The following is a 144179-nucleotide window of genomic DNA, read 5'->3' on the forward strand; positions in this document are numbered from 1 at the left end:
GCAAAGCTTTTTTGAGACTGGCCCACCAGCCAAGAAGGGGCAAGGGTACATACAGACCTACATACATGCATGCATCATTACATTGAGATTAAAGAGACAAAATGTGATCACAACATAAAATACCTGACGGCTGAGCTCAAACTGAAAAGCAGCAAAGCTTGAAGCACAGACTGTAAACAAACTGCTTTTTGGAGCGTTTTGGTTGCCGTCATGTTGGTTTTTGGAGCTAGAAATGACTCGACTTGGAAGAGAGGATGCAATGCCACGCTAGGAGCTACTGGTAGACTGCTTGGTTAGTGAACTGCATACATAAATGTTATGAATGCCATCAAAGACAGAAGAAAAGGCAGATTGTTTACTTGTTTACCACAGACACAGATCCTGCTGCACAAACACTTTGGATGGGTACAATTAACCACACAGTGAGTGATTTTAGTTAACTGCACCATTCAGTGTGAAAAGGCAGCTGTGGCTCAGGAGGTAAAGCAAATGATCTGCCAGCAGAAGGTCAGATCCTGAACACCAAATTGCTGTTGATGCTTGTCTGTATGTGTATGAGTGTGTTTGAGAGACCATTAGGCATAACTGTGTGTCAGTGGATGAATGTAGTTAAACATGCTTTAACTGCTCAGGGTAGAAACTCATTTCTTTACATTTAACAAAACACAACATCGGTCCCAACTTTAACCTTTGTCTGTATTTGTTGTCTGAATCACAGAAAGCAGTCACGCCCACCATCCACGCTATGTTTGCAGATGAACTACAGTCAGGTGGACATGTCAGCATCTTAGAAAGAACTACTGACCTCTCTTCATTGGCTCCCTGTTATTGAATATGTTATCAAACAGACAGACACCCTCTCTACTTTTAAAATTAGACTTAAAACTTTCCTTTTTGATAAAGCCTTTAGTTAGCCCTGGATCAGGTGACCCTGAATCCTCCCTTGGTTATGCTCCGATAGGTCTTGGCTGCTGGGGACTTCCCATGATGCACTGTGTTGTGAGTGAAGAGTGTTTCTTCTTCACTCACTCTCTGTTTAAACACCTCTCTGCATTTAATCATTACTTGTCATTAATCTCTGGCTCTCTTCCACAGCATGTCTTTGTCCTGTCACCCCCAAATGGTCACAGAAGATCACTGCCCGTACCTGAACCTGGTTCTGCTTGACGTTATTTCCTGTAAAACGGGAGTTTTTTCCTTCCCACTGTTGCCAAGTGCTCATAGGGGGTCATTTGATTGTTGAAGTTTTCTCTGCATTATTGTATGGTCTTTTATAAAAAGCACTGTCAGGTGACTGTTGCTGTGACTGAGTGCTGTATAACTGAAATGAATTGAATTAAAGCTGCCTGCTTTAACCTGTTTTTGGTTTTGAAGATGGACAGCTGCTCCGTCCAGTCACCTGCAGGGAAAAGGCCTTCTTAGAGAAAGCCTATACACAAATACAGTATACATCCATTTCTGATTGCTGAAATTATGTATTTATGATTTCAGTTCATTCATCAACTTATTCTGAAAAAGGTTAAAAGCAGAAACCTGGGAACACACCTGATTCGTTTTTATTGCTAATGTGTGTCTGACGACACCTGCAGTCAATAAATCACCTGAAATGTCCTGTTTAAACAGCTCAGATCTGCTGGGACATGTTTGTTCAAACACACCTGTCTGCAAGATGGCCGCCAGTAAGCGGTGATTTCAGACTTTATCCAAGCTGCTGTCTTCAGGTACAATCCATGTGTAAGGACGGATTCAGTGTTCCATGTTTCAGATCCTCAAAGACTCCGCAAAGTGTCCACTGTTCCTCGTCTTTGTCTGTGTGTGCAGCCGAAGGAAATCCCTCCTTTAAAGAATAAAAATGTTTTCTTGTTGTTGTATGCGGTGTTGTGTGGATCGTCTCTGTCCGTCAGCTGGACTTTGAGCCTTGAACAGGAAAAGGTAAGAGGCATTCGCACACCTGACGGAGGCGGACATCCATAAACCAGCCAGTCATATTCTCGAAGCGCACGCATGCCGAGCTTCTCTGTAAATGTTGCCATATTCTTTCTTTTTCATCTCCTAGTGATGTTTCACAGGAGGAATAGAAAAAGTGTTAAGAAGATGAATGAAAGCATCCACACACCAGAGGCTGCTGTTTCTGTCTTTGCTGTGCAAAAATTAGTGTTCTCATTTAAACATCAGCGGAGCTAAGGGTGATTAAGTGGTTGGGTGTGAGTTTCAAACAATTAAATGTCTGTACTCTGATAAATTTCACTTTTTCTGCATCTATTTAAAGTGAAGATGTCTTGATTTATACGATATTCCCTCCGACACACCACACGTGAGTCACGGTGCTGATCTGTTTATTGGCTGTTTGGCTTCAAACATCAGATTCAGAGAGCAAAAAGTCGATAATTCAGGGGTTTGTGGTGGTGGTGTGACTGTACCTGCAGGCAGAAATGTGCCACATATGTAGTCCCGGCCAATTTGTCTGAGTTACATAATCTGTAACCTATAACCTATAGGTTTTACATGCTGCTCTTTTAAATTTCTCCCGAATAGCTCTCTATCCATTTCCTCATGACACTTTCTCTGCTGTCAGTCTGCTAAGTTAACTACAGCCCTCTGACTCCAGCCACACTTCAGCTGATGACTCTTAAACACTGTTTACATGTTGTAAGCATAATGTCAAAGCTGTGGTTTCTTCTCATTTTGCTGATAGATTTAGTTCATTTTAGAAATTTTAAAACTATTTAAAAACAGAAAGATTTACAGTAAATCCCCTAAAGAAAGCTGGTTTAAAACACCTACATCACCATTCTGATGAAATTTCTTTCGGGGAAGATTAACAGGGAAACCTTCAACCATGCAGTACTTTTGAGCTCATGCTGTGTCATTATTTGACCAGCAGGTGGCAGTGGAGACTTTCTTGAACTGAACTGTCATCAGTCTGATGCTGATAAAATGGAGTGATGATCTTTTTAACCTAATAAATTTGTGATTCAGGATATATATATATATATACATATATATATGACCTTATAGCATATATACACATCAGTTGATCTGTGCCTCTCCATCTGGCCAGCAGGTGGTGCTGCAGGACTGCAATTTGTTCTGCTCAGTCAAACTGTCGCTTCACAGGCTGCCAACCCACAGGAGTTCCGAACACAAAGAAGTGAACACATGAAGACAATAAAAGAGCGGTTTTGATGCCGTCCTGTAACTGTAAAAGTTCTGCCTAAAGAATTATGATAAATGTCACACGCAGCCACCACAAAAACATGGTCACAATGGGAAAGTGCTTCACAATTTGAAGGAAAGTGACACATTAAAGATATTAAAGACGTGTACACACAAACGAGGTGTGAAGCAGCCAGTAGTAAAAGACACATTCCTAGAATAAACTAAAACTAGTATAGTACAGTGATTAAGAACAGGCAGGCCTATGAAAACAAGCTTTCACTAGATGATTAAAGCAAACCACAGATTCAGCTGAACTGATGTGCTGAGGAAACTGCCACAATTTCAGGTGTAGAAGCTGCATTATTTCTAATAACCAGCAGGGGGCAACTGCTCTGAGTGGAAAGAGAAAGTGGCCCTCGGCTCTTTGGATTTTTGACCTCAGCATTCAGTTTCCTCATGAGCGCATTAGCTCAGTTGCTAGTTTTGACTCGTGTATGCAACATCATTTTTGTTTAGTAAAATATAAGAATATCAAGGTGTTAGCCAATCAGTGTGAAGTATGAGATTCACGCCATCAAGTCCAGTTTCAAAACGTTAAAATACTAAAAGGTGATGCCATCTTTTATATACAGTCTTTCTTTTACTTTAAACTTTGGAGCTACAGAGGTCTCAGTAACAAAAGAGAAGTATTAGTGTTATTATGTCAATTACTTCTACTTAATTATGTGACCTTTAAGCCCTAAATGTGGAGATTAAAATGTGATCAGTAGAAATCCATCAGAGAAGCAGCAGACACACCTATTTCTGCTAGAGACGAATGATCTGCTCCGGTTTGTTTGTAAGCCATCGACTGGGATCGTTAAATAAATTCACCTCAGCCCCAGTTCACGATGAGTCAGTGCTCCGGTACTTTGCGGTTTGTTCTGGGTAATTGTGCGATTGTTTTAAGAAATAATCAGTGTGACTCACCTCACTCTGGTTTTCTTCACCCGATGGGTTTGAGATCCAAAGCAGATAGAAAAAAAAAAGAAAGTTTCTAACAGCTGACTCACACAGAAAACTTTAATGAAACACAAAATGTTCTCATTGGTGAACTTGTAGGAACACAAAGCAGAATTGTGACGCACCTGAGGCTGCACAGGTGCGTCACCAGCACGGATTCCAAACTTCTGCATCAAAAGACTTAATTTCGGTGAATCAGATCACCATGAAAAATGACAACATTCTGACACACTTTTAGTTTTTTTCAGATTTTGACTTTAAATCTGCAAATGAGGCTTCGTTTATTTAAATGTTCACACATCTGCAAAGTTTTCCAGAGCAGAAATCCCAACACTGGATGAATGCAGGCTTAAAATTATTGATCCCTTTTCATAATCTGGTGGATCCCAAAATGCATACATACACACAGTTTAGTATCTATCTTATGACAAACCCATAGGGCCAACTCTATCTCCACCCTACCCAGCTGAGTCACAATTAAGACTGTTAAAGTGTGTGTTAATTAAGAGTTAGTCTTGTTTCTGCAACAAAAGCAGGAACTTCCAGTCAGAATCTGTATGTAGCTGATCCATCATCCTGTTCCATCATGGCGCTGCACCAGTGCAGAAAGCAAGGTCCATAAAGACATGGATGAGCAACCTTGGAGTGAGTCCTGACTCCTGACCTCTGTAAATACTGCAGGTGATTTGCATCGAGAAGCAGGTGTGGGAGCTATTGGGGATCCAATAGGAATCAGTGAGTAGACAAATCTCTGAGAAAACTGGACATGTACACGTGGTAATGACTAGAAGAAAGAGAGAACCCAGAGACAAAACAATCAGAGACTATAAAATGAGATTTTTATTTTAGTTTTTTGAAATGTTGTATATATATATATATATATCATCCTGATCCTTCTGGCTTCACTACAGCACAAGACACTTTAACACCCTACTCACTCAATGTAGACAAGCTGTAAATTAACATATTGTTTTATTTTATTTTATCTCTATTTATATAATGTATATAACTCACCCACTTGCTGCACATAATGTCCTCTTTGTATGTACTCATTCACTGTATATAAGGTTCTGTGTCTCTTTTTTGCACAGTCGAGGAGCGTATCAGGTCATATTTCACTGCGTGTTATATCTGTATAACCCTGCATGTCACAAATAAAGAATCTTGAATCTCTCAATTCTTGAATATATATTGTAGCGCAAATGTGATTGTTCCATAATCACTGTCCATTAGATCAGAAGCAAAATAGCTTAATATCTCAAACTTGACCAGTGCATGAAAAACGGACTCTCAGGGATCGGTTAATGAACTATAGAATAACTACCAGACAGAGGCAGTGACCTAAAAGGAAATACTCAATGCATCATGGGAAATCCCCCATGATGCATTGAGTTTTTCTTTTTCAGTCATCTTTCTCACTCAACATGTGTTAATAGACCTCTCTGCTGAATCACACTTGTTATTAACCTCTGTCTGTCATCCACAGCATGTCTTTTATCCTGTCTTCCTTCTCTCACCCCAACCGGTGGCAGCAGATGGCCCCGCCCCTCCCTGAGCCTGGTTCTACCAGAAGTTTCTTCCTGTTAAAAGGGAGTTTTTCCTTCCCACTGTCGCCAAAGTGCTTGTTAATACGGGGTCATATGATTGTTGGGTTTTTTTCTCTGTATGTATTATTGTAGGGTCTATCTTACAATATAAAGCGCCTTGAGGCGACTGTTGTTGTGATTTGGCACTGTATAAATAAAATTTAATTGAATTGAATTAAAACCACCAAACAATGAAAAATTATGAACAAATGATACAAAACAATACAAAATGACCAAAACATGATAAAATGATCTGAAATGAATTAAAAACAAGCACAAAGAAAAGTGTGGAGGTTTACTTGTCCACATGTAGCTATCAGTCAGTTTTTGGGCCTCAGGTATCATTAAAAGAAACCCAACAGTGAGCAGAGAAGGGCACGTTTGGGTTACCCGAGTCTGTTTGAGGCACAGCTTTAGTGTGGTGGCTAAACTGCTCACTGATGAACGTATGGTGCAGCTCTGGATTATTCGTAAGGTCAGTGAAGAAGTTACAGAGGCTAAAAGGTGACTCGTCAGCATTTGCATCAACGCCGATCCTCCAAGAGAAACTTCAGAAGTGGACGATCTTTGTGTTATGATTCACACAAATCGTCCTCTTCCTCATCATCATCGTCATCATTCTCCATCAGTCAGTGATCTGAATGGCAAACAGGCTGCTGTGACTTATTCTCGCAAAAATAGGGTTTAAGTTTAGACAATTACACCGAGGTTTGTGGCAGACTCGTAGAGTCACCGTTCCACATCAGTGGAGAAGATTTAAAAACGAGCGAGGGAATCCTGACCTCTTTTCACGCCTCACCAGCTTCTGCTCCAACGTCTTCAGTCAGCTGTGAAGGTTCATCATCAGTCTCTCTGAAAGCGACAGTGGTGGAGTCATTCATTAAACATCAAGAATGTCACCAAGTGCTCAAGTGTGACACACATCACTCCAGTTATCCTGTAAAGTGCTGATTTATACTTGACTCCAGAGAGAATGTTTTGCTTTGTACTCCAACTTTCAGCTTTCTGCTTTGTTTTACAGACGTCAGTAAATTAACTAAAGAACTGGATTTAATATCTGTCAGCACAAGATGATACTGATGTGAGACGTGCTTGGTGCGTGTAATTTGGTAACACGAAGTATTATTAACTGAAGCACAAATCAGTCTTTATAACAGCCTAGTTTGCTAGTCTTAAAAAAACATTCTGATTGGGTTTCTCACGCTGAGTTGGGTCAGCACATCTTCCCTTGATTGAGTAAATCTGAGAAGATTTATTATCTATTTATCTAGGATTGTGTGGAATTTTGTGTCTTAGCATCATTTTCAACAGATGAATGCCAAAAACTGTTTTTCCTGTATTGACCACTGGAGGCTCCAGCAGTGAGTCAGCCCTAAGACTGCAATGTAAAATGTTCTACTTTAGATCCTAATACAAACACTGTTTTGGTCTCTGTAGTTAAGGTAATGTAACAGCTGTGCACAGGTCATTTTTTTCAATTTAGGGGCGTGGCCTCTTTGACAGAAAGCTAAATGGTAACAGCTGTAGCTGCTAGCTGTATGCTATGCTACACCGAAGCTAATTGGAGTTCCTGAACTGGATCTCTGGACTGTGTTTGTGCTGTTGAAGCCTTTTGGATCATTTTTAATTACATCATCTGATCAATATAATGGCTGCAGTGAAATTATTGTACTAACAGACTGTTCAAGAAGTCCGCGTTGTGGTTCTCTGGTGAGTGAAACTGGGATTTTATTATTATTATTAATGATTACCATTATGGCAGGTATCTTTGTCTGTGCAATATAATCACTTCTGGTTCTAAAGAATCTCACATGGCAGTGGCCAAAACACTAAAGCTTCACTGAAGCTTCAACAAGTCATCTCATGGGTGACACAGTGGCCTCTGTCTTTTATATACAGTTTGTGGCACCTTTACTTGCAGGCTCTTACTCCACCACTGGGTCTGCATCTGACCGCCGTGGCTCCCATGAGGTTCTGACTGAGTGGCTGTGGGTGAGACTCAGAGGATAAGTTCCCATAGGTTTCTATCTTGGTTCTGTCTCAAAATAATACACATATATTCAAGACAGTTTGACTGTCGTTTTTTTTTGTTCTGTTCTTTCTGGAAAAAAAGAGATAGACAGCTCAGTGCAGTTTCAGCCACACACTTTTATTCATGTCACAAAACTAAAACTTCATTCTCAGTTTTACAAATTAAACCAAAAGACACTCAAATATTTTACAGTCGTTTACAAGATGACCAGAAATCAAGTGAAAGGATGAAGTTTGAACCATTCAGGTTTTAACAAAGCTTATGAACTTCTTTATTTTTATTTATTTTAAGTGCTGGTCAGAGAAAAGTGCAGCAGTCAAACTGCCACAGAGCGCACATTCAAACAGTCATGCTTTTCTTTCTTTCTTTTGTTCTTTTTTTTTTGTTAAATTTGCTCTCGTGCTATAGCTGAACAAAGTGGGCGGAGTCAGAGACCCCGCCCATATTTCTTTCTTTCTTTTTTTACACAAACAGCACATTGATTGTTTTTTTTAATCTTGTTTTTCACCCTCAAGCTCACATTAAATTTGGGTAAAAGCTCATGCAGATCATGCAGGATGTGGACAATGACCATGCAGCACTCTTACTTTGATTATTTAGATGCATGCGAATCAAAACAACCAAAATTTCCAGCTGTATCATCATCTGAAACCCAGTTTACACACAGACATTTCATTTGTTTGAAAGTTAAAAACAAGTAGCAGCTTCTTAAGCTCAAAGATGAAGTTAAAAACTGCAGTTCCTCTAATGTCCACTAGAGGCTCTAGCAGTGAGTAAACCCCATATGCGCCCACATTAACACGTCCAGCTTTACAGCAGAAACAAACATGTTTGTGTTGGTGTCTATAGATAATTTCCCCCTTCATAATAACTGTAAGTGGGGAGAATGTTTTTTTTTAACTCACCTGTTTAAATTTTTATTAAGGCTTACTAAGTTTCCACTGCTATGGGTGTGGCCTCTTTGGCAAGTGGATACACATATAGATGGTTGTAGCTGCTAGGCTTCACCTCAGCTAACTGGGGTCGGTGAGGAGCATTTTTAAAGGCTTGCTTAGAAACATGAGATGAAAAAAACAAATTAAAAAAATTGTAAGGCCAAAATGTTACAGACTTTACTTGAAATGGGAACACCTTTAAAAAAAATCCCAAACAATTAACCAAATAAACTACTCAGTGGATACTGAACAGTTTAAATGTCAAAGTACAAATGAGATCTTTTTGATTGATTCAGTTGATTTGGGACAGCTAGCAGTGGACAGTTGTTGGCTCAGTGGAAGTAGTTTCCCTGGATCTTCATAATGAGGGTAAAATGAAGTGTGAGGTTGACAGATGGCGGAGTACAGAGGACTAATGCAGAGGACTGTTGTGGTTCAGAGGAATCTGAGCCTAAAGGCAACACTTCTGATTTACCAGACCACTTTCTAGACCTGGGAATGACAACTGGACTGTAGTGCTTAACTTCTTGTGAACAGTAAACTATTCAGGGAAAGTTCAGATTCACATCGACACTTTTATTTGGAATTTTCACCTTTGCAGAAGTCGTAGAAACAGAAGTGAACGAATGTAAAACATTTAATTTGAAAGGCAGCATCTCGTTTCTTTAAGTGAGCTTGTTTAGCATTTGGCTAAACTACCACCAAAACCTAACCCCAGCAGTAAGCGTTTCACCAGTGACCCGGTGGATGTTTAGAGGTCAATATGTCACCACCGCAAACCTGACTTTAAATAACTTACAAGAAAAGAAAAAAAGAATGGATGAATTCATGGATTGAAATCTATGACAGCTTAATAATGCTCATTGAGGTGCACATGTATGACAGTATAAATTAAACTGAAGAGAAAATCAAATGTTGACATTGGGCCAAAATGAACAAACATTAAAAAATGAAAGATTTCTCACAGTCTACACAGAAAGAAAAACAGATTGTCACAGTAGCTTGTATTTACAACAATATGTACACACATTTACTGTACATACACCCACACACACACACACACACACAGCGGCACATGCAGCATCCTTTTGTTCAAGTAAATTACTTTCGTAAATCTGGGTAAAATTATGCTTCCTTAGTCCAAAACAAGAAGTGTAAATGCTCCTGATTACTGAAGGTACATGAGATCGGATCTTTCTAATGTAAACCCATTTGACAGTAGACAAGGCTTAAATTGAGAAAGAAGGCATGCTTTTACAGATTTAGCCTGTTTAAGGTGGATTAAGGGCTTAATGGTACATTCCCCCATCCTGAATCATTTGCCACAGGACACTTGGTTCAATATGAACCTTCTGTTTCTTATTCCTATGATCCCAAGTCGTTTAATCTTTAAGTACGTACCACCTGGAACACAATCTAGAGCGAGCTGCACCTGAAACACCAGGTGTCCCCCTTTCATTTACTAGCATTGTTAACCTTTAAAGCTGCAGTGACTGTGCGAACATTATGAATCATGCATGAGCTGTTAACTCACACTAGATGTTTTGATGACCCTTACTGCAGCCCGAAGCTCATCTTGTGTCCTGCTCACACTCTTACATTGAGTATTCTGACCTCATAATGTGACCATGTTTAATTTGAACACTCATGATTGGGAGAGGAGATGGTTTACTCCGTTTGGAGGACCAGTTGTGATGTTTTTTCCCAGGTGTTGAACACGAGCTTCAGCTCTCCGTCTCCTGACGCCTGTTTTCAGGATGAACTGTGACGACACTCACAAGGACGCTGCACTTTTCACACACACCCGCGAAAACACGAGCTGTTACCAGAAGCATGCGGGGCAACATTTGGTAACACTGCGCTGTAAATTGTGTCATATTTCAAAATAAAAGCTGCTGAATTTATACCCTTGATAATGCGTGTGTGTCTGTGTGTGGGTGTCTGTCCTGGTCAATAAGATTAACGGACCAAACACAGGTCCCATCTTCTGCTACTTTTCCTAATTCATACTTCTTCAGAGTTTTGCCTTTGCCTTGGACAGTTTGCTGCAGGAGAAAAAAAAAGATGGTGGAGAAGGTAGACAACAACAGAAATTGGTGGTGAGTTTATGGTGAGCACCCTTCATTTCCTTTCACCATCCTTTGCTACATTTGCTGCCTCACAGTCCAGTCAGTCAGTCTGCTGTGGATTATACATACGGTATATGTTTGTGTTGGTTTTGTCTCACTTGACAAAGCCTTGATGTGCCCTCTGCAGCCATCAGTTTTCATAATTCTCATGGCTGTGTGTCTGAAATTAATTTGTGACTGTATTTAAATGTTGGTCACTGCTTTAAACCCATTAGGACAGGACAGACAAAGTAAAACAGGACCTGGGACACACTTTTTTTTCACAGAAAATCACTGCTCAGAGTGAGTTACACTAAATCAGCTGATTTCCCTACATGAAGAAATCCCATCCAAACAGGGCTTGGTCATCTGCTACACTTAATAATACTTTACTTTATAGTTAGTTACAGCTAATCAGGGGCTCTTTGATTGCAGTGACCAGCTGGCACAACGTTTACTTATTTAACTTTTGTCAAGTGAGACTTGAAACCTTTTGTGTTTGTGTTCAGTTTATTGAAGTGTCGCTAAATGTTGTGCGCCACTCTTTGCCCTTCCTTGCCCCACTTCCTCGTCTTCTTCTTTGACACCTCCGACAAGTACCAGCACCTGCGTCGAGTCACATGACTGTTTCTCTGCATCCTCGTCATACGCTAAATCCAGTGTGCATGGACTCAGACCTCCAGCTCCGCCTCCTCCTCTTCTCGGCCTGCGTAGCTCCAGTAGTGCCACGCCCTTGCAGGTGCGTTTGGCCAGTGCTGCCAGTTCCTCCCTGGCGAGCGGGTTGAAGAGGAGGTAGAGCAGAGGGTTGACACAGGCTGGCAGTGGGGCGACAAGCAGCAGAACCCCCTTCGCTGCCTCTGGTCCAGCGGCTGGGAGGCGCAGGAGGGAGGAGAACGTAAGGAAGGCAACAGGGAGGTAGAGGAGGCAGTCAGAGAAGAGCAGCCAGGCCACATGTCGCGTCAATGCCGCTTCCTCCTCTGAGCTGGGTGGAGCCTTGTGGGCGCGACAGTAGAGATGAGTGTAGGAGAACGTCATGAGAAGGAAGCAGAGGGAGTCGAAGAGCACCAGAGACACGGAGAAGGCTAGGGACGACGATGATGATGAGGAAGGTAGTGGTAAACAGAGAGAGGTGCTGCTGTGTCCGGCCACCAGGGAGGGCATTGTGACGGTGAAGCCCAACAGGAAACACAGACAGATGGAAACACGGAAGGATAACGGCGATGAAGAGTGACCTGCAGTTTTTTAAAAAGTAAAAAAAGAGTGAAATCAGAAATCAGCTTTTAAGAGTGTCTGAATGTTGGTAAATGAAAATAATAATAATATGTGCTGGATATCAATGACAAACTGAAAAATGTGTTTTAAAAACTGTATGTAGACAGTAAACATGTAGACACTCCTAAGTAAATGTTAAAGTCAAATATCCAAATTAAAGTACTGATGAGCTGTTAAAGATGAGTTTTAGCAAAGAATGTCTTTTAGGCTATTTTTATTAACCATGAAGCCAAAAGTCATAAGGACAGAAAAGTTGATTCTGTTCATCTGGACGTAGCGTTTTCAGTGGGAGAGACGTTTCATCACTTATTCAAGTTACTTCTTCAGTATCAGTAGACTGCAGGTTTCCCCAATCTTATAAACAGTACATTTGCACAATGATGGAAACTAACCCACTGAATGAACAATGATGAGGATGTACACATCCTGGACAGGGAGGAACGCTGGTGTGAGCAGGGAGTCAAGGAGGCCATTTATGTAATAAGGGAAAGACCTCAGTCGAGGAGGGGGCCTAAGGGTACCTCGTCGCCATCTTACAATGCTGTGATTGCAGCCAACTCTCTCTGAGGTACTCATGGCCACTGATCAATGGTCAATGGTCTCCATCTGAAAGCGCTACATTCAGATGAACAGAATCAGCTTTTGGGGATTTACTTACCTGGAGCATGCATCAAAACACAAAATGTTATCATTTTGGTGAAATTAGTTCCCCCAAATCATAAAAGTTCACTTTCTTTAAAATTAAATTAGGGTTTGGTGGCTTTAATTTTTATCTGTGAGTTTGGTGATGCCTATAAGAACAGTGTCATCTGCATAAAAATAAACTTTGCAGACTTTGAATATATAACATGATGAAGTGCACAGTTTTGGCATATAGAACTGTGTCATCTTATTATGTAATGTGCATAAAAGATTATGTTATATCTGTGACATATAAAATAGTGTTGTTTTGTAAAAATTTGGATGGCAGAGACAATAATGTTGGTGTAGAGGGTAAATAAAAGCTGGTGGATCTACATATATGTTTCCTCACCACTGTTGCTAGCAGTTTTGCTGTGTCCTACAGTGGTGGCCACGCATCGCTCTAGAGCTGCAACGGTAAGGAGGAAGAGGCTGGTCTGTGACGCAAACACACAAAGGAACCCACTGAGTCGACACAGGAAGCTGCTCTCCCACTTTGCCCCGTACCTGGAACATACAATGTCAAAACTTTAAACAGAGTCCAAACACATCTGTCTCCACTCTTAAAATCTTCAATTGTTTTGTTTTTGTTCTTGTTTACCACTATACACTCAGGTTTAGTACTCATCACTACATCTTATATACAACAGATGGGTAGTCTCTCTGCCAGATGTGATAGATGTATTTTATTGTTTATCTATAAGGTTCCTATTAGCGAGCTTCTTATGCCAATAGGAATGTGAAGCTTGTCTTTAGACTCCAGAGTACTCTCACTGTATCTATCATTACCCTACCTGTTTTTGAGAATTTCAGAAATCAACTGTTTCCTGGTTCCAGAATAAATCCACAATGTCTCAAGAGTCCCCAAAATTCCAAAGATCCTCACACCAGAGGGTGCTAAACATTTCAATTACGTCATTGTCTGGATTCCAGTGTGCCCAAGCTCCCTGTAATCCACAGTGCTTTCAAAGCATTCTAATCCAACTGATTTTAAGGTAATTAAAATCACTCTTTGGAAAAGTAGTCCCAAATTCCCCTAAAAATCAATCCTTAATTTCCTTAAAATATACAGTGTATCCCCCCCTCCTCCTTGATCTCCTCCTAAATCCCTCGAGTGATACCCAGAGTCCCCAGTGTGTTCTGGTTTGGCGTCCTACCTCCAGAAGCTCCCAAATGTCCAAGCGTCCACTGCCGCCAACCAGCCGCTCCACACTCCCATCAGCCCATTCACCAGGGCAAGTAAGCCAATCAGTAGTTTGGGGGGAGTGAGAGAAGTGGCCGGAGAAAAGAAGACTGAAAGGACGACAAGACTGTTGCTGACCAATGAGATTGCTGCGATAAGCCAAACCCCACCACGAATCATCCAGCTGCCGAGCAGGTGGAGGCAGGGACGGAACGGTCCTGCAGGAAACATAAACCATTACCGCAATGTTTTAAATGTTTTTGTACACACAACTAGTATTTACACTTCTGTAATGATAGAAGTCCCTTCCTGCAGCGCCCTCTGGTGTTTTACATCTAAAACAAGTTTTCTTTTAATCAAAACAAAGATACACAAATGATTGTAAGCCAAAAAAGTGTGACTCTAAGCTCTTATTTGCAACTGAGGTGTTTTTAAAATGTAGAAATGTAGAGATGAGATTTTTCTCACAGATAAAGATTTAAGTAATTAATCCTCATAGGTAATGTAGCACTGATGATAAAGACTCCGCTATCATAGAGTTGCTGTTGATTTAATTCTCTAAAACCAATAAAATCTGTTTCAGAGTTGTGATTCCTTAATTTTCATATTACAGATGTGTGTTTATTGTGTTTTTATTTGACAGACAGGGGTTTTTGGTACCTGGTGCCGGGCTGCAGTGGACTGAGTGTTGGGGTTTGGGCTCATCTTCCAACTCCATCAGGAAATCTTCCCAATCTTGATCTACTGCAGAGACACAGTGAGGACAGCAGTACGTTGGTTTTATTTCTACTTTTAGTGGAAAAACAAGCATCACTAAGTGAAAGCTGGATGAAAAAAACAACTTTGAACTGGTGATCAGCCAAATTTCAAACTGGAAACTTTATTTTTTTTATTTTTATGGGACATTTTGATCACACCTCCTATTAAATCTTACATAAAGCACTTTTCATCCATTCATTACCTGCTTCCACTCTGACCTAGCTTCTTTTTTTTTTACATTATCTAATGAAGAAAAATGATGACCTGAAAAAAATATTAGGGCTGACCTTCTGTGTAGAGCAGTGCCTCAAATCTCTGCTGGTTTCTTCTCCTTTTTTGCATAAATGCTTAACAAGCTCCATGTTGTAGTTTTGAATGACAAAAAAATAGAAACAAACTAACACTGTCCAGTGTTCTAAGTCCCATCCTAAAGGGGGTACCCTGAGGAAGGGGTTTCTGAGGAGTTAAAGAAGGTGCAACCTCTGCCACTGAAACATGAAGCGGAAAACTGCAGTTCCTCTAGTGGCCACTTGAGGCTGTTCCAAAAATGTGTCAGTTCCCATAGTCTCCCATGTTAAAATATCCAACTTTACAGCAGTAATAAACACATTTACAGCGTGCGACTAAACGATTGTGGCATCTATAGAAAAATTTCCAGTCCGGGGGAAATTGAGACTTCAAATTTAGAGACATGCTAGCTCTCTGCTAGGTCTCACCTCCATTAACTGGATTCCATGAACTGGCAGTCTGGACTGTGTTTGTGCTCATGGAGCCTTTTGGAGAATTTCTAATGGAATTAACCAACAAATAATATGTTTGCTGTACAGTTAATTATGCAAACAGACTATCCAAAAAGAGTGTGCTCTGGTTTTGGTCTTTTACTTGAAATGAATGCAGCTTCCTAAGCAAACCTGTTAGTGTTATCTGAATTCACCTTCTTGCTCACATCTGGCTCAAGATTAAGAAGCGGACAGCCGTCTCCACGAAGTTAAAGCTAAAGCAGAGGCTTTAAATGTGGAGCCCACAAAGTAGTTATGTCTATCTCTTATTAATACACTGGTCAGGCATAACATTATGACCCGTGTCGGTCCCCCTATTGCTGTCAAAAACACCCTGACCATCAAGGCTGATGGAAGATGTGCTGAGGTATCTGGCACCAAGACTTTAGCAGCATCCTTTAACACCTGTAAGTTGTGAGGTCACATAAAATTTGAAGACGGCATGTTCACTTGCTCTAACACCCACCAACAGGTGCCATGATTCAGTATAATTCACGTCACCTGTCAGTGGTTATAATGTTACGCCTGGTTGGTGTATGTAATCATTTGGCTCCTCAGGTGAAAACTTCATTTTGTGTTGGGGTTCACCTTGGCTGGAAAGGATAGCTGCATCTCTTCCAGCTGAGTCTCTTGCTTCCTCTCTCTCCCAGGACAAGCCTCCTGCGCCTCCGCCTCTCCGCTCACAGGAGATGAAGGCACAGCACTGGAAGGCGTAGGGAAGCTCCATCACCCTGAGCACACACAAACGCACAAAGTGATAAACACCTCTATCTGTCCAAACATGGCTCAAATAAATTCATTTTATTGCACCTGCTGTTCAGTGGAATGTCCCTTTAGATGCTTTCCATCAGAGATGGAGGAGACAGATTACACTGTGTGTGTGAGTGAGTGTGTGAATGTGTGTGTGTGACATCTAAACACTATAGGAGTTAATCAGCAGTAAAGTGGCTGTTAATTCAAACCTTTTCCTAAATCACATCAGCAGTGTTTGCACTGCAGGACAGATTTGTGGATAAGTCTGCTTCCTGATAACCATGTTGGAGGTCCTGCATCACAGTCTGGTGGTACGTGGACTTCTCTTAATACATATATGTCTTCCTTTGTTTATGAGTGGATGCCCACCTGACTCGAGGCAGATCCTCTTGGGCTATTAGTTCCGTCAGCTGCTCGTTTCCAGCCAGACGCAGGTGAGTCAAACTCTGCAGGCCACTCAGAGGCAGAGAAGAAAGCTGATTGGATGACAAGTCACTGCGAAGACAGAGGAAGAGAAGGTGTGGAAACCAGTTAATCATATTCTATAACTAATTCTGATAAATTTAAGGAAAATTTCCCCTCTCCTGTGCATCTATAGGTTAGAATCTCAGACAAACCACAAATCTTCAACTTAAAATGACATAGTTAAGGGCAGTTGAACATATTTGCTGAAAATTCAGCAGCTGTTTTAACATGCATTTCACTCAAAAATGGTTTTCCAGGCACCCGTTCAGCTCACGGGTTTGCGTGCGACCTTTGCTGCGCTTCTTTGTCTACTTTCTCTCCCTGCTTTCCTGTCCACTCTCAACTACTACGCTATCTAATTTTAAAAAAAGGAATTTTTAAAAAATGGTTTCAAAACTACTAACCAATATTCAGATGGATAAAGAACTCACAGTTTGGTGAGAGCAGGGAGAGCAGAGAACGAGTTTGGCTTCACCGATGACAGTCGATTCCAGGACAAATCACTGCAGGATAGAAAAACAAAACAAACCAGCAGTCATGTGATCAGAAACAGTGATCTATGATAATAAAAAATACGCCAGTTAAATCTACAAGAAGTTAGTTGTGCTAAATACCAGCCATGGTGCTTGAGATTCAGTTGCTTTTTCCTTAACAGAAAGAACTTATCAACATTTTTATTGAACAGATGATTGAAAAAGTTCTTTTTTACTGTGATGTTCTTCTGGTTGTCAACCCAGTCTGCAGGGTTTGTGGAAATATGTAAAAGATCAACAATTTTCATGGTCTTTTGAATTTTTCATGATTGTATTTTAGCCTGTGAATACCTTGTGTGCAGACACATAACCCTGTCTGTATTTTTTGTCCATTTTTGTTTGTTCCCCTTTAATCTGTTGGTAAACTTTGTACGCTGACCTGATCTCTGCTGTTGCGTAGGCTGTTAGTTTGGATTAAAGCGAAAGCACCACAGGCCTATGAAACAGCAGGTCTTTGTTTCTAATCCCAGAATAAAAGAAAGTGTGCACATAATACTCTTACGTCTGTAATACCATAATAAAATTAGCAGTAATGTTAAGAGAGGCATGACTCGTTTCTCAGTTTGAGATGCTGTAATACTGGAGGCTGCAAAAATTCAAAACTACAATAGTCCTAAGTGTAGTGTTAGTATGAGCTGTAGTATCAGGTGTAGTGCTGTGCAGATTCTTGTCTTTGTTCCAAACTATAGCATCAAACCTGTCCCATACACAAGCGGACCACCTGGATGACTAAGTGAGTTTCCATTTGGAAATACTTACAGAGAGATCACTGCTCAGGATCTGCCGGCCAATTAAATTGGTGGTGTGTGTGTGTGTGTGTGTATGTGTGTGTGTGTGTGTGTGTGTGTGTATGTGTTTTTGCATGCTTACAGTGAGCGTAGTGATAGCAGACCAGCGAATGTGTTTTCCTCCAGTTTTTCTACCACATTGTGATGCAGATCACTGAAAAACACACACGCACATGTTTGTATTTCTATCTTTGAAAGGACCATCGCTCATATGATGCATTCACATGCCCCTCCATCAACCTGAGTTCTCGGACTGTAAATGAAACACGGTTTATGGAGAAGGCTGGAGTGTGTGGAGATGATTAGTTGAATCCATAAGCTGTATGGGTGTTTCACACGGACACACATACCTGTTAATTAATAGATAAAATAAATTCCTTCAATGTGATTCACCAAAACTGAAGCACAGACTTCATGGATGGTCTGCCAGTACAATTAACCACAGGGTAAGCTATGTTATTGGTCAGTTAATTACATTCAAGAAAGTTCCAAAAGGTCTGCTTTGGTGAGTACAATTAGCTGAGGTGAAGCCTAGAAGACAACTAACTACATGTCCTGTACAGTTGATCTGTTGGTCAGTTAAATACAGTTGTTCTCCAAGGTGAAATTAGCTATACAGACTAAATAATAGCAGGTTATAAATGTGTTTATTCCTGCCACAAAGTTGGAAAGTTTTTGCAGTTTTTTGCACTGCAACATAATTTTGGGGGGTTGCCACTTGATCTAACTCATATCCCCCCAAAACTAAATCTGAAGCCTCGAACTGTACAAAATGTCCTCACAAGGCCCAGAACTCACTGCGGTCCTCACAAAAACAGACATACATGCACACACACATATTAGCCATCGTTGTTTCCATTACATCACTAAAGAATCTGTTTTACAGCAAGTGTTTCCTGAATGACCTGATTGGTCAGAAATAGACTATGAGGGTGATAATTATTCCCATAATGCACAGCTGTCTGTACTTTATTGATTGTTATGGTAACTTCAGATTTAATAACTGTGTCTTAAAGGCTTTACAGGCCAAAAAATAAGCTATATCCGACCCTCCCAAAAAAAGGCAATAAAACATGAAGAAGAACAGTTTAATTAAATGTAAAATGAACATTAAACTCACATTTTTCGAATGCTCTCACAGCCGGAGAAGCTGGGAAGAGTCTGGATTTGATTATAGGAGAGATCGCTGCAGAGGGAGAGAGTGAGTTGAAGCTGTCAGCACCGTAATTTCCTATACACACTGAACACATCACAACAGCTCCCAGCATACAAGCCAAGACATTAAAAAATATCTGAAATAAATGAAGCAACAGCAGATATGATTCGACGGACAGACATGAATAGTCCCCAGATGATGTACAGGGCCTTCAGGGACCACCTTCAGCCTGAGTTCAGTGTTTAGAGACATGCAGAGATGTGGATGTAATTGTTGTGTTTGGACTCACAGCAGCTGCAGGTTTGGAAGCTGCTCACAAACTGAACCGGGCAATGAGGTGATTCGAGCTCCAGTGATAGTCCTACACACAGAGAGATAAAACAGAACTAGTTTTCCACAGGAGCTATTTAGAAGTACATTAAAAATGTGTTATGTATTCACAGCCCTGTTTCTAATAAGCTGAAATCTTGTGAAAGTAAAACAACAGAAAAGATAAAATGCTAAAACTTGGAATTTTAAAGTTTTTTTCCCCCACAGATATTACATTCATATTATGAATTTATCATCAGCAACATGTTTAAAAAGAATGTGAAAAGAAAGGGAATATTTCACAATGTGATGCCTTCGACCTTCTTTAAAAACAGTTCTTGCTTGTTGCAAGTTAGCTAGCTGCTCCATAATTCTGGACTGCCTTTGTCATATATTTAGTTTCATATTGTTCCAGATGTTTTTAAAGGGCTGGAATACATGCAGAATGTGGTTTGGCATTGCTATCCTGAGATATGCACGTCTTTCTCATAAAGAGATGCTGGGAATCTGGGTGGTGACATATGTTTCTTCATATGTTTCTTCATATGTTTCTTCAAAGTCTGTAGAAACTGTTCAACATCAACAGTTTCTGTTCAACACTGCTGTCACGGATGAACAAGATACTCCCCCCACAGGCACTAATGCCTCTCCAGTACCATCACGGATGATGGCATGGTCTTGCATAAATAAGCAAGGTCTTCATCTGGATGCATGCAGCGTCCATGATTTCCCAAAAGAATCTGATTGGTCAGTGCAGAGGACAGTTTTCCACATCACCTCAGTCCATCCTAAAGGAGTCTGGACAAAATAGTGGTGTTTCTATTCTCGCATTTGTTTTTTAATAAGGATTATGCAACTTTCTCAGCTTTTTCATGCACTGATCCTGAAGTTTAAAATAATCAGAAAACGATTACATTTCTCAGTTTCAACATGAAATAAAGTACAAAAGTAAGGAAATTTGTGTTTGGTTGATTATTTCTTTGTTGTGACAGTGCTTCTTGGCAGTAAATCTTACACTGTTGAAAAACCTGTTTATTTCCCCTTAAATGGTGCCACATTTGTAAGGAAAATGAATTTGTGGGTTGAGCAGTTGAGTATGTGGTTTGCGCCCATGAAAAAAACTGACAAATCTTCTCTGCCAGTGACAAACAGCTTATTCTGCTTTTGGCTTTTGTTTTGAGTTTATTGTACTCCAGGTGTTTGTCATCACTGGAGGCAATCTTAAAGCAGAAAGACACTGAGATGAGGTTCTGCAACTTGTAGCAATCCCATATCTCCACAGTCTGGGACCAAACTCTATACTCCAAGATGACAGTATTTGCCCCCACAGAGCGGGGTTTATCAGAGACCACCTCCAGAATTTGGGAGTGGAAAGGATGGAATGACCTGCCTGCAGTCTTGACCTCAACCCCACTGAACTCTTGTGAGATCAGCTTGGCTGTGCTGCTCCTGTCAGAGTGACCAACACACCCACTGAAGAATGGGTTGTCATCCCCTTAGCAATGCGTGTCCAAGCTCGTGACCAGCATGAGGAGGAGGTGCCAGGATGTTGTAGCTGTACATGGTTATTCCACATGCTACCTGTTTGTTTAATGAACAAATTGTTTCTTCAGACTTCACTCATCCAATCCAGTAAACGACACCAAACAAGAGTCGGTAGCAGAATAAGCTGTTTGGCATTGGCAAAGAAGATCTGAGTTTTTCATGGGGGCAACCCACACATGCATTTTCCTTGAAAATGTGGCTCCACATCAGAGGAAAAAGGGAAATAAACAGGCTTCCTAGTGCTATAAGATTTATTGCTAGAAAGTTTGTTACAACAAAAAAACAATCTGCCAAACACAGATTATTTTGGCCTGTAAAGCCTTTAAGAAAGTGATTAAATCTGAAATTAAGTTATTGTTGTCTTTGAACCATTTTCAATTTATTGTAGTCTTATTTTTTTTTTTGGAAACAGGTTAGTATATTGTTAGTACATGTTTGGGTATATTGTATTGTAAATTGTGTAAAATAAACTGTATATGCTTGTTAAATAGCATGTAGAAACATTGTGATGTGTCCAGGGGCGTCCACAGTGCATTACACTTTACAGCCATATGTTGAGGTGCTTTGAAGTTGCATTAAGGTGGAATGACTCCCTCATCCACATGGCTGAAATGAAGCCAGTACAGTAATGAGTAATACGGTGAGTGGTCCAAGCTCATTATATGAAAAATAAATCATCAATATGGAAAAGTCTGATTAAAGAAAAGCAGCTACGTGCAAAATTTGGATTCACAGGATGAAACAGGATGTTGGAGAGGGGGGTTAACACTGGAGAGGGTCAAATGGAAGAATGTGGGACGGTTTGTTTGGTTGGACTTTTTATTTCCACCTACTGGTTCAGCGTGAGGTTACTGTTAAATACACACTGCTTTCAGAAATGAGCTTAAATGGAAAAATACAAGAAAATAAACACAGCCAAGGTGTTTATTGTGACACGGAAAAGTGGGTCACAACAAGGAGAAAGAAGGGTTTTAATTTCACGCCGAGCTGCAGAAAAATAAAGTTACAGTCTGTCAGATAGAATAATAACTGCTGCGTATTAATAACAGCAGTGTGATTTGGGGTGTTCAGCTCTCAGAAACACACTGATGGCGGCTACAACAGCAAACACACTCGGATATAAAACATTCCTGTGTGTGTGTGTGTGTGTGTGTGTGTGTGTGTGTGTGTGTGTGTGTGTGTGTGTGTGTGTGTGTCACTTACAGGCTCTCCAGGCTTTTGGTTCCCGTCAGATCTGGAAACTCAGTGAGATCTGCAGCTCCATTCAGAGATCTGAGAGTTGGGCACGGAAAGAGCGTTTAAGCTAAGAGAAGCAGAAAATGATTTACTGCGTTTCATTATTTGCGTAATTAACATCTGCACTGAACAAAAGGGCAACAGGGAGGTTGAATCTGCACGTCATATATGCTCAGCCATTACTTGATATTTCTCATCTAAAGCTGTCAACACTTGGATCTGTCATGGGGCGGATCTGTGAGGTTCAAAGACAGAAACTTTGACTTCAGTTTATCAATGCTGCTTCTTCTTCTTTCAGCTGCTCCCTTCAGGCGTCACCACAGGGAATCACTTAACCCACTCTCACCCAAACCCCCCATCCTCCTCAGTCACACCGACCCTCTGCATGTCCTCCTTCACTTCAATAGTTCTGTCACCACCAGCTTGGCCTCCTGTCTTTTTGTCAGCGCCACCGTCTCCAAACCAAACATCACAGCAGATCTCACTACCATCTTGTAAACCTTGCCTTTCAGTCTTGTTCTGCTACAGTCGTCCATTGCTTTGGATGGCGTTTAAACTCATTTTATGGACATGTTCATTGGAAACCACTGAATCTCTCTTTAGTGGCTGAGGCAAAGGACAGATGGACATCTCTTTGACTCCACAGCTACTGCTTTATGCCATCCAGATGTAAGACATTTTGGTCCAGCATCTTATGTTTTCATGTCATTTTGCTTTGATGCAGAGCTGAAACTTCTGAGGCAATGGAAGACACCACTACCATACTAAGGGCCTGTGACAGGCCAGAGGGCATTTTGATCTTCCTTGAGGTGCAGATGGTCCTACAAGAGTTGGCTAACTTTGTAATAGATGCCACGCTCTACCTTCAGAGTATATCTCTGTGACACTACTGAAACTGGTCTTGGAGCTTGAATGGTGTGCATTTACAGCTTGGTTTTGTGAGATTTTACTAATCATACATTCCTAAAACAATTTAGAAAAGATTCAGTAGTTGTAACTGACTCATTGCTTTGAGACTTATTTATGTCTCTGATCTTGGTTAGGCAGAAGTAAAAATGTCTCTACTCTATTGTTTGTCAGGCAGAAAATTCAATTCAATTCAATTCAATTTAATTTTATTTATATAGCGCCAAATCACAACAAAAGTCGCCTCAAGGCGCTTCATAAAAGAAAAGTCCCAAAACATACTGAAGTACTTAACAGGTTTACTTAAATCTATAAAAGTGCTGTGCTGTGTTATTTGTGTGTTGAATGTGAGTGTTTCTCACAGCATGCGAAGCTCTGGTAGGTTCTGGAAGGCCGAGCGTCCAACAGAGTGAATTGGGTTGTCATAGAAAAATCTGGAAAACGTCCACAAAAAAAAGAGAAGCTAACAAGTGTTAAACAGAGGTTAGCAAAATTACTTAAGATGCTGCATATAAACATGGAGACAGCCACAGTGGATCGAACTGAGAAACCGTGGGGCTCAGCATGCCCCACCCTAAAGCATAATAAAACATGTTTCATGATCTTGTTAAAAAAATATTATCACTAATAATTATCACCAACCATAAACATCATGTTTAGTTCAACAAAACTCATCAGCAAAGTGTTTATCAAGGTGACGATGGAGTAAGAAGAGAGATCATCATCCCTGACTGTCACTATCTTGAAGATATGATAAATAATAGATGAATTTAGCAGATTATTGATTTTGTCCTCATTAATTTTGGAACCAGGAAGTGAAAAATATTGCAATCTGTTGAATATGTTAATAGTTGTACCTACATGGTGTTCAGTAAAGGGTTCCCAGTGAAGGCATGCTCCGGGATAGACTGGATGTTGTTGCTATGGAATCCGCTAAACGGGAAGATAAAGGAAATTAGTTTCCACCATGTGTTATTATAAAAGTTCCTTCCTTCATTTCATCATGATTACTGGGAAGCTTCCCTCGCCCTTCTCCTTGTTTTGATGACAGTCGTGATTGATTGAACTAACTTTTAGGGAAAAAATATTATTGATTTTGTCCTTTTTTCTTTTTCATAAAATATGTAAACAGTCAAGCATAAGATGCTGTCCACATCTTGCCTCATATGCTAACGTTTGAGAACCTGAGCTAGCCATGTCTGCTGTGGATAAACAGATGCCTTTTTCAATCAGTCAGTTAAGACTCACAGCTCCTTGAGGTGGCTGAGTGAGCGGATGGCTGTGGGAAACTCCATCAGGCTGTTGTAGTTCAAATCTCTGAGGAAGAAAAAGAGAGATTTCCTTATGTAGCTTCTTCTGCAGCGCCCCCTGGTGTGTAAATGCCAAGGTGCTAAATACGTTCTGCTGAACTTTGTTGAATTAATTACTTTTCACATCAGTAAAGAAGAAAACTAATATTTCTGTAATACTTCTGACAATAAAATGTTTATTAAATAGAAAAATGTTTGTTTCAATTAGAAAAATAATTGGATTGGTCACCAGTAGCAGGAAGCACCAGTTATACTGGTAATGGCAAAGTCTAGACTAGAAATACAATCTCCGTACTGAGAATTGTAGACTCTCGATTTGAACATAAATCCCATATTAGCATTGATAAATCTCAAATTGAGAGTATAGTGTAAAGTATATAGAAGTGTATACACTTTATATAACTCTGTACTATTAATGATAACCTTTAGATTGGGAATATAGCATGGTAAACAGCTGGACTTGGGGAATAATATGCTTTAAACAAGGAATGTTGGGAAACAACTAGCATCAAAGTCACACCAATAGTCTAAACTGGAAATTTCATCTCCAGACTGGTAACTGCTTCACATTTAGAAAACCAGCTCTACACTGGGAATTATGTTAGTTCTATTACAAAAAAGCAGTTTTTAAGAAGCTGTGGGAATGACAGCTTTAGATTAGAAAAGTGTTTCATGTAAATGTTTGTGTTTCAAGTTTGATGTTTAGCTTAATCTTTTTTTCCCCCGTCTTTTGAGTTTATTAAAGAAACATTTAACTGTGCCTCCCTTTTTTGCTCTTTTCTTTCATCACCAGCAGAGACTAGAGCATTCTTCAAGTCCACACATGGCTTCAATTAGGTCCTCTCATCCATCTCTGGGATGCAGGTGGCTATTATACACACAAATCCACTGTGTGTGGAATGAAGCTGCCACATTGTGAAAAATACCATTAAATTGAAATTGCTTCCGTCTGGTTCTGAGTGTGTGAGTACATGTGTGTGTCCGGGGGACGATCAGGAACAACAATAACTGGTATGCGTTCTGTTTTCCAAGGTTATTATTGATGGAGCTTGGATGTTTGTGATTGGATGAGGGATTTTTCTGACATCTACAATCAGGTTAGGATTTTTGGATTTGTGGGCGGGTTTGTATCAAGCTTTCTTGTTCTTGTTTCTCATAGATTATTTTAGTTTTGATGTAATGATTTTGATTCAGTTTTTTTGTAATGAATGTATTTACAGAGATAAGAAAACGAATCAACCTTTGCCTTGAAGTTAAACAAATAATGTGTTACATTAAAAAATAGTAATTAAATACCATTTTCGCTTAAATTCTGCCTCTGAATAATTGTGTCTTCCATGTCCATGTAACAAGTGTTTTCTTTTATTACTTTGTACTTTGATTTATAGCGTCATAGATGCACATCCGTTAGCATGATTAGCCCCAGCCTTGCTAATGCTTGCTACACTTAGTGAACTAATTTATTTATCCTCTAAACTGGAAATATTGGGTGAAATTTGTAATGTTGTAATGTTAACTGTTTTGAAACGTAACATCAGGGGCATGAGTGATTACGTTGGAAATATTAATCTGGGATATGATTGGTCAAAACTGGGACTAGAGGCTGTGCTAAAAATCCTGTGAGAGGTTATGAATCATCATACGCATTAAGGCTAACTCTAATTTGGAACTACTTTGTTAATGAAAGTCAGCTCAAGATTTGGACATCTGCTGCCCTATGACAACTGGGATAAGCTACAACCCAATGAATAAGTGAGAAAAAAATGGATGGATGGATGGATGGATGGACGACCAGTATCAAATCTGGGTTAGGAACATCAGCCATGCTCGACACAAGCTTTGGATATTATCATTTTTAGATAGTCTGTCCTGGAATGGTTGACTCTTGGATAAACACCTTTATAGTGGGAATGGTCAGCTCTGCACATAGAGTGGTAAACCTTAGCCAGTGAACTAGAAGAGTTCAAAGGCAGACCCAATGAATGGGAAATACAGCAGGTTGAAATAAACCCGACTGATCCCTTAAGAGTTGGTTTTCATTGACATATATTACTTTCTCTACTGAAAATAATTAAGAACATGCTATGGCTCATTATCTTGACTGTCAGGTGTCAGTCAGCATGGTGGTTTTTATTTTGGTGGGTTGGGGTCGTGTTACCCACAGACAGTCTCAAAGGTTTGTGTGTTGAGAGCTGGATTTTGGTTTTCTGTTCACCACTGTTTCCGTCACTTACTGGAACCAGAAAATCTTAATTTGGCCAAAAGGGACGAGGCCTACATGAAACACGCAGCACAACTAGGCAGTGACGTTAGCAAAAGAATGTTCTTCTAAAAGCCGGTTGTGTTTTCCTTTTGGTCTGATCAGAGCTTGGTTGTATTAATTTGTTTTTTTTCTGCTCTCATATCCGTTTTCCTGGTCCCTCTCTGTCTGTGTTTGTAGCTTCAGATGAACACGAGTCTCTGCTCTGGTTTATTATTGCTCATCATACAGGTACACAGCCTCCCAACACACATACACACACAAACACATGCTGCCCATGAGTGTGTGTGTGCATGAATAGTAATTATGATTAGCATACAGCCCGGGCCACACACAGAGCCAGCTAAGCGCACACAGAAGTATTTCCAAATGAAGTCCGTGTATGTTTGTGTGTTTAAACCTGCTTCTCTGGTTGACTGAGAAAACAGAAACATTTCTATCCACACACACATTCCTCAGATTATACGCACACACACAACATAAACACACACACACAGGTTAATCTGCTCTGTCTCCATTTAATATTTCCATGAAAAATGCTTACTGGTGAAGGCAGAAACAACTGGTATCTCTCCATGAAGCGCCACGCGTGTACTGGCTTGGATTGTAAATGGTTAAAATGAGATTGATGATCATTTTAAGAGCGAGCATTTCTCAGAAAATTCCCACATGTGTTTCTGTTCAAGCACGCGCCATTTCTTAGATCTTTTAAAATCAGCTGTACTGTGGAGCTCGGTAAACTGTACTGTATATTAATAATATACCTACAAATGACACAAATAGATGTTTTAATCTTGGACAAGTTGGTTGTAAAACATATGTTTATGACAAAATAGATTTTAAATCTAAAATAAAGCGTCTAACTTCTGTGGTAAAGGTGAGGGTTTTACAGTTTATTTTTAGTCTTCCTCCCTGTATTTGATCATTTCTGCCTTTAATTTGAAAGTCAACAGCCTTTCATGTTTTTACTTCCTTCCTTTGTTCTTTTCCCACCCTGCTTATGGTCTTTATTGAGTTTCTCCCTCAATCTTTGTCATCATCATCAATTCTTGTTCTCGAGTTTCTTGAGCCTCCAATGACCCTGACTTGGATAAAGGAAAGAAAATGGATGTTCTTCCATTGCGCTGATCTTTTTGTTTTCCACCAATCTGACTGACCTGTCTCCTTGGTGTCTATATTTTGGATTGTTTATTAAGTTGAACAAAAATCTCAAAAAAATATGGCGACTCATCAAACAGACTGCAACTTCAGAAATCAAGAAGAAACATGAAGAAACGTCAACTTCTGTTGTGTTTTATGTCTTTTTGCAGCCTTTTTTTATTTGCTGGTGTTGCAGTGCATTTGACCTCTCAGGGCAACTGTAAAGTGCCATTATTTTATATATTGAGCCTGAATAAACATATATGACAGAAAACAACATTAAAAAAATAAATGTATCAGATTTATCAATTTTTTTTTCTTCGTTTAATGTTTATTTATTACTTACTGCAGGGATCTCAAACTATCTTGTGATAGTCAGAATTTGCCTTATAGATAATCCAGTCCAGCCCACTGAATGCCTTTGCAAACTGTAATAAATGCAGGGATGGAGGGCATCATTTTCAAACTATTCGGTATAATTTGCACCAGCAAGATGTGGGTTCCAAGTTATCAAGAAAAGATCATCAAGCTGTTTATTCTCTTCAAAGCCACAGATCTGAACTGTCGGCAGTTTTACAGTCTTACCATAGCTTGTCTTACCACATCAAAATAAAATATGTACGCTAAAGAGCAGTGCTAACATTGCTCTTTAAGGCGTTCTCTGGAGCTTTGCTGGTACTTTCTCTTTGTTTCCAAATCTTTGTGCTAAGGTGGGCTAAAGATGAAACTCTTGAAAAGAAAGAAAAAAGATTCCTCTAAATGCAGGTTTTTTGAACATAAATCCCATTAAGGATCCTCTACAAATGTAAAAATTAAGGCTCTCTCTCATCTCCTAACCCTTCACCCTGACCCCAACTCAACCCTGACTGCTCCAACTCCTGCTCACACGCACTCACACGAGCGCACACACAGAAACTCACAGCGTCTCCAAACTGTGGAGTCCGTGGAAGCAGTTCGGTCCCATGGAAACGATCCTATTGTTGTTGAGATGCCTGTGGAGAGAGAGAGCGAGAGACTGATGGACTAATGAAGCAGACAAAGACTCTGTGTGTGTGCGTGTGTGTGTGCGTTTTTTCAAAGGGGCCCAGGAGTCTCTCAAGAAGGTTTTTTTTCTTCTGGTAATTTCATGCAAATTAGCTTCAAACCGATTGGACAAAAGGAATGACAGCAGACTTCAATGCTGCCGCGCTGAATGCCATCACACAAACAGAGAGCTTGCATGTTATTAAGGAGCTAATACAGATGGACGGGGACAGTCGCTGCCACGGCTGAACTTAATGCTCCTAACAAAAACACACACACACAGATAAAAACAAAAACACTACCCAAAAAGTGGAAAAGAGTTTCTGTAAGCCTGCATATGAAGAATAGATCTGATTTAAATCCTGATGTTTTAAGGTCAGTTAACTTAAGTTAAGCTTTTTGAAACAAGTTTAACCCTTTAAGACCTACCATAGAACCAAGTTCGCCAGAGCTTATATTATGTTTTTACATGCTGTAGTGCCATTTTTGGGAGCATTTCAAGTTGATATACATCAATACAACCATTATAGCCCAAATTTTAATAATATGTATGCATTAAGTGCACAGTAATTACATAAATTGCAAAAAAGTGCAATAAACTACCAAAAAATTGAAAATTGTTTTTGTTTTTTTAACATATATTTCTAGTCAGAGAAATTTAAGAGGCTTATTCCTCAAAACTGTAAATACAAAAAAGTTGCACAAAATAGTTTCCCACCACAGGAAATTTATTTTGAGTGTCTTCATATTTTTATTTTTGAAATACACCAATTTTTATATACTGCAGGAAAAACGAAAATAAGTATTATAATGCAAATTTGCAAAAAAATAGCATATGCATCAAAATAAACTATTTCCAGCAGTGCAATATGAGTTCTAAGCATCCCAGAAACGACACAGAAAGTCATAAAGTCAAACATAACTTTTAAAAACACAAGTATAGGCTCATAAGCCCCTGATGGTAAAAAACCACATTTCCGCAAAATGACGTCACTTCGGGTTGCGGGCAGGTCATGGCGGACATGCGATAGTTCGCGCTGATGGACGTAGGAAGTGTTACGAACAGCTGATCGGATTGGTGAAGCTTGTTTCTGGAATATTATGTTTTTGTTGCTGCAAGTGCTTTTTATGCAATTTTTGCAAAGCTTTCTGTGGAAGGAAACTGTGACCTAGGGCAAGCTGATGGAATAAGATGTAAGTACAACTCCTCCGGTTTCATATGCAAAAAAAATTATTGCGCTAGCTTACGTGGTTGCAGTGCTACCGCGATTTAAAAATAGTTATGCAAAATGGAGTGTGCCCGCTCCGACCGGCTTTAAAGGGTTAAATTAAATTACATTACACACAACCATTTTTCCGAATCTGAAGCACATATATGGGCAAAGAATGAATTTTTATTTATCATTTAACTCATTTACAAAATGTTCAACTTTAAAATATATAGATACATTTTTAAAAGGATAAAAAAATTAAAGCTAAATTGTTGTAAGATGGTATTCAGTGGTTATACAGTGCCAAATCACAACAACAGCCGCCTCAAGGTGACCGTTGTTGTGATTATGTAGTTTCAAGATTTCATTTTGGTAAATGAGATTCTCCTTTTGATCTCCTCACAGTGTTTGCCTGACTTAAACTTGATTGGTAAATAAAAATCAAACTACAAGCAGGAAACAAATGAAATCCATTCGACCATGAAACTTTGACCATGAAAAATCTTTTTCTCCCTTTTGCTACAGATTCTTTATATTTATATACAAATCTCAGAAATCAATTTCTGAGATTACAGCTACTGGATCTATGCTAAAAAATGTCTCAATTATAACAGAATAACTGAGTAAGATAGCCTACTAATAAACTATCTACCTAAATCTAATGTTACGTATGTTTGTATGTTTGCTATGGACAACCACTGTTGGATTTACTCGTAAATAAACCAAATTTAGCCAGCTCCTTTCATTGGTAACCAGCCCAGTTTAACAGCAAACCTACTACCAACACCATTACTTAACTGGTCCTCCAAGACGGTCCAGCACACTTTCCCAGTCTACAATGGAACCCTAGTGTGACATAAGGTGTTCTACTCTATTTGTTATTTGTTTGCTCCGGATAACCCAAGTTGTGTATACATACAGCACCACCAGGCGGCCCAGCTTGCTGAAGGCATGGTCAGGGATGTGGCTGATGTGGTTGAGAGCAAGTGTCATGGCCTGCAGGGCGGGGAGCTCGCCCAGAGCCTCCCCTGGGACCTCCCTCAGAGAGTTATCATCCAGCCAGAGGTGACGGAGTGAACGCAGGCCGGAGAAACAGCCAGCGGGAACACTAGAGATATGATTGGCGTCCAGACGCCTATGAAGAGATATACACTGATTTTAAGTGTACGTTCAAGCAAACAGTTATGTGTACATACATAATATAAGCTTTTTGCTCTTTGCCACTGAATGAAAGGTAATTTTGAAACCCGATGATCATATAATATTTGCACATAGGAAAGGATGGGTAGCTAGCTCCAGATATCAGCTAGCAACATCAGAAATCTTAAACTATTGACCATTGTCCCCAGAGACCGAGACAATAGCCTTTTTTCTTGAAACTAACAAGATACAGTACAAAAAAGTGGCGTTACTAAAAAAATGGTAACCCCCCCCCAAAAAAACAAAATACAACAAAAAACAAAACAAAACAATGACAAAATATAGTGATGGGACCTTCTACTTCTACTCGGTAGTATTGTTATGCAGATAACTTACTAATTTGTCATTTTTAATAAAAAGTACAGAAAACCCAGCTATCCTTTCTGCAATTTTTAACTTAATGTGGCATTATAGTCACATAATTAAGACACTTTAGAACTAATAACTCTCTTTACTGATTAAATTATTATTAAATTATTCACATAATGACAGAAAACATCTACTTTTTGAGATGTACAAGAAAAGCTCAATGTTTAGAGACTCAAAATGCAAAACTGAAGGCTTCACATCACTTTGAAGCTGTTCAAGAGGAACATTAGAAATCAAGTGTTTGACCAGCAGCAAAGGAATGATCGGCAGGCTGCTCAAGCACCACTCAACCAGCCTCTTGGCTCTCAGGTCAAATGAAGGTATTTTAATGACCACACTTATTCCTCAGTGTGATTGTGTTGATTTTGTGAGTGGGACAAAGGCACGGCTCTCAAAAAGCAGGAAAATCAAAATAATAAGCCTTAATAATAAGTAAGTGAGTGACTGAACATTTGTTAGACTTTGGTATTAAACAACGCAAAGACGCAAAAATTATTGCTTAATTATTTGAACTGAAGCATTTAAGGTCCATTTTATATTGTTTGTGTCTTGTTTATGTGTTAATTAACTTTTATACACATGTTACAGCATCAAAACATTTTTTTCAGTCTTACCACCTTGTTTGATTTTTAACTGTGTTGCTCAAAGAGAGGTTGTTAGGTAGAGCTGGATCAGGTGACCCTGAACCCTCTCTTAGTTACGCTGCAATAGACACTGACCACTTCTTCTTCACTCATCTGTTTTCACTCTTCATGAGTTTATACACCACTGTTTAATCATTACCTAATTCATTTTAAATTCTGGCTCTCGTTCACAGTGTGTCTTTTGTTCTGTTTCCTTCCCCTCACCCCAGCTGGTTGCAGATGGCTGCTCCTTCTTAAGCATTGTTCTTTAAGAGATTTCTTCCTGTTAAAAGGGAGTTTTGCCTTCCCACTGCTGCCAAGTGCTTGCTCATAAACTGAGTCATCTGATTGTTGGGGTTTCCTCTTTACACAACAATTTAGGGGTTGAGGCAACATTTGTTGTGTTTAGCACTATATAAATACAACTTATTTGAATATTATAATATATAAAGACTTGGTATAGCTTTTCCTGTTTTTTATAATATTAATAAAATCTGATAGACAGTGCTGTAATATTTCCCAATATGGAACATTTTACCTTTAACACCTATTGATTTCTGCTCTGAATCAGAGAAGTTTGATTTAGATATAGATGTTGCATATAGGATAAATGTTGTTATAATGATGATTCTGCTAATGCCACCTGCTCAGATTAAACTCAGTAATTGTCTGATTGGATGTGGGGATATTTGAGGCACATAGATGTCTAAGGGTCTGGTCTTAATTTTCAAATCGATCAGTTTAATATTAATTTTAAAAAGTTACTGAATATGATTCAGTTCCCTTTTACTGACTTTTGCTGTCTTGAGTTCAGGCAGAAAACTCACAGCTCTTTTGCAGGCTGTGCAACATAAACATGCAAGATCAGTAGATATAAAGAGAGAGGGCTGACTGTATGTCCCTCCTAACAATAGTTCCTCTGTTCACATGGAGAGAGAAGAGAAGGATGGGACTTCACATAATTGTCCATCAGATAAATGAGAGAGACCTTAGACCAAAAGAAAGACTCAGACGTCTCCATTCTTATACCCTTACCCTTATACCCACCACCACCACCCCCGACACACACACACACACACACAGAGAGTGAGAGAGAGGTACAGTTTCAGTATAATTACTGTGTGTTATCAGGCTCAGAGAACACACTCGCTGCACTACATACATTAATATACTGAGCCGTGTGTGTGAGACAGATTCCTTTCCACCAAAGAGTAAAATGAAACGAAGGGATTAGCGCAGCAGTCCCCAATCTTTTTTGCGCTACGGACTAGTTTATGTCCGACAATATTTTCACGGACTGGCCTTTAAGCTGTCGCAGATAAATACAACAAAATAAAACCAGTACTGGTACCAAAAAAAGGAAGATTTATTCATAACACATTCAAAGACCCAGGGAAACCAAGTTAACAATAAAAACGATAAAAAATAACAATAAAAACCAATAAAAACCATGAAAACCATGAATTTCACACCCTAGCTTCAACTCTCACTGCCTGGTACCAAATGACTCGGGTTGGGGACCGCTGGATTAGTGTGTCTATATGTGTATTATTCAGTTTGTAGGGAAATTAAGTCATTTTAATATCACATGGACTTAAAAACATATTTTCCTAATGTTCCTATAAGATACATCAATAGCACAAAGACAGAAGGTCTAGTTTAATTTGGGGTTAAAGTTAGGTTAAAGGTATAGTTATATTAAGCATAGATTCAAAATTAGGTTTACATAAGACAAATGATTATAGCACACAAAGGAATAAAAGAAAAACTACAATAATACACAGTATTTATAAAAGATAAAACGTGTGGTCAGTAAAATGGCAGGGTATATTTATAAAGTAAGAATTAACATAATATAATAAAAGAAACATAAAAAAGCCCAAAGTGAAATGTGACTCACAGTGACTGCAGGTTGCGCAGGTTGTTGAAGGCTTCAGCAGGAACAGATCTCAACTGGTTGTTTTGAAGCATCCTGTAAAAACACAATCAAAACTTTAACAAAAAGTGTTAAACGCAACAAAACAACACAAAGATGGTTTACAAGGACAGTGTCACATTTTGGGAAATACTAGAGTCACATGTATATCTACAGGATAATCAGAAGCCAGTAAGCTTAGCAAGTCTGGAAATTAAGAAAATAGATTAAAAGTGGTGAATAAATACTTTTACACTTGTTTGTGTTGTGTTATGATTTTTTTAAAAAAAATTTTGTTTATAATATTGGTTTGTTAAAGGATATATCCTCTTTTTCTTCAAGACATGTTTGCATATTAACTAATAAATCAGACTTCATAGATGGGTGTCATCTTCATAGCAAACAAACATGTATTCTGTGTTATCTAAAATACTGTCTATGCCAGAGCTTTCAAAACTGCAGCTTTCACTGCCAATGCTCCTGGTTACAGAGTGACTAAAAATAGACTGCTTACTCTGTTTTGACTTGTATATGCTTGCATATTTTTTTATGTTGATAGGTTATGTTCTTTTAGATCAAAACCCATTAAGTGCAACAATGAACATGATGTTAATGAAATGAAAAAGCAAAGTTAAACACCAGATAAATATCTGTAAAGTACCAAATAATTATATGAATACAAAGATGTTTATACTTAATAGTAATATTGAAAGGGTTGTGTTGGCTTCAATACAAGACTCCAATATGTTTTGAGGCTCCCTATAGATTTTGGGCACAAAAAAATAGCTCAAAAAGGCTCTTTAGATTGTATAACTTACTGGCCCATGAAAATATAATAGGCCCTAGTGCACAACCCTGTGGAACTCCATTTATTACAGAATTTGTTTTGTAAATCTGTTTGAAGTTTCTGTGTACCTGGAAACTTAATTTCTTGCTTTATTTCTGTGTTGGTCAATCCCAATTATTTTATGAAGTCTAACAATAAAACAAAAAATGAGAAACATGCATTCATAAAACACAGCCAGCTGTGGCTCAGGAGGAAGAGCGGGACATCTATCAATCAGAAGGTGAGATGCTTAATCTCTAGTTACTTCAGCCTGCATGTCAAAGTATTTTTGGACAAGATATCGACCCCTGAGTTGTCCCTGATTAATCCGTGTGAGTTGGTGTGTCAAGGTGCATAAAAAACAATTGCATGAATGTGTATGATATTGGGTGAATGAAGTAGAAAAATTCTTTACCAAATACCAAGTTTCAAGAATAATAATGTGCATGATTGTAGCTTTTAGAAATATTACAGTACTATAAAGTGCTGCAATAACAGTAGTTCAACAGTCCCAATGTTTACAGATGAATAAAATAGAAAATAATAACTGACTCAGAAATGAACAGAGAGAAGAATGAAAGACAACAGAATAATGTGTTGGTATGAGCGAATGTGTAAAATGTAAACAGGGAACAGAAGTGTTGTTCCAAACTGCAGAAACTGTGCACTAAACCGAGACACACATGAAATCTTCAAAGTGTCTCTGTGAATGATTAGCACCAGTAAACATACCACACAGTATTCCAGTGTTTGTGTGCGTGCGTGTGTGTGTGTGTCCGGGGGGTAGGAGGTGGGTGAGGGTTGTGGAGAGGGTGGGGTTGAGTTGCTATCTTTCTGAGGACCCTTATCAGTTTTAAACAATCGTAATCTGTTAGATCGCACCTTTATCACTGATGCTTTATGCACCCCGATGTAAACTGTATACAGCTCTTATCTTACTCCAGTCCCATTTATCTTTGAACATGTGTGAAGTCTCCAGTGCAGTTTCATTGCTTGCACAATGACAATAAAGCTCTCTGATGCATCTTGGCCAATCTTTACAAATTCAAAGGACGTTTAAAGGTCAAGATCAAGTTTGAAGGAACAGATCTTAACACAGGTAGAGAATAGCCCAGTAAAAATAGCCCAGCAGTGACAGTATAATGGCATTAAACAGTCTAGGTTAAACACCAAAAACCAATAAATGTTTTTTTTAGTGTTTAACCAGTATGTTCTTTTAGGAACATATTCACATAACAATCATAAAATGTGCATGTTTGCTGAGGCATCATGCCAGTGAGGAAATATGTGTGAACTTACAGCACTTTGAGGTTGTAGAGGCCGGTGAACGCTCCTCTGGGGATGAAGGTCAGCTCATTTCCCGCCAAACGCCTGAGACACACAGAGAGAGATTGTAAGCATTTCTGACTTCAGATCATTTTTGGTCAAATTAGCATAAAAATGAACTAAATGAGGGAAGTGTTTACAAATGAAAAATATTTTTTAATGTTTCATGTTGCATTCATGCTAACAAAGTGTCTCAAAAAGAGGGCTTTTACTATTCTTTTACACTTTGGCAGTGGGCCCTTAGTGCTTTTGGTGCTTGCTGTTGTAGGTGGAGGTATTTGCAAAGGAGTATTACACATTAAGAACACTGATTTAAAATAAATTATTATTGTTCATGTTGAGAATAAAGTGGAAATATGGAGGTTAAAATTGTTTCAAGTCAAACAGCTGTAACGGCTCCTATACTCTCTACAAAATACCATTTCAAGTTTAATGTCAAAATTTTGGGTTTATTCTCAATAATAATAATGAAAAAAAAATCCTTTTCATTCCTAATGTAGCACTCATACTCTGCCGTGGGTATTTCCTCAATAATGAGCCTGCTGTTTGTTTTTTTGCTTCTTCAGACGGGACGTCAGAACACAGTCCAGGTGAGGATGTTAACAGCAAATCCTTGAGCTTGCAGGGTTTACTGCAACCTACATATATCTTAATATTTTGAAACGTTTCCGAGTTCAATGCAAAAATTTGACATCTTATATTCTGAATATGACCTCATCTTTAGAAGATGCCTTACCTATGCAATTAAAATTTAGAGCTGCTTGGATACAGTCCGCAAGATGAACGGCTGCATTTGTTTCCAAAAACTCGCAAGTTTAGCTTTAAGACTTGCACTGAGCCCTGAGCATCATCTTTTAGACAAGTTAACAGTCAGACATCAGGTGTGTTTCCGTGTTTCCAGCACACACGGTGCTTTCATTTCAAACCAGCAGCAAAACACTGACCCACAGTGGGTCCTGTAGGTCTGTATGGTTTTCAGGGGCCACACAAAGTTCAGCCAGTCTGCGTACACCCAGCATGCATCTGTGCGGTGTCCTATCGCCACAGTGACGTTTCTCACGCCGCGGTGACAAATATCACACACACACACAGACACACACAGCTGGCAGCAGAGCAGAACAGCAGTCAGAGTCATGTTCAGGTCCCTGTGAGGTCAGCCTCACCGTCTCTCGGCTCCCCAGCTTTAAGGAAATGTTCGTACAGGACGTGGCGGCTGCTAGGTGAGGAGAGATGGGATTACATATCATCTCCTCACAGATACATGAGCTCAACGCCCGCTCAGACACCCCCACTTTCATCCATCTCAGTCCATCGCCCACCAACAAGAGTTCATAAGATATCTGATCATGTGTGGAGACTTGAAGGATGATAAAAAAGAAAACATACAGAAGGTGTGGAGAGGAGATTCTGAGAACAGGTCCTTAAAAGCTACAAACCTGATTTAAGTTAGGCTGATTGTTGGTTCAAAGTCATCTTTTCGTGCACCTCTGGACCATTTTTAGAGCGGCTTCTACTTTTAGAGCAGCTATTAGAGGGCTCATCATGTCACCTTGCACTTGTACCTCTGTGATATATGCTGAATCTTCTCAGGTGTTTAGAAACAGCAAGACTTCTTCTGAGTCTACACTGACTTCAAGTAAGTCTTCAGGAAATAAGTGCAGGTTGTGTAAAGGCCCTCTGAAGTGATGAAAACATGGCCATGTGTTTGTGTGACTCACAGCTCCTCCAGGAAGTGCAGGTTGGACAGAGCTCCGCTGGATAACACAGTCAGATTATTCATACTGAGATCACTGCAGAGACACAGAATGAGAGAGAGACTGTTAGTGTCGCTCTATCTTTAGCTTTAGTCAGTCACATCTGACCTTTTGGCTCAGACGTGACTGACACACCTGGATTTGTAAGTACAGAAACAAAATAGAGCATAAACTAATAAAAAGTCATCCAATACATATTAATGAAACAGTGTTGACTGTAAAAATAATGACACACGTTGAAAATAAACAGAATTTAGACTTATGAATTATTAAAGAACCACAGAGACCTGTTTATGTTCAGACACAGGAACCATTCAACACCCTTTGCACGTAAAAACATTTAGTCTGACACCCTCTGGGAGCCCCGTTATGCATATATTTCCACATTTGTGAAGACCCCTCATGCTGAACCCACACTAATGTCCCCCTGTTAATGTAGGGGAGCCAATCAGAAAATGATGGCTTTAATAGGGAGCACTAAAACAAATCGCTTCAGACAGAAGATCTGAACTGAAGGGCTGCACAAAGGCCCAGTATAAGATTAAGAAGGATTATTTTGCAATTTCAATCACACAAATCCAGTCTAGCAGAGTTCAGGGTAAAAACATGGAGGTGGACATGATTGCAGCTGTGTCCTGTGCACAGAGTTAGACATACAAGCACATAAACACACCCATGCAGGACTTCCCGCCTCCTTAAAGGCCGGGGAAAGGAATGAGTCAACACACACCTGAGTGAGAAACAAGACAGGAGTAGAAATTACTGGAAACACTGAAAGCAGGAGAGCAGGAGGAAAGAAAGGAGCAGGTTTCCCTCTTCCACGCTTGCTCACAGTGACCTCAGCCAAACTCAAACACTTTTATCTTCCCTCTTCCTTCACGTTATCTTAGCTTGAGAACTTTGAATCACTAGTGACAGCTCTGATTTGTACGAAGTTCTGTGTTGTTTACCGCTAAAAAAGACTCATAATGACAGAAATCTACTGGAATGGTCTCTGTATTCTGATCTTCAGATTTATGAGCTAATCTCAGACAAAGCTTTAGTTCAACCGCTTGCCAGCTGCTTTAACTCGTGTTTGCTAAAGCCTTTTTGTTAAGTTAATATCAATAACTTTTAATCTCTTGATGCGTGATGAATAACCCAGGTAAGGAAATCCAAAGAGGTTGATTCGGTTCACCTGAACACAACTTTTAGTGGGAGAAACGCTTCTCATCTGAACACAACTTTCAGCCTGAGCCTGGAGAAGTGACTTCAGACTTTAATGAAGATGTAGTTTTAGACTTTAATTAAATTTAAATTGGTGAGTCAAAACATTTCACCCACACACAGATGTTACGAAGTCTTAATTAAAGTTTTTGTCCAAACACCAATACCATAAAACAAGCCTCCAGTAAAAGTATAAAAGTTTTTCTTTGAGTGAAATGGACCTGAAAATAAAATAAATGAATAAATAAACAAACACAAAGGCTGATAAAAAACATTTGGGGCATTCTGAAAGAGAAAAAAAGCTACCACATAAAGAGGAAAATCAGCCATTAAGACACAAAATAATTGTAAACAGATGAAAACTGAACACAGAAAAATAAATTATAATTAAACGAAAGACCCAAAGATTTTTTACAAAGAGAAGCAAATGACTACAAGAGACACAATCCGATTATAAGGACACAACGAATTCACAGAATTACCGAAAAGAAACAAACAAACAACCAAAAACCCCACACACACTACATCACTACCATAACCCACGCATACACACCTGTGCGTCCACACACCTCAACACTATGTCAGGAATGCGATCTAATCTGTTTACTAGCAAGGCTGCAGAAACAGAAAAAAATCGTCAGTATGTTGGTTAATTTTTTATTTATTTATTTTTTTTGCTCGACAATTCACGTTTGGGGCGCTGTCGTGAATATTTTTGGAACTTTTACGGCTCCAGGGCTCAAAAGCAAAGTCAAAACAAGCCGACATCGGTGCTTGTGATTGGCTGCAGGGACAGGGACACCGTTTGTTGTATGTTGTGTTTGTGTGCAGCCATGACGTTCTTCCTCCTTTCTTTTCTTCTCTTATCTGAACCGTCTATTTTCTGCTCTCTGATAACTATCGGCAGGTAGCGTCTTTCCAGGAGGGCTCGGGTCTGAAAGGAAGCCGAGACAGACTGTCTCTGTCTTTAACACACACACACACACACACACACACACACACACACACACACACACACACACACACACACACACACAGAGGGTGTGTCTGCAGGTTGAATACACCGGTTGTTAAGGAACTTTCTCAACACTCCATAAAGCCTGTTAATGTGTGTCCACAGGTAGTCCGGTCGCACAGACAGACACACACAGAGCGCCTCTGTTTGGCCTTATTTTAGCAGAATGCTCCTTTACTCTTGAGCAGACTAACGGCGTTATGGCTGATTGGCTTTTACTGCCGCTCACAACCCCCCCCCCAGCACATTTCATTCACTCATTCATTCATAAAGATAAATCTGTAGTCGTGTAGGCTGCGTGTGAGCGTGCTTCGAGACACCGGGCTGTTCATTAGTCAGGCAGAGGCCTCTGCATGCACTCACATACGGAACATTAACATAAACACAAATCACTGTATATGTTTCTCTATGATTGCAAATGTGATTTAACTTAAAACTGCTTATTTCCAGCTTTAAATGTTTTTTATACTTGGACTCTATTAGAGCAGCTTTGCATGATTCACACTTCAAAAGAATCCTTTTTCATCTTATAATGAGCCTTGATTTAGCCCCTCAGCTCGTCCACTGTCTGAAACAAGCTGTTTTACTGCCATTTGTTCACTCGGTAGGATAACTTCTTCTGATTGGCTCCTTCTCATAAACAAGAGGTTTGAACAGCAGCTGGGTGTGGCGTCTGTGCTTCGATAGCTAGAGGTGTGTGGAGAGCTAGAGGTGGATGTGCAAGTGACTCACTTTTGGAGCCTCAAGTGGACATTAGAGTAACAGCGAGTTTTGGGACTTTCACATTTGGCTGTATTTTTCGGTCTCAGAGGTTCCTGATCATTAGAGTATTCTGAAGCCTTTTGGTTCACAGGGTTACATTTACATACAGAGATGCTTAATATGAACATCTACTGCAACAAACAAGTTGAAGCAGATTGGAATCTGAAGATATGAATGAGTTAAAAAGGTTTTTACTTAATACAAAAGCTCGACTTTAAGAATAGTACATTTTCAAAACAGTTTTTTACTTTAATGAATCTCCATATTATCAAACAGTAAGGTCTCTCCCCTGTAACATTAGCTGCTGGATCACCATTAGCTCTTGCCCCATGGAGCACCATATGCTGTCGTATTATGTTATCACATCAGCACCATCTTAAGGATCTCTGGAGGGTCACTACATGTTTAGCAGCAACATGACACTGACCGTCAAAGGAGATCAAGTCTGGAGCATGAAAAAGAAAAAGCTGTTAATGAAATTACTTGATACGTTTATTAGTTTTGTAACTTTTGATTTGTTTTTTCTTGTTTAAAGAAAATTGCAACAAAACACAAAACCATCAGTTCATAACAATCATTGTCCCCTTTAGATATCTTTCCTCGAACACCTGCTCGCCTCGACTCGGTTTTTAGGGTTTTCCATTACGTGGTAGTACCTGGTACCAGGTACTTTTTGGGGGCAGGGTTCCAAGCAAGCTGAGCCAAGCTAAAACTGTGACATCAACACAACACATGAAAAAAATCTGCCAGGGAGTGACATCACTGGATGAGTCATGAGAGCTACACGCAAACCAACACTGGTCTAATGTCGAGAAACAGACACTAACCACCGGTTCAGCAGACATCGCCCTGATGTCCTCGATTGTTGTGTTTGTGTTTATGTTGCACAAAAATGATGTAACGGGACTTTTGCGTTGCTATAGCGCCAGCTCATACAGCTCATACAGCTCATACATTGAGTTGGTACTCAATTGTAATGGGAAACTCGAACTGAACCGAGTCGAGTCTTGTAGACGCTCGTGGAAAAGAGGAATTACTGCTGTTGTCGCTGTGCGTGCCATCACTGATGTTGTCGTCGTTGTTGTGACTGCACTGTACATGAATAAATCTGCATGTGTGTAAGATTCCTATTGAAAGTGAAGAAGGTTTGCAGATGAAGAGATATTTGCACAATGATATAGCTGTAGTCTTGCTTGTTTGTTCCAGAGGGTGTGCTGACACTGCACCTCAGCCTACAGACTCACACAGCAAAGATTATGCTTTCTTTTTAATTGACTCTTTCCTCTCCACACTGAGAAACTCAGTGAGAAAACTCACAGAACAGCACCCACCGCCTCACCAGTTCAATCATTTTTACCATTTATTATTGTAATTATCTAATACGCCATCATAGAAAAATGTTCCACTCAGAGTAACAGCAAGAAAAGCAGCATATTTAGAAGGTGGAATCATTTATTTAGAAAGCACTAATGACCGAGGTACAGAGGCTGTTTTCACTGCCATGCAGATTCAAAATCGAAAGAAAGTTGACTGAAAGCAGCAGACAGACAACAGTGTGTCGTATATTTTGATTTCCTTGACGGAATACACACACACACACACCCACCCACCCACACACACACACACATACACACACACACACACACACACACACACACACAAACATGACTTTGCAATGAAGATGATGACAATGGGAGCAGGTCTTGTGCTTTAACAATAAGTAAATATCCAGCACTGATTAGCATGCTGGCAGAGCCCTGTGATGCTACATGACTTCCTACAGTATGAATGACAATATAAACATAGGCAGGAACTAAAAACTGTGTTTGTTGTCTGACTGAAGGCCAGAGCTTTTATTTTGAAACTGCCAAGTTCCCTGTGCAAGTTCCCTGTGCACTCTGAGTCAATGTTTCTGTCAAATACCGGAAAACAAAGTTATTATGGAATTTATAACAAAAACAACAATGATATTATTATTATCATTGTTGTTTTATAATACTACTACTACTACAACTACTACTACTAATAATAATAATTCAATTTAAAATAGTTAAAAAAGGGTGAAATATTTTACAAATAAATTCAAAATCAAGTATATCTAGAAATTAGACTTAAGAAATTAAATACAGTTTTTTTATATTTGTATATATTTTATTGGAAAATATATACAAAATTATGTTTATTTCATGGACAATAGAAAGAAAATACATAAATTTAAAGAGATTTATGAAAAGTTTGAACGTTTTTACTGCAAAAAAAAAAACAGGATTTAAGTTCTGATTGAAGATATTTTGCATATACAATGTAAAATCATGCCAATCTGCCTTTAAGCCCGATGCTTTTTACAAATATAAAGTTAGAACTTGTACATTTCTATAACAAAAAGTTCCTAAAAATGTTTTTTTTAAAAAAGCACATCTTATTTTTCTAAATAGGGAAGGAATTTTCGAAATCTTTGAGATGAAAGTATTTTGAATATAAACAAAAAACATGTTTTACTGTTACTTTTTCTCTTGTTTAAATATTTTTTATTTGTATTTCATTGCTGTCTTTTAACTGGAGAGGACTTTAGCACTGTGGTGTTTGCTCTGCTCTATAAATAGAGTTGAATTGGATTTGATTGGATTGATTAACAAAGATTTAGTAACTTCAGGCTTTTTGGGGCAATAAAGTGCATAAAGTCAAGAATTTAAGGAAAATGTTGAATTACTTTGAAATATTTTGAAGATAAATTTTAATACTTTATGAACTTCCCAGAAACTCTTTAAGGATCTTTGATTTTTTCTGGACCTTGAAGTACAACAAACTGTTGATACTGTAAATTTAAAGTACCGGATCAAAACTTTTGCAAAAGATCTTTAAAGCGGACGCTTGAATATTTTCTCTGAGTTGTTTTTTTCTGGAGGAGAAAGAGAGGCACATATGAAGAACAAGGCGAACAGAAGGATGAAAGAAAAGACGAATACATTATCCATGTTGTGTGTTTTTCCCTCTCGATGTTGTGGTGGACGAAGCTTTGTGTGTGTGTTGTCTATTTTCCGTCTCCTCGGGCTCAAACTGATGGATATCAGACGATTATTCAAATGTCGGCGGGCTGCAGAAAGACAAACTCTGGAGAAAGAAAAGAAAAGGGAACTGTGTAGTTTGGAGGCGTAGTGTGACAGCGAGGCCTCTCTCAGTTTTTGTCTTTTTTGCTCTTTCTTTCTGCCTTTCTTTCAGTCTTTTGGGGGCGGGTCAGCGGGGGGCCCCCCGAGGCGAGAGAACATCAGGGGGTTTATTCCCCGGTCAGTCCAATCAGTCTGTGTCGTCTTCTCCAAAAGGAAAAGATACCTCAAGATAAACAGCAAGTCTGTCAGATCTGTGTTTTTGTGTCCACGAAGGTAACCTGAGGCGCAGATGATCGCCTAAAATGAGCTGCTCAGTCAGTAAAATAAGAACAAATGTTTATGAATCAAGACATCAAGAGTTTATCTGTCTAAGACATTAGTTCTGGTCCACTGTGTAGCAAAAATGCTGAGAGCTTTAGAAACAGTACAAAAGTCTGAAGGTATGACGATGCGTGTTTTTAACTTAGTAGCAGAGATAAGAGAGAGTAACAATGTGAAGCTGCGGCAGTGAGGAAAGCTGCAATCACAGCTTCAAGAATGTGTTTGCTTCTTCTTACCAAAGATGCAAACATCAGTCAGGACCAGGCTGTACCTGTAATCAAATCTGTCACCACAGGATAAAAACAGGATGTTTCCCAAATCATTTGAAGCTATAAGCATTTAAAGATAGTAAATGTTTGTAATAACAAAGATTCAGACAAGTTTCTGTGCAAAGAGACAAAGCTGCAAGTTAAATGCTGGTGGTCCTTGGGTCCTCGGGCAGCGCTGCATTAAAAACAGACCTGATTCTGTGGTGGGAACTCCTGCAAGGGCTCAGGAACACTTCTGAAAACCATCATCATCATCGAACACAGTTCATCTCTGCATCCCAAACTAAACATGAAAAGGAGATGGTACTACAAGCCTCATTCGTCCAACACTTCACTCCATCCCTCAAGCTTTTCCTATCATGCACACAGTAACACTCAGATTCATACATCAGAAGCAGTTGCTTAAGGACAATTCAACATGTGGACTGAATGTGCCAAATATCAAGCAACCAACCTTCCAGTTACGACATAATCCACTTTACCTCCTGAGCCACAGCCTCCTACAAGTTTAAAATAGGATACAGAAATGTCACCAGCCGCCTTTCCTGGGCAAAAACTGATTTAAGATGGCAAAGTGGAAAACCATCCTGTAATCTGGCCAAAAGACCAGAGATTCTTTTAGGACAACTAAGAAACGTGCAACCATCACACCACAGTTCAAATCCAGCATTCATGTTGGTAATACTATCAATGCTGAATGATCTACAGTTTCTTGGACCAACATATGCTGCCATCCATTTTATTTATTTATTTTTATTATTATTTCAGCAACATAATCCCAGCAGACAGTTCAAAACTAGCCACAGGGAAGCAATTCGTCCAGGTGGGATGCTCAGTCTGTGAAGGCACCATTAATGCTGAAAGATGTGCAAAGTTTGGTGGAACATAAACCGTTAAATAAACCTTTGTCTTTTCCGAAAAGCAAGACTGTAAAAATATAATCTACTTGTTTTAGACAACTGGTAAAGAACCCAGCTGCCTGCAGTCCAGACATGTCACCCACTGAAAACATTTAGAGGATTAAAGAACTGAAAAACGTGACCAACGGGTCCTGGGCTGTTGAGCTGGTCAACACTAAGTTTTCAGAACTACAGGAATCAAAATGAGCTCATATTTTCAACATACAGTGTAATTTCACCCTTTCATTACCATTTTTTAGTGTCCGAAGTTTTTCTAAAAGCGAGATAAAGGGACCACATTCATTGTGCCTACATTTAGCAGTTTAACGCAGCCTTTTAAAACAGCTTCAGTAATATCAGTGTAGCTTACTTGCTGGGATGTTTTGACCTCATGAGGTTTTGACCTCCTAGATCTTAAAATCTGCAGATTTTAAGATCTAGGAGTAGAAATGTCCAAGCGCTGATGGAGCCCAACATTTTTATTGTGGCCTCACAGTTGTGGAGTTTAAATCAATTATCTCTGATAGCTTAAGGCTATTTCAGTATCACTTTCTATTGTCTGCCTGACCTCTCCCATACCCCCACAGGAAGACAGGCAGTCCATTTACCTGTCTGTCACGTCCTCTTTTAACTACCTGTGTGAGTGTGCAGTGGACCGTGGCGTCCACAAGCACCATCCGATGACAGCTGATCTCAAACCAATGGAGCTCCCTCACACTAAGACTCCACTAGTGCAGACGTGCAAACACTCAGGACTGTAAACGGACTACCTACCTTCCTGTGAGGTCACGTGAAAGGTCAGGAAGTTCACTCTTGCTAAACCTCTGCTTTACCTGGAAATTCATTTAATTTTAGAGCTGTTAGTGTAGGAAAGTGCAGACATGATTTATATGCTCAGGGCTCAGGATGTCCAATATGGCTGCCAGAAGGGGCGTGGCTACAGAATCCTTCATATGTACATCAGTCCATTCATCACATTGAGGCTAAATGCATTCCTGTGCTGCTGCTGTCAGTCACACGTAGAATAGAGACTTCCAGGCCCATTCAGACTTCAGGCAGCTCTGCTTAGGCATGCAGCAAGTGTATGCACACACATACACACACATACACACACACACACACACACAAAGGCATTGACAGATGGCAGTATTCAGACTGACGGCGGTCAAACAGACAGACAGACTGAAGGAGATTGTAAAGCGACTCTGAGATCAGTTGCTTTCCTCAGAAGGTCCCTTAAAGTTCTCACAACAAATCAGGAGGCACAAAATCACAACAGGACATTCGAGCTGATGGGAGGGCTTATTTTAATTGACAACAACAAACTCATCAACTGTTTGTCTTCTGGTTGGAATCAAAACTTTTGCTTTCAAGATTTGTTGCATGATATTGATAACAGAAAGCTGAGTGTAGTTGTTTCTGTTTGATGGTGCTCTACAGCTTCTTGTATAGTATAAGCACGTGCTCAGGAGGACTGAATTTAAGACAAACCCAACTTATGAGAGGCTATTCATGTCTAAGTGCTTCAATTCACCTAGAGGACACTTATGAGAGAGCAGCTTCTCAAAAAAGGTTTTTGTAAATAAAAATGAATTTTTAAAACCTTTTTCGTAAATAAATGCAATTGGTCAACCTATTATTCTTTAATTTGTCTTAAAGTGAAGCTGATTTTGTCCCAATATTGCTAACATTCTGCTGACATATGCTAATTGGCCATTGAATTGGCCAAGTATTTAAATTGGGGCATGTTCTCTTCATACCAGTTACTATTAATAAACTGAGCGTAGCGTTAGTTCAGGTCAAGTCAAGCCACAAACACCATCAGTCTTAAGCCTTTTACATATTCACAGTCGGTGAATCTTATACCGTGGGCATATTTAGGCTGCTTTGGACCACCTACAGTTGCGGCACATCTGCAAGCCACTTTGCAAACCACTTCCATCTGGCTCCTCCTTTTCATGCTGTTCCGAATTAATCAATGTCATTGATGTGGTCGCACTGCTGCTCTCCCCACGTCTGACTTTCAGACAGAAGGTATTTTCTGTTGATCCTTGTTTGATATGTGGAAAAAAATTTAAAGTGGGCTAATGTCCCCAATTTTCTCAATTGCAAATATCAAAAAAAAGAATAGAAATGGACACATTTTGTTTAACCCCAGAAAAAAGGACTATATCACAAATGTATTATAATTTGAAGGTTTCATTTGAAGATATTACTTTAATGCATATTCTTTTCAAAGAACCATAGTAAGTGAGCAGTTGACTTTAAGCTGTTTGGACAGGTGTGGACTATTCCTTTGTAATTTCTTCATCAATTAAGCAGTTTTGATTTCCAGTACAGCATTTACATTTAGTAAACAAAAAATGTAAAAATTTATCTGGTTAGTCTCCAAAATAAAGAAAGACACACAGGAACTCCTTGATGTTTTGTTGGATTCGATTCCTGATTGGAGCTTTAATAAAGACACAAAGACCCTTTGATTGGCAGCCGCTGTGTGTGTTTGTGTGTGTCCATCTGCCTGTCGTGGACGAACTGTAAGGAAAGTGCTTTCACTGTGAAGTGCGCACACACACACACACACACACACACACACACACACACACACACACACACATACACGGCTGTTCTGAATAGGGGAAGGTTTTCTTTAATGAGAGTGAAATTTAAATCCTGGACATTGTGCTGCTTTGCAGCTACAGCCAAGACGAGCAGGTTTTCCTTCCACACACACACAAAGTACAATGACGTAATGCTTTTGCAGGAACTGAAACAAGTCTTGTATCGAGGCCGATGACCTGCTGTGAGGTGAAATGGATTTGAATTCATTTAAGTGTCTTGCTTTAACAGGAGTTTACACTCAAGTAGAAACACTAAAACTTCACAAATACTGTTGTTAAATGGCCACAGAAATCTGTAGAACTTCTTTAAGCAGCCGTAAAACGTCTTCCCGGAGGATACCAGAAGCCTCAAAAAACCTGTGGAACCTCTTTCAAAAGTCCAGAATAACTTGCTAAGACTCACTGAAGCTGAAAAGAAGTCCTCAGGCATCAAACATCAAACTCTTTATATACGTTCACTTTTGGGGTGTATTCTTCAAAGACTTTCCCAGTCGTCTACATTTAAAATTCCATTGAGTCCATTTTTCGGGCTTTTTAGCTTTTATTATGATGCGATCCAATAAGCTGTCATAGCACCCAAGCTTCCATTAATCTTTAAGGACCCATTAAGGTGTTCCTGAAAGTTTAGCAATTCTGTAAAACTAAATGAAATGTCTCTAAGCACACCTGAAAACTCCCTCCTCAAAAACAATGAAACAGCTTGAAGTGTTCCAGGAGCCTCTTTAGAGATTACTGAATCTGAAGAGACGTCCTTAAACATCAAACCTCTTTATTTACCTTCATGTGCACCCCAGGATCCGCAGCCAAAACTTCCTGAAGAACGCCTGGAGCTTCTGCAAAACTGTTTTACCAGTTGCACCTCTTGAAAAATCCCTGTAACCTTCTCAAAACCTCCAGGAAACTCTACATTTGTGAGCTAAACTCAAGGATCTGTTAATCCTCTATCAGAAGACACCAAATTTTCTTCAGAAAAAACACCCTTGAAACATTGTCAGTCCACACATTCCTGTTTGGTTGTAGAGGAATAAATTAAAGTCCTTTAAAGAATTTTCAATGTCCCTAAATTTATGTAAGAATTCTGCAATCCTAAAGCTTCAGTGAAACTATCAAAACATCTGCAAGTATTCCCTGATATCCCTGACGTACTTGAGAAGTCTCTTTTAAGGATCACAGAAGCAAAGAAAAAACTCCAATACATTCCTAGGTATTGCCAAGGGATAACTTCCTGATAAACGAGGTAATTTTCTTCAGAGGTCTTGAGACCAGCTGGACCAGAAACCACCAAAAACCTTATTAAAACTGTTCTTATACTCTTCACAGTTGATAATCTGCAGATCCTCCAATTATTTTATCCAGTCAGCACAACCATTTAGAAAACTTTAAGAACTCCTTCAACGGGTTCCTGAAACAATTAAAAATCTATTAAATGCCTTTAAAGAATGAAACCTGAAATATCAGAGCTGCTGTAAAACTGCTGAAACCTCTCCAAATTTGTCTAAATGTAGAAAGAATAGAATCACTTGAAAAACTCCAGGAGCTTCTTCAATGAGTCTTGGCTGTTATTCCAAAATAACACCTGTCCTGATGTTGACACTCTTACCCTGCAGTCTGTGCAATGTCTACAATAAACTTCAAATAGATCCTTCTAGAAAGGGTGAGCTTGTTTACACGGTCTCATTTGTATACTTTCCATTTTTAGAATATGAATAAAACATAACAAACTTGTAGAGAAAGGGAAGACTAAAAAGCAGAAGCCAGATCTTATTTTCTGGGAAAACTTCACCTTCTTCTAAGGTGCATGGAGAACAGCACCAAGTTTCACAGAACAACTTCATTATTTGACTGATGCCTTTGGTTTGTGACCTTCATATTACACATAAGTTTTACACAAAGTGAGTGTAGGTTGGAAAAAATACAAAACAACTACGTGTATGTCCAACATGTGGCTCCACAACGTACCTGGTTATAGATTCCGCTAAGACTCATAAAATCCATGTAATATTCAATGAAAGAAATATTGTTTTTGGACTCACCTATTCCTAATGCAGCTGTTCACAATACCCCTGTAATTTTGATGGACGAATTTTCGGGCATTTATTATTTTTTGAACCTCAGACATACACATAGACACTGCTCAGGTCAGTAGGCTCTCTGAAATGATTTCTCTGCCTCCTCTGATGTGGTCCCAACCTTGCTAACAAGAGTTCATGCTGCCCCACCGACATCCTGAAATATGCATAAAAGCAGCTGCGTGACACAGATTCAACTCCTGGGTCAAACCATGAAACTGACCCTACCTCTTCCTTCTCCTGATGAACCCAGAATCTCAGTTTCTTCCTTTTCTTGTTTAGAAAAATCAGGACCAGCTCTTCATCGCTTAGTGTCCACTTCATTTTTTTCACAGTGTGTGTTTTTTGAGGGTGAATTTTCTGTAAAAATACAACAAGTTCGGATCTGAAAAATTCTGAATTTCGTGTCCCTGTTTGTCCTCGGTGTGTAATGGCTTTTACTCAAATTTAAATTCTGTGAGTTATATAAAAACAAACCTGCTGCAGCAGTTAGTGAAGAGAGCGTTTTTGTATCAGGCTGTGAACGTGTTTTCTCTCCTGTAACGTTGGACATTTTCATATGGGACTGATCCACTGCTGGAGACTGCCTCAAGTGGACATTCGGGGAACTGCAGCTTCATTGGGGCTGTGGTTGAATTTGGGAAATAATTTTTGTCTCCAGGTGTAAATTCAGTGATGCACTCTGGGTTTCTGCTTCATGCAGATTAAATGTTTTTCCTTAAACACCATGAACCAGAGCACCTGACATGCACCCGAAAAACAGGCACAGAGGACAGGTGTTCTGTTTCTCACCACTACATAACATCCCCCGTGCGCGCGCGCAAGCACGCTCACACACACAACACTTGAGTTTGTTTTTAAGGTAACCTGTTGATCCAAAATCTGCACAAACGAAAACCTTCGCTGCTGACTTACAGGTAAGATGTGAAGACGCTCAGGTTGCTCGGTATCTCCCGGAGGCCCAGGTCCGAACAGTCCACCCAGTGCAGAAGCCCGTCCACCTCACACCGGCAGCGGCCAGGGCAGCTGGTCCGCCCCGCTCCCCCGACCTCGTCCCCGGAGCTGTTCATCCCAGCTGCAGCTCTCTGCACCGCGGGCACGGCGGAGCTCCGCATCTCCAGCTCAGCCCCGGCACTCCTGAAGCCCGCCGAGAGCAGCGCAAAGGCGGCCAGGACAGGCACAAACCCTAGCATGTCCTGCGTGGTCTGTCCCCGCAGGGTTCAGTCAGAAGTGATGTGGAAATATAAAGTTGCAGCCTGGGATCCGGATCACGTTGTGGTGGTTTTTGGTCCCTACTCACCAGAGGCAAACTGGAAACGGCTCAGTTTTAACTTCCACTGATCCGGATGGAAAGTGGAGCACAAAGAGGATTTGAAGAGTGGAATAAAAGTGCAGGTTGTCTAAAGTTTGGTCGCTTTCCAGGCTGAACGCGTGGAGCTGCACAGCCAGAGTGTGCGTGTCCCTCCACTCACTCTACAGGAGTGTGTAAACAGTGGTTCACTTTATATAGGCGGTGTGTCTCTGCTTCTGCGTGTGCAGTGATTTTATAGCAGCAGTGAAAAAACAAGTAAATATTAAAATCCACAGGTGAGCATGTCCCTCATTATTTATGTCACATGCATGCCAATAAAAACGTACAGGAGACAATTAACTTCAATTTTCTTCACATAAAAAAGTAATTTCCACCACAAATTGATATAGAAAAGGTACAAAATTAAAATACATTAAGGACATTTATTATTTACTTTTGATTTATTTTAGTATTTATTCTTATTATTTCTACTGTTTTAACTATTGTTTAGTAACATGCTGCTTATACGAAGACCTATGAAACTGTTCCTCACACCCACAATCAGTCGCTGAGCCTGGCTCTGCCAGAGGTTTCTTCCTGTTAAAAGTAAGTTTTTCCTTCCCACTGTTAGCAAAGTGCTTGCTCATCGGGCTCTTCATTTCATTGTTGGGGATTTCTCTCTGTTATTGTAGGGTCTTTACAATATAAAGCACCTTGACGCAACTGATGTTGTGATTTGGTGCGATATAAATAAAATTGAATTAAACTGAATCCTTTCAAATGGTTTAATGAAGCCGAGTCTGTTAAAAATTAGAGTCTGAAGTTCAAATTTTCCTCAGAGAGGACCCTAAAATCCATCTGATTAGTGCATCCTTCCCCAAGTGCTCAAAGGAAACCTGCACTCACATTTGAAACTCACTTCTCATAAGCTGCGGAAACATGAAAGACATTTAAAGAATTTCATACATTTTATGCATAAAATCGACTTGCAGGTTGTTTTTTTTAAATGATGTTGATAATGAGCTGAACCATCTTCTCCAGCTCTTTGCTCTTGGACTGGAGTCCCACCAACATCATTGTGGGACTCTAACTCGTAAGCCTAGCTTGTTCACTCTGCAACAGAGTGGCGACCTGTTTAGTCGTCCCCCCAACAGCTATTTGCCTCATAGCTGATGTTGATATGCTTATTTATTGTAGCTATTTTTTCTCTTTTACATTCCATTGAAACAAAACACATATATAACAAATAACTGAACAGCGCTGATGTTTTTCAGCTGTTAATCACAGTATTTTTTTAACCTGTCTGCAAAAAATTAGGGGTGCACAAAACAGTCTCAGCAAGTAATCTGTTAATTCATATTCCAGGGCCCTGTGCTACAAAGCAAGTTCATCATAGCCAGCATAGCTTTCATTATCTTCACTTAACCTGATATCAGCAATCAGGCTCAGAGGTCACATGTCAACTCAGCCCAGGTTTCAATGGTCTAGCTGCAAGAAAGGGGTGGTGCTGGCAGCACTTGACCAATCACAAAGAGGGATAAATGTGCTTGCAGCAGAGCAAGGAAGGGAAAAGTACAATATTAGAGAAATATGAAGCTATTAAAAATGTAACACAGCTGCTGGCAAATAAGCTGTATGAGTATTAGTAACAGGAAAAGCACCAAATGGCAGTTTAGTATTAAAAATGCTGTATGAACATGTGCGCACTAAAACTGCAAAAATATCAGTATTTGGAGCCATTAAAGAAAGCTGACCGTACATGGTAACAGAGTGTAGCAGCCCTGTTATTACGATATGTTATAATTATTACCTCATTAAATTATTATTTAGATGTGCAAATGATAGTTTGTATTCTTTGAACTGTGACTTTTAATGGTCTGAGGTAAAGATTAAATAGATTAAACATGAAAACCGAATTCAATCGTAGTGCAAATTTGATATAAATAAATGAATAAACTATAAACTATAAAGATGTGTCCTGTTTTAAGATTATACATTAATCACATATTAAAGATTTTAGATAACTTTATTATAAAAAAGAAATTGCAGTCAACAAAAAAAACAAAAAGTGAATAAAGTCACATCCGAGAGTCTGTATTTCCTACTGATGCTCCTCGGGGAAAGACGGAGGCTTCACATTAAAAAATGGCTTGACTTTAACTAATTCAATCACATGTAAAAGTTTCCATTTAATTTCATTATATAAATACAATGCAAACATTTAATGGAATGTTTAGTATGATTACTATGCATTCACCTCATACTGAGCTCATTTTCCTTAAAGACTAAGTCGTTGAATAATATATATATCATCCTGCTATTTGTGCACAGAGGTCTGAGGGATCTTCTGGGAATGGTGACACTATTTTCTGGAGTATCGATTAGCTTGTAGCCAGTGATTTCATACCTGTTGGTCTTTAAACTTGAATATATTATCTCTGAGCCCTTCATAATAAAGAAGAGCCATGGTTAAGTTTCATCAACTGATTGTCAACTGATTCATATACACAATATAAGATTTTTAACTTTTAAAGGATGGAAAATAGTGTAGTTTTGGAGCTATTGGTGAATTATTGAATCCCACGTCAGGACAGGAGATTTTTTTAATAAATAAAGTAAAAGGAATGTCATAATATGATAAAGAGAAAAACAACCCAATAAAACAAGAGCTGAAAACCTGTGATCACAGCACTGTGCCCCTCCTGAAAACAGAAACCTACTCACTCCATGTATCAGCTCATCCCTGTTTAAATCAGGATGTAAATAACTGGTGATTGTGTGCCACATATGTAGTGCTTCCCAGATGGTGTGCAGCAGGTTAGTACTATATTATAAATGAATGAATTTACTTTGTTAGCCTTTTGGTCCAGTGATGGACTGATCTGAGTGTAGTGTACTCCACCTCTCGCCTTATGTTAGCAGGGGTAGGCTTCAGTACCCCCTTGAACGTATGCTGAAGGAGGAGTAAAGCAGGTTGATGGACGGGCGGACGGATGGATATTAGTTCTCTGTATGCACTCAACTAACCACCACGGCAGATGAATACTTACCTGTCTTATGTTTAAACTGGGATCAGCCTCAGAGGACACCATCTGCAGGGAGAAGAGGCTAATGCTAACATGGGTTAACATCTCTTCCCAGAGAGTCTTGGTCTACTTCTAGAGAGCATTTCAAAATAAAGACCAAAGGCTGCATGACTGTGAAAGTGACTGAGGATGAGATGGAGGGGTCTCCTGGTGGAGTGGACACAGTTTTGTGACAAACTGGCTGTCAAACAACTTTGTCTGACACAAATCAGAAGAATGTGATCATGGGTGAGTGCTTTTGTACTGAAAACTTGGTTTGCCCTTTGGTGTGTCGTTCACTGCGTTATGGCACTTTTTTTTTTAGATGTTTCAGGGGGTTCACATTTAATTTGATTTAATAAATCAAACCTTGATTTCTACAAGAACACTTGTAAGGTATCTCGCTCTGCATGGTTAGTACCTATCAGAAACAAAAGAACTTCATAGAAACAGATTTTCTTTTTTGCATGGAGAGGCTCAGTGAGGTCACAACATTGTAATTAAAGTAGTTAAACTTAGCAATAACAGACTGATTTCCTTTCTGATTTGTTGTCAGATTCTTTTCAGGTTGTTTTTCTTTTCATTTGTTTAATTTGTATATTTTGTCTTCTTGGTCTCTTTCTTTTATGTTATGTTTATTTGAGGGTTTTTGCTTTGATTTGTGTCTCTTTGTTGTCAGCTTGCATCAATAATCCAGCTTTTTGAGTAAAAACATAAATTTCACATGTAATAAATTGGCTGAATGTTGTTATGTATTTATTGTTTATTTTCCTCTCATATATACTCAACCATCTACATTATTAGGTACACCTTTTCAGCTGCTTGTAAACAGAAATATATAATTGACCATCACATCACAGCAGCTCAAAGCTTTTAGGCATAAAGACATGGTTGACACGACCCGCTGAAGCAGGATACAGCAGCAGAAGACCAAACCAGGTGGTGCTTCTGTCAGCTAAGAACTTGAAACTGAGACTACAGTTTTCACAGGCTCACCAAAACTGGAGACTAGAAGATGGAAAAATGTTGTCTGGTCTAGTAAGTCTCCAGTTCTGCTGCGACATTCAGGTGGTAGGATCAGAATTTGAGCAAGCAAGAAAGCATGACTCCATCCTGCCTTCTGTCAAAGGTCAGGCTGCTTTTGGTTTCCATCCCCTGAAGACTAACACATACCATCTAATGATGCTGCTTCTAGCAGTATAACGCACCATAGCACGAAGCTCAAATCATCTATAACTGGTTTCTTGAACAATGAGTTCACTGTACTCTAATATCCTCCACAGTCAGCAGATCTCAGTCCAACAGAGCACCTTTTGAGATTGGAGTTGGAACGGGAGATTCACTCATGGATGTGGAGCTGACAAATCTGCAGCAACTGTGTGATGCTGTCACATTAACAAGAACCAAAATCTCTGAGAAATGTTTCCAACATGAAGAATTACAGCAGCTCTGAAGGCAAAAAAGCAATCAAATCCAGTACTAGAAAGATGTACCTAATAAAGTGGTCAGTAATCTGATGTTATACTTGTTCAGTATATCCAGGCAGAGTAATGTTAGCCTGACTTTCAGGGGTTCCTGGTAATTCAGCCTTCCTTGAACCCTGAGATCAGAAAAGTCTGATCTCTCACATGTCCCCACAAGGCCTGAAAACAACTTAAGTCCTTACAAAGTCAGGTAAACCTGTACGCTAATTTGATGTTAATGGTTAGCAGTTCTGAGATCCTGCTGCGAGTTTCAAGGAAATAAGACACAAAGTCTTACAAAAGGGTGGTGGTGAGGTAAAGATGACATATAATAGTTGTCACCACACACACACACACACACACACACACACACACACACACACACACACACACAGAGCAGTAAAGCAGTGATGCAACAGTATGAAGAAACCTGTGTGAAAGTGGGAAATATTTCTGTCTTTCTGATTATTTAAAGGACAAAAAACAGAACTCAGGGGAAACATTCATAAATGTAAATTTACAAGAAAAAAATGAAATATTTATGAAGTAAACTATTTATTTTGTGACCAGGTTGCTTCACTTTGTCTGGACCACCGTGATAAATCACCTAGTTTGAACGAAAGACTCCCTGATATACAAACTCATGTTAATCTTTCAGTTTCTATGTTGTTTTTTTTATTTCTGTGATGACATGTTCGATAATTTTGCACCTTGTGTCTATGTTGTGTCTCTTTTCTGTCTGTTTCCTTGTGGTTTGGCTGCATTTATTTTTCTTTCAAGTTCTTTTTTTGTAATTGCATTGCATTTTTTTTTTACAGCTTTTTGTTTCTCTTTAGCATCATTTTGTGTCTTTGGTGTCATTTTCAGTATATTTCCAAACATTCTGCATCTCTTTTTTTGTCATTTGTGCTTCTTTTGTGTTTGTTTTTCAGGTTCTTGTTGATATTTTTGTCTTGTCTGTTCTCTTTGTGTGATGTTTCAGTTTTTGGGTTTTTTTTTGGTTTATTTCCATATTTTATTGAAACCTTTTTTTGGTCATTTGGTTTTTGCTTTGTGTCATTTTGCATGTATCCCTCTTTTGTTTGCTGTGTTTGATGCTTTGTGTCCTCTCTGTGGTCACTCTGGGCCTGTCTCTGGTCTTTTTAAGCTTCTTTGTACTTGAGGTTGTTTTGCATCTTTTGTTCTTTTCTTCCACCCTAAACATGAATCTGTTCCTGTTTTCAATGATACTCTGCCCTCTAGTGGCTGAGCAGCTTCACTGCAGTCAGAGACGGAAAAACAAGTTGTTTTTTTTTTTTTTTTTAGTTTCCATGTGTCCTTGAAGGCGTCCAACAGGAAAACCAGGCTCGTGTCAGGGCTGTAAAACTCCACATGACAGCTCTTTATTTTTCATCATCAGAGGTTTATATGAAAAATAAAAGACGCAAAGCATGCTGGATGTTGGAGTTATTAGATGTTTGATTTTTTTAATTTCATATATAGATATATACATATATAACCTTATTACCTGTCTTTGATCTTTGAACTGTTCTTTGATTTAATTTAACATGAGTTCTTTCAAGATAATAATGCTTAATATTTTTCTTATAATTTGACTTAGCAGGTCAACATTTTCATTTTTATCTCATAATTTGTACTAAGTTCAACCGTTGACTTTTTCCATCTAAAAATGAGTTTGAGTTCATTACTAACCAAATCACCAAAAAAATTAATATTTTTTAACCATTTTTATTTTCCAGTCGACAATAATGTTTTTTATGTTATATTTAAAGACTATTTTATAGCTTTGATTGGAGCAGTAGAAACTGATAATTACTTTGCAAAAATTTCAGCTTATATTGCTTTTTATGTGAAATGATCACTTTTAAAATAATTTATCTCATTTTTTATTTAAAAAAGCAAAACATTACAAAAGTTAATCTGAAAATTGACTCTTTACTTCCTGTTTTTTTTTTTTTATAATTTCTTCTCATAATTTTAAGACACTGAATAAAATTCTTTAGTTTTTGTCTCATAGTTTTGACTTGTTATGTAAAAAGTTCTTTTTCTTTTCTTTTTTTTTTTCTTTTTTTTAGCTCAGGAGTTGACTGTTGTACCACAGACTGGATATAAATATTAAACATAAATATGCTTTACAGTCTGTGATGAGCCAACAGCGCTGACGGAGTTCATCATGTGACTCTGCAGCGAGGAGCTCTCACTCGGCTGCTGCTTCAGAGGCCCAGGCAGTGCAGATCGACCAGCAAAGAAGGAAGTTCACGAATCCAGAGACAAATACAGCAAGAAAGGTTCAGAAATAAAACATATGAAATAAAGAAGTAAAATGTTGAAATTATTCACAAATCTAAAATGTATAGTTTATGTAATTTTTACATCATCTTCTTCCTTTTGTTTTTTTTTTTTTTCACGTTTAAGGTTCAAGGCTACTTTATTTGTACCGTAGGTAAATTTGCTTTACAGAAAAATGATAGCATTTACCATCCTTCACAAAACACACACACACCTATTGAATAAAATATCAAAATTACTCTTACTGCTTTGATATTTTATGTAATTATTTTGGTGTCCTCTTTAATTAGTTTTGATTTTTTGTTTTTAATTTCTTTTTTTCCTGAAGGTTTGAGGATTATCAGACCGTTTAGACTCCTTAAGGTGATTCTTCTTCTTTCAGCTGCTCCCTTTAGGATCATCTTCCTGTATATCACCCTAGCATTTGCTTTTATTATTTTGACTTCTTTCTGTGGTTATTTTGACACAACACAGTCATGTTCGACTTTATTTCTGTCATGAGATTTCACGTTTTCATGTCCACGTCAATTTTACTTTTATTTTTCCTCTGATATTTAGGCTTTCTATAAGGTTGTTTTAAAAAGTGCTACATCACAACAGTCATCTTGAGGGGCGTTATGCTATAAGATCAAGAGCCTACAATAGCACAGAGAAGTGGCGACAGCAGGAAAGAAAAACTCCTTTTTAACAGGAAGAAACCTCCAGAAGAACTAGGCTTAGGGAGGGGCAGCAGCTTGCTGCGACCTTTTAAAATCAGTTTTCATGCTTTCATGCTTCTCTCATATTAAATTCTCTTTAGTTTTAATTCTACTGTTTTTATTTTTCTATTTACATTTTTATCCATTTATCGTTATTTGTAATTTTAAATTTTTCGAATCAAAGCTTTTGTATTTTTAAAGTTTCAAAGAAATAAAAATTTCTATTTTAAGGCATTTGAGTTGAACGTTCTATTTTCCCCAAACCTTGGTATCTATCTTTCTTTTAATTCCTTAAACGTAATATTTCCATCGCACTCCCTGCGTTGTGTCTTTACAGCCAACAGGACGAAAACAAAGGCTGTGCTCAGTGAGCCCTCCTTCCGAGCAGAGACGATCTTTGGTTGAGCTAGCCGGCTAACTGTTAGCTGAGAGAGACGCCATTAGTTGGGTGAAAATCAGGCTTTGGCCACAGGGTGAAACGGGATTTGTCTCTGGGTTTGGACCCGCTTCCCTCCCAGCTGCGAGTAGATTCTGGTAGAAGTCAGGTCCGTGTGTGCTGTCGAGCTGTCCCTCTCATGGTTTTAGCTCCTTTTTTGAAGTCGGAAGCCGATGTGAGCTGCGCAGGACTTCATTTCCGACTGGGTTAGCATTAGCAGCGCTAGCCTTAAAACGCCCGTTTTGCGGATAAAAGCGGAGGATTTGTGCGAGTTTTAACTGCCAGCCATGGCGGCGGCGAACAGCGGCAAGACCTATTCGTTCAAGGTGGTGCTGCTCGGGGAGGGTTGTGTGGGGAAGACGTCGCTGGTGCTCAGATACTGCGAGAACAAATTCAACGACAAACACATCACAACTCTACAGGTAAGAGGGGCGGAGGAGCCGGGCTCGTGCCTGTCATCGCGCGCTGCAGGTGGCAGGTGGAAGGTGGAGGGGAGTCCTGTGTTTCGTGACCCGGGCCTACCGGGGGAGTGGAGTTGTTGCGAAACATTGGGGGTGTTGTTGCTGTAACCGGATCCGATGACGGAGGGGAAAGTCAGGTGTTTTTCCGGGAGATTTACGATCATAAACAGCCAGAAATGCATCTGATACACCTGACTTCACTCAGGTGTTTTCACCATGGGTGCTTTAATCTCCAAGGGGGGCTAGGGGCAAAAGAGAGTAGCTGTGGCCCCACAGAAACCCCCAAACCCTTTAACAGAGCATTTTAAAGCTTTTAGTGGTGTAGCAAAGACAGGAAACATGAGGAAAGAGAGGTGAGGAGATGAAGAGACACAGGTAAAAAAGTGAAGGTGACCTGCACAATATGTTTGATTATAAAAACTGCTTGTACAGGTGAAGGATGGGGGGGGGGGCGGGGGGGGGAATGTGAGAGGAAGCTTACTTGACTTGAAGCTGAAGTGCCTCTCACCTGCATTCTTTCTAGTGACCATCAGGGGGAGACTCCTGGTGATTATATAGAAGTCTATCAGAAAACAGTCTCTAGCATCCTCTCTGAGCTCTGCAAACACGTTTCTGATGACTTTATAATGTCAGTCTGTAGATTAACGTTCTACTGAATTCAACTTGATATTCGTTTAGTAAATAAAGGCCACATTAGAGTCCAAAAGGATCAGTAAGATGGGGCTGATTTAGGGTGGGGGTGACCTTGTGATTGACCAGATAATACAGTATGATCACGTGAGGTCTCGGATTCTCAGTACAGCTGTGTGAGACCGCAAGTTTTGGTATTGATCTGATATCAAGTAAATACAGAGCCAGTTTTGCTGATACAATACCGATATGTTTAACATATAAAAGCAGGTTGTATACGGGAGAGCGGTGTGTCATGATCCATGAGATGAAATGTCGTCAATATGCAAACTCTGAACACTAAATCCTTGTGATTTGACTTTCCACAATAATTAGTTAGTTTCTGTGTATTTAGAATCTGTGGCTTTTGGAGACCTGGAATAAAATGTTTCTGTCTCGAAAGGACTTCAAACAAACAGAAGCTGTTTCAATAAGCTATAGGCTATAAATATAAGAGACGTGAGAGTCAACACAAAAAGATTCAGACATTTTTCATAGTACTTGCTGGAAAGATATTATTTTATTTCACCCCCAAAATTAATTTATCGCAATTCAGTGGGCCACATACTGCATTCGATAGAAGTCAGTCCAATACCAATATCAGCGCTGGTATCGATACTTTGAAGACCTCAATTTCTTTCCCTCATTTCTTGTTGCATACGATGATGATTTGAGAGTCAAATGAAACTGAAACTTCGCTGCTTTTCTTTCACCGTCAGTGTGTAACTGACTCCTGCAGCGCAGCTGTGTCTGGGCATGTGGGACTGCTTCGCTCAGCTGTGGAGCTCTGCTGTCAGGTGTAAATGTGCTGCTCAGCTTCCAGCAACATCTCACCGAGGAGCAGAAGCTCAAAGGAAACAGCAGGAAAGTCCTGCAGGTTTCCGTGTGGCTGCTAATGTTTTACATGCACTCCTCTGGCCGCCGTCTGCTGATACCTGACCCGGCTGTTTGAGTCAGGATTAGACTGATGATAAGGATTCACCACACTTTATTTATTAATTTACCTTTGAACTTTATGGATTTATTGAGCATCGAGGTGGTTGGGTGAGAGTTTTCCTGGTGTGTAGTTGTGCTCTGACCGGCAAGTGTGAAAAAGCAGAGAAGGTGAGACCCTGGGAGGCGAAAGCAGAAACCTTTACCTCCTTTACCTCCACACTGCTGAGCGGACACTCTTTCCTTCATCTTTGAGTCACTTTGAGCTTTCATTGGTAGGCAAGCTTTCACCACTGCAAATTAAAGGGGTGTGTTTGATTTATGACCCTAGAGCAGGGGTCAGCAACCTTAGGGGGGGTAATTTGGGGAGGATAATACATATATCGTAATATAAGAATAATAGGACCTTTTTTTTTTTTTTTTTTTTTTTTAACTTTTTAAGAACTATTTAACAAACGCTTTGAAGAGGAGAAAAACACTGCCATGTGCAGACGTGTTTTTAAATAAAACATTTTGCAGTTTTATTTGAGTTCACACCTTGTGGAAAATTAATCAAATAAAAATAGGCCAGTTTCATATAAATAAAACGTAGCAGTGGCTGAATAACTTAAAAATATAAAGAATAATCATGAAAACTATTTGTATGGAGTTATGACTTCAGTCTATTTCACTGCGCTGTCATCTTGTGTTTTTTCATCAAGACGCAGGCAGCAATCAACGATCCAGCTCTGAGCATAACATACAAAAAAATCAGGTCAGGGTCCACAATATATAGGTATTTATTTCAAAATAAAAGCATATTAAATTATACCGTTCTCACTGTTTAGTGTGATTTCTGTTTCTGAACATCACTGCAGAGCTTCTTGATATCAGGGCTCTAAGAAGTCACTTTAATATTCACACAGGACTGCAGAGTGTCATCAGTGAGGAAACGGCGCTGTTTCGACTTCATGTAGTTCATGCTGAGAAAACCTGCTTGCTTAAGTATGTGGCTCCAAAGATGAACGCGACTGTGAAATATAGAGTGAAATTACTCTCAGAAGTGTTGCAATATTGTACGATGTGATCCACAAGCATAGACTAAGCTTTATAAATGTGTGCAATGATTTGCGTAACTTTCGAGGACTCACGCGCACGCTTTTCTTTCTGTGTGTACACTTGTTAAAACTACACGTAACATTTCACTAGCTCACTCACAAAACCTTAAATACGTGTGGATGAGTCACCTGACACGCACAGATCACGTCACACACCTACTTGGGTTTTGATGCTTAGTGCTCTGGGTTTGACTCGTAGCTGCTATCTACCTTTCTGCTCTGGGTCAACTTATAGCAAAGTGCAGAGATGGAGAGAGGCATCAGACCAGCAGAACTTTATTCACCTGGGGATGGTGAACACAGTGACCACCTCAGTACTAACATTTCACTCACAGCTGGGCCCGTTAGGCTCTCTTTGCAGGCAGTAGTTAATACTTTTCTTTTTCTCCCTCTGTAAACTTTATACAGTAGATGTTACTCTCACTCTTACTTAAACTTTGCTCAATGAGGATGTGTGGAGTTGCTGAAAGGCATTGTGGGGGATGTAGGCTGGGGAAGGATGTGGGTTCGCCACAAACTACGTTCGCCGCAGAGTAAAAATGCCGTCTTTGTGTAGAGCTGGGCGATAGAACGATAACGATATGTATTGCGAAATAACTTTTTCTCGATAGAAAAATGAAACTATTGCGATAGACTAGAGCTGGGCGATATATCGAGTTTTTTAAAAATATCGATATATTTTTATACGAGATATAAGATGTAACAATATCCTTTATATCGATATAGTCTATTTTACGTTATAATTATAGTTGCGGAGCCGCAAGTTTGCCTCTCTTTCGTCCACTTTTGTCTCTACGCAACGTTACTCGACCTCGCCTCTCCTTCACTGAACACAACTCCCCTCCTCCCCATCGCTTCACCTGCAGGCAGCGACAAGATGGACATGGCAAATCTCCGTTAAGAAGTTACTGCGCATCGCCCCGTGCGTGGGGCTGGACGGCGTCAGTGTGTTAACGAGCTAGCCACGCTAACGCCATGCACGGCCTGAAATCCTTTCATTCTCTCAAAAGTTGACTGCGCGCCTTTTGTATGAATTCTGGTTGTGCTTGATGACCGCGAACCGATTTTATGTGATACACAGCGCTCAGCAATCTGTCAAAAAATGCTTTAGTTCGACTTTGGTAAGCTACGGAGCTGCACCGCTTGACGGATTGTCGGAGCATTAGTTTGACAGAAGTTTGACTTTAAGCATAAGTTTGCTAGGACCACACAAAGGCAAATGTGTCCGACAGTCAAAGGCATAAGAATATGGAATTCTCTCGAAGATAATCTTAAGAGTTGTACAAACATGCACCGTTTTAAAATGTGTTACATATTTAAAAGGATAAATCAATATGAAGAACATGAAAGTAATTTGGGCTAAACGTGGAAGAAAAAAAAAAGAAAAAAAAATTCTCATTGCCATTTAATGCTGTATATTGCTGATTATTTTGATTTGTTGTTTAGTTTTGCAGTGTTACAAAACGTTACATGTTAGAGGGTTTTTTGGGGGTTATTGGCGCCCTCTTGTAATAATATTTGGATTGCAGATAGGGGGCAGGTGCTAACAAGAATTTATTCTTCTTCCTGCTCCTTTCCACCCATGGGTGCAGTGTCATATTAAGGGAAGGAGGTTCTGTATGTAGGATAAGAAAAACTGTTGAACCATGTGTGGAATAAATAAAGAAATGAAATGAAATGAAATTACGGCTACCGAGGAGCCTCGCGGAGTGATATGTACTGTGCTTCAACGTAATATTACGGTATTGTGTGTGTATAAGGACCATAAATGGCTCGTGTTCAGAGACATGGTTACGAAGCGGATTTCAAACTCCAGGCTGTCAGTCACGCAGTAGAAGTTGGGAACAGAGCAGCTGTGAAATCTGTCTGTTATTATGCTCAGCGTATGTTAGTTTACATTTTGACTGCACAATTGTGAGCTCTTTGTTATGCACAAAACAACATAGTTTTCTTTTATTTATAGAGCATCATTATTTAATAAATGCTCATAATTTATTTTTGAGTAGTTTTTTCACATCTATGCTGTATGTTAATAAAAGTGCCTGTGTGACATCTGGGACACAGCTTTGACTAAGAACTCTCTTTTTGTTCTTACTTTATGGCTTTAAAAAAATATCGAGATATATATCTTATATCGCCATCCAGCTAAAAAATATCGAGATATGAATTTTGGGTCATATCGCCCAGCTCTACGATAGACCTCATCTCTCTCTCTTCCTGTCTTAAAAAAAAAAAGAACAGCCAATCCAAATTAAGTAGCGCAGAGCCGAACCAATCACAGCCGCAGCGTCACGTCACGTGACTTGTTACGTACAGCACAAGTGCCAAGCCGCACATGTGTATTTGTTTGGGAAGCAGCCAGCCGCCGTGCCGGCTGATTAATGGAGAAAATGAGTTTGCCCGCTAGAGAAAAATCAACCGAGAGCTTGGGTGACCAGGTTACCGAAGAGAACACAGATGACGGTTCCAATGCCGGAGAGATTGTCGAAAGGAAGGGCCAGAGAAGTGCCGTAGACTAAAAGCGCTAATTCGTCATCGAAAACAACCAGGAGAATCCCTGCGAAGCAGCAACAGTCAATTGAGTCGGCTTTCTCCAGCGTCTTACCATATGACAAAAAAGCTAAGAGACATAGCGACATAACGAATGCCATAGCCTACCGTCTTGCTAAAGACATGCTACCAATAAACACGGTCGAAAATGAAGGATTCAAGCAGCTAATTGAGGTAATAGCTAAGCTATACAAAGGGGAGAGATTGAGAATTTCCTTTTAGTTCTCAGTTTATTTGATATTGACAAAAGTTAGTCAATTTTGTCTGTTCTTCTGTAAAACAAACTAAGATTTATTTTTAGAATTAATATTTTGTTTCTAAGTGGAATTGACAATTTAGTCTGTTTTGTTTGTTCTATTTTGAAACTTAAACGCTTTAGCGGCTGCCTTTTGTGTAGTTTGCGATATTTGCCTTTATTTATCTGAAACTGAAGTCTCATGTTCTTTAAGTACATCTGCCCTGTTGAACTTATTATGGGAAATAAATATTTAAATCAAAACAAGCTGCTGATTATTTCACATTTTACTTGTGAGCAACGGCACATTTAAATCTTACAAATATAGTTATTTGGCTTATATCGTGATATATATCGTTATCGCCTGAAATGAAAAAAACATATCGTGATATGAAAAAATCTTATATCGCCCAGCTCTACCTTTGTGTTTGCTTTGTGGCCTCGGCTGTTTGGAGGAGCCTTGGTGAGGACGAGGATCAGCGAGCCCTCCAGGTTCGTCGTGGACAGCGTGGCAGTCATGTGAATGAACCTCGGCATCACACCCGCAGGGCTCAGGTCTACACTCACTCTCATGTATCATCTTACTGAAGCTTAAAGCGTGAGGCAGCACGAGTGTCAAACGAAGCATCTCAGCGTTCTTTAGATGAGAGGATTAGGAGAAACCTCCCGAGGCTTTTGATGGTCTGTTTTCACCAGCACGAGCTCTGCATTATCAAACTGTCATGATTTGTCATGGGACTGTGAAGAAAAGTGTCTGTGTATGCATTTTCCAGTCATCCTCTCAGTTCAGAAGGATTTAAAGATGTTTATTAGCAGTGCCGCTGATGTTCATCTCTGAGTTTAGGGAGTTTAAACCAGTTCCTGCTGTTTGTTTCACCTGCTGTAGATTTACCCAGAACCAGTACTTTATATTAAAATGATAAAACTGGCTCAACTTGTGGTTATTGTCAAGTAACTGGTCTGACAAGTGTCTGAATCATTATCCAACCCTGAATTTAGCATTTCAGTCATGTAGCAGACAGTTTTTGGAAGTAAACAGAAAATGCACGTAAAAGGAAAACTAGTTTAAAATTGAATATGAAAGTAAACAGTCGGGGGAATTAGAATTAGTTACTGATTTCATTTTTGTTACGTTTGGGCCTCCGTAGCTCTGGTTTAAACCTCAGAGGTCAGAGCACTCGTGGAGCAGTGCAGTCAGCTGACTGACGTCACATTTACACACTAATTCCCAACTTTAATCACATACCGTCACAGCCCAGCTCTCAGCCTTCCTCTCACCTCTCCACCATAAATCTCTCCCCTCTGCTCCGTCCAGCCATCATGTAAATTCTGCTGCTGACGTTGAAATCTTAATCTCGGGTTTGGCTTTCCCAGAGAACGCTTCGATAAATCATACGTGACTGGGACGGAGGGGGAAAAGCCACAGCCTGCTGCTCAGCAGGACTTTGGTCTTTGGTTTATCGCTGTACAGACTGTCGACAGAAATCAGTTCACAGGTTAAAATAAAACTTGCAGATGTTCTTGTGGTAAAATGTGAGAAGTTACAAAAGTTGTTGCAGAAGGCTGATTTCAGCAGAGATGCTCGTAAATTGTTGGTTTGACTTCTGGTCAAAGGGCACGTGCACAGAGCTGAAGCAATTTCAGAATATTTTTGAGGATTTATCTGCTAAAATAATCTCAGACTTCATTTTTTTTCACCATCCACCAGTTTGTTGTGCATATTTTCTACTGTTTAGTTTCTATTTTATTTTGTAGAGCTTATGTTTTACAACCCCAAGTCCAAAAAAGTGTGACAGTGTGTAAAATGTAAATTAGAAATAGGAAAAAAAAAACGGAATGCAATGAATTGAAAATGTCATGAACCCATGTTTTATTCACAACAGAACACAGGACACATATAAATGTTTAAAATGAGAAAATGAACCATTCAGCTGCATCAGTGCTGAAAGGTATACACAAGTATCAGAGCAGCATCTGCTCCCATCCAGGCAGGGAAGGCCTTCATATTTCAGCAGACCTGCCTGCAGTCAGGACCTTACACCAGCCGAAAACGGTATCGGCATCACGAAACGAAAAACATGGCAAAGCAGACTCAGGACAACAGCAGCCCAGATGTTTACAGACTGTAGTTAAAAGAAGAGAGGATGCTGCAGTGTGGGAAACATGCCAGTTTTATTGAGACGTGTTTCAAACTGTTTTAGTCTTGTTTTTGATATTTAGCATTTTAAATTGGTGAGGTACTTTATTTGATTTAGTTTGATGAAAATTTATTGAGCTTTTTTTTAGCTAGTTTATTTTGGCTAGTATCTTATTTAACATTTTATTTTGGGTTTTTAGTTGTTGAGCAACCTTTTATTATTACTTTGCTGAGATGAATCTTGTTCAAATCGAGTTTGTGAAATTATTAAAATAATCATGTTGACCTCTTCCTCTGCAGGCGTCCTTCCTCACAAAGAAGCTGAACATCACAGGAAAAAGAGTAAACCTCGCCATATGGGTAAGGCTGCGTTCAAAGTAGTTTTTGTTCTGCTGATCTTCTGAATAAAGTTTTTGGGTGTTAACGTTGTCTGGTTCTGCAGGACACAGCGGGTCAGGAGCGCTTCCACGCCTTAGGTCCCATCTACTACAGAGACTCCAATGGAGCCATACTAGTGTACGACATAACAGATGAAGACTCCTTTCAGAAGGTACTTTTGAAAACTAAAGTTTGATGATCCAACATCGTAAAAGCAGACTCTTGACAACATGTCATTATGGAAACGACAAAACAGCAGTGGAAGCTAAACTTGTAACAAACAAATAACCAGTGATGTGTCCTTTTATCCATCACCTTGGAGCAGCTATATAGAAGCTTTGAGGTTCATCCAGGAAGTAGAATTTCTTTTAAAATAATTTACATAAAGTAAAAGTAAAAGACAGTTTACATGGCTGACCTTCACATGACCCTCTGGATTGAAAAAGGTTGATCCAAAACAATCAGTGCTTTGTTATGGACAAATGCTGAAATGTTCATTAAAGAAATGTTCATTAAAGAAATGGTATTTAATTTAATATTTAATTTAAACTTTTAGGACCTACTCTGAATTGCCCGGCCAATCAGATTGCCGGTAATCAGAACTGAAAACTGCAGTCAGAGTATTTCTAGTCTTAAGATGATGTTGACGTTGAGTAAACATTAAGATTGAAACATCTTACAAATAAAAAGTTTAGTCTGGCTGTCGGTCTTTGGATGTTAAACACTTTGTTTTTCAGAATGTTAGTTATGATCATAATGTTGCTCTTTCAGTTCCCGTCTGCATTATAATTACCTAATTATTTGTATCTTGGTTTTATGAAGGGTTTATTTGATCTGAGTGCTTTGCTGTCGTTGCAGGTGAAGAACTGGGTGAAAGAGTTGAGGAAAATGTTGGGGAACGAGATTTGTTTATGTATAGTAGGTAAGTTATCAGAACGTGGTGGAGACCCAAAATGGAGCTAAAAGAGACGAACACAAAGATTACTCAAAATTAGAACTGGTTTAATTTTTTTTAATGGAAGTAAAGAATAAGTTAATGAAAACCAAGTGGGCAAAAATATTGATTATTTAAAGTGCAAAGGAGATTTGGTTCATTTTAAATAGGTGGTGTGTCTCTGTAGGTTGTGATTACTGCCTGCATTTTGCTCATCTACATTAGGAGTCTTCGTCTGGGACGGCTTACGTGCTCACTCTATCAATGATTCAAAGAAGATATTGAGCAGATAAAATTACTGACTCTGACTCTGAGTCTATGGAGAGTCTGATCTGGCTGGTCTTACAGTTACTTTAGTAAAATGCCAACATTTTAATACCTGGGATGCTGTTTCTACTACAGTACTTTCGAAAATTGTTTGAGTTTATCAAGCTTATGTTGTTTGTGGTATTTATGACAGATGTTCTAAAAAAAGTTCTGATTGTTGTCTTCAGACGTTTTTATTGAAAAATAAGTTGATCAGACTCCCGTCTGTGAGTTTTAACGGTTGCTTTTGATGTTGACATTTCCCTCAAGGCTTCTGCAGTGGGAAGTCTTGCTTCTGTAGGTTGTTAGTCATGGGTCACTGTTAAAGATCAAAGCCTATAATGTTACAAAACAGTCCACTGTTATAGCAAGGATAATGGAAACACGGTCCAGGGGTCCAGTTCAGGGACTCCAGTTAGCTGAAGTGAAGCCTAGCAGACAGCTAGCAGCTACAGCACCTGTAGCTGTCAGTCAAAGAGGCCACATAATACAAACTTTAAGCCTTTAACAAAATCCAAATTAAGGAGTTATAAAGATATGAAAAGAAATGACCTTTAGAGTCCAGTTTGTGTGTTGGGCTGTAAACATATTAATCTCTGCTGTAAAGCTGGAAATTGTAACATGGGAGCCTCTAGTGGACATTAGAGGAACTGCATGGTTTGGTACCTACTCAGTGGTTTCATCTTCACCCTGTAGAACAGGGGTGTCCAACCCCAGGCCTCGAGGGCCGGTGTCCTGCAGGTTTTAGATCTCACCCTGGGTCAACACACCCGAATCAAATGATTACTTCATTACCAGGCCTCTGGAGAACTTCAAAACATGTTGAGGAGGTAATTTAGCATTAAAATAAGCTGTGGTGGATCAAGGACACATCTAAAACCTGCAGGACACCGGCCCTTGAGGCCTGGAGTTCCCCCACCCCTGCTGTAGACAGATACCTTAAAAGGAGGGGGCGAATATGAGGACTGGAGGCTGGAATCGGCCCAGGAGGAAAGTGTGAAGGAGGACACACATTTTGGACTTTAAACTGTATTTGCATAAATTTTACAGCTTTTCCCACTGATGCCTGACATCCCCCCACACCCAATCATATCACAGTAATAAAGTAATTGATAAATCATCATATCATAGATCACATCTACTATTGAAATGTTTTCTGGTTATTTTTTACAATAAAACAAACCCACCACGTAAGGTGAAATGATCCTCTAAGGTGTCAGCAGCAGCACATTGACTTAAATATCAGCGATGACTCACCTCTCTCCCATCAACACTGTTTTTTTTTTGTTTTTTTTCTGATGTGGTTAAAATGTGTGTGGTTAAATTTGTATTGTGCTGGGGATAAATTGAAAGAATTGGCTGAATTAATGGTTTCTGAAATGGAAAAACTAAAAAAATGGTTTGATGTAAACAAATTATCTTTGAGCTTGACAAAAATGAAATTTATGATTTTTGGAAATCGGGTAAACGAGGATGAAGTTATTCTGTCCATTGATGGAGTTTCGATTGAGAGAGTTACTGAACTCCATTTTTGGGGGTAGTATTGGATGATAAATTTAAAATGGAAATCTCATATTGAACATGTTAGAAAAAAGATAGTTAAAATATTTATATTCTGGGTAATGTCAGAGATATACTAGATTATAAGGCAATGCGTATTTTATATTTCTCACTAATTTTCCCCTATCTCAGTTATTGTGCTGAAGTGTGGGGGAATACATATGCGACTTATATAAATCCTCTATACTTGTTACAGAAGAAAGTGGTACGAATGGTTCATAATGTTAAATATAGAGAACATACAAATAATCTGTTTATAAAATCGAAATTGTTGAAATTGGAAGACTTAGTGAAATTACAGACATTATTATTCATGTTCAAGGCAAGAAATAATACATTACCTCTTAAGTTACAAAGTTTGTTTGTATTGTGTTCAGGAAGTGGGGACAGTAGAAGGAAGTTTGACTTTAAGCATCAGTTTGCTAGGACCACACAAAGGCAAATGTGTCCGACAGTTAAGGGTATAAGAATATGGAATTCTCTTCAAGATAATCTCAAGAGTTGTGCAAATATGCACCGTTTTAAATTGTGTTATATACTTAAAAGGATAAATCAATATGAAGAACATGAAAGTAATATGGGCTAAATGTGGAAGGAAACATTTTAATTGCCATTTAGTAGTGCTGTATATTGCTGATTATACTGATTTGTTGTTTAGTTTTGCATTGTTACATAAAGATACATGTTAGAGGGTTTTTTTGGTGGCCTCTTGTAAGAATAATTGGATTGCAGATAGGGGGCAGGTGCTAACAAGAATTTATTGTTCTTCCCGCTCCTTTTCACCCATGGGTGCAGTGTTATATTAATGGGAAGGAGGATCTGTATGTAGGAAACGAAACACTGTTGAACCATGTGTGAAAGAAATAAAGAAATGAAATGAAATGAGAATAGAAGTAGATTGAGGGTTGGCTGGGAGTTTGGTAAATTGTGTGGTTCATGTAAACACATGAGCTGAGCAGGAAAACAGAGATAACAAACCTCATGAGCAGCGTTTGTTTTTCAGATTTCATGTCACGCACACTGGACGTTTGGGCCTCCTCTGTTGCTCCTGTTGCCATAGCTGCTAAATATCATGTTGTTAGTCCGTATGTGGCTTCATGGGGGCAATTTGTACAGTTGTAACTGGATTATGTTGATGATGTTGTGTTTGTCATGTGTTTGGACCCCATCGTACAGTTATCAAATCTGCTGTTTGGAAATGTGATTTTGCTTTTAATTAGGCTCCACGTCACATGAGGCCGGTCTTCAAAGTGCTCCCTCTGAGCTGAGTGCTGCGTCGTTAATGTACCTGTTAAATCCAGTTCACAGTTCAGATGCCTGCACAGAAATATTCAAATCATTACTGTGGGTGTTTGCATCTATAAATAGATATCACAGTCAGCTTGGGTGGATTTGCATGCAGCTGTCAGTGGCTGAGAAAATAACTTCTCAGCTTTAACACTCAGCGTTATACATATTTTTCACAATGTTGTACTTTTATAAAAACCTCTGTGCACTTCAGAAGGTACATGTTTTTGTCAGTGGCTGGTGGAGACCCAATCAGAGCTAAAAGGGAACCTAAGCAGTAAATATTAATTTTTGAGGGGCAGCAAAAAGAAGCTGGAGAGCTTTTTAGGGTGCAATGATTAGTGATTATATCAGTGGAATAAATGTCAGAGTGAAAGTGCTCATTGTAGCTTTCGGTTCAAGAATTTGAATGAATGTCTGATGTGATCAGACTTATGAGGAACAATGTGGTTTCTGTCTCTGTTGTGGAACACTGCGAGAGCTCTTCATCCTGATGAGGATATTTGAGGATCTGTGGGAGTTCAAAATCATTCTGTAATTGTTTTGTGGACTCACAAACCTCCTGCTGGGAGTTTTCAGGAGTGTGTGTTATATACCCTGTACAGCCGTAGTGAGAGCGCGGTTGGCATCACACTCGTTCTCAGTAGGTGTTGGACTCTGACAGGGCTGCTCTCTGTTTGTAGTTATTGTTTATTTTTCGTTTGTAGTTTTTCTGGGCAGTATTTCTCATCTGTTTGCAGACGATGTGGTTCTTTAACTTTATTGAGCAGCAACCTCCACCTCCATGTCTGAGGTTTTGGTTCTTGGTTGCTGCTCTAAGTGAAGTTCAGTATCTCAGGATTTTTTTTTGATGTGTGAGGGAAGGAGGGAGCGAGAGCTGTACCAATTTGTTGTTGTGAAGAGAGCTGAGTGTAAAAGTGAAACTGGTGATTTACCGGTCGATCCACATTCCCAGCTCGGCTCTGGGTAGTGACCGAAACAATGAGATGACAGATACAAGTGCCAGAAAACAGTTTTTTGTTTGCCGTCTTTTAGAGACAGGGTGAGGTGGAGCTCAGAATAGAGCCACACCACCTCCACATTAAAAGGAGTCAGCTCAGGTGGTTTTGGGCACCTCAACTAGAGGGCGAGAGCCTGGGGCAGACCCAGGAGCAGGTTTGGGAATGCCTTAGTGCTCCACCAGGAGAGCTGGTGGAGGTGGCTGTGTGGAGGCAAGTGTGAGCATTTCTGCATAGACTGATGGAGACCCGTCCATCATTCGGAGATAATGGGATTGACTACTTTTGCATGCAACTCTCTGTTCGGGTGATGATTATCTTTGGTTGACTACAACTGCTAATCATAGATTATAAAGTATGATGTGCTGTGACCTAAAAGTAAGTCTTAAAATGAGCATTTTAACAAAATGTAGTTTGTGACGGAAGGTTTGTTTTCTTTGCAGGTAATAAAATAGATTTGGACAAAGACAGACATGTTTCAGTGGAAGAGGCTGAGAGGTAACAACTGCTGCTTATTAGTCAATAATACTTTTATTATTAGTAGAAAATATAATGAAGAAAAATTAAAGTGGACATCATTATTTTATATTTTCCATGCCAAGCTGCCTGGCCATGAGCAGCAACGATGTCCTGAGTCTGAGCAAAGTTTAATGTCCACTCTTGTGTTCGTGTGCAGTTACGCCGAGTCGGTGGGAGCCAAACACTACCACACATCAGCCAAGCTAAATAAAGGCATCGAGGAGCTCTTCCTGGATCTGTGTAAAAGTAAGACCGACAACATTTTTTATTTTTTTTCAGAATAAAAAATAAATAAAAATCAAAGAGTAGCAAACTTTATATTTTGGAGGCTTAAAGAACAACTTTTACAACATATTTTTATTTAAAGCGGACATGATTTATTCTTTAATTATAAAACACATTTTGTTAAATCACTTGATTTCCGGGCAGCTTGTCCAAATCACATTAGTTAATCACATTAATCATATCCTTAGATATTATTGTCATAGACAGGTGCAGAGCATTATAAACAGTGTTATGAGCAGGCCACTGCATTCGTCACTGATTTGATCTCCCTTGGAAAAAGGCCCGTAGAGCAAAGATGCACCACAATTCTGCTTTTCCTTCTCAGAGCTGTAACGCAATACATATAAATGAAGACGTCATTTTATGTTCACAATCAAACATTTAAATTGGAAAGATTTTTTTCCAAGTCAGCACCAATTTATCAGAAGTTTGTTGTTATGAATAAAATCATGCTGAAAATGAATGTGGCTTTTTAAAACATCTCTGTAGTTACACCTTCAAAGCAGCAGATGGCGCTTGTTAGTATTCAGTGCCAAAGGTGCTCTGTTGGACTGAGCATGTCCACATGCTTAAAAGTGCTAAATACCTGTTGTGGGATTGGCTGATTAGATACTTGTGGTCATGTTGAACAGGTTAACCTAACAAACAGGCCAGTGAGTGATTTCTGTTCATTTGTCACAAAGTTTTTGTCAATAATTCAAAGGTTGAAATCAGTGGTGTGCAAACATGTGCACAGAATTCAAATCCGTAGGAAACAGGGCGTGAAAAAGCTTTCTTTTAAACTCGTGATCTGACCTTTGACCTCTGAACCTGTCTACTGTGTTTTCAGGGATGATGGAAACTGCTCAGGCTGAGGAGAGGTTGAAGGGCAACGGAGCCAGCCAATCAGCATCGAGTAGGCGGGGTGTACAGATCGTTGATGATGAACCACAGGCCACGCCCGCTGGAGGCTGCTGCTCTTCTGGCTAACACACAAACACACACACACCTTCTCTCTGTGCTTGCAGACATAATATCCACACACACATTTTCCAGTGTCTGTCAGTCCGCTCTACTGTAATCTGCTGTGTCCATTCAGCGCCGCCTCTGCTGCTAAGGAGCATGGGAAATCATATTTAAATTTGTTTAATCTGTGTTCCCTCCAAAATAAAAGTACCTGGAGTCCTTATGATTAAAAGGAGTGTGTGTTCAGTGATTAAATCACTTTCTTTAATGATAATAACTCCCCATGTTAGTTTGTCGTTGATAAACGTCCATCTGCAGCTGTTTGTGTGTTTGTACTAAACATTATTAATAAAAGACATGAAATCATTCTGAGGACAGAAAGTTGAGTCAGGCTTTCAACACAGGTTTTTGTTTTTGTGTGTTTGGGGGAAATAGGGTTTAACGCACACACACACACACACACACATATATACATATATCGAGATATATATATATATATATATATATATATATATATATATATATATATATATATATATATATATATATATATATATATATATATATATATATATATATATATATATATATATATGTATGTATATATATATATATATATATATATATATATATATATGTATGTATGTATATATATATATATATATATATGTATGTATGTATGTATGTATATATATATATATATATATATGTATATGTATGTATGTATATATATATATGTATGTATGTATGTATAATACTACCCCATTAATCTTCATGTTTATCTGAAGCATGTTTTCAAACCAAGCGGAGGAACACAGGACTGGCTGTTTGTGGTGCAGGGGCTCCACCTGCTGGTCAAAAGTAAAACTGCAGTGAATTGGTAAAACATCAAAAATGAGTAAAAAGGTTTACTTTCAGGTGTTAAAACACTGAAAGAATACCAGGTGTTGCTTTCATAACACACTGTCCAATCCACCTTTTCTTTTTTGGAGGAAGACTCACACATGCGGCTTGAAGATGATGAATATGGAAGCTCAGCAGAGTCGGGTCACATAATAGTTAAATGGTGCTGTGCAGAGTGACATCAGTTTGTCAGGTGGATAAGGACTCTACTGAGGATGCTCTGTGGGTGCAGAACAAGCCCTCCGAGACTTTGAGCCACACTTTAACAGTGAGTTTTGTAATTTTATTTAAAGAGGGAAAAAAATGTGTGAAGTCGGATTTTGATCGAAGCAGGAAGCTGTTAAACACTTTACAAAAAAGCAGAACTGCAGTTATAGATTCCCAAAATAAAAATAATATAGAAACAGATGTGTGTAAACTGAATAATAGGTTTGTAAATGAAGTAAAACAATCTTTTGTATTAAAAGTGCTGAAAAATCAAATTTATTAAAAAAGACCATTACTCACATTTAGGCAGTTATTACATTTGATCGGTAATATAGCCAGTAAAATTTCAGAAAAGTGATTAGTGACGTGTTTAAATGACTTAAGTGTGAAAGTGTAATGATATTTAGAGGTCCTATTGGCAGGGAAGAAGACCTTCATGGTGTAAAGTAACAGTAAATGGCACTTTTGATGATCAAATGATTAGAAATGGGAAATGAAAACATTTTTGTTAAATGAGGGAGCACTGCCTCAGTGTCTTAACTGATTGTGTTTACATCGCCCCCCAGTGGCAATTCTGAGACCGAAAAAAGGTATTTACTGGAAACTGAAACTCAATTGAATGTTCACATTAGAGAAACTGGAGTACATGATTCTTTCTGTGATTATTAAAAAAAAGAAAAAGAAAACCCCATGTTTTAATGGGTTTCACACACACACACACACACACTTATTGAATTGATACTGTTCATGTCTGATTTCTGTAACCAAGCTTGTTTGACTTTTCAAAGAAATAAAAAGCACTGATAACGCTGAAAATTTAGTCATATTCTCATAGCAGTGATGAAATCTGCCCAAGTTTTCCCTGTTTTGTCTCAACTGTGAACTACTGATTTTTTTCCCCACTGCACTTGTCGCTCCAGTCATCTCTGCTCCATGAAAAACATTGTACACAAAAATATATAAAACACAGTGAATGAATTGGTTCTTGTAGAAGAAGAAGAAAACAAAAATGATATTCTTCCTAAAAAAAAATAACAGATTGTTTTGGAAGTGTCATTTTTTTAAACTGCTTGTTTTTTCATCAGTTTTTTAAGATGAATGATTTGTACACAAAAGCAACGCACAGACTTTCATCTTCAAAGGGTAACCTTTTCCACTGCTACACACACTCTGATATGGAGTCCCAAAGAGCTCAAAATGAACAAACCACAAACTGAACAATATGACCAGAAAAATGTTGCTACTTATATCACTTTGGTTTATCTTTCAGCTAAAGCTATGAATTGAACTCTGCAGGTTGATGTTGGTCTCGGAAAATGAGCTCATTACAAAAAAATCCCCAGAAAACAAATGCAGTCAAAGTGAGAGGAAAATACACCCTCAACACCTTTCAGTTCAAAGGTTTTGCAGATCAGGAAATACAAGAACTTCTATAAAAGCAGACAGTTGCTGTTCTGTAGCATTCAGGTTTGTGTTAACAAAATGCCTACAAGCATCAACATCAACATCAACAAAGGTCATTGCCAAACAATTTCACGTCCATCATTCTACACTGAGAAAGACCGTTGCTAGCCAGGTAATAAGTGGAAGTCCCAGTAAATTCACAACGTGGAGTGTTCAGCGAAACTGCAAAAAACCTACAAGAGCTCCATCTACAGGCCTCAGGTAGTATGTTAAAGGTTATAGTTCATGACAGAGGTGGGTCGAGTATCCAAAAATCGTACTCAAGTAAGAGTATCATTACTTTAAAAAATTATTACTCAAGTAAAAGTAAAAAGTAGTCATCAAAAAAGTTACTCGAGTAAGAGTAAAAAAGTACTTGGTGAAAAGACTACTCAAGTAATGAGTAAGTAGCGAGTAACTGTTTGAAATGTCCGATTTATTTTATAAATAAATGCTATAGACAATCAAAAATAAATATACAAATTTTAGTATTTTCAAAAGGAATATATGTAAAAAGATCCACAAAATAAGGCACAACAATTCTAATTTCAAGATTTCAGTTTTTCACAATGTAAAGCTTTTTCAAGCAAAACCCACAGTAAATATATTCACATTTACAACAGCTTCAGAGAAAACATTAGAACGAGGCAACTTCAACATAATAGACTACAGCTGATGCGCCAGAATGTCATACTAGGGGTGGTTCTTTTAAATACAAGGAGGGATTAAGTAAAGCAGAAACAAATGACACAGAGATGCAACGGGTACAATCAGGAAAAGTTTATTTCCAAGGCGGACAGCAGGAATTAAAAAAACAAAACAAAACAAAACAAAGCATCTGTGCTAAAATTCCACAGGAATAGGCATTCAAACAAAACTTATTTTGTATACTAAAATACCCTGAAGTATAGACAGTGGATTAACACAATGTAATATGTAAAAATGTAAAAACTACACTCACAAATAAACACTGAAATCAGAGTAAAAGTAATTATAAAAGACAAATACAAATTCCCACTATGTGGATGTACATATGTGTATGGCTCACTTTACCATAAATTGTTTCTTCAGTCAGTAAAATGGTGCTTCAGCTTCAGCAGCAGTTGGCTCTCAAGGTTCTTGCTGTGAAGCTGTGACCGTTTGGCAGTGAACAGGAGTCCTGCATGACTAAAAAGTCTCTCACAGGCTGCAGATGCAGGAAGAGCTGTATTAACTTTGATCAACAGCTTCTGTTCCTCTGCTACTGGCTTTCCTGACCCCATGGATCCATCGAATAGGCCGCTGTTTGTGCTGGCCTCACCCAGGTGATGTCTGATGAAGTGGAGACCTGTGGAAAGATGTAAGGTTTTCAAAAGAATTAGGTCTGGTCATTATAGTGCTGTATGCACTTCCAAGCTGCAGATGTTTGTTTGGAGGAAGCCTCCAAAAGCTGGCCATACACTGTGCGATTTATGGCCCATTTTGAGATGATTTTTCAATCGCGCAACCGTTTTGGGGATCGGCCGTGTTTTGCCTTAATCGTGTGTGCATCGTTTAGTATACACGGGGTAACGAAAAGCAGTTAACGCCTCACGACCAGCTCCCAATCATCAATCGTATGGTCGCATGATAATCAAACCAGTTTGAAATCCTGTCGCCTCTCACACTGCGCAGCACAAACACAGAAATGAAAGAAAAGGTGGAGCGGCACGGCAGCGCAGCGTGTGATGTGGACACAAGAGATGGAGGCACAACTTGTAGGATGAGGCAAGCTCATCCGGGTACGTAAGCGTAGAGCTGCCACCGGGGCAAAAGAAAAATAGAGCTATATCACGTTATAACGTAAACAGTTTATTGTTCTAACAATATACCTTTCACGTTCGAACAATATACTATTTATATTCTACGAACGTGATACTTATGTATATTGTAATAACGTGATATTATATTGTTCAAACATGAACAGTATATTGTTAGAAAAACATACTTTTCACGTTATAACGTGACATAGCTCTATTTTTCTTTTGCCCCGGTGGCAGCTCTACGCTTCCGTATCCGAGGTTTTTCAGTGTGGCCTCACAAAATTATCACGACTACAACAACCATGAAGAGCTGGATGGACATTGCTGCTCAATCACAGCTGCCTGGTCAATGTTTTTCCATTAGTAATTTAGCAAAGTTGATGGTGTGTGTGCCTGTGTGAGTGAAAGACAGAGAGGGAGAGCGAGGGACAGATTTTGTATGATAAGCTTCACGTTATGGACGCACAGTTTGAGCACTCAGGTCGCATCAGAGCATCAGGCCGTATAGTGAGAGACCTGCATCGTGACCTATGAACTTCTAACCTCTGCGATTTTATTGTGCAGTTTGAGCAGGAGCGGAATAACGTGACTGAAAAAACTCGCACAGTGTTTGCCCAGCTTAATGCAGACTGTTTAAACAAGCTGCTGTTTCACATAATAAACCCTGTCACCCGCAGTATTGCCTTCTGTTTAACAGTTAAAGCAGTAGAGACGAGCTGTTTGTATGTTCGTGGAACTCTAGCGTCATTAACCAGGCTAGCTGTTAGCTTATAGCTCACGCTAGCTAACCAGCGAGCAGTTAAAAGGACAGCTGAAGCTGCACAAAACACCCACAAACTTGTCTCACTACAACGTAGCGCCGGAAATATGACTCGCAGCTCGAGCTCGACACAGCTGCTGTAACATAAGACTAACATCCAGCTAACCACAGCTAAAAAGATATTTAGAGAAAACTTACCGTTTCATCAGGTTACGAGCTGATTTGTTTCACGCTGAGAAGTTGGTTTGTTTTGGCTCTCCCTGAAGACACCGACACTGCAGACACAGCTGTTCTTTTGTGCTGCTTTTAAGCGAAACATTCTTTGTATGTGAGGCCAAAGGTGTTCATCCTCTTCAGCTCTAGCGTAGACTCTGCCATCATATTTCTTCTTTCCGTGTGTCCGCTACTTTGAAACGCTTGGGCCACTCCGCCCGCCACGGTTTCAAACTGCTCACGTGACTGTATGGCCACATCTCATTGGTAAAAAAGTTACCGGAAACTCCACTGACGGCACGTTATCTGATGTGTTAAAACTATTTTTTTTAAAGTAACGAGTCGAATTTTGCAAATGTAGCGGAGTAAAAGTACCGTTTCTTCTTCATAAATGTACTCAAGTAAAAGTAAAAAGTATCGTGCAAAAAAGGTACTTAAAAAGTACATTTTTTTTCAAAAACTTACTCAAGTAAATGTAACGGAGTAAATGTAGCTCGTTACTACCCACCTCTGGTTCATGACATTACATATAGAAAAGGAAGAGTTTCCTGGAGAAAGTCTCTTGTCTAAAAGAAATATTACAGCTGCTCAGGTTTGCAAAGTTGCATCTGAGCAAACCAGAAGAGTTCTGGAACAATGTCTTTTGGACAGACGAGACCAAAGTGAAGTTTAGCAACAATAACTAAGACATAATGGTTTTCTGCATGACTTTATCAGTTCTCACATTGTTTTGGAGGAATTTCAGTCCACTCTTCTCCATCACTACCTTTAAGCTTTAAGTAGAAATAAGACATTTGCGCTGATATGCTGTATCTGGCTTTCACCAAACATGGCTCTGGGCATTATGGCCAAAGCGCATGCTACTGAATCATGGGTGAAGTTATTTGTCACACTGCTTCTACATTTTTCTTAAAAAAAAAAAAAAAAAAAAAACTCTGTAATATGACATGTTGTTCTTCATCTCGTGATTTTAAAACCTAGAAGACTAGATTTTTTTTTTTTTTTAATTAAACCCTCATGCATAAAACCTTAGACAGTAAAACATCCTGGATTTACACCAACACCAGCTTTAGGTCATTAGATTTCTCCTTTGACCCATAATGGAGATCCTGATTTTTATGCTGGTGTGTGTGAAAGATAGATGTCACTCATTGGACCCACTGTTTTGTGAAAACAGACTAAATTTAGGGAAAGAAAATAGAAACAACAGAAATCATCATGACATTCTTTTCTAAGTAAATATGATTCTAAAGGCGCCATAACTTTTCACCTTAGATGTTCATAAATTATGTGAAATGGCATAGTTAAAAAGTATTGAACACATAAAGAAAGGGAAGTGCAAAAAGGCATTGAGTGTCTTGACTGCAGCTGAAATCAGCTGGTTCAGTCCCAACTGATGACCTAGAAAAGTGTCTCATTACCAAGGTGTCACACAAGAAACATCTCATAATGGGTAAAACCAACAAGCTCTCTCAAGATTTTCACAATCTTATTGTTGCAAAACTTTTAAACCAGTGAATGTTCCAGTGAGCGCTGTTGGGGCCATAATCCCACCACAACCAGGTGCGTCCCGCAAGACTTCAGACAGAATTGAAAATAATTATCAGAAGAGTTGTCCAAGAGCCAAGGAGCGCTTGTGGAGAGCTACAGAAAGACCCGAAGGTCAGCAGGTACAATTCCAACGACATGGCCTGTATGCACGTTCAACGCGCAAGACTCCATTGAGGTGTGTTTAAGGGTTGCTGAAGAACCTTTAGACCAGCCTGTGAAACACTGGAAGAATATAGTCTGGTCAGATGAGACCAAAATTAAAGTCTTTGGATGTCATAATACACAAACCATGTTAGGTCAGAAGGCACTGCATGTTACCTTAGAAACACCAAAACAGCGCACCAACAGTGAAGTCTGGAGATGTGAACATCATAGGGCGGGGCTGTTTTTCAGCATACCTCAGAACAGAAACAAACTAAAAATGTTTTTATAGACAACAGTGTTCCCATCACTCCTTCTGCTTGTAACATATTCAAACTATATTAGTGGGTGATATTTCAGCAATTTTAATTTTTTAAGTTGTTGATAATACAAGTATTAGTTGCTACAGATACAACATTAAATTCTTTTTACATAGAGCTTTTATTGACCCTCCTTATATGTTTTGAATCAATGAAATTTTAATTGGCATGAGTTAATTTGTCTTCCCCAAATATGTTTCAAATATGAAAAACACTGGGTGTGAGCAGCTAAGAAGTGTAATCTTAAATTACAGGGAGTGATGGTGGCATTAAGGGTTTGATGTACGCTTGTGCACACTGGGTCTTTGAGGTTTCAAGGTGAGAATGACTTAGACTCCCATTTTTCACATGTGTGACCTAATCGACTTCAGAGCACACATCTCCACCTGCAAGTGATAAAGTCCCACCTCAGTATCTGGTAATTTCTTAATCTGGGAAGCCCCTTCTAATCTGTCTTTATTGGATTATTTTGGAACTGTGTCCTTTTTATGTAGTGTCTGTTCTCCAGTGAATCATTGAGTAATTACTGTTTTTTTAATATCGAATCAAAGACGATTAAAATATAAACATCAATTAGTCTTTATTTAAATGTTTTCTATAAATATAAAAAAACTTACTGCACTCTGTAAGTTTATAGTCAAGTAAGTTTTATATGAAAGTGACACATTTAGAAGACCAGCAGAGAGTGGGAGTTCTGTAAACACTATGACCTATTTCTAAGTAACCACTTACAAAAACACAAAAAAAATTTACAAGAATTCTCACTGACCTGCTTTTATCTTCCTCTCGTCTAGGTGCACCCCTTTGTGGTTCAGAAACTGTGATGTGAAAATGATGTCTGCCAGAAATGTTCTTTACCAAAACCTCAACTCCTCAACTCAACTGCTTGAAGTTACAGAGAAATGTTCCAATAACCTCTGCTAACCTTCCTGCAGTCACGAAATGGCAGCATGCTTCAAAGAAAAAATCAGATTTATATAGATTTAAATTTATTTATGTATTATATTATTTCAGAGTTTATAAATTATGTAAACTGTACTTAAAGAGTGTACATGACATTGTTCTAAGGTATTTTAGTGTAGCAGTATTTGCTATCAAACTACATAACAATTGTTCCTTTTAGACTTCTCATAAAGAAATGAAAGGTAAACAATATGTAGTGTCATATACGTCAGTCCTCTATAAAGTAACTGAGCACTTTATCAGGAACACTGTATTAAAAAATCTTTAAAAACTCTCACTCTGGAGGTTGTGATCCTTTTCCACATTACAGGTGACGGCTGCACATCCAAAAAACCAATCACTGCTCAGCCACACTTCAGTTCTGTTTACTGGATTATGATTTGTGCCATAACTCCCCAACAAATTTGAGATACATTTTTCTTTTTGGAATGATGCTTTTATCATTATTGTGGAAACAGCTGTTAGACAGCAGTAATGTTTGTGTGGCATTTTATTTCAGTGTGAGATGCTCAAATGTGACGATGTGTGAGTGTTGCTTATTGCGGTGTTTTAAGAGGTGTGCTGTTCTTCAAGATAGGTCATGGCATTCAAACCACTAAGATGATATTAGATCAACTAAAGAAAACTTCACCACCACAGACTGTTTCTCTCATACATGCAGATCCAGTTTCCTTTTTTTAGTTGACAGCAGCGGCATGCGGTGTGGTCTGCTGCATCATTTTCAATGCTGGACATTTTTGTGCATTCAGTGGTGGTTATTTGAGGACACTGCTGTGTTCAGCCCTGAATTTTTTTCTTTACTGATGCAGAGCTGAAGCTACAGTTGCATCTTGCAGATTCTAAACTTCCACACAGTTTGCTCACAGTGTGACAAACCACATAAAAAGGTCCAGCACACAACCACTGAAAGCTCGCACCCACCTGCAGCATGAGAATACAACACCTCGTCTGTCGGTGTTTTTTTGTTTTTGTTGTTTTTTACGTCACATTGAGTTTCGCTTCTATAAAAGTAATTTCACCTCCTCATGAATGTGCCTTTGGTTCTTGAGCCATATTTACTTCTTAAAACTATGTCGTTGTATGAGTAATATGTAATGAATACATTGGCTAGTATTGCTATGGAGCCAGTGTTTTGAACCTGAATATGCCAGCACGTGGTGCTGCTAACTGAAAAACTAAAGCACCACCTCAGTGTCAACGATTTATCCTGTTGACTAGTTCAGAGAACCTCGTAGTTTTTAAGTTCCAGAGACACAACAACAAGAGTTTGTGACTAGAAACACAAGTCGACAGATTTGCCTCACTCTATCATTTGAACTATTGAGGTCGCCTGACACAAGATGTGAGTGTGGTTAGAGGCGCCTGTGAATTGATCTCAGTACTGCATAGTGGGTGGCAGACAGTTGGTGTCGTAAACCAGACCCTCTGTTCAAAGATAGTCATTCACAGTGGACATAGATGGCTTCTTCCACTCCTCTTTCAGACTATCTGTCTTCTCTGTCCAAAATGTGAACGTGCTATGCGTTTATGAAGTTGCTTTTGGTTTGGTTTGGTTTTTGGTCAGGTTGTCAACATAGAACATGTTTGCAAAAGTGCACCGATGTTTTCGGCTATGTTGCTAGCTCCGCTAACAGTCAGCTGACACAGTGTACCGAGCTCACAGTCCCGGTGTTCCAGGCTAACTGGGGTTTTTTACGTTAACCGGTTAGATATGTTTACATATTCCACTCTCCGTGTTCCAGATGCTGCATCCACAGATTCTCATTTTCACCGAACGGTCATTGCTTTCTGTCAGGGTGTCATCATGCGGTTTACCAGGATTAAAGACCTCAGCAAAAAGGTCTCCATCCTCCAGTTCCTACAAATGCATAGACGCATCAATATTATCTTCAGACAACAATGAAGGAATAATGATTTTAATTAAAATTCCGCCTTGTCTTGTGTCTCCATGTTTCTATGAATAACGAGCTGACATTTTCCTCATGGCACCACTGATCAGCTTGATGGACCCTCAGTTTACATGCATACATCCTGCTCACCTGTCAGCTGTTTAACACCTGCTGCTGATTCTGGAAACATGCCCATATTACCTGGTGATAGTTTCAGTTTAATGTGGGCAGCTGTGCGATATAATGCAATATTGTGCACAAATTAAGTACACCTAAATGTAGTTTGTTTCCTGAGCGCAAAAGTGCTGGAGCTTGTGTTTCTCTTAGAGTGACTAATGTGGGTTAAAGATGACAAATAGGATTTAAAAGGAGGAGATGGACACTACAGAGCACTTTATCAGCGGCTGATATCCGGTTACCGGGGTGTTGTGCCAAAAAGTGTTAGCCTGCCAAAAACTGATTTCCAATGTTTCTGTGTGTTTTTTATGTGTAATATTGTTATGTATGTTGCTAAATAGACTTTGGTGAACAGATATTAAAAAGGGGTCATATATAACATTACAAATTTACCTGTTTCTCAAGTATCTTTGTAACTGTGTTATTGTACTCACATTATAATCAATCAGCTCCCTTTTGTCCACTTAAAATAAAAAATATAACTATTTTTGCATTTGTTGCAATTTCAGCTACTCTCTTGGCCAGATTACTCTTGAAAGAGACATTTTTAAAGTCAACAAGAATTTTTTTAACTGCACAAATAAAGGATACATAAAAGTCACTGCCAAAAACTGATTGCGGCTTCTACCTTGTTACAGGAATGTTGTTTGTTGCTCAAGATGACTTGATATCATTCACGAGGGATACATTTGACATATGTTTCACATATTATAGACCAACAAGTTATTTATAGCAGTTTAGATACAAGCAATCAGTTTTTGGCAAATACCGGAAATCAGTTTTTGGCAGACAATCACTTTTTGGCACAACATTGGCACACAGCTTTAAAACCTCCACTGAGTTTTAGCTCTCAGTGTCAAGTCAAAGTCAAGTCAAAATTTATTTCTAAAGCACATTTAAAAGACTAATGTACATCAAAGTGCTTCACAATAAAACTGCAATGCGGGCAGAACAAGGAACAAACAGTACAGTTACAATTAAAATTCCATTACATGGTGTAGTGCAGGCCAAATGAAAGTCAAACTAATTTGCTTCAGTGGAGGTTAAACACTGGACATAATTCACTCAAGTTCTGACTGTTGGGTCACGTTTAGTTCACTGTTTTGTTTACAACTGAGAAAATCGGTTTGGCTCAGATTAAAGTTAAGTTTCATAACTGCATAATTTTACTGAAGTTTAATGTCTGACTGGAGCACATTTTAGACTGAACCATTTGCTTTTCATTATCTGGTGTTCATTTGTGTTATTTGTTGGATTTTTTAACCATTTATAATGAGTTAAAAATACGATAAGTTCTACCTTCCTTTAGCTTTAACTTTTTGTGCGATGGTTAGCATCTTCCTCTGCCTTTTGGGTGCTACCGCAGGTGCCTCTGATCTGGTTGCAGGACCAGGAGTGACAAAATGAATTAATTAAATATGCCATTAAATAATTAATTAAATGTTTTATTAATTAATAACATTTGCATGAATTAATTAATTAAATCAATATTTAAATAATTTATTAAATGCCCATTCATTTAATTTAAAACATTTAATAAATTATTTCTTTATTTCAATTTTGATTTAATTAATTACACATTTAATTAATTATTTAATGATGTATTTATTTATTTCATTTTGGCAGTCCTGACCCTGTGGCTGTGTTCTTGAATTAATTTTATCTGTCAGCCTCACCCAGTGGCGGTCCTAGCCTGTTTGGCGCCCTGGGCGAACACGCCCTCTGGCGCCCCCCCCCCCACACACACACACATGAAGAGAGAGAGAGTATGCATTGTATGCAAACGGCTACTAAACAGACATCATAATTCGTCATACAGTGAGAACAGGACAAATCAACAATTGACACTGACTAATTAATATTATATTATTGTATATATTGTTTGGAGTTTAGTCTGTTACTGTTACTATTTTTACCATTTCTTCTTGGAGGAACTGTAACCCACATAATTTCCTTAGGGATTAATAAAGCATTCTGATTCTTAATGTTTTAGGATACATGACCTGCCATTATCCAATGACACATCTGCTTACCTGTATATTTTGCTCGTTTCTCCTTGTAGGAGCCATAATTAAATGTATTGAATTTTAATGATCACTGGGTTTTCATTTGTTTGGTTGCTATGGTGATGTGTAACGGGAGTCACGTGGGTGGTAGCGGTGACATTAAGAGGGCGTTGTCAGTTTGTCATTCACTGGTTTGATTTTGACAGAGCAGGGCTGGGTAGCCGTAGTTTTTGTTGACCGCAGCACAACGAGTTTCCCCTTGTTGCATTAGAGCCTGTGAAGTTTTAAGAATTTGAATCGCGAGCCGATCACATTGCTCTGTAAACTTTTCAAGCACTTTAATAAACAAGCAAGCAATTCCACCTCTCGCATTATTGCGTAAAGTTGACAGCGCGTCAGGCAAATAGGCTCAATCCCCCGGCCTCTAGCGACTGTGGAAGTCGCTACACTCCTCTTCTTTTCTCTTTTTTTTTTAAACTTTAAAAACGGGTTGTGTGTGAGACTTTAAATCAACAAAATATAAAATATACATTTTAAATTGTTATTGATCCCTTTACCCCGAGTCCTAAAGTGTATATTTATTTTTTTTACTCTTAAATATTTATTGTTCGTTTACTTGCACTGCTGTAACTGGAGCCTCGTCGTCTCGTCTCTCTATATACTGGACTGTATGTAGCGGAGATGCCAATAAAGTTTACTTTGACTTCAGCAGCGAGCAGGCGCACCGAGGGCTCTCGCACTCACTTTTTGCTTATAGAAGTTTGAAAAAACATCTGTGCAAATTATAAGTCTGTATCATAATGTCTGGTGTTTTCGTGTTTGTTGGTTTGTTTTTATTTTGTTTGATTTTGCGAGTTGGTTATTAGATGCTGCTCCAGCCAGCCAGAGAATCCCCCCCCCGCCCCGCCTCTCCTCCTGTGCCGCAAGCAGCAGGCGCACCTCGCAAACGGAGGGCGCCCTTACTCCCAGCAAATGGGCGATAGAAAACCGATCGGTGCCTGTGCCATTCCCAATATGCGCTGGCATGATGCCGGGGCAGCATGAGTACGAGCAATTTTTTTTTTGCCGATGCCCGTGATGCCGCCCCCCACCACGATGCCGCCCCGGGCAACCGCCCGTGTCGCCCGTATCTAAAACCGCTACTGGCCTCACCCATCAAAGTCAGGGGGCGAGGTTAATGCTGATTGAGTCAAAACCATTGCTTTGGCCTGGTGGCCCTTCCCTCAGTGTGTGTTTCTCAACAATAACTATGAACATGTTGAAAATAACTGAACCGTGCTTTGAAATACCCTACTACCCCTTTAAAATTGTTTTAGCCGAAAATGTAGCGGTTTAATCTTCAGATATCTGGTCGGTTTGTCAAGACAGAGCCTATTTCCAAAAGTGCTTCGATGATTTCGGAGATGTCTGCCCAGCCCAGTCTCATGGCGAAGCGTGTGATAGACCCACTCGCCTTCGCAAGCGCTTGAGCTGTTAAACCGCAGACAACTGTCATACAGAACTGGTAGACAACTGTCATAACCCTCTGCTGACTGTCACCTCTTGGTTATATCTTTCTGTCCTGATGTTCGTATGTTTCATATTTGTTTCAGTCACCAATTCTGAATTAAAACTAACATTAAAATATGTTTAAGGAGGAGAGAAAGCAAATAAATCCGATTAACATCTGATCTTTGTGTTATTTGTCTGTGTATAAACATATAAACTTTATTCAAAGAGATAACATTAGCGTTTCCGTCATGTAGTAACTGTTAGGTTTAACTGTACTAGGCTTGTTAGACACTTTGAAACACATACAGACTTTATGATGTTCGACTAATATTTTCATTGTGAATATTAATCATGTGGATAAACAGGCAGTCCAGCTGCTGTCTCGGAGTCCTGTATATCAGCGGTCCCCAACCTTTTTTGCGCCAGGGACCGGTTTATGCCCGACAATATTTTCACGGACTGGCCTTTAAGGTGTCGCGGATAAATACAACAAAAAAAAACTAGTATCGGTACCGAAAAAAGAAGATTTATTCATAACACACGTGAAAAGACCCCGGAAAACCGAGTTAATGTTAAAAACGATAACAAAATAACGATAAAAACCGATAAAAATCCTGAAAACCATACATTTCACACCCGAGCCTCAACTCTCGCGGACCGGTACCAAACGACTCACGGACCGGTACTGGTCCATAGCCCGGGGGTTGGGGACCACTGCTGTATACCACGGAGCAAGGTCGCCATATCCAGGATATCTTTTCATTAGTTGAGTTAACCCAGCAGCGCAGTTACATGAAAGTGTTGGGAGCATCAAACTAATTTAATGGTCATCTATGAATCTAATTCATGGGTCAATATCAATATTCTTTTACAGAAAAGGATGCTTATTAGTGCCAACTATTCCAGAGACATTAAAATCTGCAGTATAAAGAACATAAAAATATACCAGTCAAACGTAACACTGTTGTAAAAGAGATGAAGGCTTCAATTTGTTGCAGATCAAAGTGGAAAGAAAGTCATTGGTTGAACAGGTGTTCTTGTTGTGTTTTCTGTGTTATCTGCATTTACATCAGTGTAAAAGACTCAGCAGGAGAATAGAATCAAGTATAATAACATTTATACATTTAATGAATCACCAAATTAATTCACTCATGTTCCTGTGACAATGCGATGACTGTTTTCTCTTGATTCAGTGATTTTAGTACAGCAGGCTGCACGCTGCTCATTTAAAACACATTCCCCCATCATCCCCTGTTTTAAACACTTAAAACATGCTGTAAATAAAAGACTGAGTGAAACGTGGCGCTTCCAGCTGATTTCTAATTGAAACATCAAACCTGAGTTTGTATTCTCTCAGCTGCAGACTTGCTATTTTAATCATCAACATGTTTGTGTTTGTTTTTCAGCAGGGTCCTGTAAAACTATCTGCACAGCTGATGAATGACCGCTTTTTAGTTTCAAAGCGACATGAGGCATACTTCACAGAGTTTGACCTGTGTTGATCCATCCGCTCAGTAACCATGGCTACCATGGTTACTGAATAGGCTTACTGTTCAGTAACCATGATAAATTACCACAGCTGACACTGTTGTAATGTACCAGGGATATGAGTGTTTATGTTTTCATTAAAAAAGAATTGTCTTATTAACTGGGATACTTTATGGTTTAGGAGTATCACAGATAACGTCCATGTGAGCTGTGTCCTAGTAAATCTGGGCTCTTGGGGACTTTACAAGAACAAACAGGTAAGGACCCTACACCATTATACTAAAATAAAAATAGCCTATTACTGTAATACACATGCTATACTAGAAAAATTTGCATTTCCTGCGAAAATGCTGTGTGGATGCCTTAACGCTGAAGCTGTCTGCTGAAAAGCTGAAAAAGATGAAAAGTTGCAAAAAGTTGTATGGTGGTGAAAAAAAAATTTCACCCTGAGCAGGATTCAAACCTGGCCCTCCTGGTCTCAAGGCAGCTACTCATCTCACTGAGCCAAACTTATTCTCACAAAGAAGAGGTGGACAGACTGACCATTCTGCTGAAATGAGCAGAAGCTGCTGAGAATTGTGCTGATAACAGGTGAAAAGGCTGAAAATCTTGCAGAAAAGAGGTGAATCAGCAGAATTTTTGCTGAAAAGAGGTAAAGAAGCAGAAAGTTGCGCTGAAAAGAGATGAATCAGCAGAATTTCTGCTCAAAAGAGTTTTTTTCTGAAAACAGCTGAGATTTGTGCTAATAACAGGTGAAAAGGCTGAAAATTTTGCAGAAGAGGTGAATAAGCAGAATTTGGGCTGAAAGGAAGTGAAAATTCTGCTGAAAAGAGTTCAATCAGCAGAACTTCTGCTGAAAAGAGGTGAATGAGCAGAATTCTGCTGAAAAGAGGCTTTTGCTGAAAACAGCTGAAAAAGCTGGTATTTGTGCTCAAAAGTGGTGAAAAAACTGAAAATTTTGCTGAAAAGGGGTGAAAAAGCTGAAATTTGTGTTGAAAAGAGTTGAAAAAGTTTAACTGTTAACTGAAAGAAATGTTGCCATAAGCGGGATTTGAACCCGGGCCTCCCAGTCTGAGAACGGATGCTCATCTCACTGAGCTAAAACACAGGTCAACAGGGCAAGAAAAATCAGTGACGCCACTGATGATATGGCAGAAATGGGCAAAAAATATTGCAAAAAAAATTCAATATCTCAAAAAGTATAGAAGTTATGAGCACCAAAAGTCATAGCCGGCATTAGCAGAAATAGCAGAATTTTTTAAAGTTAGAATGGCGAAAATCAGATAAAAACTGTGGGAGTAGTTAAGTGCCGAAAAACGTACGTAAGCAACTAGTAAATAGTGGAATAAAGAATAAAGAGAAACAGGAACTCAATAGTGTGGAAGCCCTTTTAGGGCATCCACACAATTATATTGTATGATATAAATCATGGTTGTCATGGTTGTTGGAGTTGTGTAAGATGCTGGTATTGATATGAACAAAAATTAACTGAGTTGTTTTCCATTCTATAGAAATTGCACATCTACTTTATAACTAGAAAAATTTGCATTTCCTGCGAAAATGCTGTGTGGATGCCGGAACGCTGAAGCTGTCTGCTGAAAATGACTGAAAAAGATGAAAAGCTGCAAAAATTGTATGGCAGTAAAGAAACTGAAAAATTATGCTGAAAACAAGTGAAAAAACAGAAACCTTTGCTGAAAAGAGGTGAAAAGGCAAAAATTCTGCTTCAAAGGGGTACAGAAGTTCAAATTTGTACTGAAAAGAGGAGAGGTGAAAAGGTTTCCTCTGAAATGAGCAGAAGATACTGAGATTTGTATTGATAAGAGGTGAAAGGCTGAAAATTCTGCTTAAAATAGGTGAATCAGCAGAATTTCTACTGAAAAAAGAGGTAAAGAAGTAGAACGTTGCACTGAAAACAGGTGAATCAGCAGAATGTCGAGATTTCTGTTGAAAACACCTGAAAAAGCTGGAATTTGTGCTGAAAAGGGTGAAAAAACTCACAATTCTGCTGAAACGGGGTGAAGAAGAGGTGTTGGGCTGTTGAGAAGAGTTAAATAAGTTGAACTGATATGTTTGGGTACAAATACTATGATTTGGCAATAATACTGCGTTTTAGCACAACTCCTGAGATTTGATTGAAATACTATGATTTAGAAGAAATATTATGACTTTGTACAAATACAATATTTTGGCAGAAATACTATGATTTGGCAGAAATACTATTATTTAGTAGAAATATTATGATTTACCAGAAGTACAATGTTTCTGCAAAAATAGTATAATTTTGAAGAAATACTATGCCTTAGTAGTAATACTATAACATCAGAGATATATGATGATTTTGCAGACATTCTGGTTTTACACAAATACTATAATGTGGCAGAAATACTATGCTTTAGCACAAATACTATGATTTGCTATAAATACTATGATTTGGCACATATACTGTATTCAGCAGATATACTATAACAAAATCGAGAGTCTACGACTTAGTAATAATACTATAACATAATAGATATACTATGATTTTGCAGACAGTCTATGTTTTTGCACAACTAGCACAATGTGGCAGAAATACTATGATTTGGCACAAGTACTATGATTTAGTAGAAATACTCTTTTGGCACAAATACTATGTTTCAGTACAAATACTATGATTTGGCAATAATACTGCGTTTCAGCACAACTACTGAGATTTGATTGAAATACTATGATTTAGAAGAAATACTATGATTTCGTACAAATACTATGTTTTGGTTCGAATACTATGATTTGCAAAAAATAGTATGATTTGCACAAGTACCATGATTTAGTACAAATACTACGAATTGGCAGAAATACTGTGACTTAGTAGTAACACTTTAACATAACAGATATACTGTGATTTTGCAGACATAGTGTGTTTTTCCACATATACTACGATTTCGCTCAAATACTATAAAATTGCAGTGATACTATTATTTTGAAGGAATACTATGATTAGGTAGAAATACTATGCCTTAGTAGTAATACTATAACATAACAGATATACTGTGGTTTAGCAGACATAGTATGTTTTTGCACAAATACTACGATTTTGCTCAAATACTATGAAATTGCAGTAATACTATGATTTTGAAGGAATACTATGATTTGGTAGAAATACTATGCCAAATCGTAGTAATACTATAACATAACAGATATACTGTGATTTTGCATAAGTATGTTCTTTTCACAAATACTACTATTGGGCAGAAATACTACGTTTTAGCACAAATACTATGATTTGCTATAAATACTATGATTTGGCACATATACTATATTCAGCAGATATATTATAACATAACAGAAATTCTACGACTTAGTAGTAATACTATAACATAACAGATATTTTACTTGGGCACAAATACTATAACTTGGCACAAATACCATGATTTGGCAAAAAAATACCATGATTTGGCAGAAATACTATGATAGGGTATGAATACTATGAATAGGTACAAGTACTATGATTTAGTACAAATACTATGATTTGACAGAAATACTATGCCTTAGTAGTAATACTATAACATAACAGATATACTGTGATTTTGCAGACATAGTATGTTTTTGCACAAATACTACGATTTTGCTCAAATACTATGAAATTGCAGTAATACTATGATTTTGAAGGAATACTATGATTTGGTAGAAATACTATGCCTTAGTAGTAATAGTATAACATAATAGAAATTTTAATTGGGCACAAATACTATAATTTGGCACAAATACCATGATTTGGCAGAAAAATACCATGATTTGACACGAATATGATGATATGGCAGAAATAATACGATTGGGTACAAGTACTATGAATAGCCACAAGTACTATGATTTAGTACAAATACTATGATTTGGCAGAAATACTATGATTTAGCAGAAATACTATGTTTTAACATAACTAATATCTTTTGACAGAAATTTCTGCTAAAAGGTACTATTTCTGCTTTTTAGCAGAAATACTGTAATTTGGCATAAATACTATGATTCGAGATAAATACTATGATTTGGCAGATATACTGTAATCAGCACATATACTATAACATAACAGACATTCCTCCACTTAGTAGTAATACTATAACATGAAATAAATATTATGGTTTTGCCCCAAAACCATGATTTGGCACAAACAACATGATTTTTCAAAAATACTATGATTTAGCAGAAATACTATGATTGAGCAGAAGTACTAAGATGTAGTAGAAGTACTTTGATTTAGCACAAATACTATTATGGAGGAGTAATACTTTAACATGGGAGAGATATTGATACACACACACACACATACACAGAGAGCAAAGTGTACAGGGGCTGTTAAGAGTCTGGGCTTGGTATATCTAGGTCAGCTAAATTGGCTGCAGCTGCTGTAATCAGCACTTACACACACAGACACAGAGAGAGCTATGGGTTTCCTTCAGTGTATTTCTCACATTCAGGATTCCCCTCGAACAAATGGCCATAATTTCCTAACCGTAGGAGCTAGAACGGTCATTCTGACACCGTTTTGTTCAGAAGAGATGGGAAATCTGCAGGTCTTCATAATTCAGAGATAAAATATAAATTATTGAAGATATATGACTTGTAATACACTGTAACTGAGTAGAGGCAAAGCAAAACTGCCTTGACCTGCCCTCAAACAACGTTTTGTAACTCTAAATCTATATGGAGCATCAAAATCATTCTTTCACCGTAAGAAACAGCAGGCTTTGGTGAACAGTCATGGAAATTTTCAGGTCTCTGTTGAAATCCATCAAAAGATCTGACGAGAGAAAAAGTGCGTCATTTCCAGAGTTTGAAATCTGAACAGATCTGAGCGAGGGACAAATTTCCTATCCTCAAACAAGTGTAATTCATGGCCAAACGGTAATAGGTGAGGAAGAAATTCTTGAATTGTGAGCATCAGGGATGTCTGAAGATATATTGGCACAAGCCTCATGTCTCAACTTTGTTTCGTTAAGGAGATATGACGATTTGAAAATGCCTCTCATTAGAGAAATCCAGCGCTGATTTTGAACAAACTCTCCATTGACTTTCTATGGAGAGTTTTGAGACTTTGTGTTGCTCTGAGGAGATTTGCAAAACATCTGTAAATCCCACAACAATGATAGTGACATCTTCTGAAAGTCAGCAAAAATACCTACGTTTTGATGTATAATTTGTGGGGGTTGAGTGGAAATTGAGCGAATAGCAAGAAGTTGTTCGGACAAGAAGAGAAAATTCAGAAATTTCCTCTGTCCACTCTGAGTTAATTGCATAGCAACCATAACAACGCATGTATTTTCTGAAAAATCACAATTTTGCAACTGAAAACTTAAAGAGGTATAAAATTAAAACGGTAGAAGATCTGAAAAAGCTGAATCACTCAGGAATAGCCCAATAATCTGAGAACATTTTAACGTTTGAATGGAGTTTCTAGGTGAAAGTATAAGAAAGTAGTTACGTTTCAAAAACAAGCAAGTTTTAGCAGAATTGTGGAAGTTTTCCATTCATTTCAATGGGACAAATTAAAGGAAAAAAGTGTAATATTTTAAAAAGTATAATAGTAATAAACACCAAAAGTCATTGCCGGAAAGAGCTGAAAGAGCAGAACAGTATAGAGTTTGAACTGAGAAAATCGGCTGAAAACTGAGGAAGTAGTTAAGTGCCGAAAAACGTACAGAAGCAACTAGTAAATAGTGGAATAAAGAATAAAGAGAAACAGGAACTCAATAGTGTGGAAGCCCTTTTAGGGCATCCACACAATAAAGAATAAAGAGAAACAGGAACTCAATAGTGTGGATGCCTTTCAGGGCATCCACACAACAAGTCTTTCTGCTGATGTTATTAATTATTATGCATTACTGATTTTATTTTTAAGCAACAACCTTTTAGCCTGCCATTAGTGCACTCCCTACAGTACAGTTTTGTAAACTGTGCACACAAAAATAGACTATTATTTTACAAAAATTGCTCATGCAACAAACATAAATCACGGCAGATTTTTTGTTGTAGGTGCACTGTCACAACTAGAAATGTTGGGGGAACTCCTTAAAATTGATGGCAGAACATGTTTCCACATATAGGCTACCTTTTAAGAATATCTTCAGCAAATTTTTGGATTGCAGTGTGTGTGAAAATGGTTCACAATTCATTCTGCACACAATCTTCTGTGTATTTTAGTGAAATGGATTACCTTCTTGCCAAATCACGGGGGAGGAGAAGGAGAATTAAAATTAAGAATTCAGCAACATTTAAAGAGCCTTGCTTTAGAGGCTGTGGAACTTGCAGAAAAGGTTGCGAACCAGGCATTGTAATTGTTGTGGCCATTATTGTTGAGTGTTTAGGATTCATAATTTGTATTCATTTTTGTCTTTTCTATAAATCAGTAAGAATATACTTACCTTGTTTTGTTATATAAATTTGTAACTAATTTTACTTCTGGAAATGCTTTTGGAAAAGTGATTGGTTTGTTAACCTCTGGACTTCTGGACCCTCTCATTAACTAAGGGATTAAGAGCACCCTGGAGGGGTGTGGTGGAAATGGTTTTTTTTGTTTGCCAAATGTCAGATGGGACGACGGGAGGGTTTAAAATGATTTTTTGACCACTTTTTGAACTTGTTAAGTCAGATTAAGTTAACTTTCATTGTTATAGCGTGTTTAAGTTGTAAGAAATTATTGGGTGGCCTTTTCTTGGACTATTTTTTGTGTTTTGGACATGAAAGCAATACACTAAAGATGTGGCGAATAAATATACGGTTGTGGATGAAGCTGTAGAAAATATTGAAGATATAGAAAATAAAGATGAGGTTATCAACAAGGCAGAGGAAACCTGCAAACCTGAGTCAGTACTTGCAAGATTTTATAGAAGATGTAAAAAAGGTCACATAAAGCGGTATTGCTTTCAATGGAAAACACTACAATGTACCCCTTCCAGATGCTTTTCTGTGACACTCAAGCTAGAGCTTTTTAAAAATGCATCAAAAGGTCATGATGGCTACAGTTCTTGTGAGCGCTGTACACAATATGGTGTTTATGTTGATGGGAAAGTTATTTTTCCAGATATGGATTCAAGTCTAAGATCAGATACTCAGTTTGAAGAAATGTCAGATGAAGATCACCACAACTCCAAATCACCTCTTCAAGGTATGGTTTCAGCCTTCCCATTAGACTATATGCATTTAATTTCCTTGGGTATTGTACATAAATTAGTTGCCCTGTGGTTTAAGGGACCATTGCAGTGTCGGGTTCCTACTTGTACTCTGTCTGCCATGCCTGATCACTTAAAACAGTATAGACAAAGTCTGCCATGCATGTTTTTCAGAAAGCCATGGTCCCTAATGGAGTACAGACAATGGAAAGCTACAGAATTAAGACAATTTTTATTGTACACAGGACCAGTTTTGGTTTTCCAGAAACTGTTATCTGCTATGAGGATACTTTTGTCTCCTTTGTGTAAAGAGTACTGTGATTATGCCAAGAAATTCATTAAGATGCTTTGTTGCCAACTTTGCTAAGATTTATGGGACTAAATTATTAGTTAACAGTACACACAGTCTTTTGCACCTAGCAGATGATGCTAAAAAGTATTGGCTGCAGCCGCAAGGCAGTTGGTGCCTGTCATGGTGGTAACCCCCAAACTAAATGGTGAACACCAGAGGTGAGGGGAGCCACCAAGCTGAAGGAGGAGTCCTATTGGGATTGGTTAGGCTGTGGGACTTCAGAGGCAGCTGATAGGTACCGAGAGGCCAAGCGGAACACGGCGCGGGCAGTGGCTGAAGCAAAAACTCGGGTGTGGGAGGAGTTCGGAGAGGCCATGGAAAAAGACTTTTGGACTGCATCGAAGAGATTCTGGCAAACCATCAGGCAACTCAGGAGGGGAAAGTGGTGCTCTACCTGCACTGTGTATAGTGTGGGTGGAGCACTACTGACTTCAACTAAGAAAATTGTCAATTGTGGAAGGAATACTTCAAGGACCTCCTTAATCCCACTGGCTTCCGTGGAGGAAGCAGAGTCTGGGTACGAAGGGGATTACCCACCAATCTCCGGGGGCGAGGTCACCAAGGCAGTTAAACAACTTCTTGGTGGCAGAGCCCCTTGGGTGGATGAGGTCCGCCCCGAGTTCCTTAAGGCTCTGGATGTTGTAGGGCTGTCTTGGTTGACACGCTTCTACAATGTTGCAAGGAGACCAGGGACAGTACCCCTGGATTGGCAGACCGGGGTGGTGGTTCCCATCTAAGAAAGGGGACCGGAGGGTGTGTTCCAACTATAGGGGAGTCAAATGCCTCAGCCTCCCTCGAAAGGTCTATGCCAGGGTGCTGGAAAGGAGAGTCCGTCCGTTAGTAACCTAGGATACAGGAGGAACAATGCGGTTTTTGTCCTGGTCGTGGAACACTGGATCAGCTCTTCATCCTCTCAAGGATACTTGAGGGTGCATGGGAGTTTGCCCAACCACTCTATATGTGTTTTGTGGACTTGGAAAAGGCATTCGACCGAGGTCAGCTTCAGCCTCAAGTTGGATTCAGCGTCTAATCTGTTTCTATATTTTGTCTTTATGAAGGCGAGTGAAGAGAAGCCATTCTCACATAGATACGTGGTCGTAAATGGGAGGAGAAAGCGCACGGCCTTGTCTGAAAGTGCAGACAAGTGCTCATCACAGAGCACATGGAATAGGCGAGAGTGCATCGGTCTGCTCTTTATTAAGTTGACAGTTTTCACAGCTGAGTCTAGTACAGCCTTAAGTTCTTCATCTTTTTCACTGCAAGGGCCTCCTGATGGATACTGCAGTGAGTCCACTGTATTTCTGGTGCCAACTCACGAATTCTGGCTACTACACCGCTGTGGCGACTTGTCATGGCTTTAGCACCATCCGTGCAGACTCCAACACACCTTTTCCAATCCAGCCCATTCTCTTGAAAAAATTCATTCAGGAGCTGGAAAATGTGTTCAGCTGTAGTTCTGGTCTGAAGTGACTTCCAGAACAGAAAGTCGTCTTCAGCTGCACTTTTGTGTTCATATCTAATGTAAACAAGCAAATTGGCCATATCTGCAATATCTGTAGTCTCATCGAGCCGAATAGAAAAATAGTGACTACCTTTAATGCGCTCAATCAGTGTGTTTTTAATATCATCTGCCATGGATGCTATTCGCCGCGACACTGTGTTGTTGGAAAGCGGCACCAGGTTCAGCTGTTTGGCAGTCTTCTCCCCACACATGATGCATGTTAACTCTTTGGCTAACGGCAGACACAGCTGTTCACCACTTGTGTGTGGCTTACTGGCTTTTGTTATGAGGAGCCTGGCACTGCAAATGTTGCTACTAGCACTTGTGCTGGGTTCATTGTCATCCACTTCAGTTTCTGCTGTACTGGTCAAAATATTCACTGCAGTTCTCCTTCTGATACTTCCAGTTTGGAACCAGGATTGCACCACTTTTGAACCATCAATTTTAATTCCGTCACTTGCCATCACAACTTAGATTGTCAACCCTTTTAGCTACCAGATAGGCTGGCCTAATATGCTTGCCTATTGGTTGATATAAAAATGAATATACCTTTTTAAAAAGACAGGGCCTAGTTTAAACTCAATTTCCATTATCTTGCTGTAAAGAATTTTTAATGTATGTAGATGTTACGGGGTGGAACTGACATGTTTAACCGGGGTTTTTAAAAAAAAAAAAAATTGCATGTGTTTTGTGTTTTGCTGAGTTTCCATGTGGAGTGTTTTGCAGTATTGCATGCTTTTATTCTGTATATTTGACTTGTTCCGGGGAAGACCCCTCCCTTCCTCTACTGAGCACTAACGCGGCACACCTGAGTGGTCAGCCGGATAGGACTGCAACCAATCAGGGTTCCCTTTTGGCTGCCAAAGGCCAATAAGACGACCTGGCGGGACAGATAAAGGGAGAGAGAAAAACACAGGACCATGGAGAGATAGTGGTAGGGCGGTGGCCGTGGAAAACGGCACGGAGGACGAATAAAGGAAGCCGCGGTGAGGTGGACAGAAAGAGAGTGACTGTGGGGAGCGAGTGTGGGAGCCGTGGGATGCCTTCCACGGGATAGAGAGACGTCAACCGTATGTTTGGAACAAGGAGCGGCGGCAGGCCGAGCTTGGAGGTCTGCCCTTGCGGGGTGAGTCCTGATCTGATAAAATTCATACAGACGCTCTGGTAAAATTAAGAAGGGTGACTGTTGTTGCTCTCCTTGTGCTTAGCGGAAGCTGGAGGGAAGTGGCAGAGAAGACGATGGAGGACCTTGTCGACCTGGCTCCATTGATGGACTTTCCAGTGAACTCTTAACAGCCTTAACTTGTTGGTTGAAGCCGAATGGGACCCTTTAGCGGCTTCAGATCGCTGATCGAGGACAATTGGACTCATATTGAGGATATTATGTCTTTTATTTATTTCCTTCCCCTGATCAGGGTAGTAATGTAAATAAAGTATATATTTTCTGTATATATTTAAACTGGGTTCTTCATCTTTCTGCTTCCATAATTACCCCCTGCTGCTCCCCCCGTTTAGATAGTGCACACCCGTGACATATATAATTATTTAATCTTAAAAAAAACAAAAATCTTGGAGACTTCCCACGTACCACCGGACGGAGGTGGTACACGTACCACAGTTTGAGAATGACTGCTATAGTAAATGTTGTGTGCTTTAACCTCTCTAGGCCAAGTGTTAAACTGATGCAAAGTCAACTGAGCAGCCACAGTGAATCAAGCGAGTCTTCTGATTCAGATGAAGAACTTCCACCTACGCCTCCAGAACAACTTCTTGAGCGACCCTCTGGAAAAAACAATAGTGTTGTCGCCAGCCCCACTGCCTTGGGTGCCGCCAGCCCCCCTGCCCGGAGTGCCACTAGCCCTACTTGTGAAGCCATGTTCTCAAAAGTCCTTGCCATTTTAGATGAAGTGAAGGAGACTCAACTGGTTCATAGCAAGATGATAAATGCCTTGCTGAAGCAGAAATATTGGCTCAGTTTTGTAATTCCTTGAAGGGGTTGTTTTACCTCTCAAAACCCAAGACGATGTTGAGGCTCTTAATGGAAGACTGGAGGACTGCAGTCTTATGTCTGCTGTATTTACTTTTTTCCCCCATTCTGCTTGCCAGTGTTCTTTATACAGTAGTCAGAAAACATTCTTTGACATGTTTTCTGAAGGACATTCCCCTTTGTGATTTTTTTTTTTTTGGTATATAGCATAATTGATGGTTTCATTTAACACAGCAAGTCTTCCTGGTCCTAAAAGGTCCTAATCTGTCCTTTTTTGTATGTTCCCCTCAGGTTGCCATGGTAGCAGATATGGGGGGGATGCCACAAGAAGGATGATGAAATTCCTCATATCACCTGAGGTGGCTGTGGAGTACAATATGCTTGGCCGACATGGGAAAAAAAGTTCATAGACTTGCATCTTTTTAATGTGGTAAGTTAGTTTCACTTTAGACATCACTTGAACTTTAGGAAACTAAACTGTTTTAATAAAGTGCTTGAAAGTGTAACTGAGATTGGTTATAGTGCAATCTCATATATTTTTGAGGCAAGGAAGTGAAATAAACATTGTTCTTTGTAAATCATCACCATGTAAATCATCCCACTTAAAACACACTTTTTAAACTGGAACAGTTTACACTGATACTCAGTGTACTGGCGCATCTACCATGTTCAAGATGTGTACAATAATTCTGGAGCCAGAAAGCAAACTCAGACAGAAAAAACAAGTGTTTATTTACGAGAGAGTGAAATGTGTGGGGGGAGTACTGGACAGGCAGGAGTGAGGAAAACGATAGGTTGGGGGGGATGGCATAATTTATTGAGGTTATCTACAGTCTTGCAGGGGGGGCGGGGTGTTCAGAGAGAAAGAGAAATATATTATAATACCTAAATAAATGTAAACCATACCACCTTTATTTATAAAGCACTTTACCATAAACCAGGCCATTAAGAGACTTAAAAACAAATAAAAGAACTTTAAAAAGAATCCTTAAATGTACAGGCAGCCAATGGAGTGAAATTAAAATATGGCTAATATGATATTTCATATAATATGGAATATAGTAACTGTGAAAGATATAATTTTTCTTGTGTAGAAGCAGCCATTGACAGGTACTCTGCTTCTCATGTAGATAAAGCAGTTGACTGATCCCACTTGATCCCACTCATCCCTGCTGCAGGGGAGCCTGACACACCTGAGCTTGTTCGGCTCATCATGCCTCCCCTATTAAACGTGCCGTAACCTGAGGAAGTTGTTGTTGTTGTGTATGCAACCGATGGTTAAAGAAGCAACTGGAATAAAGAGTGTAAAGTCTGAAATACGGGTCGGTCATTCTTATGCCACAGAGCACTTAGAGTCAGACCGAAACAGTCTCCTGCAGTGCTTCGTCTGTTGTTCAGATCTGTGGTTCATTCAGTTTAACTGCATGCTACTAATTGGCTTTTGATTTCTCTTTTGTCAGCTCTTCCCCTTTATTTTTCTCCCCCCACCTTTTTTTTGTACAGAACTGTGAACCAAGTCCTGGTTCACAGTTCCGTGTTAGGTATTATCCAGTGTTGGCTCAGATATGGTACTGTGACAATTTCCTGACAGTCTAACTTAGATCAAGTTTTTTTGTACATGTCATTTACATAAATCAAGTTACCTAAAATCTCATGATATTTCTTTGAATCAGCAGGTTTTCCATCGCCATCAAAGTTTAGTTTTTGTTCACGTGACGTTGATCTAACCTTGCAGTCAACCAGTGCAAACCTCTCCAGTACTTTGATTATGTATCTCTTTTGGTTTGGTTGGTACCTCGATTTCTGCCTTTTTCACTGTTTAGTGAGTCATTTTCAGACTCTCTGCATTTGCAGTAACAGCTGCCTCTGGATGAATAATACAGCCTGTAATGCTCTTGTTTGTGGCTGTCTGTAGAGACGATAGTTCTGTGTAGAGGCTTATCAGGTAAGGATCTTTCGGCATCTCCCATGCTGTTCCTCCATCTCATTTCCTGTTTTTCTCATAATAATGGAAACACCTTTGTCATCCAAAAAGTGAACCGTCAACATAAACTTCTTCATTTTTCTCCACATATTTGTCGTCTTCATCCTCATTGGCCTCTCCCTACATGACATCTTTCAGGCCTAATAAACCCATAACTCATAATAGTTTTTCTCTTTCTGCTGAAGTATAATCTTTACTAACAGCTTCCAAGTTCCTTTCGGGACCTTTAGGCACACCCATTTTGAGGGTAGGAATGACAGTCTCTAGTAAATATATTTTACATTTGTAATACTGTACAAATGTAAATTACATACAATGTAATACTTCATTGTTACCGGAATATATTATACCCATGTGCACTTGTACAGTTCAGAAGTCAAAACACCAGTATAAATACCTCAGACACCTTGTGTACACATTAATATACCTCTATAGAAAATGTAGGCATTGACTGGGAAATTGACACCAATTTAAATTCACTTTCATTTATATAGTGCTAAATAACAAGAACAGTTTCCTCAAAGTGCTTTGTATTGTAAACTAAAGACCCTACAATAATACAGAAACTGTATAATCATCTCTTCACATCGGGTCAGTAGTATCAAGTTGCAAAAAAGTAGATAAATGAGTGAGAGGGCACAATTGGGCACTGGTCTCAGCTGGATTCTGTTTTTTCTTTATTTTGCTTCTATCTCTCCTCACTGTTTTTTTTTTTTTTTTTTTTAGTTTTGTTTTGCTTCCTGTTTTTAACTTCATGGGAACTAAAGCATGTTTTTTTTCTAACTGCATGTGTTTTATGAGGTCTTACTATACATGTGAGGGTTCGTCCACAGAGAAGCCTTTTGTGTTTCACTTCTGTGTCTTCCTGAATTCACATTCACTCTGTGTGTTCACAAAGAGCCCACAAAGCTCCACATTCTCACACTCTGGGTTACAACCTCACTGCTTCACCTCTAAAAACTGAAGATGGGGAAAATTAATGGATGTCTCAAGTGCATTTTTGTCTTCTTCAATGTGCTCTTTGCAGTGAGTGGAATCTTTATTTTTCATTTTTAGAATTTAATTTTGATGATTGATTTATTGATTTTCTTTATTATTTATGTTGAAGGAAAGCGAGAAACTAAAAGGATTTCTTTTTTATGAGTTTATTTTTAAAAAAGAAAATTGTTCACTTCAGTTTTATTTATGTAGCGCCAAATCACAAGAACAGTTGCCTCATGGCTTTGTACATTATAAGGTAAAGACCCAACAATAAGACATACATGCAGGAATGGAAAAACTCATATTTTAATCCACCTACCAACCACTGAGGCCTTTTTGTTCTTAATTTTTTATCTTACTGGTGAAGCAGTGCTGTGAGACATAATGATTAAAAGATGGTGGAGAGTTAGAAGAAGCTGTTTTTTTTTTTTTACTTATTGCTTACTTATTGCTACTTATTGCTTATTACTTATGATTATCCTTTAATATGTATTTTTGATGCCAGGAAAAAAATAGCATTAAAAAGTCAAATAAAATGAGTCAGTTTTTCCAATATTTATAAGAAATAAAAAAGGTTTTATTTTTAATGCTTAGCACACATATTTCCCCCTCTGTTTTTATTGTTTTATTACAATTACATTTACATTGCTTCTAACAGTGAGCACTCTGAGAACTTTTTTCTTCTTAAGCATATATTCTAAAGTACAATGCTGAGTGCAAAAGTAGCTTTTTTGTCTTTTTTTGAATATTCTGTAAGAAATATATGCACGCCCAATGCTTTCTATGGTCAAACCTAACCAAATGCCAGACCAACCAAAGTTTAAACTAAATTTCTCTGTAGTACTGTTTATCTTTTGTTTCTTTGTTTTGAAACATTTTTAAAACAAATCCCTGATGAATTTATCTTTTAAAGAATAAATGTTTCTTTGGCACATTTAGGCAGCCATACAGGAACTCTGGTTTTGTTAACATAGATGACATCATGTGATTCTGTTTCCTCAGATCTTTGGAGCTTTACTGATTTATGGATTGCTACAGACCTCTACCTATAAGGTAAACAGCCACATTAATTCACTCAAGTTTTTTAAGTTTTTAATCAGAAAAAAGCAGATTGCTGATTATTTTAAGTGTCAATTTATTTTAAAATGTTTCCTTTTAACATGTTTCATATAACCAGAACTGAGAACAGTGTGATGGGAAACTTTTTATTCCCCAGCATGCTACCAACCTGTTGTTAGTTAACAAAATAAGTTTCAAAATGTTCCTCCAGTTGTTCCTTTTTCCATACTATTTTTCAAACTATTTTTCAAGCCTTTTGTAACCTGACCTCAACTGTTTTGCAATGTGTTGTTGCCATTTTTAGTACAAAAGTACAAGAACATGACATGCAGTAGTGTCATATAAACCATGGGGTTGGAAGAATTGGAGTGGAGGAAAAATGACAGAGAAAAGACTAACAAAGCAGAATACTGACACAAAAGGAGATCCACAGTGCTCCCAGTGGACAAAAACTAAATTTGATGTAGCACTAAACATAACGTTGTACTTTAACAGAAAAAAGGTAGTACATGAGCTGGCCTCTTCACTCAGGAATGCTACTTGCTGGGTGGTGAGTTGCAGGTTGGTCCTCATATGGCCTGGTTCAGGTTTTGAAATGCTTCAGGTGTGACCTATGATAGCATGGGGGTGGGGGGGATAGATGTTAGTGGAGAAAGTCAGTCTAACATGGACCGGAGAGTCATGTCTAAAATCTTATCTTGTATAATTGTTTTTGATTTTTTTCATTTGAAGAAAAAAATAATTTTCCAGATTAATCCGTTGTTGGTGTGCTTTCCTATAATTCAGGAGGATATCTCATCACTTGATTTGCCAGGCTTGATTTGGGGTTGGTTGTTTGTCATCGGCGTCCTCGGTGTTTCCTCTCTGGGAATCTTTGCTACGTGCTGTGAGTCAATCATCGGCCTCAAACTAGTATGTACAACCCCACATCAAACAAGATAACAAGCTGATGCTGCGTTAATTTTATAATTATTCGAACAATAACTGTGGATGCTCTTTGTATTGTTTTGTGTACAGTTTGCAAGCTTCATGGGGATTGGAATGATCATCATGTTTTACGCAGGCATCAATGTAGCAAGAGGAAGAAATGAGGTCATCTTTTTTTTTCTTTCTTAATTGTGTTGTTCTCTCCATTGCTGTAGTCTGTCCGTATATCGATCTGATCAGCTACATTTAGTATCTCCATCTGTTATCTTGCTGCTAGTCTTATTTTTTATGTTTTGGAGACAAATTACATTAATTTCCTTTCTGCCGTATGCTTTTTATATCTCAGTCTTAATAACTCTCCACCACAATACCAAGTGCTCAGTTTATTCAACCGTCCTAGTTGGCCATGAACATGGGGCTTAAGAGGTACTTTAAAAAGAAAGTAAGCAGCATTTCTGGGATTCAGGATTCAGTCAAAATATTTCAAGAAGATACAAAAAAAAGAAAGTGTAACTGCTGTAAGAGGAGCCATTAAAGGGCCTCTTGATTATGAGTGGATATATTATTGCTTAAGCATCTTCTGTCTCATAATCCATGACATTACCATTGCTTCCTCTTTCTATCTGCTTTCTCTGTGCTTTTTGGCCTGCTGTGTCTGTCTGTCTTGAGGAGAATATATCCTTCATTTGTCTACCATTATACTAAAATGTTATTCTTCCTTTCCAGATAGAGACTGCCTTCCGGGATGAACTACAAAGGGCCAACCTAAGAGAAGAAGTCATTAGAAGCATGGTCGAGGAGATACAGTCAAATGTAATGTTTTTTGCACTGTTTACCCCAATAACATTGGTCTTTCTACTGCCCCTAGTGGATTTTGGTGCAAATGTGCTTTTACAAGTAGTCAACACAGTGACCTAAACATAACAGTAGCACTGGAAGGGCCCAGAGGTGAACAAGGACCAACCTTTAAGGGGAGATCAGCCAAGCTTTTTATGCTTGGAGTCAAAAAACATTTTGATTGCACCTTATATTGACTGAATTGTTTTGCAATGATATTTACATTACAGTCACTATATTGATAAAAAACAGAATAGTGCAGAATTTTGTTGAGTATTTCCAGTTGTTTAAAGTCACTCTCTCGTTTGTTAACAGTTTCATTGCTGTGGAATTAGGAGTGCCACAGACTGGGGTGATAATATCCCTGACTCCTGTGAATGCATTTCTTCAAATCCTGGATATGTAACGGATCGAGGATCCAACTCACGTAGATGTGAATCCAAGCCTCAGGTTGGTTTTACAGAATAGAACTATAATGTCAAGCTAAAAAGCTCCTGTTCATAAAACAACTTCATGACTAAATGTGTTGTGATTTTGGGTGTTTTTATATGTCAAATTATCATTATAATTATCATTGTTGCTGCTAATTTATTTTACCTTTTTTTTTTTCTTTCCTCCCTCCCTCTTTCTCGCTCACATTCCATTCATACCCCCCACCCCATCGAACAATCTGATTATAAAGACCGATTAATCAAAGATTTACCAATACAATCAGACATCACAACTGCCTAAAACCCCTGCAATAGCAACCACTCTGACATCTTGCTGGAAGATTAATAAAATAAAAAACACTATATTCTCACCTACAACTCAAACAGCCATATGGAATAGCCCTGACTTCACTGCAAATAAATTACCCTGATAGGCATTAAATGGAAAGAAAATGGCATCACACACCTCCGCCACATTTTTGATTAGAATAAGTTCTTAACATTTCAACAGTTCATTGACATATACTGCATTGACAGAAAATAATTTCTTCAACATAACCAACTAAAACACTCCATCAAAGCAAAATAAGTATCAATAACACTAACGTAGGACAACCATCACTACTAGACAGCATCAATAAAATTGCAAAGTCACAAAAAACACTCTTAAAACCAAATAAACTACTATCCTCTAATGATAATGCACCTCACGCTCAAATTAACAAATGGAAAAAAGACTCCAATATCCAGACAGATAATCAGTTTTGGAGTAGAGTCTGCAATAACATTTTTACCATGTCTAACAACACCAACATGCAAGTAATACAATATAAAATGATACTTCACTAGCTAGGCCCACATCCTCATTTTGGATTTGACAGCGTTTTAGTAGATAAAGGTGAATGGCTTGGACGTGAATTCAGCTGCGGTTTGGGGAAGGCCTCGAGGCGGACTGGTCGCGGCTCCAGGGCCTAGCAGATCCCCATGTACTAAACAAAAGTGAAGGAGTTAAAGAATTGGAAAGGGGGGGAGGGGAGGGCACATAAACGAGAATGAACAGCTTGTAGAACTGGGGGACATTTATAGATGAAAACCGGAAGGAGTGCGTTTGGAGGCGTGGTACCTTTCCTGAAATTCCAATCCTTTATCTCCAAATAGAACATACCTCACACAGCTCAAGATGAACGTCATAGGACTCACTGAATAAGACATTTGCACATACTGCACACTCAACACCACTGATGAACACCTTCAAATATTCTGGCTCTGTCCACCAATACAAAACTTCTGGAAAGAAATAACTACTAAATTATCCCAAATCCTTGACCACCCATTATGCCCCTCCCTCTCTTTACTTGGCGATATGGAAGAACTAAACAAACTCCAAATAAATCATAACCCCTTTGCTTGTGGTCCTGACTATTGCCAAGAAACAATACTGCTCAACTGGAAAAACAGGAAAAAGATCACCACATTACAATGGCTAGACCTCCACACAACAGATATCAATGGAACAACAATCACCAATGCATAAAAATCAATTTGAATATTTCATTAAAATATATTCTACAATTTTAAATGCCATCTCAAAGCCGGTGAGCTAATGCCAATGCAGAAATCAACAGACCAGGGCAGGAGAAGGGAAACAGGGACAAAAACAATAAGAATATAAAACACGCTCTGAAGTTATCCTTATTTCCTATTTTTTATTTATCTATGTAGTTTTGTTTTCTTATTTTGTCTTACTCCACTTCTATATAAAATATTGACTCCAGATTAACTAAAAAAAAATTAACCCGGAAAAAAAAAAAAAAAAAAAACACATCAGAAAATTCCTGCCAAGAAGGGAAAAAAATGTGTAACATAACATGTAACCCATACATTTTAAATAAATCATTTTTTTTGACACTGCTTATTTCTGTTCTGTGTTCTGTCCTTGTCTATTGACCTATTTCAATTGTACGTTTTTTTGTTTGTTTGTTTGTTTGTTTGTTAGTTTTTTTACACACACTTTTGGGGTTTTTTTGTGGTTATTATGTAAACCAATACCTCACTTGTTTTTACTGCTTGTTTTGTATCCAGTACTTGGTGAATTAAAAAAACCCAGTAATGACTTGTAAGGTTTTAAAAATTATTATTCCTTGATTTTAGTTAAACATAACAGCTTTCAGAAATATACAAATCTTTGCATCAAAAGAAAATTAGTCCTACCTTTTTACCCAAATTCAGTCTAATTCTTAGAACGACAAATCAAAAAACAAATTATAAAACAAAACAAAACAAAACAAAACAACAACAAAAAACAACAACAAATCAAAACTGAAAACAAAATGAAACCAACAGGTTACTGGTTTCACCTTTACATTGTTCTAAATTCCAGTTAATTATCTTAGCAGACAAAGAATGTAAAGTCTTTCAAACCATTGACTGTACCCGTATAAAAGATATGAATAACAGCTCAACAGCTATTAGAAACTTCTCTTTTCTTGCTCTGATTTTGCCAATTTTCTTTGCCTTTTCTTTAGTACAGCACACATTTTAAATACAGGGAGTGCAGAATTATTAGGCAAATGAGTATTTTGTCCACATCATCCTCTTCATGCATGTTGTCTTACTCCAAGCTGTATAGGCTCGAAAGCCTACTACCAATTAAGCATATTAGGTGATGTGCATCTCTGTAATGAGAAGGGGTGTGGTCTAATGACATCAACACCCTATATCAGGTGTGCATAATTATTAGGCAACTTCATTTTCTTTAGCAAAATGGGTCAAAAGAAGGACTTGACAGGCTCAGAAAAGTCAAAAATAGTGAGATATCTTGCAGAAGGATGCAGGAGTCTTAAAATTGCAAAGCTTCTGAAGCGTGATCATCGAACAATCAAGCGTTTCATTCAAAATAGTCAACAGGGTCGCAAGAAGCGTGTGGAAAAACCAAGGCGCAAAATAACTGCCCATGAACTGAGAAAAGTCAAGCGTGCAGCTGCCAAGATGCCACTTGCCACCAGTTTGGCCATATTTCAGAGCTGCAACATCACTGGAGTGCCCAAAAGCACAAGGTGTGCAATACTCAGAGACATGGCCAAGGTAAGAAAGGCTGAAAGACGACCACCACTGAACAAGACACACAAGCTGAAACGTCAAGACTGGGCCAAGAAATATCTCAAGACTGATTTTTTTCTAAGGTTTTATGGACTGATGAAATGAGAGTGAGTCTTGATGGGCCAGATGGATGGGCCCGTGGCTGGATTGGTAAAGGGCAGAGAGCTCCAGTCTGACTCAGGCGCCAGCAAGGTGGAGGTGGAGTACTGGTTTGGGCTGGTATCATCAAAGATGAGCTTGTGGGGCCTTTTCGGGTTGAGGATGGAGTCAAGCTCAACTCCCAGTCCTACTGCCAGTTTCTGGAAGACACCTTCTTCAAGCAGTGGTACAGGAAGAAGTCTGCATCCTTCAAGAAAAACATGATTTTCATGCAGGACAATGCTCCATCACACGCGTCCAAGTACTCCACAGCGTGGCTGGCAAGAAAGGGTATAAAAAAAAAAACTAATGACATGGCCTCCTTGTTCACCTGATCTGAACCCCATTGAGAACCTGTGGTCCATCATCAAATGTGAGATTTACAAGGAGGAAAACAGTACACCTCTCTGAACAGTGTCTGGGAGGCTGTGGTTGCTGCTGCACGCAATGTTGATGGTGAACAGATCAAAACACTGACAGAATCCATGGATGGCAGGCTTTTGAGTGTCCTTGCAAAGAAAGGTGGCTATATTGGTCGCTGATTTGTTTTTGTTTTGTTTTGAATGTCAGAAATGTATATTTGTGAATGTGGAGATGTTATATTGGTTTCACTGGTAAAAATAAATAATTGAAATGGGTATATATATTTGTTTTTTGTTAAGTTGCCTAATAATTATGCACAGTAATAGTCACCTGCACACACAGATATCCCCCTAAAATAGCTAAAACTAAAAACAAACTGAAAACTACTTCCACAAACATTCAGCTTTGATATTAATGAGTTTTTTGGGTTCATTGAGAACATGGTTGTTGTTGTTGTTCAATAATAAAATTATTCCTCAAAAATACAACTTGCCTAATAATTCTGCACTCCCTGTATTGCTTAATCATGCTTATTATATTATATTATATTACATTATATTATATAAAAAGAATTGAAATTGAAAGAGATTTCCATTGATGAGGGGTTGAACATGTGTATCTAACAAAGAGGCTGGTGAGTATAATCTCACCAGAAAAAAAACAAAAAACAACCTAAAACAGAAAACACTGCAATATACTGTTTCTATTTGCATCCATATTTTGCTCTTGTTTTCATGCAGGGAATCAGAGGCCCAGATGAAATCTATGAACAGGTATTCAATCATTTAATCTACCAGCCAATCAAAACACTGTACTGCCTGTCAGATAATTACCATTTTCTCTTCTCTTCCGCAGTCCTGCTACGACATTATCCTTGAACTTTTGAACCTTGGCTTTAACATCATGTTTGGCTTCTTCTTTGGATTTGCTATTATAGCAGTAAGATCTACTGTTGTTTTCTTTTATTGCCATGGTTACCTCTATGTGTCACTGACTCTGCTGTTCTTTAAGATTTTGTCAAAATCACCTTTGACTCCTTTAACCTGCACATTTAATAACTGTTCAACAGTGAAAAATCCCTTTAACATTGTACAGTTCATTAAATTAATCTCTCTGGATTATGGCCTGCTAATCAAACAAACCTGGAATTTGAAGATGTTATTCTGATCTATCTTTCACTCTTTATTGTCTACCATTTTGGCCACTTTGTTGCAAACTCGATCAGGCCAAAAAGTTTAAATAAAAAAACCACAAACATTTGAAATGTAATCTACAATATTTATTTATCTCATGTAGCTTATTAGCCTCCTTAATTAAACTTTAACTAGCAAGAAGCTGGAAATTCCTCTTCAGCTTTAGAGTAAAAGCTAGTTATTGCAGTGTTGGAACAGTACATACAAACAATACATTTAGATAATTATTCTTCTCTGTCTTTATAGCTGCTGGGCCTGCTCTTTGCCATCTGCATGATTAATCAGGTCAAAAGTGACAACAGTAGAGAATCCATGTACTTGAGGAAGTACTAAAGGGAGCCACCACACCACATGTCCTCTGACCTTTGAGTTATGGTGCATCAAGAGGAGTCGTGATCAGGGCATGACCTTTTTTTCTTTTTTCTTTTTTCTTTTTTAACTGTGTTTTACCAAAAAAAAAAAAAAGTAATATGTGCCTTGTAAGTAATTTCTCATTTTCCTTCCTGCTCTTTAATATACCAAGCATAGCTTTAAAAACAAAAAATTATTTTCTGAAAAGCTTTATAACTCTTTTGTTATTTGATGATTTCCAGTGTTTAGCCATCTTAACCAGAGACATATTATAGTGAAGAAATTAGATCTCCTAATCGGACTCTCTGTCTCTCTATTTCTTATAAGAACCAGTGAAAAGTTTGGACACATCTTCTCATTAAATGGGTTTTCTTTATTTTCATGACTATTTACTATGAATGAACACATATGGAATTATGTAGTAAACAAAAAAGTGTGAAATAACTCAAAACATGTTTTATATTTTAGATTCTTCAAAATAGCCAGCCTTTGTTGTGATTACTGCTTTGCATTCTCTCAATGAGCTTCATGAGGTAGTCACCCGAAATGGTTTTCCAACAGTTTTGAAGGATTTTCCAGAGATCATGAGCACTTGTTGGCCCTTTTGCCTTCACTCTGTGGTCCATCTCATCTCAAACCATCTTGATTGGGTTTAGGTCAGGTGACTGTGGCAGCCAGGCAATCTGGCACAGCACTTCATCACTCTCCTTCTTGGTCAAATAGCCCTTACACAGCCTGGAGGTGTGTTTGGAGTCATTGTCCTGTTGAAAAATAAACGATGGTCCAACTAGACACAAACTGGTGTGTTTTGCTGTCCTGACTAAAGTTTGTTGCAGGCAGTGTTATTTCAGCTATACTGCTAGTTTAACATTCTCTATTTCCAGCACCTCATTTTTCAAGAAAAAAGCCGCTATAATATGCCCATTCCATGACAGTCATTGTCCTGTTAAAAAATAGATGATGGTCCAACTAAACGCAAACCAGATGAGATGGCATGTCGCTGCAGGATGCTGTGGTAGCCTTGCTGGTTCAGTGTGCCTTCAATTTTGAATAAATCCCCAACAGTGTCACCAGCAAAGCACCATCACACCTTCTCCTCCATGCTTCACGGTGGGAACCATGCATGTAGAGACCATCCGTTCATCTATTCTGCGTCGCACAAAGACACAGCGGATGGAACCAGAAAAATTTGGACTCATCAGACCAAAGCACAGATTTCCACTGGCTAATGTCCATTCCTTGTGTTTCTTGGGCCAAACAAATCTCTTCTGCTTTTTGCTTTTCCTTAATAGTGGTTTCTTAGCAGCTATTTGACAATAAAAGCCTGATTCACACAGTCTCCTCTGAAGAGATGATGTAGAGATGTGTCTGCTACTGGAGCTCTGTGTGGCATTTATCTGGGCTCTAATCTGAGGTGCTCTTAACTTGCAATTTTTGAGGGTCACCAGCCTCACAAGGCTGGTGATTTGGATGAATTTATCCTCATCAGCAGAGGTGACTCTTGGTCTTCCTTTCCTGGGGCCGTCCCCATGTGAGCCAGTTTCATCGAAGCAATTGATGGTTTTTGCGGCTGCTCTTGGGGACACATTCAAAGTTTTTGTAATTTTCCTCACTGACTGATCTTCACTTCTTAAAGTAATGATGGACTGTTGTTTCTCTTTACTTAGCTGATTGGTTCTTGCCATAATATGAATTCTAACAGTTGCCAAATAGGGCTGTCAGCTGTGTATTAACCTGCACAACACAACTGATTGTCCAAACACCATTAAGGAAGCCAAAAATTCCACAAATGAACCCTGACAAGGCACACCTGTGAAAACCATTTCAGGTGAATACATCATTAAGCTCACTGAGAGAAGGCCAAGGGTTTGCAGCGCTGTCAACAAAGTAAAGGGTGGCTGCTGAGGAATCTAAAATATAAAACATATTTAGAGTTACTTATAATTTTTTTCTTTGCTACGTAATTCCATATATCTTGCTTCATATATTTGATGTCTTCAGTTTGTATCTACAATGTAGAAAATAGTAAAGATAAAAAAAAACATTAAATGAGAAGGTGTGTCCAAATTTTTGACTTTGTGTGTGTGTGTGTGTGTCTGTGTGTGTATGCAGAGAGACAGATATATCTTTTCAAGCGTGTTGTGAAATCTGTACTCATTCCAACTTAAACTGCAGAAACTGAAAACCCACAATGTATTTCTATTGTATTTCTGAACTTCTGGCAATAATTAGTTTGGCCCAGGAATGACACAAGCAAATAATTAATCATGAAAACAACATCCCCTCCCTTTAGATGGAATACAGTGTGGGAGGAGGGTCACATGGTTCAAAACATGGTTGCTGAAAAAACAAACAGCTGAAGACTAGTAGTAGTCAGGAGATCCACAACACCAATAGAAGCTGAGAGAAAGGTTGAGAAAGTGATGATAAATGGGCTTTTAGGGTCAAATGTCTGGTTCTGAGAAGATGACTGAAGGGTAAGGGTTGACTGACTGACAGTAGGATGGGATTGTCCTAATGTTTTAGGCTACGTCCACACTAGCCCGGATAGATTTGAAAACGGCGTTTTCGTCTGAAAACGCTCCGCGTCCACACTAGCATTTTCAGTCGTTTTCACAGAGGTGTGCGTCCACATTGAAACGGCCGAAAACGCTTATGTTCCAGTCCTGCGCATGCACAAAAGCGAGTGAGAATTAAAGAATTTGAAGAAAAGCTATCTGGAGCATGTACAAACTGATATTAATCTTTTTTAGGGCTGTCAAAATTGAGAGCAATCAAAACAACTGCTGTATAATGCCCTCCGCTATCTTTGTTTAATTGGTCACATGACTGCATCACATGACTAAAATGCGTCATCGTTTTAGAAAGTCTGCGTTTTCGAGCGTCCACACTGCAATGGGACAGCTCCGTTTTGAAATGTATGCGTTTTCGAGAGCGTTTCCAAAACGGTGCGTTTTTCCTTGAGGAAAACGCTATCTCAGTGTGGACGGGAGGCCAAAACGGAGAGAAAACGATGCGTTTTCAAACGAAAACGCATTAGTGTGGACGTAGCCTTAGATGTGGCATCTGTAGCTTGAATTACAAGGTGGTTGCAGAAATAACAGCCCACTAGTTCTTTGGAGAGGTAAAACTGAAGATTAAATAATGCAGAAAACTAGTATGAAAATCTCTTAAATCCAAAAAAACTAATCATAAGACCGAAAGAAACTCAAAAACTGGGTCAAAGACCGAGGCCATGACAGAAAGTTGGAACCGGGGGGATGTTACTCCAAAGGTAGCGCCATTAAAGCTGGAGAAGTCAGAACAATCAGGATTAGTTTTGGTTCTTATCAAGGAAGAGCAATTCAGGTATCACCCATCCCAAGTCGGAACAATAAAAAAAAATGTTTTTTGTTGAAACTTGTAAATCTAACAGAGTTTCCATGTTTATTGATAATTTTCTAGAAGCACCTTTTAAATGAGTTCGTAGAATGATTTTACATGTTCCCCAGTGAGTTATTAGTTCCCTGGACACATTTAATAATTATATAACCCTCTGGTTGTGTGCACACCCACCCCCCTTACTTCAGTGTTCCCGTTCACAATGGACCGGTCAGTTTTAACAGCTCTTAAATTAACATAGCAAACATTTTTCACCACCAAATTCAGTTCAGTGGGTAGTAGTGGTAGTTCAATGTGTCATTCACTGAGTCGTTCAGTGGGACATTCAGGGGATCAGAGGCCAAAGGGGGTGGGGGTGGGGGATGAATTCCCATTCATTTCATAGTGTGGAGGATGTCATAAGGCCTTGAGGCAATCGGATGTAAAACACAATATTTATGAGTGTTTTAATTTGTAAATTGGTCAGATTTGACCTGAACACAACAGGAAGGAAAGGAAAAGCTAGTTTTCTACAAAAAAACTCCCAAAAAACAAAAAAACAACTCTTAACATAAAAATATGATTTCTGGAAAAATCTTTTTTTGTTTTTTTTCCCCAGTGCTGTTGAGGATCTAAGAGAATTGGGGGAATTTCTGTTTTTCTTCTTTAAGATTTTTGAGCCTTTAACCTGAGAGATTCAGCTTCTCTTAGGTTTTTATAAGATTTGCACATTTTTGATGACTTGATTGCTTCTGGACTCGGTTATTTTGCCTTATCAGCATTAAAGCCTCCCTTTATTTTCCACTCCTGTGTTCTGCAAGCTGAGCTTGTTATCAGTAATTGATACAAAAAAAATCAGTACAATCTTCAGACAACCACTGGTTTTTCTTTAGTTTCACCGAGCTTGTTGTCCTATTTTCACTCAATTGTGACTTGTTGTACACTGTGTGTGTTTGTGTGTGTCTGTGTTGAAACTGCAATTTTTTGACTACAACAGAGTGAAATACCAACCATACCAACCAGCAGCTGTTTTTATTCCACGTGTTTAACCTCCTGAAGTGCATTTTTATCTTTCTTTGTAAAATCAGCCGCTCTGCTGCTAGTGCACATTTCCATAATTGGGATTGGTCAGATACTGCTAATGCCATCCTGGGTTATCTCAGAGAGTTGATGAGCCTCAAGATGGCACTAATGGTGTATAATCCTGCAGCAGATGAGCATGTGGGTTGTGTGTGGTGTGAAATTAAATTCTTCAGTCTGAGTTTGTTTCTTCTGATCGAGTCATTCTGATTGAGTCATTAAAAAACATCAAAGGAAAAACCAAAGGAAACAAAAAGAGAGATCAGCATATTAGAGCTAAACTGCCATTTGGACTCATGCCAGAAATTCATGGTAGCAATGAGGGGTGGCGAGTTGATTTCAAGAAAGAGAAAATGTTTTGAGCTTATCTACTGTGATGTTGGAGACAACATGAAACATGGTTCCCATGCCCAATAGCAGATACAGAAACAGTTCAGATTTTATGCTTGGCAGTGTTCTTATGAATCTCAGGAGTTTAGATCAGCTTCTGTGTGGACGGTGGTTCAAAGAAAAGGAGAAAGAAATAATAGGAAAGCAAAAATATCAAAAAGGCTACAACAAGATAAACAGGATGGGAAAGACTGCCCAGGGACATGAATGATCCTCCTAAAATCTGTAGTAAAAACCACAAAGTTGACTCATCAGGAAGCAGTTTATTGTTAGGCAATAGTGGCAGTTTTGGTCTATATGCAACTGTACTGCTGTTATTTGAGGAAGTTTCTTGGTGGATGAGTGATGCAATGATTCTCCCATGGTGTCCAAATGAACAGCCTCAGACCCAAATTACATAAAAGTAAATACTTGTCTGCATGTATTTGTAATGTTACAAAAATGTATTTCAGTCCAGTTGTCATGGTCAGTTTCTCTTCCTGGGCTCACAGATCAGTTCATCCTGCCTGCCCCTTTGTCAGTTACAAGTGTGTATTCCCTACTTTAATTTCACTCCAGTGATCTCTTTAGTTTTTGCTTAGGACCCCCACCCCACATATCAGTTAAATCTTCATTGTTTTAGCTGGTATTTCCAATGATCTGCACTTCTTTGCATCCAAATCTTCTCAGATAGTGGTCCATCAAAGCATCTCTTAATTTTTCCAGGCACATGTAGTTGGTTAAAACCCAGCTCTTTCTAATGCTCAGGGATTACACAAAGTTACATGTGGAGAATATTAGAAAATTGCCAGAAGCATTCCTCAAAGGGCACTGCAGTGACTCAACCAGGATACTGTGCAAGACACAAGTAAACTATACACACCGTTCTCACATCAGTGCTTATGATGAGGATCTCAGATATTTTCAGTTTACACTGTTTAAAGTCTGACCTGACTGGTGACCTGTGGAATGTGGAATGTGTGGTACTTCCCTCCACATACTCCCAGCCTGCCACAAAGGCTCCAGCTCCCTTTTCAATCCTAAACTGGATAAATAGTCATAAAATGAATGGATGGATCTGATGAATTTACCAAAGATAAAATACGTTTCTTGCTTTTATATTCTGTATTCCTCTTTAAGACTTCACATGACATTACTGATTTATATATTGATATTACTCCTTTTAAAAATACATTTTTTGAAAAATGAGTGTTTATTGAACTTGAATACCATAAAATATTAACTTGCATATCTAACTTTTCATTTACAGCCAGCATTTTTTTTTTCAAATGTATTGCTTAAAATCTTTCTTTTATTTTGTTTGGTGACTAAAAATAAGGAATGTCTTCCCAAGTCCATTACTCCTTTGTTTAAACATCAAAACTGAGTGTCACATGCCCTGAACCCTGAAACTAAGACTTAGCCCTTAAATGGACCTTTAAGGGAATCGAAAATCACTCGAAAGCTTGTTCTCACAGCTCACAAGTTTTTTTTTTCATAGTTTCTTTCTGAATTTCTATTTACTTCTTAGTCGCCAGTAAAATAGATGTAATCATTTCCTTCTTTTTGACTGCACTGTTCTGCAAAAAGCAACTGTCAATTCACACACACGCACACACACGCACGCACACACACACACACACACACACACACACACACACACACACACACACACACACACACACACACACACACACACACACACACACACACACACACCATCTGTTTATCACTGTCCTGATGCCTTCAGGGGAAACCTGTAAATTGCAAAAAACCATACCAAAATAACCTGGTTATCGAAAGAGCTCTCTGTTACTGAAAGATAGAAATCTGAAAGTACCTTTTCCTACACTAAGACATGTATCTGACCCGCACTGCTGATTTAGATGGAAAGTAAGGAGTAGAGTATTCATTCTGTTTTTGCTGGGATTCACTCGGCTCTTTCACAGGATTCCCTCAGAAGTTGAAACTGAAGGACAGGGGCATGAACCTCTTTACAGGACAAACTCCTCTATGCGCCTGTGCTTAATACTAGTACAACAGAACAAAACAGAATTAGATTAGATAAAACTTTATTAATCCCTCGGGTGGGTTCCTCCGGGAAATTCGGTGAATTAAAAAGACTGTTACTAATCATGAAATGTAGTTGTATATCATACTTTCTCAAATGGTGTAGTGTGTGGATGCCAATTAAACTGTTTAACTGATAATATATAAATATATATTTATAGTAATTTATATTAAACCCACAGATTAACTACTTAACATTAGGTGGAAGAGTTTTACTATTCAGAATAAACGCTAATATTATTGTGAGATGAAACTAGGAGACAGCTACTCAAATTTAATGGTTTACTATCACATTTACTACTACTATAGTTTCAGACAGGTAAGGGCTAACCCTAACATAAACATGGTATCCATGCGATGCACTAACTGAACTCCTTAAAACTGACCCATTCAGAGCGGACATCACAGTACCAGGGTACAGGTATTTTAAATGTTCATGCACCGCAGTGGTACTTTCGTCAAGGAAATCAAGTTCAAGTTTGTTTTCTGTGAAATGGTTTCACATTTTTTTAAATCTCCATTTCCATTTCCAATCTTTGCAACCCAGGTACTGATTGGTAGCTGTGAACCATGCTCACCTCCTTCAAGAGCACTTCTGCTTTTTCTTCATTGCACTTTCTGCTGCCACAAGTTGCTGTTGCTGACTTGTTTCTGGCCACCTGACTGAGAGGACCGGGAACACTTTGGCCATTGCTGCTTTGGTAGTTCTCCATGTCTGCAGCAACACTGAGTTCCGAGGTCACTCTGTTGAAAGATCATGCCAGGAAGAGAGAGTAAGTTGGGGTATAAGCTGAGGTCTCTTTCTTTGGCAGCTTTGTTAGGTGGCGTTCTTTCCAGTCTACTGGGATCTTTTCTTCTTCCCTTCTTCTAAGCTGAGACCTCTGTGTTCCCAGGTGACTTTAAAGGAGGCGAAGTAGCTATCATTTTGTGACAGATTTGCTCCTTTATGTCAGCACAAGATGACCTTGCCGTATTGTCACCACAGTTCACCCACCTGCTGGAGATTTGAAATTTTAACTGTGTTAGAAAAACGTTCAGCCCACCCCACCCCTCAGCATGAAACACTAGTTTTACTGTGATTGTCTTTCAATCACTGGAAAACCATAATAGTTCTCTCCCCATTCACTCTAGGGGAAAGTCACAGAGGACTGTGATGTGGTTCTGGTCACTAGGTGAAATCTGGAGAGAAGTCATCAGCACAAAATCCTGCCTGCTCTTGGAGAATGTAACTCATCATTCTTTATAGCTAAAGTTTGCAGGTGTCTTCTAAAGGCAGGCAATCAGTTCCTGAAGGTGACTGCTATGAGAATACACTCACTGAATGTGTTTGTGTGATTGCGCCCCTTGAAAATGTTTCTTTGCATAAAGAGGAAATTGTGTTACAGCTTTCATGAGAACTGTTCATTCAAGCATGAGTGAGTCATTTGTCAGAGGAAACACAAAAAGTAAACAAAATTAACTTCTAAAATAAAGTTGTTGGAACTCGCGAATCTGTGTGTCGAGCCCGTTCTCACTCCCGAGGCGTAACATCCCGACGTTTTGTCACGTCCCGCGGCGTTCCTGAGGAACGCGAAAGGTGACCTTCCGCGTTCTTATGGTACGCGCCGGGTTCCAGTCCTGTTTTGCAGCCCTAAACCTAACCTTATCCCTAAGCCTAACCATAACCTTAGCCCTAACCATAACCTAACCTTATCCCTAAGCCTAACCATAACTGTATTTCTAACCTTAACCAGCACTTTAATGACGTGAAATAGTGTTTTCCCAAGCGATTTTAAGGAAAAGAGCAAAGATGTGTACATTGAGTCCAAACGGTTCTCATGTGTCCTCGTTTTCCGATGTCGTCGTGTAGGAACGCGTTGGGTGCCCGAAAACGTAATATGTTGACGATTTGTCACCTAGCGTAAAATGTTACGCTTTGGGAGTGAGAACGTGTTGGTGTGTCTCACTACATTAAGGAATTTTTTTAACAGCTTTGTTCTCCGAGCCGGATTTCAACATCTCTTCATCTGTTCATTTCTGCCAACAGTGACCGATAATGTGCACGGGGGAGTCTGGGACCCCTGATAACACCGCAAACCACAAGGCTGTCAGCTGGAAAGGAAGTCCATAGTTTGTTCATGGTGAAACAGGAAAGTGAGAGAAACAGTCTGGGACCGACGCAAAATCCTGTGCTATACAGGCAGGCTAAAACCTCCGTTTATGGGTCAAGGACCCAAAGAAGTAATGGTCAGAAGCCATTACAAAAAACAGCGATCTGGCATTGCTGTGTTGTGCATATTAAAATAGCATAATAAGAATTTCTTAATAAAAGCTAGAAACGGTTGCAGAGTGATTGTCATTGTCTCCAGTATCGCTGTTCCATGAAACCGGGTGGTGTTAAGAGACTAGTTACTTTGACGTTTTTTCATATCAACTGGTTGGCTGCCTGAATTATAAAAAAGTAAGAAAACTTGAATAATAAATAAATAAATAAATGAGTAAAATAAATAAAATAAACAGAAGCTGAAATAGACAGTTGATTCTAAAATAGAAACAGTAGATAAAGTAATAAAATAAGAGCTGAAGATATGATGAGGTAAAGTAAAATACACAATGGAATAAAATAAAACAAAAAAGTAAAACAAAAAACTGTTGGAAGGTAGTAACTGTAGTAAGCCGGAAGCGGATGTGCTCCATGCCGGTGACATTAAATTCACTAGTTGGGGCCACATCCTCAGAGCTGACGATGGTAGATGAGGGATCGTGAACTGATGCTGAGTGTTTAGTGACACTGAGACATGAGGCAACCAGAGTTGTTGAAATTATTGCAAATAGAGTGGCCTCCTAGGTGCATAACGGATCTGCTCTTCCTTTCTGAACCTTGTGGCAAAGATATGCTAGTAAGGCATGTTATGGGTTCAGGAATTGTTGGTTTTGCAGCTAGAGCTAAGCTGGTAAGACTGGTCTCTATTTTGGGCTGGAATGATACACGCAGAAGCAGGATGGTTCAGTGCTCTGGATATCTTGCAGGGGAGTGATGAAGAGGCTGCAAAGCTCCTGGTCAAGTCTCCTCCAGAGAATGTGTCCTGATTAAACTGCTGTAAGCGAGCAGCATCTTCAGAACGGGATGTGATACTGGTAAAAGCCAGTGCCATCGAATTGTAGAGCAAGATCAAGTATGATAGTTATGTAGTTGTTGAGTTCCTGTCTTAAGGATGGGAAAAGTGGCACAGAAGTCATCTCTAAACAGTGAAAATGTACAAGGAAACTTGAGAGGAGTGAGCTCTTTAGCCTGAGATGGAGCCTAGCCACACATGATGATAACACCCTCATGCCTCTCAGTCACTCTGGGTGGTGAAGGCTGAGTTATGTGGTGGAGGAAGTGAGCTATGCCAATTTTATGTATTTATGAGCAATGATTTGTTAATGAAGGTCAGCAGATACTGGGGAGTGTTTTGGAGCCAGTGGGTTGGGAGGAGGCATTGCTGTAGCCTGTATTTGACTGAAAAGAAGGGGCCTGAGCTATAAAACGTGGCCACATGCTGCTTGAAGCTGTCCTCATGGGAGGAGGAAAAGATTCTAAGTTAGATGGATGACTAGATTAATACCCAATTGTAACAATGTTAGCTAAAATATTGTGTACAAGAGGTGAGAGAAACTGGCATCCCAGTGCTGGAAAAAAAAAGTGCATTTAGCGAAGGAGGGCTAGATGACTGAGAAATTGGCAACCCGGTGCCAGGAAACAAGTGCAAAGGAAGGATGGAAGACAGCGAAATTGGCATCCTGGTGCCAGGCACAGTGGAGGACCGTAATGGAGGAGCAGCTGAGAATGGAACTGGAATTTCACTTCCATGAGGCAGCTTTGAGGAGTGATGGATGAGATTTTGAGAGGCTGGTGTCCCGAAGGAACAAGGGCTTCTGATCTTGTCCCTGCTGCCTGTTGCTGGCTTGTGGGAAGAACTGTGAGGTGCAGGGTAGCATTGCAGTTGGGGGCGTTGTCTCCATTTCTGCTTAGAAAATGATTATTTTTGGCCAAAGTGTTGAACAGAGATATACTGTAAGAAAGATTTAAAATAAATGAGGTAAAAAAGATTACAAAACATCCACAACACAAGTGGACCTTTATATACAAGTATATATGTACATATTCACATACATATACATGCCTACACACACACACACACACAGACACACTTTCTGCAATGTACTGTCAACACCTGGTTTTAGAGAGAGATGTAGAGAAGTGTGTATCATCTGCATGGAAGTGTGTATCATCATTCAGAGAGACTGAAACCAGACTGATATTTATCCAGAATACTATGTGTATCTAAGAATGAGGACAATTGGTGGAGGACAGCTTTCTTGAGAACTGTCACGAGTTCAAAATATTGGGGATGGATACATGGAGGAAAACCAAAATAACAACACTGGTCCGGCCGGGTCAAGTCAAACGATGATTTTAATGCACACGTGTGGGAGATGGGACACTGTACACAGACAGCACCAGATCTCTCTCCGAAAACCACACAACAATAGTTTTTATGAAAATCAGGGTATTGGAATGCCCCCTCATGCGTAAAGTAGGTACAATACAATCAATGTTGACAACTTTTAACACATTAAAAGAACATCTTCTTCTTCCCGAGGCCAGATCCTTCCCAGTAATCTTCTAACTCTGCTTATCCCCTGGAACAAACAGTCTCTCCTGCAAGCATAATCAAATAGCTACAAGGCCTTGCAAACTATTATTTAAATATTTGAACTCTCCCCTACACATGAGTTTAACTACTGCTTGTGAGTGTGCGTGTGTGCCTCGACCTCAGCATTCACTCTGTCTATAAGGACAGAGGCCAACTCTTCATGTGTGCAATAACCTAACTGAAACCATACATGTAGTCTGTTGAATAAATGTTCTAATCAAATGCCACTACTCAAAGCTTAATAAAAAGAATATAAATGAATAAAGGATAATGATGAATAACATGATATATGTGTTTTGTAAGCATGTTCTTTCTATAGCTCAAGATCCTTAACACAATAGATTGTTCAGTCCTCGCGCCGAACCAAGTTTCCGACCCTCCACTAGTTGACCGAGCCCCCTCTTTAGCAAGCACAAAAATACAATGCATGTATATGAAAAGAATTATCACTGCATCTGTAATAGAAAATGTTAATATGGAATCATGACAATACCTGTAATACAAGTTGTAACATAAGGCCGACAGCCTAAAGAAATTCTCTAATGAAGTAACACTTAATGATGATGATGATACATAAATGAACTGATGAGTAATTATTGCCAACACACACCACCCAACAAAAGATATATCTAAATAAAGGATCATAAAATAACATGATGTAAGTGTCTTGTAAGCATGTGCGGCCTTCTACACTCTACGTCACTTCCCTCAATAGATCAGCCAGACATCCCGCTGACTGTAGCTTTTAACCCTTACTGACTTGAGCACAACTCCATAATAAGCACCAAGCGGCAATATGTATAAAGATGATCATGGTTACACCTGTAATGAAAAGATTATATGATTATACCAACACCTGTAAATAGAAGATTAACATGAGGTTATAACAATCACTGTAATACAAACGTTAATGTAATGTCAATAGCTTCAATAAATGCTTTAATGCAATGCTTATTATATGATTCTGATGTAATGATAAAATAACAGTAAAATATCCCTTTTCAGAACCTTAGCAATTTTAGACCAATCCTCAAGGTGCCATTTTTGTCTAAGAACTGACAGATCCAAACCAGGCTTTTTAGAAGCGACTGGACAACAGCTTGTTTGAAAGAATGAGGAACAATTCCTTTTGAGATGCTGCTATTAACAATAGCGAGGATTTTAAGGCTGAATGTCTTCAGCACATCTCTGAGAAATAGCCTAGGTAACACATCCATGGGGCAAGTAGTTGGTTTCATGTGCATTATTATATCAGTAAGATGGGATAATGAGACTGGTTTAAATTGGGTGAGAAAGGATGAACATGTAAGTGGTTCAGAAGGGTCATGGGATGAGAGCAGGATATGTGCTCTGACAATATCATTTTTTTTTCAGTAAAGCATCTTTGAAAATCCTCACAAGTATGTGAGGCAGTCTCAGATATGGAGGGATACAGGACAGAGTTGATTATGTTGAACAGGACTTTAGGATTTGCCATAATTCTTTGTAATAATCTTAGAGAAATAATTTGCCTTTTTTACTTTGATGGTGCGCTGATAGTTATTTCCAACAATCTTGAAATACTTGGTGAGAGACATGGAGCTTATCTTTCATCCATTTTCGCTCTGTTTTCCTGCATTCCTGTCTGACGGCACGAGTGACATTATTTAACCAAGGCTGAGTTTAAATTTTTGCTGTCTACATTTGAGAGCAGCAATTGAGTCCATAATGTTGGTACAAACTGAACTAAAGCATGCAAGTAGCTCATCATGATAATTGCAATGAGGAGAACTTTCATTAAAGGTGACTAGAGGAGATATAGCAAAAGTGGCTGAAAATTAGGGAGCAGTTTCAGACGTTATATGGCGTATAAAAGAGGGGCTCCGGGTTTGTTTAGAAAATGAGTAAACACTGGGGATATTAAACAAAATCAGATTATGATCAGATGGACACACCCAAAATATTTCACAGTTCAGCAATGCTAATCTTTTTATTTAACCTTTTAGCAGAACTTTAAACTAAGTATTTAAAGTAATATTCAAAAAGTAACTTAAAATACAATTTTATGCAGATTTCAAAAACTCTTTGGTTCTGGGAAAAAAAGAAGTGCAATATCACAACAAAGTGTGTCACAGCTGTGTGGAAAATGACTAAATATGCAAACTCACAGAGGGAAAAGTCAACTTAAAAAACCTCAGCTTTGTTGCTGGCTAAAGTAATACAAACTAAACTGGACAACCTAGGAATGACACAGACGAGACGGAGGACAGAAAAAGAGAACCTGACGCACACAGACTGAAGACTACCAAAGTAAAACAGGAAGTACACTGACTGAGCTGACAAACACAGACTCATGAGCAGACACTATGACATCGCAAATATGATAGAGGGAACACAGAGACGTGGGACAAGGGAACAGGCACAGAACAGAACAAACTCAAAACAGAAACCAAAACACAGGATAATAATAATCAGCACAGCACAACAAAAGAATCAGAACATAACCCATAAAGCAGAATCATACCAAAATGTAGGAAACTCAGAATGCTGGGCCAAAGTGACCCAGAACAGTGACATCATGTTTATATTCAACAACTAAAAAAAAAAAAAGTTTGTAGACCCTTTTATACTTGAAGCTTAACATAAATAGACATCCTGTCACGGCTAGCAGGGCAAGCCGTGTTGAATTTAATAAAGTACCCAAGATGTGGACATTGCTGTGAAGTGAGTGAGCTTTATTGACACAGTGAAGGTACAAACAGCAGTGGAGACGGCGTATGCAGAACCTAAGATAACCTATACTGGAAAAACTAACAAAACAGACCTGAAACCTTTAACCAGAGATGCAAGGAGACGACACAGACGAACCAGCAGCAAACAGGAGAAAACACAGGGCTTATATACACACAGGAACAATCAGGGAATGAGAAACAGGAGGGAGACACAGCTGGGGTAATTAGGCAGGACGAGACAAGAGAAGCGAAACTAGAAACACTGAGACACGGACTTTCAAAGTAAAACAGGAAACACACTGACTGAACTCTAAACATGTAAACTTAACACAGACTGGGGAGACAGAACATAGGAACCAGAAACGTGGGACAAGAGAGCACAGAGAACAATAAACACTGAGAATAATCACAAACAACCCACAGTAAACAAAACCACAGAATATTAATAAACGTAAAACAAACACGGAATCATAGACTCCGGACCATGACACATCCAGAGTGGAAAGCAGTGCCCCTTCACATCAGGACCTCCCCAACATTAGACAACATTAGACACTTTCAAAACCCGTCAGAAAACCCACTTTTATTCCTTGGCTTTTAAATCAGAATGAATTTGTAATACTTTTATTTGTCTTATTTCTTACTCAAATCTTCTCACCTGCACGGCATCTGCAATCACGCCCGCTGTGTTAAAAACACGGGGAAGCAGGGGTTGGGGAGAGTTGTAAGTTGTATAAAATGCGGTGTGATGTGCAGTAAAGAAGGCTCTGAACAACAATCTATGGACCCGCTGTGTCTCAATCACACCACAGTGGTGCCGAAACCCAGAAAGTGGCATGGGGGGTCCTTGCCGGAGCCAGGGAAGGGAGGAGCTGGCCTAGATGCTGGCCAAAATGGCGGCCACCCAGTGGGAGCAGGTGGCGGAGGTGCGCTGCTGGCGGGAAGAGCTACGGGACCAGACTGAGTGCCACCTGGGGCGAATCACCGACAGGTCTCGCAAACAGCAGCTGCTCTATCACGTGAAACATACTGATCCAACGATACTAAGGTCACTACTTGGGTTACCCCATGTAGCAAGTTTTGTGAGGTGCTTTTGTTATATTTAATGGATTGGGTTAAATTTTTTTATTTCTCCCCGATATCTGATCCAGTAATTTAGGTCAGGATCGGACCAATACTGTATATCGGATCGGTCCATCCCCAACAGTACACATCCTTGGTATGGCATCCATTTAAAAGCTAATGTGTACCGTAAACCATACGCATATAGATCATTATTTAAGGTTTGACTCTCATCATCCACTGGAGCACAAACTGGGTAACAACTGGGCAACAACATAGAGTGAAGAGTCAGGGCCTTGCTGACTGTCTATCAATGCTGCTGCATTTCCTGCCTGAGAGAATTGTTTCAGAGGCTGATTGACACTGTTCTAACAAAGACCATCTACGTGTATCACCAAATACGGCAGAAAGAGAACGACTGCAAAGATGACCTACAGCCCTATGATGATGCTACGGACAGCACTGAAGGGTAATGCAATAACGACAGTTATGCTGAAATCCCAGACAGGAGAGAGATAAGCTTGATGTATTAGCAGAGAAACACAGTACACTGCATTTTGTAAATACTATGTAGGAATATGGCATAAATTGGAGGAAAATTATAGGAAATGTATTAAAGTTATGCAACACTCTTTGGGATTAGCTGAAAGAGTGCATCTGTCCCTCTAATCTGTCATTTTCTCAGGCCTTGTTGTGGCCTGTAAGTGATCCAAAGCACAGTTAGAATCATGTAGCATTAGATCATGCAGCTAATGTTTTCTCTGTAAGAGTGTCACACACATCTCTGTTCCCAAACGCAGAAAACTGGAGCCAAAACTGAGATGAACCGAAAGCAAGCTGTTTATTGATGGTCAGAAATACAAAACACAAGGCAGGTAGACACTAAGGATAAAACTAACTAGAACTGAACTAGGAAGGATAAATAACTCAACATGTTTAGTGTTTTTTTTTTCAATCAGGCCATGTTCTTTTCAATCATGACTGACTGGAGAACTCATGGAGGGAAACGTGTAAACAGGAAGGGGAAATCACAAAACACCTTAATTTAGAAACCCAAAAGCTGGGTCAAATGGCCCAAAACCATGACACCTCCTTCCTCACAAGCAAAAAAAAAAAGCAACACGTTGCATCTCGCGACTCTGTGTGTCTCAATTCATAAGGGAATTTTTTAACAGTGTGTTCATGTTCAGCCTACAAATAGAGTGGAACAGGTAGAGCCCCAGTAAGAGAAAAACTGGGAACATAAGAAATGCTCCATCAAACTGAGCTCTGCACTTACTCATATCCCCAGCACCACAATTACCAGTGACGCAGATCACATAAATCAGGGGTCGGCAACCCTAGGCACGCGTGCCACCGTTGGCACGCGTGCCTAGGGTTAACTGATGGCACGCACGACCATAGCTGGACTGGCCATCGGGCATACCGGGCATTTGCTCGGTGGCCCGATGATATATATATATATATATTTTTTTTTGGTGGTGGATTGGCCAGATGCTGGCAGATGTGTAAAAATAACTCAGTTGTTTGGTGTTGGCCATGGCGTAGCTTCCACAGATTCAGTAAAATTAACAAGTGGTGGAGGCCAGCAGGTGGATGAGGGAAGGGAGGCAGGAGGAGGAGAGACCGAGGCAGCCGCCGGTCGGGGCGTCAGGTGAACTGAACTTCAGGTAAGAAGTTATGACCTGCAGTCTATCTGGGTCAGATATAAACCAAGTTTAGGTGGAGTTTATTTTCGTTGTGCTGACTTTTTACAGTCACTTACAATAACTCGTACTGCGTGCTAGCTAGCATGACGGAGTTTATATACAGCTGGGCGGGTGCTATGATTTTATTGATGGTGAACTTTAGTTTATTCATAAGGTTAGTTAGTAGAGTTGCCAACCGTCCCGTGCAAACGGAATCGTCCCGCATTCAGAGAAAATATTACGCGTTTCGTGTTGAGCTGAGAAGGAACACAATTTGTCCTGGACTTCAGCCAGGATGGAAAAAGACACAAAGCTGGAGTTATTCTGTGTCTTTGCTGCACAGCTGCATCTTCTTCTCCTCTCATTCTCTCCCCTCTCTCTCCTGTTGCTACTTAAATCATGAAACTGATCAATGATCAGCTGATCGGCTTTTCTCTCTTGTTTATTTATCGCCCACTTTGCGCCAGAAAGAGGAAACCGCCGGATGTCGCACTAAACAACAGCAGGACGTTTAAGCTTGATCAGCTGTTGTTAGAATTTATTTAATATTAATTTCTAGTATCAGCTGATGTTTGCTGGAGCCACAGCTGTAAAAGCTGCTGGTCATGATATCGGTTTGGATATGTGGTGAGAGGGAAACATGAAGATGAAACCAGGAGATGTCCTTACTGAATCATCAGAGCTGAACAGGTGATGGAGAAACAGGTTTACCTTTTAGGTGACATGAATGAGTTGAAGGGAAGTTATGAACTGTTTCTGAGAGACAAATAACACCAGGATCCTTTTTTTATGTAGCTGACAGCTGGTAACTGTGCAGGGGCGGATCTAGCAAAGTGTTGCCAGGGGGCCAGGTAGGGCATTAACAGGGAAAGGGGGGCACAAAGAAATACTTTCTTATTCTCATTTAAAATGTCTGGCTGTTATTAAATAATTATCTGAAGCTTACAACCAAAGTTTTTATCTGATGTAAAATGTATAGAAATCATACATTTACCAACAAGACAGTGTACATCACTGTCACAACAGTGTTTGTTTTCATTCAAAGGCTTTATGGCTTTAATATCTGGGGGGCCGGTCTTTAGTCAAAATACATCCATAGACTCGAGACACAATGCATTTTTGGGACTTTCAGGTGTATGGACCAATGTTTTATTTTCTGATCAAACCAGAAATCTTTAATGAGCAGCTGGATTTGTCTCGCATTAACTGGCTGAGTTAATGCCAGTTAATGCAACATCGAAGCAGCTGATTGAACTGAAAAGCTCGACTCTGTGGGGGTTTGCAGAACTACGAACACAGCTGGAATCCATAGCTGTGCGTGTTCATGAAGCTTGCATTTTCACCTGCTGGACATCACTACCTAACAAGTTTAACTGTCTTCAGAACATTGCAGAGGCCTTATTGACAGTATTTGGCTCTACGTATCTGTGTGAGCAGATTTTCTCTCACATGAGTGTCCTCAGGTAGCCGTCTGAATGCTGGACACTCGGAGACCTGTGTCTCTGAGTGGGAGACCAGAGATCACATTAATGTGTGTCTCTGTATTAACAAACATACCATATTGGCCCAGTTTATTTTTCTTATCATTGTTGTGAGGAGACCATAAATAACATTTGCATTTTCTGTTGTACAGTTCATTTGGTGTTATGGATAAAAAGTGTCTTTTTTTGTTTCAAAATAGCTGATAGCTGCCAACATCTGCGAACAAATATAATTCTATAAAGTTGTTCTATATAGTGTGTAACTGTTAATATAGAGCGTTATTAAATTTATTGCTAATGCAATCATATGGCACACTGACTTCTGAGGAAATTTTAAATGGCACTCATCATCAGAAAGGTTGCCTACCCCTGACATAAATGTTGGTTACAATAAGAGAAGAACAGATGCACAAAGCTGTTATCTTGGTTTTCAGATAACAGACCAAATGTACAAGGTTACAAAATAGTTGTGTGTGTTGTGTGAGTCCAGCTGTTTCCTCCCAGAAGAGTTATGATGTTCTCCAGTGTGTGCCTCCCTCTTATTTTTGCTTATTTTTCTCTTTTGTTTATATCCCTCTTGATTGTATCCCTCTGTTTGCTATTTATTCCAACTGTTTACTGCTTATATTTTATTCCAGTTAGTGTGGAGCACCTGCAATTTTGTTGTACATGTATAATGAATGTAAAGGGCTATTCTATTTTATGAAAAAAAAAAAAAACCCGTGAAAGTCATTTGACCAATTTCCCCACAGTGAAAGAAAGCATATAGTTTTGTTTCCACTTAAGAGAGGGGGAGTGGCTAACTCTTAACTCTTCATTTTTCTCACTTGTACACAAAGTTTTTGCTCAGTGCAGTCAGAAGGACGGTTTCCATGGTTTTACAATAGGGTGGAGTTTCCTCCTTATACTTGATACAACACTTAATACCAACATCCTGCCAACATCCCTGTTTCATGTTTCTCACAAACTGCAACAACAGCAATTTCAGCACAGAAATTTCACTGCGTAGGATCTTCTTCTAGGTCCTAAACATATAGTACGATCTGTCTGAGCACGTTAAAAAGAAGCCTGCAAGGAAACTCAGGTAGGGTTCAACAGGAGGTGCTACTCTTCCTCTTTGTGAAATGAGTTGTACAGCAGCTACTTCACAAACACACAATAAATAAATATTAATTTGACAAATAAATCCAAAAGAGAAAAGCTGTTGTACCTGATTCCATATAAAACTAATCACTGTGCACAGGAGAGCTGAAATATGTGCACCAGACACTGAACTTTAATCTTTTCTGTTAGAATTTTAGCAAGCGGAAAAGAGAAATTGTTTGGAGCAGACGGAAACCAGGGCCGCACCAGGCGAGCTACAGGTGCAGAAGTTTTCCTGATTAGAATATGTAGTGGGAATCAGTTTTCAGAGCCAGTAAATTTTATACATTTCAGAAAACTTTTGTACACTTCATGGTCAACTCAGTGACTGCCCAGGTCCTGAAGCTGTGGCAGCTGCTTAGGTCTTGTACCTGCAAAACAAGCCCAAATCTGTATCCCTCCACCAGTGTCCTGACGTTTGCATGCTGTGTTTGGTTTTCTTTAAACTTGGACCTGCACACAACACATAGGGTTTTGTTCCTGAAGTGTTTCTTAAAAACAATTTTTTGAAAACATAAGCTGGCATTTTCTTTATATGGAGATGCGTTTTCAAGGGCAGCACTTCCAAACAAGCCATACTAGTTCAGTATTTTCTGAAAACAAAACAAACAAAACAAAACTGCACCCTTTTCAGAAACAAAGGTGAGAAAGTAGTCTGATTGTAGCCCCCAGACGGGGTTTAATATTTTTAGCTCTTCCAACTTGTCTGATGTATTTTCCTGGAAGGCTAAAATCCCTGGCATTCAGAGGAATTCTTTACAGTTTTGCACTTAGTTTCAACTGCCTGAGGGAAAGGCTTTGTACAAAATTTGACTACGCACCAAATGTTTCATTTCACAGAAAGTGAAAATACAAACTCCCAATGATTCAAAATGAAACTTATCTGTCTGGAAGCAGATGAAGTTGTGGTTTTGTTGGCTTAGACAAATCTTATTTTTGTAACTGCCATGCACTGAGAGCTGTGGTTGGATAAACATAAAAAGAAGTGAAGAAAGACACACATCACCACTTGCTGACTCAGTTTTATTTTATGTTCTCTGCTTAAACTGTTTCATAAAAATCCAGTAGATTAGCATGGGCCTCTGAAAGCAACAAGGACCCACAGAAGTACAGATGTATGGAGTCCACAACACTCACAACTTCTTATTTACCCGTGTTAAAAATCTTTTAGACCAGTCTTTCATAACATAAAAGTCACATACCTACTTTATGCTTTAATACTTTAAAGTGTTAAAAGTATAAATTTAACAAATTCTACAAATACATTCATTTCTATTAGAGAACACAGATCATTCATATTATCACTAATTCGTTTCACAAAGTGAACTTCACTAGCTGGCACCACATTTTTATTTTAGGTTTGACAGCATTCCTATTAGATAATGGCAAATGGCTTGAACATGAATTGAGGCTGCCGTTTGGGGAAGGCCTCCGATATATAGAAAGAGAACCAGAAAGGGCATGTATGGAGTTGTGGTCCAGCTACTGTTAAATATCGCTGGTAACATCCAAATATCCCTAACCTCACCCACTTTTAATCCCTTCCCCCTCTTTACCTACACCTGCCACGCCTGTGCTTTCAAGCTCTGACATTTCTTACAATCTGCCTGACAGTCTGTGTTTTGACTCTGGTTTTGGTTTCTTCTTCTTATTTCCGGAAGGTTTCTGGAAGGTTTGAGTCCCGTTACATCTGACATAAAACTAACACAGCATTTAAATTACCTCCTCAATATCTCCTGAAGTTCTCCACAGGCCTGGTAATGAACTAATCATTTGATTCAGGTGTGTTGACCCAGGGTGAGATCTAAAACCTGCAGGACACCCTGCACCCTGAGTTGGACACCCCTGGTGTACAGCTTACTTACTTGAATTTCATCACACTCATGCTTTCTCAAATTGAGTAATGCATGTAGAGGAAGCGCTGTTTGCTGTTACTGCCATTAACACTGCTAACCATACAGTTTCATCAGCGTGTACAACTTCTGGAGCCTTCGAGTCCAAATAATACTAAAGTCTCTGACAGTGAAGGTTACAAATGCACCTTTAGATTCAACATTTGATTGTAGTAAAAATATCCTGAACGTCATTCTTTCAGTCTGAAATTTGGTTTTGTTGTTGTTTCCACAATGAGCCCATTTCAGGTCAGATTTGACCATATCCATTCAGATGGATTTTACAGCTCTCATTGTGGGTCAAATCAAAGAAAACATTAATCTGCAACAGGGCAGCAGTGCAGTGGAAGCATTGTGACAGGACAAAATTCCTAGGAGGAGCCTTTATGTGTAAAGTCTATGTGTTGTATTGTAGCAGTGTGTTTTTTCCCCCCATTTATTACAGCAGAATTTTATCGGTCATGCTTGGTTCCTCTACCACAAGCCTGTAAGCTTGACGGTCCTGCGTAGTATTTTGCTGTTCCCAGGACTGCGCTCTTCTGGACAGATCTTCTATCACCATCTTCATTTGTCAATCATTTCATTATTATCTTTTTATTAACGGTTAATTGTTATTTTAATGTCTTAGCCCAAATAAGTAATTTCTAGTTAGTGATACTATATTTTAAATTAACAGCATTTTTTTTTTAATAATATGAACTAAGCGTAAAATTGTGAAGCTTTGAAATTTGGTCTTTTATGTGAGTGACTCGGTTCACCGCTGACCGGTTATGGACTTTTATCATATTAAAAGCAAAAATTTTATTTTATGTACATGGGAAAAAGTGAAATGTCCATATCCAGAAACATGAATTAGTAGGCTAGCAGTAGTAAGTAGTAAGTAAGACATTTTCCTACCTGCTATTAGATGATGTCTGAGAACAGACCAATGCCAGTGTTCCTTTCCTTTTATTAAGGAGCACTGTAGTTTATCTGTTTATCTTTCAAAATAGTAAATGAGAAAAGGATGTTTTCATGTGCCGTGGGAGTGTCTAGTTGGGTGTGAGAAGAGTTCCAGCTGCCCATCCTCTGGGGTGGAGTTTTGTCCGCACATCACCTGTTCCTACTGTCCGGGCCATCATCTGGAGGGTTCTTACACCATCTCTGCCTGGACCTCCTGGAACCTGGATCGATCTCACTCACATACTCCACCATCCCCTGAACACTCTCACGGCTACCCCTCCTATGCCACCTGGTCTGCATCGACGAGTAAGCACATACCCTCCGCAAGTACTACTTACCTCAACCTCCTCTCTCATTTCCCTGTCCAGTGATACTTCTCTGCTCTGTTGCAGAAGTTGCTCTCATTGTGTTCTGCATGCCCGAATGTTTCTCCATCCCCTGGTTTCCAACAGGACCTGTTCATAGTTTCAGTTAATATTCGTGCTCCTGTTTAAGTTGATTATTCCTGTGAATAAATCTTGTAAATAGTTTGTGCAATGGAGTCTGCTCTTGGGTCCAAACTTCACTCTTGTTTCCAGTTTGCATCAGATGTGAAGAATGATGGCAGTAATTAAGAAAATAAATTCAGTCTTTAGCCAACAAATACACTTGGTAATTTAAATGAAAAAGCTTAGAAATGTTCAGCTTTTTTAAACTGTAGAAGCCAGTTTACAGGAAGCTGGCTTCTCAGCATACTACATATCAATGATATGTTATCTATTCTCATTCCTTGGAAAATGATATCGGTTTTCACATAAACACAATGAGAGTGGCAGCAGCTGTTCTATTTATGGTACCATAAACATGGAAAATTTAAGTATAGCTTGTCTCTGTCACTCTTACTATTGTCTCTACGACATTTCAAGGTCAGATCTAGATGACTGAGACTCCTGTTATCCAGGCAACCAAACACGTTTAAGAACACTTATCTCTGGTAGGAAAAGATGCTCTAAATACCTACCAGTGACAGAGTCCCAGCTCACTATCAGGCAAATTCATAATCTGAGAAACACTTTCTTCTCTGTCTTTAGTGAAGCATGAGGTTCAGAAGGTTATCAGTCTGTGCATTAAACCAAATGAGTGTTTGCACTGAGACAGTAGAAACTACACTGTGGTGGATCACTAGTGGGCCCCACTCACACCCAGTGTACGGAAAGTAGTTGCTGAGTTGTGGGGCAGAAAGTGTTCAGTTGTATTGTGATGAAAAATAAGCCAGGAGTGATAATCAAGAGCTCTCATGGCGTCTTTGTTTGCCTCCACAACACACTGAATCAGTTCTATGTCCTTTTTGCGCAATGTCAGTTGCACTAGTGTATCAATAATTAGTTATTTTTTAAGTTTTTGTTTTAAACGTGTTTTAATTATTTATAATTTATCATTAATTAATTTAATGACATTTTAATAGTCTCTGTTACGTGGTGTGCAGGATGTTGCTCCATGCCTTTAATTAAATGTTGCATAAAAAATCTGATTGAATGTGTCAACTATTGAAACAGAAGTCAAACAGTTGTGAATCTCATCTGTCCCAGAGGTCCCCAGGGAGTGGGTGAATTGTCCCCCTTGTCTCAGACTCGGCTGACTCTACAGAAGATGTGTCTGGGGGATTAAGGAGGTCCTCAAAGTATTGCTTCTGCCACCCAAGTATATCCTCAGTTTATGTCAACAGCACCCCACCTGCAGTGTACATCATGTGAGCACCACTTGGTGATCTAAATTAGATTGGTACACATGCCTCTTCTTGTAACCTGAGGTCATCAAATCAAAACCTTTTAGTGGTCCCCCACACTTGTTTTAGGGAACTGATCTTTCCAAGCTGTTGCACCCAGACTGTGGAATGCACTTGATCTATTTCTACAGTGTCTGGACTCGGTGGAGACGTTCAAAAAGCAGCTAAAGACATTTTAATTCAAAAAGCAAAAAGACCAGGGTTTTTATGATGTATTTATGACTGTATTGTGTTTTCTTACCTTTCTTGTAAAGCACTTTGTGTTACTTGCCTGTGACAGCTGCTATATAAATAAACTTTACTTACTTACTTAAAGAAATCAAATAAAGTCATCATCATAGCTTTTCACAACATCTGTAGCAGCTGTAACACAAAGGGAAGTAAGTACTTACTGCTACAACAGAGTAGCAGTGAGGGTGGACGATACAGTGACGACACCAATTGTGCACCTGAAAAAACCCCCAAAAAACAGCAATTTAATGGGACTTTGGGAAGCTTTAGTTGCCAGTGTCAGATCGGTCAGTCAAAACAGACATGGCCCTGCTTTTAAACTTTAGTACAATCTGGAATTAGTTATAACAACAATCCCTGTACAGTTATAAAATAGTATAAAAACAAAAATTATAGACTAAAGTGTTTAATGCAGCAGGCCGCTGACACATTTTGGGGATTTTAACATGAGAGTCTATGGGGACTGACAAGCTTTTGCTTTAGGATCTCAGTCATCAATGACTGTTTTTTTAAATTATTGATTTATTAAAGCAGTGTTCATTGTTATTATTGTGGTGAAATATCACGAAATATCACCATGTGGTAGCCTTGCTCCACCCATTAGCCTCCAATCATGCGATGACCCTCCTCCAGGACCCACCCGCCCAAGGGAAGTACACCTCCCTTAAAGAGCTGCTTCGTCGGAGCTACGCCCTCTCCGACGCAGAGCGAGCCGAAAAGCTCCTTTCTCTCTCAGGCCTGGGTGATTGTATGGCTCTTGAACTCTGGAGAACATGCTATCCTTGCTCAGACCGGACGACGGGTGATTCCTCTTCACCCACATCTTCCTCCGACAGCTGCCGGCAGCTGTGAGACCGGCCTTGCAATTCTCTGCTTCTGGCTGTGAAGGATTATTGCTCCCTGGCTGAGGAAGCAGATCGCATTCTCCTGGCTACCTGCACTTTCGATGTTCACCTCCTGGTTTCCATGCCCCCGCCGGCCTTCCCCTGAGTATTCAACCCTTCGCTGTCGGCAGAGATTGCTGCACAGCAGCACTGCGGACAGGACCTCTGTTTCTATCATTAGAGTTTTGGCGCCAGAGCACGCCGCTGCCTGCCGCCTTGCGCTTTTCCAGCCCGGGGAAATGGCCCCCACCAGTGCGGCATAGCGGTCCCGACCGCTGGCGATAAGGAAAGTCTGCTCTTCATGGAGGACTCGTGCTCCAGGAGACATTTTCTGGTTGACTCCGGCTCCCAGAAGAGCCTCCTTACCCCAGCTGGGGCCAACAGGTTAGCAGTGGGCTTTGGGCCACAGCTCATAGCAGCTAATGGTTCTCCCATCACGACGTTCAAGGAAAGGATGGTGACTGTGTGTTTTTATGGTGGGGATTTCCAGTGGAACTTTGTTGTTGCTGCTAGCTCTGTGCCTGTATTGGACGCCGATTTTCTTTGTGCCCATGAACTGCTGGTCCATGTCACTAACAGAAGCTTAATTGATGCTCTGTCCTTTTTTTCAATGCCCTTTTTTACTCGGGCCGTTGAGAGCCTGGTTCTGGCCAATTTGGTGACTTCCAGGAATGTTTTTCAGCATTTGGTTTTGGAGTTCCCTTTCTTATTGCTATAACACGGACGAAGCACTGGGTTGAACCCCACAAAACTCCGCGCTCGGGAGGAGTTTGCGGCCATGGAGCAACTTGGCATTGTACGAATAATGCCTGGGCCTCCCTGCTACACATGGTGCCCAAATCGGATGGTCGGTGATGGCCAATTTTCGCGTTTTAAATAATGTCATGGAGAACGACCGTTACCCCATTCCCCACATACAGGATTTTTCCGCCCATCTTGCCGTGACCTCGATGAAAGGTGCCACCCAGACTTTTCAGCGATTGATGGACTTGTGCAGGATCCTTTCGTCTTTGTGTATCTGGATGACATATTGGTGGCCAGCTGCTCTGACAGTCGGCACGCGTCCCATCTGCGTCAAGTTTTTCAGCGCTTGGCGGCACACGGCCTGATCATCAACCCTTCCAAGGTCGCTGGTTCTGGATTTCCTGGGGCACCGCATTTCCGCTGACGGTGTGGTCCTGTTACCAGGCAGGGTCCAGGCCATTTCAGCTTTTCCGCGTCGGTTAACGCGCTGCAGGAGTTGGGATGATTAATTTTTACAACCGCTTTCTCCCCAGAGCTGCTAACCTGCTGCAGCCGCTCTACACTGCGTTAAAGGGTAAAACTGCTAAGGAGTCTGCGCTGGCTAACACCCCCTACTGGCCCACCCATTTCCGTCGGCAGATATTGCGTTGACCACCAGATGTGGCGGTGCCCGCTGTGTTTGAACAGCGGGTCTGGCAACTGCTTGCCTTTTTCAGTCGCACGCTTAGGGACAGTGAGTGCAAAAACAGTGTTTTTGACAGGGCCCTACACCTCGCGACACGGTATTTTCATTTTTTTCTCAAGGGTCGTAGCTTTACCACGTTGGCAGTTCATCTTGTAATCGGAAGGTTGCTGGTTCGAGCCCCGGCTCCGACAGTCTCGGTCGTTGTGTTCTTGGGCAAGACACTTCACCCGTTGCCTACTGGTGGTGGTCAGAGGGCCCAGTGGCACCAGTGTCCGGCAGCCTTGCCTCTGTCAGTACGCCCCAGGGCAGCTGTGGCTATAATGTAGCTTGCCATCACCAGTGTGTGAATGTGTGTGTGAATGGGTGGATGACTGAATGTAGTGTAAAGCGCTTTGGGGTCCATAGGGACTAAGTAAAAGCGCTATACAAATACAGGGCATTTACCATTTTACCATTTACGTACGTCGATCACAAACCCTTGGCGTTTGGGATGTCCAAGGTCCAGCAGCGCCAGTTGGTGGCCATTTTCGAGTTTATGACAGACATTCTGCACGTGACTGGTAAGTCCAACCACAAGGCCCACTGTCTGTCCCGCGCGCTGGTTTCTCCCGTTTATACCAGCATAGACTTTGATGCTATAGACTTTGATGCTATGGCCTTTGACGCTAGGGATGTATGAGTGGTTTCACTGGTCACTTAAGGCCATGCTCCAGACTTCTCTTACAGATGGCAACTGATGGCAACTTTTTTTGTGAGTGCCCACCACCAGGAGGAGCCCGAGCTATCTTCAGCTTTTCCTGACCGCCCATGCCAGCGTGGTCCTCAGGCTTGGTACCCCTCGGCCAGTTCTCCTCCTCCCCGGTTCAGCCATTCCAGCCGTTTACGTACACCCAAGGTCCTGGATAAGGGGATGGCCCTACTGGGTGTTTGGCCGGGGTTGTGTGGGTGTGGTGGACCACTGGAGGGCTCCACTGACACCCAGTGTATAGGAAGTGTGTTGCTGTGTTTTCGAGTGCAAAGTAGTCAGTTTTGTTGTGATGAGGAATAAACTAGGAGTGAGAATCAAGAACTCTTGTGTAGTCTGTGTTTACCTCCACATTATAATATTATATTTCTTAAGTGGTTCAGGACTTTCCCCCTTTACAAGCTGCAAAAAGTAAAGCAAGCAGATGGAGGAAGGAGCAGGTAGACCTCTGAAGGAAGAGATCAAAAAGCCAAACCATATAAAACCACAGAAGGAGGAAGGAAGAGGGAAAGAGACCAGCAGAGATGTAACAACAGAGTGTCGCCAAATGCCATTTGTAATAGTTACACAGAGTGGGTCCATACTGAATTAAATGAAATGGCTACTATCCTGGATTACCTGTTTTGAGCTAAATTAAATCATTTTTTGATATTGTATCTATAACCCTGAGAAATACTACAGTCCATTTCTTTGGCTTCCTGAAGTACTAAAACTGCTTGACTGCTGTCTTTGATTCCACATTGCTGTAGAAGGACTTTTTTTTCTTTACTACTGCAAAGCGCTTGTTAAACTTTGCGTGCAAATGGCTGAGTGTGAAAATCGCATAAAAAAGAAACGGTCCAGCACACAACCATCAAACACTTGCACCAATCTAGAAACAATCTGTAGCCTGAGCCTTGAGTTTTGTTTATGCGGTACCTTCTGTGTGGGTGTTGTTCCTGCTGACACTTGGCCAAGGGCAAACAAACAAACATTTCTTGCAAGTTTTTTTTTCCTTTAAGGGTCCGGTTCCTGCACCAGTGAGTTTTTCAATTTGCTGAATGAGTCATGTGAGCAAAACATTGCTTCTCAAAGCAACTGTTTGAGAATTGTTCAAAATTGAAGGCACACTGAACCAGAAAGGCTACCACAGCACCCTGCAGCAACATGTCATCCCATCCGGTTTGCGTTTAGTTGCACCATCATTTATTTTGCAACAGGACAATGACCCCAAACACACCTCCAACCTGTGTAAAGGCTCTTTAACCAAGAAGGAGAGCAATGGGGTAATGGGGTCCTCCACAGTCACCTGACCTACATCCAATGGAAATGGTTTGGGATGGATCACAGGTGAGAGCAGGCAGAAGTAGAGAAGCAGAACTCTGCTCTGGAGGGCAGAACCTAGACACAGGAACCGCAGTGGAAAAATGACCCCAAACATGTGACACTCAAGCCAGGTCATGACACCCATGCAGATCTGCCGACTCATAATTTTGTACTGGTAGGTCAGACCATGATCATCTTCAAAACTGACTGACTTCATTTTGATCCTATCTACACACTCTATGTCTATGCACAGATTTAATAGAAGAATCCAAAATACAGAATAATACCTGCTAGGTCTGTTTTTTTTGGTTTTTGTATTTTGGTTATTCCTGTTAGAGTTTTTATTTAAGACCATCTTGTGGCTTCATGACGCACACATGAAAATCACACACAGTCACAGCTGGCGGGAACTTAAAAATAATAGAACTGTTCAGGTTGCAAATTTTAAAAAATAAAAAAAGAACAGTACAGCACACTTCTGTACTGGCTTCAGTTTTGGACCTAAAGGCTGTTTCGTGTTTTCTATTGGCGTATTCAAAACCTATAGCTGTTAGGTAAATCGTTTTATATACATAAAAACAACTTTGAAATAAGGTTTAAAAAAATGAACCAGATGAAAGACCCAACTGGGTTATAAATAATGTTATACCTGTTCAGATAACATCAGTATTCTTAGTTTACGTACAATTATACACTTAGTACACCTGACTATTCAGTGCAGGCGTCTGTAATTCTGAGTCAGTTCTCCCATTAGTAAAACTAAACTACTTTTTCTCATAGAAGTGAGAAACAAATCTTTTCTGCCACTCTCTCTGTCTCACTCTTCCCTCCTCATGTGTGCAGAGCTGCACTAATGCAATCCTAATGACCTGTCTGTGCAACCGCACAATTAACAGTGAGTCATGAATCATGTTCAAAATGAAATTACAGTGACTCCCACCGTCATTAAAGACAGCGGTTGCGAGGTCTAACAGATTTACAGTTTGTCCTTCTTGTATAAGCTGCTCTCTCTGCGTTTTACACAAAGAGATATTCAGTTGCAAAGTTTTAAGTGAGATATGAGTCTACATATAACCTTCTTTATGCTCTTCATGCACAGACCTGCATATTTCTGGAAAAACAGGTTAAAACTTCCAGTCAGCACAAGAGAATTGTGGATCCCAATGGTCCTCAGGTGAGTGACTTTCTAGGCAGGTACTGAAAGTGTTCAGAGTGTTATTATAGCAATGTCGTTTGCAATCTCTGTAAGTTGTCTGATTTGCAGCACTGTCAGACTCTATGTCCTCATGGCATTAGACAACCAGCTTGCAACATTATATGATTTTTAATATGAAATATAAGCAATAAGAAGCGTTTTCTCTTAATGTCACAGGATATGTGGGCAACATGTGGTCACTGCAGCTTTGTGTAAGACATTATATTTCGTCATTGGATAGTTGTGGTTTCTCAGTATTATTCTAGGTATATAAAGCACCTTGATGTGACTTTTGTCGCGATTTGGCACTTTATAAATAAAATTGAACTGAATTGAAAGTTATGTTGCTATTGGTTGCTAATGAAGTTATACAGTTACAACTGCTGCAAAATTCACTTACTGCTAGTGCTGATATTACTCACTGTCCCTTTGGGTTAAAGCTGCTACACAGAGGTTTTGAAAGGGACTTCTTGTGTAAAGACAAAAGCCTATTCCTATTGTTCTTTTCTATTTACCCAAGTTTTCTTTGCCTAATATTACATTTTTTTTTGGATCCACAACATTTAATTATGACAAATATGCACGTAAATAAGAAATCAGGAAAGGGGCAAGTTGTAATTCAAAGCACCGCCTCTAGAAGGGGAGATAAGGGAGGGTAAGGAGCCTGGCTCAGGCTCTGGGTAGGTCTAATGTTCCTCCATGCTGAAAGGATGTAGTCCGCCTGCATACCTAGCATGCCCCTATCATCGTATGTGAGGTGCTTCTATCATATCCTGTTCAGACAGGCATTGTGATTGTGTCCCTGTGTTTGGAATGTCTCTGGATCCACTTGGAAGAGAAAGGGAAGTTTTTGCAGCTCTGCTTACACGACTGCTGGACTGAGTAAGTGGGTATTCTAGGCTAAGAAGCTATGGCTTATTTGAAATACCCTTAAGCACAAACAGGCTAGCTGGGTAATGCAGTCACCAAGATGACCTTTCCAATTGACTAGTTTCTATGTTTACTTTCACTCATAGTGAATGGGTGAAAGTAAACTATATAATTTCTTCTGTTACACATTTGCTGTTACAACGCTGCAAGCTCATTTTTAAACAAGGCCTAGGCTTCAAATCAAGAGATAAGCCTAGGTGTAAATGTGTACAGTTAGGTCCATAAATATTTGGACATAACTTTATTCTAATTTTTGTTCTACACATCGCGACAATGAATTTTAAATGAAACAACTCAGATGCAATTGAAGTGCAGAATTACAGCTTTAACTCAGCGGGTTGAACAAAAAGACTAAAGTGATTTTTAACACAATCCCTTCATTTAATGGGCTCAAAAGTAATTGAGAAATTAAATAATTGAAAATAAAATGTTCATTACTTGAACACCCTTTGCTGACAATGACAGCATGAAGTCTTGAACTCATGGACATCACAAAATGCTGGGTTTCCTCCATTTTAAATGCTCTGCCAGGATTTATTCCAGCGTGTGTGAATATTTTGTGTGTATCCTGGTAAATTAATCTTTTAGCTA

At 39.4% G+C, this 144179-nt stretch overlaps 4 protein-coding genes and 2 long non-coding RNA genes across 7 annotated transcripts in view; 2 read left to right on the plus strand and 4 right to left on the minus strand.

Annotated features, from left to right (window-relative positions):
• Positions 1-1848, minus strand: part of LOC120434044 (myelin regulatory factor-like protein) — a 17516-nt gene extending 15668 nt beyond the window's left edge. Inside the window, exon 1 of the mRNA XM_039601448.1 lies at positions 1659-1848. The gene's annotated coding sequence lies outside the window, so the exon portion shown is untranslated. The remainder of the gene's footprint in view (positions 1-1658) is intronic.
• Positions 1849-7875: 6027 nt separating this feature from the next.
• On the minus strand, positions 7876-51973 carry LOC116319730 (leucine-rich repeat-containing G-protein coupled receptor 5-like). 2 transcript variants are annotated; one of them, XM_039601542.1, is made up of 20 exons: positions 51326-51973; positions 38109-38180; positions 36364-36435; positions 34224-34295; positions 31051-31266; positions 28818-28889; positions 24436-24504; positions 24049-24120; positions 23550-23621; positions 22249-22317; positions 19481-19552; positions 19156-19221; positions 18118-18189; positions 17146-17217; positions 16619-16744; positions 16085-16227; positions 14619-14699; positions 13933-14176; positions 13128-13282; positions 7876-12054 (listed from the first exon to the last, which is right to left on the minus strand). In XM_039601542.1, exons 1-20 carry the CDS (start codon positions 51601-51603, stop codon positions 11333-11335), a joined length of 2817 nt encoding a protein of 938 aa, XP_039457476.1. In that variant the 5' UTR covers positions 51604-51973; the 3' UTR covers positions 7876-11332. The 2 variants fall into 2 exon arrangements, with proteins under 2 accessions (XP_039457476.1, XP_031595011.1); XM_031739151.2 differs by having other exon boundaries at positions 14619-14702.
• Positions 50407-50989, minus strand: LOC120434074. Its single transcript, XR_005608932.1, has 3 exons — positions 50888-50989; positions 50639-50770; positions 50407-50567 (listed from the first exon to the last, which is right to left on the minus strand). It is a non-coding gene; the product is annotated as an uncharacterized LOC120434074 (long non-coding RNA).
• Positions 51974-59598: 7625 nt separating the features above from the next.
• Positions 59599-75332, plus strand: rab21 (RAB21, member RAS oncogene family). Its single transcript, XM_039601298.1, has 7 exons — positions 59599-60074; positions 68035-68094; positions 68177-68284; positions 68971-69034; positions 73641-73695; positions 73874-73962; positions 74831-75332. Exons 1-7 carry the CDS (start codon positions 59940-59942, stop codon positions 74968-74970), a joined length of 651 nt encoding a protein of 216 aa, XP_039457232.1. The 5' UTR covers positions 59599-59939; the 3' UTR covers positions 74971-75332.
• A 2932-nt stretch (positions 75333-78264) lies between these two features.
• LOC120433991 lies at positions 78265-80478 on the minus strand. Its single transcript, XR_005608879.1, has 2 exons — positions 80239-80478; positions 78265-78826 (listed from the first exon to the last, which is right to left on the minus strand). It is a non-coding gene; the product is annotated as an uncharacterized LOC120433991 (long non-coding RNA).
• A 23641-nt stretch (positions 80479-104119) lies between these two features.
• Positions 104120-113047, plus strand: LOC116319732 (tetraspanin-6-like). The gene is made up of 9 exons (XM_031739153.2): positions 104120-104274; positions 105232-105282; positions 106075-106200; positions 106306-106380; positions 106942-107028; positions 107368-107502; positions 111824-111856; positions 111939-112022; positions 112523-113047. Exons 1-9 carry the CDS (start codon positions 104215-104217, stop codon positions 112607-112609), a joined length of 738 nt encoding a protein of 245 aa, XP_031595013.1. The 5' UTR covers positions 104120-104214; the 3' UTR covers positions 112610-113047.
• Positions 113048-144179: the final 31132 nt, after the last annotated feature.

Source organism: Oreochromis aureus, linkage group 17 (genome assembly GCF_013358895.1).
Source record: "Oreochromis aureus strain Israel breed Guangdong linkage group 17, ZZ_aureus, whole genome shotgun sequence".
NCBI classification, from domain to species: Eukaryota; Metazoa; Chordata; class Actinopteri; order Cichliformes; family Cichlidae; genus Oreochromis; species Oreochromis aureus.

Excerpts from the sequence above, each read along its gene's own strand:
- LOC116319730 (XM_031739151.2), bottom strand. The coding sequence starts at position 51,603 with ATGCTAGGGTTTGTGCCTGTCCTGGCCGCCTTTGCGCTGCTCTCGGCG. Across the intron at positions 22,318-23,549 it reads CTACCAGAGCTTCGCATGCT|ATCTCTGAATGGAGCTGCAG; the intron begins GTGAGAAACACT and ends CCCAACTCTCAG. Across the intron at positions 13,283-13,932 it reads ACATTTGGGAGCTTCTGGAG|GTACGGGGCAAAGTGGGAGA; the intron begins GTAGGACGCCAA and ends TGTATGTTCCAG.
- rab21 (XM_039601298.1), top strand. The coding sequence starts at position 59,940 with ATGGCGGCGGCGAACAGCGGCAAGACCTATTCGTTCAAGGTGGTGCTG. Across the intron at positions 60,075-68,034 it reads AACACATCACAACTCTACAG|GCGTCCTTCCTCACAAAGAA; the intron begins GTAAGAGGGGCG and ends CTTCCTCTGCAG. Across the intron at positions 69,035-73,640 it reads GATTTGTTTATGTATAGTAG|GTAATAAAATAGATTTGGAC; the intron begins GTAAGTTATCAG and ends TTTTCTTTGCAG.
- LOC116319732 (XM_031739153.2), top strand. The coding sequence starts at position 104,215 with ATGGGGAAAATTAATGGATGTCTCAAGTGCATTTTTGTCTTCTTCAAT. Across the intron at positions 104,275-105,231 it reads TCTTCAATGTGCTCTTTGCA|ATCTTTGGAGCTTTACTGAT; the intron begins GTGAGTGGAATC and ends CTGTTTCCTCAG. Across the intron at positions 106,381-106,941 it reads TAGCAAGAGGAAGAAATGAG|ATAGAGACTGCCTTCCGGGA; the intron begins GTCATCTTTTTT and ends CTTCCTTTCCAG.